A 121,896-nucleotide genomic window follows, 5' to 3' on the forward strand; every position below is an offset into this window, starting at 1 on the left:
CTGAGGATACCCATCTTTCTGTCCAGCACTGTTGTCTAGTTATTTTGAGAACTACGTTCTAGATTGACATGAAATCTGGTACAGGTATTCAGAGGACCCTTTGAATATTAGAAAACTTATAGAAGGGAAATGTTCCTGGCTCAGTGACCATAGACAGAACAAACAGCAAATGGTCAGTTAGTGAACATGTTTCTCAACTGATGTTTGTTCTAACAACAAGCATTGACAGGTGATTGACTGATTAACAAACTTCCCAGCAGCTTCAGTTTATCTCATTTTTCTCCAGACCTTCTCATTTGTGGAGACACACAATTCCACATATATTGTCATTTTCAAACTGAGCAGGAGTGTTGTGGCTTCATTCACCTCTCAAATCACGCAGTCAAGAGCTGTTGGTGTCTGTTTTTAGTCTTGTCTCCATTTACTTTGTTTGCACCCAGGCTGCCTCTAAATACTTTCTTCGTTCTTTATTTTCACAAGGACATTCTTATCTCTGCATGATTTAATTGTTGAGTTTGGCTTAGTTGTATAGAGGTTAAGATCTGCTTGTAAGACATGATGGGAAAACTACTTTATTCATTATTATTTTCTTAAAAAAAAACTAAGAATTGCTAAACTGAAAACTCTGAAAACATTTTATGCCCAAGAAGGAATACATGAGTAATTTTCTAGTCAAGCAGCACTGTTTATCATTTCTCTGAATGTTAGCCTAACTTGTTTTTATTCTGATTTATCTATTGTTGTTATGCTGCAAATGCTCTGTTGCCAAACAGAGTGTGCCAAAGTGCAAATTGTGCTAATTTTAGGCCAGTTAGCGATTAAAGTCTGCACACACAGCTACATAGACACACATTGATAATGCAGAGTACTGTCTTTTCTCAGTTTAGAAGTCAGTGTCTGTGGTCGAGGCCATGTTGCATCCAGTTTTCTCATCTTTCCTGTGCAGGGGGTACACAGCGTCTCCCTAGGGTGATTGGTGTTTCTCTTGCTAAGGAGCTCATCTTTGCTGCCCGCGTTGTGGATGGAACAGAGGCCTGTCGTGTGGGTCTTGTCAGTCATTCGGTGGAGCAGAATAAGAGTGGAGATGCTGCCTACCTGCGAGCTCTGGAGCTCGCCCGCGAGATCAACCCTCAGGTAACAACAGGCCCCCAGTCAGTTAAAATTTGATGTAGTGATGAACTTAAAACGGCTGTTGTTTGTTTTAGACCTAATAATCTGCACTGAGAAATTTACAGACGTGGCCGAAATTATTGTAACCCTTGCATTTTATTAAAATAATGCTTCATTCTCCCTGAACAGTGTTGAAATTAAAAGATATTTTATTACCAATGCATGTTTATGTTTGGTTTGCAGTGGAACAAAACAAGAAAATTGTGAAAATAAATGAATTCATGCTTATTCTACATATAGACATTCTAAAATAGCCTGGACAAAATTATTGGTACCCTTTAATGTTGTAAGAAATAATTGATTTGTAGTGATACTTTAAGCAAACTATTGTTTTAATTAGTATCACAGGTGTTTTCAATCTCGTAATCAATCAGGCAGCCAGTTTAAAAATTACTCACTGTGCTGTTTTGTGCCACTGTGTGCATCACATTGAACATGAAAAACAGAAGGAAAACTAGAGAGTGGTCTGAAGACATTAGAAAAAAGGTAACAGCCGTGCATGGTCAACGTAAAGGTTACAAGACCATCTCCAAAAAGCTTGATGTTCCTGTGACCTCTGTTGCCAATATTATTAAGAAGTTTAAGGCCCATGGAACTGTAGCCAACATCTCTGGACCTGCTCACAAGTGGAAAATTGAACAGAAGGATTGCTCAAATGGTCCAGAAAGAACCAAGGAAAACTTTAATACAGATCCAAGCTGTTCTTCAAGTTCAAGGTACAATAGTTTTAAGTCACAGAATCTGTCACTGTCTGAATGAAAATGGGCTCCATGGTAGAAGACCCAGGAAGACCCCACTTCTAAGAGGAAGACATAAAAAAGCCAGATTGGACTTTGCCAAAATGCATGTTGACAAGCCACAGTCCTTCTAGGAGAATGTGCTTTGGACAGATGAAACAAAATTATGGCTTTTTGGTAAATCACACCAACCCTATGTTTACAGAGGAAAAAATGAAGCCTTCAAAGAAAAAAACACAATGCCTACCATGAAACATGGAGGAGGCTCAGTGATGTTTTGGGGTTGCTTTGCTGCCTCAGGCACTGGGTGCCTTGAATCTGTGGAGGGCGCAATGAAATCAGAAAACTATCAAGGCATTTGAAGCAAAACATACAGACAGAAAATGTGTCAGAAAGCTGTATCTTAGTCGTAGGTCATGGGTCTTCCAGCAGGGTAATGACCCCAAACATACATTGAAAAGTATCCAAGAGTGGATGAGAAATGCCCGACCGTTGAAGTGGCCTGCTATGAGTCCTGATCTGAATCCCATTGAGCATCTGTGGAAAGAGCTGATACCTGCAGTTTGGAGATGACATCCAACAAACCTTAGAGAACTGGAGCAGTTTGCTCAAGAAGAGTGGGCCGAACTACCAGAGGAGAAGTGTAGAAATCTTATTCAGACTTACAGAAAGCGCTTGACTGCAGTTATTGTTATCTGTATATCATGCACAGCAATTAATAGAACTTTATAACCTTTAAAAAGACAGACTCTTTGATTTTTGTCTCCACAGGGTCCAATTGCAATCAGGATGGCAAAACTGGCTATCAACCAGGGCATAGAGGTAAGTCTTAAACTTTGCTGGACTGGTTTAAATCCCGTCAAGTCCATTTTTATTCACAGTCCAGACAATAAGTAATTTGGACAGTTACATATTCTTGTTCTTCAGGCTCTGTCCTTCAGTACATTCAATTTGACAAAATAATGCATACTACAATCAAGTCTCAGCTTTAATTTGATTAGGTTTAGAAAGAACTCTGTGGGAGATATAGCCCCTTTAGCAAATAGCACCCAGAGTGTAGGGGTTCAAAAGTAATTGAAATCATCACATTAAATAGCAGTGTATGGGTACGCAAAATTCATGGTTTGGTATGTACCTCAGTTTTGGGGTCATGGTTTGGTACAATTTCAGTACAGCAGAAAAAAAGAAAGATGAAAAATAACATTTTGGTCTTTCATTTTGAAAAATGTAAACATCCAACAATTGCTCATTGGCCAAAACTATTACTGAAACAATTTAGTTGTGCTGCAGTGTTAAAGAAAATGGTAAATGGACTGCTCTTATATAGCGCCTTTCTAGTCTTCCAACCACTCAAAGCGCTGCATGCCAACATTCACCCATTCTCACACACACATTCATACACTGATGGCTACTATGCAAGGTGCCAACCTGCTCATCAGGAGGGGAACCTATTAGGGGAACATATTCACACACAGTCACACACAGATGGCACAGCCATCAGGAGCAATTTGGGGTTCAATATCTTGCCCAAGGACACTTCAACATGTGGACTGGAGGAGCTGGGGATTGAATTGCCGATCTTCCAGTCAGTGATTTGTTGCAGAGAGTCAGGACACCTGCTGACAGCTGTTTTATGACGATTTATGGTCTAACTATATATAAAGTAGCTGAAACTAGCTCCACTTTCAGCAGCTACAACAATAAAATACTATTTATACACTGATGCTTCAGTATAAATAATCTAATGATGTCATATATAATATATGGAAATATGTAAAGCCATGTTAAAAGTCCATGTAAATGAGAATTGCAACTGCCTTATTAGAGCTGGATTTAGTCTCTTCCTTGTATGTTTGATGTTTTTATTCCTTATCTGTTGCATTTTATTTCTACTTAAACTGTAACTGGTGTGATGTCTTGGCCAAGTCTCCCTTGGAAAAGAGATTTCTATCTCAAGGGACTTCCTGGTTAAATTTTAAAAAATATATATATCAGTCAGACGGACCAAACCACTACTTTTACTTTCATACTTTTTTTTTTTTTTTTTTTTAAGTACACAGGGATGGGGAGACAACCATCACAGAGGAAGGAGGGAGACAGGGAGACACAGTATTTTTCACTATGGACATAACGGAGCATATTTTAATAATAGTGTTGCACTCTTTCAGTGTTATGGGTCTCTCGATTGTCATTCTGACGGCAGCGACACTACAGGGTAACCAGGATAACCAGGCTACCTTAGCTAAGCCGGCTAGCATACACCCATGAGCATGCTATAGCTAAGTGGTGCGCTGCCAAAATTTTCTGGATGGAACTCACGCTCTAGGATTATTGTCCCTCACCTCAGACTAATTGGATTATTAAACTATTTTGACAGTAATTTTTTAGGTCATAGAGTGTATTCTTCATACGACTGCATGCACCGAACCGTAACGTCCATACCGTGACAATTGGGGACGAATACACATACTGTTACACCCCCAATATTTAATATGTAATGGGAAATCCTGTGCAGTGAATGACTGGCTAAAGTCTTGGAGCCATAGACATCAGCAGATACACACTTCATATCTTCCCTGGTGATGCTCTCCCAGGCCCTCACTGCAGACACCTTCAGTTTTTGCTCGTTCTCAGGTCTCTCTGCCTCCTCCTGAGCTCATAATACTGACTAAATTTGGTATCTTTTTATCTGTTGATTTCTGACAGCAGGACTTGAAGTTCCACAGTATGAAATTCTTGTTTTGAGTCTTTGGGAACATTTTTGTGAATGAAACTTGCCCACAAATGGAGCAGAACATGTAGCCTTATATGGACATTTTAGGGGCATTGATTATGCTAATGATCAAATCTCATCTCAAGGTGCACCTCCTCATGAACAGGTAATGTTCATCAGGCTGAAACGAGAGATTTACTACAGGTTTGCGCAGTTAAGAGAGTTTGTTGAATCTGAACAGGAAAACTCAAACGATTAAACCTCTCAGAAGGAAGTCAGGGAGATTTAGAATAAGAATACAAAAATATTCTTGCCCATTGTCACCTGCAATGTGAACACTCACTAAGAGATGGTACTTTCTCTTTCAGGTGGATTTATCTACAGGTTTGGCAATTGAAGAGGCTTGCTATGCCCAGGTGAGGAAAAAGCATTTCTTTTGAACCACACTGACCCCTTAAGTGTTGAGATAAATACTATAGTGTGGACTTAAGAGTCTGCAAACTTCTAGATAAAGAGGTGCACAGAGCACTGACATATTTATGTTGTTTCCAAGGTGATACCAACTAAAGACCGACTGGAGGGTTTGGCTGCATTCAAGGAGAAGAGGCGTCCTCTCTTCAAAGGGGAGTGAGTCCACTCTTCTCCCAGAAACAATCTGCCTTCAGCTCTCCCACTGTACCACTGCTTCCAACATATTTAGGGGTGAAACTGTACACGTCAAAACATTAACCTGTACAGCACCCAGGGGACGTCTGTGTGACGGCGGCACAATAGGGTTGATGCTGGCTGGTGTTTTTAAACATCAGGTTGCTGAGTGTGTCGACCACCACGCTGAGCTTCAGGTTAAAAGTGTAATGCTAACCAAGTGCTGACCACTGCTAACAATACTAAAAACACCTGCGATCTCTGACATGATTTACTTACAATGATTATTGCTTTTTGCAGTCCAATTGGCAGTTAGTCTCTAACTTTAGCCTCCTTGACTAGTGAACCAATCCAAGAGCCATCAAATTACCATGAAGTTCTGTTCATGCTTCACATGAATGATGCATCAGAAGTTTTATTGTTCCATACTTTGGTGGAAATGAACTTCTGTGTTCACAGCACTGAAGAACACCAGTGGCTTGACATGATAAGATTGACTTAAAGCCACTATAGGTTTCACTGTAACCCGAGAGCATTACATTTACATTTTTCTACAAACCAAAGCATATACCCACAGAATGATTTTAAAAGATACAACCATGACATAAAAACTTGTACACATAGTGGCTTCAAAGACCATTAAGCAATTTTCCAAAGGATCTTCCCCAACCACTGTTACTATGCCTCAGAAAAGGTCCACTTATTAGCTGTTTCCAGAGCTTTCAACAGCAGTCGATCTCATACTGAGCAAAATGCATCTGCTGATGAAGACCATGACATGTGGTTGAAAGTTCAAGAAAAGGTTAATACTGTAAATGGACCTTGAGTTAAGATTTTGTTATTTGTCAAACATATTTGATAATCAGAATTTGAAGAAATCTTTTCTGTGCAGGCTCTGAAATAGCATAGCTGATGTGAACAAGATGGAGGGGAAAAAATCAGATCTCCAGGGGCTCCATCCACCACAGTTTGTGTCCCTATAAATTGCTTAATGGTCCTTTTAACATGAGAAAATGTCAATATAATACTAATGGAATTGTAATCAGGTTTTACTTAATGATCTGTATATGGAAGCATGATTTTGTGTATTTCTCTTCCCCTGGTCACATTTCTGTTCTAACAATGTAGCCATTGACCGTCAGAGAGACTGCTGTATTCACACCAATGGAAACTGTAATCCATCATGAAGCACTTGAATTTGTTTCCTCTGAGTTGCCTTTTCTTCTGTACTACATGTGTTTTAGTTAATTTAGGTATCAAGCCTCAAACTGCTTGTATGAAACTGTTAATGAATGAATCAGCCACAGTGAAGATGATTTTATTTTAGTAAGTGAAGTGAGCCTGTAAGCCTCCATCAGTGTGAGACTGCCTGTGGGGCCTGAGACCATATCACACATTTGTAAATAAAACGTCTTATCACAAACAAAAGTTTCCTCCCCACTGTGATTGTCTTTTTATTTTTTATTGCACTGCTCTCTGAACCTTTCTTGCATAAACCCTTGATATCGTCTGGTTGTCCTGTGTTGCCACAACTTTTCTGCTCTTTCTGTGGTGTATCTTAGATATTAAAGCATTACAAATGGGGGCTGGATTCCCTCACATGCAGTAAGCTCAAGTACAGCCACTGTAGACAGTGGTGGAAACTAACTGAGGCATGTGCATGAATTGGAAATGGAAATTTTGAGGTTTAATAATCAGAACTTTATGTGAGGAGGAGAATAATGGAAATGTATTTTAATCCAGCTCAGAGTGCCAAAATGATCTCCCTCTTCAGGGAATAGCATATGTTGATGGAAGTCTTATTTTGCAGATTTACACACTTCAAAAACATAATGATGGAAACTGTCTCATAATAAAATTATATACATCATTTTGTATGTATGTCAGTTCAACTGACAATTCAGACTCATTGGAGGTCAGTGCTGCTTGAAAGTTTGTGAACACTCTAGAATTTGCTCTATTTCTACATAAATATGACCTAAAACATGATCAGATTTCCACTCAAGTCCTAAAACTAGATAAAGAGAGATCAATTAAGCAAATGAGACAAAAATCTTACACTTGTTTATTAACTGAGGGAAATGATCCAGTGTAGCATATTTGTGTGTGGCAAAAGTATGTGAACTTCTAGGATTATCAATTCATTCTGGGAGTCAGGGAGCCCTGCCTTATTTAAGAGAAATCTGGGTCTTCACTATCAAAGCCTGAGCTTCACAACACAGGTTTGTTGAAGTGTGTCATGGCTCAAACAAAGGAGATTGAGGAGGACCTTAGAGGAAGAGTTGTTGATACTCACCAGGTTGGAAAGATTTACAAAACCATTTCTAAAGAGTTTGGACCCCACCAGTCGACTGTCAGGCAGATTGTGTACAAATGGAAGACATCCAGCAACATTATTACCCTCCCCAGGAGTGGTCGACCAACAAAGATCACACCAAGAGCAGGCGTGTAATAGTCTGGGAGGCCACAAGGGACCCCCGGGTAGCATCTAGGAAACTAAAGGCCTCTCTTGTAGTGGCTAATGTCAATGTTCATGAGTCCACCATCAGGAGAACAGTGAACATCAATGGTGTGCATGACAGAGTTGCAAGGAAAAAAGCCACTTCTCTCCAAAATGAATATCGCTGCCATCTACAGTTTGCTCAAGACCATATGGATAAACCAGAAGGTGATTGGAAAAATGTTCTGTGGATGGATGAGACCAAAATCAAACTTTTCGGCTTGAATGAGAAGCATTATGTTTGGTGATGAGCCAAATATAATGCAGTCATTGAAGGCGCTGAGTTCTGAGTTGTACCAGCAAATTCTACAGAAAAATGTCAAGGTATCCGTCTGTGAACTGGAGCTCAACAGAAAGTGGGTAATGCAGTAAGACAACAACCCTAAACACACAAGTCATTCTACCAAAGAATTGTTAGAGCAGAAAGTTAATGTTTTGGAATGGCTGAGTCAAAGTCCTGACCTTAATCCTATAGAAATGCTGTGGAAGGACCTGAAGCAACAGTTCATGCAAAGAAACCACCCAACATCCCTGAGTTGAGACTGTTCTGTGAGGAGGCATGGGTTAAAATTCCTCCTAGCTGATGTGCAGAGCTAATAAAGAGTTATCAGAAACATTTAGTTGAAATTATTGTTGCATAAGGGGGTCACACCAGTTACTGAAAGCAAGAATTCACATACTTTTGCCTCACACAAATATGTGAGATTGGATCATTTTCCCCAATAAATAAATGAATAAATTGAATGTTTTTGTTTCATTTGTTTAATTGGGTTCCCTTTATCTAGTTTTAGACTTGTGTAAAAATCTGATCATGTTTTAGGTCATAATTATGCAGAAACAGAGCAAATTTTAAAGGGTTCACAAACTTTCAAGCAGCACTGTACCCTATATTGTACATGAACTGGGCTCTGCCCTGGCTTCACTGTGTTTAGGGACATAATATATAATAATATCAATAACAATACTAATAAACATCATATCTGTCTTATAATAATGATAAATAACATCATTTTCATCCTATTAATATGTGTAATAATTATAACATGTATAACATTATTGCCCCATTAGAAATAAGTGTAATAATATTAAATATTATATTATACATTTAATAATAATATGTATAATACTCATCGCAATCATCATTTTACAAACTGTAATGTTAAAAATTGTAATCTGTATAATAATAATCCCCATCATTATCATCATTCTCCTATCAAGCCTGTGTATAGCCTGTGTATGGATTTTCAGTTTGTAAGGATGATTCTCTTGCTGATAGCTAGGGAAACCAGTGTGGATTTTGTGAGTTCAACTGAGGATAAATCACCAAGTATGCATAATGAGGGAGAGAGGGGAAAGCTGCAACCTAAGAAGAGAGCTTCTGTGTCACTTTAAACAACGAGAACATTTGTCTGTGTTGGAGAGACCCATTTTGTATTGAGTAATGTGTGTTCTATAGAGAATTAACTTTCCCATTTAACCTCTGACCCCATACCTCTGGATCAGGTCTTTAAGGGAGATAAAATAGCTGAAATAGGAGGCGAAAATCTGTGATCTGGGATGCCAGTGCCTTCGAGATGATTTGAATGTAATGATAACAATATGGGGCAGTGACTATTTTAATTTTGGCATTCTAATCGACAGGTAGTCTCAGTGTTTGCCAGAAGTGTTTAAGGAATTCACCTGGGTATCCTTCTGGTCCTGGTGCTTTATTATTAGGTATATGTGTAGGAGCATTGTGAAGGTCAGAGAGTGTTAATGGAGTATCTAAAATATCTGCTTAATCTGTGGATAATTGCAGACTATGTAGGAACAAGTGAATAGCTGTTGGGGTTATTTTGGGGAGAATATATATTGCAGTAAAAGCTTTGTTTACAGCTGGCTTGAGGAGATTGTGTGTAATTTTCTGCTGAAATTCAGGTTGTTTTTTTTTTTGTTTGTTTGTTTTTTGTCAGAATATTATTCAATTGAAATATGAGGGTTTGTATTCCAAGTTTGCTCTGTGGGGTTGTTTGCGTAGTTATCTATTAGTTCTTTGATTTTGTTTTAGTATGAGTATTTGAGTATGAGTATATTCGATTTTCACTCTAATTACCACCTTGCCTGTTTCCGAAAGTAGTGTTGGAGAGGCATTTGGAGAGTCGTTCATTTCCAAAAAGGATGCCCACTCCCTAATTGTTTGTTGTAGCCCTATTTATAAACAACAACAACACTGAGTCTTGGGGTTTCAACAGTTTAAGTGTCAGTTCATTAACCAAGACCTCGCCAATGGGAATATGGATTGAAATGGTTTATTTGGTGAATGATGGAAGAGAGCTGAGATGTAGAAAGAAGGAGGGATAGAGGGATGAAGGGATGGAGAGAGAAGGGTGAGGGTCGAGGGATGTGGGGATGTGGGGATGAGGGGCGAGGGGCGAAGAACGTGGGATGGAGGGTTGAGGGGCTGAGGGTCGAGAGATGAGGGGAAGAAGGGATGAAGGGAGAGGGGAGGGTCGACGGGGGGTTAGGGTTAGGGTTAGGGTTAGGGTGTTAAGATGGTGCGTGGTGTTAAGATGGTGAGGCGTCAACAACAGAAAGGTAGGTGGGAACTAGGGGGGTCGACACTCAGGATGGGGCAGCTGTCTCAGCGGTCCAACGTCAGTGTGGAGCCCCCTGTTCCTGTGTTCAAACAGAGAAGAGAGAATGGTTAACAAAGGGGTCAGGGTGGGAGGGACTTGCAAACTGAGACAAAAGGGGAGAGGAATGGATGAGGTGTGCCTAAATACTCTACAGTGCGGTAATGGGATGTGTGCAAGGCTTGGTCTTTGTTCCCGAACTTTGTTTATACATCTATAAACTTAATTTCTCACAAATTACAGAATATTATTTTCTGTCTTCCCTCTAGTGGTAACTCTAATCCTGAAGACCCAGTACCAAAAACACAGGTTCTTCCAGAACTCAGCTTTGTTTTCACATTTCCCTCTAGTGGTATTCATCCATACACATGAAAAGTAATAACCAATGAAAACTATAATATTTGTTTGATATCCCATCATGCTTTGTGTGTGTAATAATTCACTTTGAGCATGGAAGTTCATGTGTGACCTTTGGAATATGTATCTGTGATAAATAATTCTAAACTCAAGGTTCACTTTCTGTACATCTTTTTCTAGAGTTTTTGGTTGTATCTAATTTGCCATATGCTGAAGAGGGCCATGATGTTTGGCCAAAAGCTTGTATTTATGTGCGTATACATGCATACATACATGCATGTACACAATATGTACTTAATGTGAATGGATGAATGTGTGTGTATATATATATATATATATATATATATATATATATATATATATATATATATATATATGTATCTCTGTATACTATGTATATGTATATGTACATAACATAACTAACTTGTTAATTGTTTGAACTTTGTAGCTTAAAAATTTGTTTTAGTTTTAGTTAGAGGGTAGGAGTGATAAATTCTGGCTTCACCTTCACCTTTCGGTCATTGCTCCAAACTCAAGTTTACAAAATGTCCCTTAGAAACCTGTGGGTGATGTCTGAGAGACTTGTTCTGCTTCAGTCTTTGATCAGGATTAAGATTGAGTGTTCAGGTCAGAATCAGGTTGAAGTCAGATATGTAGTGCTGATGGTTAGGGTCAGGGGTATCATTAGGATAGAAGTAGAAGGTGTTTGTGCGAGCCTGTGAACAGACTGTTGAGGCCCTGGCCAGCGGTTGCGTGCAGGCCTGCCCTGTGGCTTCATGCTGCTGCTGCACAGAGCCTGACATCAGGCTGCACATCCCCACTGTGGCTGGCCTCCTTCCGGCAGATGTCCCAGCACTAAGCCGGGGGGAATCCCACCACAACTCAAGGTTGCGTAAAGAAAGACCGGTTCCCCAATGCTGGAGGCCCGCACCCCAGCCGCTTCTCATGGTAATGTCAAAGACATAACTGTAACAGCATCCTTCACAGCATTTTGTAGTTTCTCTTTCTTTGTTTATTTTTTTAAAGGAACAGCTTTGTCACCGCAGGTCAGCCCAGTCTGGGAGATGTGGCTCTTCCTCCCTGGCCATGCACAGGGACAGGTTTCTGTTTTAACTGTTTCTTGACAGGTGGTTTTGGGCCTCAAACACCACTGAAAGTCATCTCAACGGTATTTAAACTGTACAAAACGACTTCAAACTTGATTATTGTTGACCTCAGTTCACTTATATAAACTCGTTTTTTGGTAGAAAGTAAGTCATTTGTTCTTACAAATGTGTGTTATGTCACTGATAAAGAGTTTTCCATCTTAATAAATGGTTTGCAATTGGAATCAGAATCAGAACCAGGTTTATTTGCGAAGTAGATTTGCCTTGGTGTTTTGGTGCATAACAGTCAAAAATATACACAAAATTAAATAGTCCTAAAAAATATCAAAAAGAAAGAAAGAAATTAATATGTAAAAAAATATGTAAGACATATTCTAAGTGAGAAGAGCTGCAACAAGTTTAAAATTAAAATTGAACAGAAAGGAAACCTACAAATTATTGACCAGGAATAAACATTACAATATACAGTGTGCCATTAATACTAATACTACTACTAATAATAATAATAGCAATAATAATAATATAATACAAATTGAGTTAATGTAACATGACATTTTAGATCAAAGATCACAGATGTACAAATATAAGATTATGGGATTTTATGTTAATATAATGTGTAATGTCCTTGGGTGGGATACAGTCCGTGTCAGTGGGGGTACCAGGCCTTGCTGATGAGGACGGGATTGCAAACGGGAAGAAACTGTTATTGTGGTGTGAGGTTTTGGACTACACAGACCTCAGCCTCTTGCTGGAGGGGAGCGTTTCAAAAAGAAACGTTTGCCTGGATTGTGGTGCAGATGCTCTGCAGCTCTTATCCAGAAGGTCACAGGTCAAATGTTCTATTGGAAGGGTCTACCTACTAAAGAGCAAAAAGGACAAAGCACATGTCTTGATGAAGGATGATTTACTCCGGCCAGAGAGATGTTCCACCACTTGGCAACCCCAAAGTTGTCAATTATGTCTTTTAACTGATCTCTAAGGCATTGTTGATGATTTATTATCTCTTAGTGAAGTCATTGCTTACAATGTTCTACAACGTCCTTTATGAAGTCTGACTTATTAGAAAACGGTACGGATATTTCTAAAGTTAATGAGCGTTTCTATTCATGGTTTAATTATGTATTTCAGAACAGACTTGTTGTTTGCACAAGGGCTTCACAAGGATGTGTATAATCACATTTTATTTTCCCTTTTCTTAAATGAATTTAGGATCAGCTTTTTGAAAAAAGTTAAAGGGAGATGTTGTATGTAAAGAAGACTATATGAAATCTGTAGCCCTATAACAAGGATGCAGTACTAGTACATAGGAAATTAACAGGCAAAACCAAAGAATTAAATATAGCCTCAAGCAGCAATTCGTGGGTTCAAACCTTTTTGTGAGCAGCAGAAGGAAGCAGCTCAATCGTCCAAAATTAAAGCCGCGAGCAGCAATGAGTAGGTTTCAGGTTGCACAAACGTGAGCAAAGTTTCTTCAGCTAGTTTAATTCTATTTAAAGGAGTGGGACCAATCACACACTTGTTTCATCATCACAAAGCCTGCAGCATTTCAATAATTGCGCATTCAAAGATCCACCATTTGTCACCCCTTTATAGGATTTGAAGGAAACTTAGTGTGTATGTTCAGGAGATAGTGCTGGATGTCTCCCGTGAGTTTAATCAGGATTACTCAAAGGCATCTTGAGTTATGAGGAAATAGGTGATAGGCCATGCCCACTTGCCCCCAGAGCATGCACACCAATTTTGGAAATTCTGTCCACCGGATTTTCAGATACACATTGTGACATTTGTGGCTGATTTAAGCTCAAAATGCTTTGGTAGACCTATTCACAAATACAGACTGAAGTTATGGCCAATATTCTCTAAACACCGCCCTTCACAAAGATATTTTGGTTGATGGCAGCCATGATTTTGACTGATCTTGCTCATTTATGGTAGAACTCTGTATCTCAGTCCCCCAAGGCTGTATACGAAATTTGGTCCTGATAAAGTCAAAATCCAAAAAGTAGATGTCAAATTACTGTTTTTTAATATTATGCAAATTAGCAAAAAATCCATCTGGGCAGACTTGTATGGTCCAAGAGGCTTTTTTGTAGAGCACATTGAAGAGCACATTGAGCTGGATTTGCGTGAGAAATTCTAAGTCAATCAGACTTACAGTGTGAGAGGTGTGGCCTTTCCAAAATTGCATTTTTGGGTCTTAATTATAACACCACCATCTGGCTAATTGGGCTCATATTTCTTGGGAAGCACATGCATATTATTCCCAGTTACTGAGCCAAGTTTCATGGTTTTCACTCATTCCACCTCACAGCAATTTGAGTTACAGCAGAAGACAACAAATAATAATTATAATAAACTAGCACAAACCCAAAAGGGTTCTACCCCTTTCAGAGTTTGAACCCTAATTATCAGCAATGTCAAACAATATGTCTCATTCCTGTGTTGATGAATGTGCAACCTGTTAAAGCTGTCAATATCTTTAACATTTTGGTGCATATCTGAATAAAAATGAGTTTACTAATCTCTCTCTCTCTGTGTCTACAAGGCACAGGTTGGAAGTGTGCAAACCTGCAAACCTACTATTTAACATCCTGGTTTGGGCATCTCAGCTTTAGGTTGAAAACAGTCTATAGTGTTCTGGGGATTTGTACACCAGCAGAACTGGACACAAAGCTCAATACCAGCCACCATCTGCATGATCAGTTTGAATCCTGTCCTCTGGGAGGCATTTTAAAATGCCTTTGGCACTTGGGCACTGTGCAAGTATGTATATGACTACCAGCCAGACTGCTCTGATATGTATGTGGATATAAGTTCCATGACCCTGCAAAAAGGATAAGGTATGGAGAATGGATTGCAGGATGGATATTTGTAAATCAGATTTGGCTCCCTCCTCTAGGCCTCCAGGCTTCACTTCTACACAAAACATACAAAAATTAGAAGCACATATGCTTGATTTTGCTGAGTATATTCAGGTTCAGAAGAAAATAAATCCTTTTAATTTTAAGGGCCCCATAACCTTTCCTCTAGCACCACATGCAGGACAAACTTCACATTTTAAGACCTGTCCAAAGTTTTGGTATTGTTAAGTGTAATGAGCATTGCAGCCTGTGGGGGCAACTAACAGGGATAGACTTTTGATTGTGATACTTTAAAAACACAAAAACAGCCATAAAATACAGATCAAACCCATGAAGCAAAATTTTAACAAGATCCCCACGTGTTTTACCACTTTAGTGAGCTTGACATGACCAAAAATATGTGGACATTCAAACATTACAGCCATATGAAATAGTGTATGGTGTGAATCCAACACCATAGTATTAATCTGCTGTTATAAAACCCTCTGCTTTTTCCTGAGGGTTCACCATCAGATGTTGGAACATTGATACTGGGCAATTAGGAGTGTTTTAGGCAGGGATCAGTGCCCCTGTAGCAACGCCTGGACACTGTTTTGAGGTGAACTGTGAAGCCAGTCACAAACAAACAATAGAAGGTTAACAACATCATTTAAATGAAATAAATGGGAGAGTTACTTGTTTTACAGTGTTGCTAATGACTGGTCACTTGCAGCGAATGAATTGTGACTGAACTATGAAATGGATACTTCACCTCCATCAAAGTAAGCAGAAGCCTTTGACATCAGATAACGTGAGTCAGATACACCTTCTCTGTCTCTTCACTTTTTTTTCCCCGATGTCTCTCTGCAGCTCATGTGTGTATTTATCTCCTTGACAAGTACACATGCTGTATGTTGTTTACCTGGACACTGAAGTTAGAGTGTGTGCTGTCTACATGAACGCACAGAACCTGATTCATTTAGAATTGTCCACTTTTGGGCTGGACTGCAACAGTGGGGCAAGCCCTATAAACACAAATGTCTGACTGACTGACTGAATGACTGAGTCACTGAGTGATGAAGTTGCACCACTGGTCAGCTGAAGGCAGCTCAAAGGGTCGGAAGTCGCCAAAGCTTGGGACAGCCAAGTATTCTAGAATTACGGTGGTCCTGAGAGCTCAACACAGTGCAACTTAAGAAAACACATGCAAATAGACAAAACACAAGCAAATTAAGAAACTATCTTTATCAATTTGGCAACACATGCGCAGCATTTAGAAAACGCGCTGCAAATACAGACAACACAACACATTACAGAAACACGCTGAAAATACCACACCACAACACATTACAGGAGTGCACTGCAAATTCCACAATGCAATGCATTTATAGAAACACACTGCAATACCACAAGGCAACACATAACAGAAATGCGCTGCAAATACCACAACGCGACACATAACAGAAATGCACTGCAAATACCACAACACAACAGAACTGATTCCAGAGGACACTTAAAAGTGATTAACACGTCTGGACACGCATGATGTGTTGGCACGGTTTGACATTATTGAAGTCAGCTATCTGTCAGTGATGTTGGGAAATGAGCTAAAATGTAAGTGTTTTTGGTTTATATTAACAAGGAGATCGCATGACTCAGATATTATTGCAGATATCTGCTGTTAACCTAGCGTTGGCCTTTTGCCACACTCCCCATTCAAATAACCTGATGGGACGTGGCTGGCTATAACGTTGATAGTTACTTTCAGAAACTGTAATAGGGGACAATCAAGTTAAACGACCAGTAGGTTTTGCTGACATGAATAATAAAATTAAATCAATGACTTTGATTTTTTTTTTTTAATCAGTTAGCATAAGCAAACATAGCTGGCAATCCTAATAGTAACTAATCCCCAATTGGAAGACACTAACACTGGTTAGATAACTTTGCCAATGGAGCTGTAAAGGAAGAATTTGGGGTTTAAGCTAGATATACAGTTTAGAGATTTTTTTTGTTTTATCCGTATTTAAACTTGAAAATCAGGGGCGAAAATATATCTCGGTCCCCTGACTTTTTCTTATCAGTACTTGACTAAATTTCCATTGCAGTGAGAATAAAAGTGTGCAAGTTAAAACAGCTTGTGTGGTACAAGCTATCTTAGGCTAATCATAAGGGCCTCCCTTACACCTGTGTTTCTCCTGCCATGACAAGTCAAAATGTCTGCTGTGAAAAAGATCTATATCACATGCAGGGCCTGTGTGTTTTTAGCCACACTTAGCATTTACATTGTTCCTTATTCCCAGGTAATGTTTTGTTCATATTGTGGAATCGAATTGGCTGGACATATTGGATGTTTTTGTGGCTTCTGTGGCAGCAACATTCAATTCAATGGCACCTTTTCCTATATATTCCTATAGGTCCTTAGAAACAGCTTTAAAACCTGATTTATATTTAGACTGTTTTTCTCCAGTTGACTTTCCTGAACTAACTTCAACAATTTCTTCAACTAAACCATCAACCTGTCTCTTAGACCCCATCCCAACTTGGCTGCTTAAAGAAGTCCCTTAATTAGCACCTCTTTACTAGATATGATCAATCAGTCTTTATTAAAAAGTCTACTTAGATTCCGGTGTTTTAGCCAACTATAGACCTATATCTAACCTTCCCTTTCTCTCTAAGATCCTTGAGAAAGCAGTTGCCAATCATTTGTGTGACTTTCTACATAACAATGGTTTATTTTATTTATTTATTTTTATTATTTATTATATTCAGTCAGGATTTAGAGTGCATTATAGCACAGAAACAACACTGGTGAAAGTTACAAATGACCTCCTAATTGCATGAGACAAAGGACTTCTATCTGTACTTGTCTTGTTAGATGCTCTATTTGACATCACTGACTATCACATCCTATTACAGAGTCTGGAACATGTAATTGGCATTAAACACACTGCATTAAGCTGGTTTAAGTACTATTTATCAAATTGATTTCAGTTTGTACACGTTAACAATGAATCCTCCATGCACGCAGAAGTTAGACATGGAGTTCCACAAGATTCTATGCTTGGACCAATACTATTCACCTTCTATATGCTTCCTTTAGGTAACATTATAAGGAAACACTCCATAAATTTTCAACTCCAAGCATGCCTTAAGGACATAAAGACCTGGATGACCTGCAATTTTCTGCTACTAAACTCAGACAAAACTGAGGTTACTGTGCTTGGCCCTAAACATCTTAGAAACACATTATCTAATGACATAGCTACTCTAGATGGCATTACCCTGGCCTCCAGCACCACCATAAGGAATCTGGGAGTTATCTTTGATCAGAATACGTCCTTCAACTCCTACATAAAACAAATTTGCTTTTTTCACCTACATAACATTGCAGAAATGAGTTAAATTTGTTACTTCTAGGCTAGATTATTACAATTCCTTATTATCAGGCTGTCCCAAAAAATCTCTAAAAAGTCTCCAGTTGATCCAGAATGCAGCTGCCTGTGTAATGACAAAAACTAGAAAAAGAGATCATATTTCTCCCATTTTAGCCTCTCTGCACCCCTGTAAAATCTAGAATCGCATTTAAAATCCTTCTCCTCACCTACAAAGCCTTTAATGGTCAGGCACCATCATATCTTAACATATCTAGAATACTGCACTCCGGGAATGCAGGCTTACTTGTCATTCCAATCTCCAAAAGTAGAACGGGAGGCAGAGCCTTCAACTATCAGGCTCCTCTCCTGTGGAACCAGTGGCAACTGGTTATTAGAGGCAGATGAGGTTGTCATTAGAAAGAACTGTACAAACAAATGATGTTACTAATTCTCAGAGAGATTATTATCTGCGAAAATGTATTATCTATGAATGTAGCATCTTCCTAAATTGTAAATGATTTGTGTTAGGATTTTAGTTCATGTTTATTGGTCCCTGTCTTGCTGCTTCAGATTGCATTTTCCCAGTTCTTTTCTGCATTAGACCTACGGTGGCCGGCGTGAATGAAAGGCTAGCCCCTCTCTCCCAGTACTATAAATATATATACAGTGGATTACCAAATCCCTGTATTATATATGAAATATTTTTTCTCTCTTCTTTGGAAAAAATCCATTATTGAGATTCTGGTTAAAATGGCTCAACAGCGATACCTGCAGGGCAGGAGGAGGAAGAGCAGTGCGTGTTAAGTGGTGGTGGGGAGCAGTGGGGGAGAGTGGGGGACAGAGGAGGACGGGTGTCTGCTGTCCTCCTCAGGGCGGGATCTCTTACATCAATTTAATGTACTTCATTTTTTTTCATGCTAATCTATGATTGGCTAAGACACGTAAAATGACGCTCCAAGGGAGACCGTCCTCCCTAACCAATTAACAACCAGAATGCAATATTGACATCGCGTTGGTTGATAGTTTCCAGATTTCATCTTCAATTCTCTCCACTGTAAGGCAGAGTAGCAGCAGTAGATAGTTCGTTGTGTTAGCCAATGCAACAGTTAGCTTGTTATAGCAGCCTGAAGGAGTCTTTATACATCCATGGAAGGACTGTTAAGGACTGTTGTTAAGTTAACGGGAGAAATGATCTGGACTGTGCAGTGCAGCAGTGGCAAGATGCCACCAGGGAGGCTGGAGAGAGAAGCAACCGGAGAAACAACCAGGCGAGTTAGCTTGTTTGTCATTGTTGCTAATGATATCAGACGAGTTAACCAGCAGCCATAAAGTTCTGTTAACTAACAAACAAGATGACCAACAGCCATAAATGGACGTTATGACATAAATACTTCATCTCCATGATAGAAAGAAGAAGACGTCAGATAACGTGAGTCAGTTACAGCTTCTCTCTCTCTGTCTCTTTGGTCGCTAATTTCATCTCTGATGGTTAAATGTCTCTGTGGTTGTTGTGTGAATTTATCTCCTTAACAAAAATGCAGCAGAGATCATATAATGTGTTGTGGGTAGTTTGCTTGTTGAAGTTACAGTGAGCTGTCTGGACTCACTCATTCATGTGGAATTGATCCAGTTTTTAATTGAGTGGTTGTTCAGTCACCTGTTGATGTTGTGTGATTAGTGAATGAGTTTGCAGGAGGTCTGGCTGCTTGTTGTGACAATTTCTTCAGTTTTTTTAAGCTGAATCTATATTGAGTAATAAGCTTAAAGTAACCAGAATAACAAGTGTTAACATGTCAGCTTTGTAGACTATATTTTATATGTGGTGCATATAGATAAGAGTAAGTCATGTATTTGATACATGCATTAATACTTTTTGTGAATGTTTTTAGTGTTCAGTCTTTCCAGTATTCAACACTGATCTGTACCTGTATCAGTTCATAAACTTTGTGGTACTTTATTCATTTCTGTATACTAAGAAAATATATAGGAAACATGTGTAAATCATGTGATATGCAGTCTGTTTTTGATGAGAACATAAGTTGTCACAATAGAACAATACTATAAATCTAAATTTCACTTTGTTGGTAAAATGACACATTCTGAAGCACTCCACAACAAGTTTTTTGTTTAGAAACAATATGTATATGCTAAATGTCTTTAAAGAAGCAGCCTTTTCACCACTCAGGGATTTTTTGTTTTTGAAAGCAAATTGTTTTATTGGCATATAAAATTGCCCCCCACCCCTCCGAATTCATCAGGTGGGGGACAGTGATATAGTTTGATGCGATTTGTTGTAAGATTCCATGTTGGTTTTCCTCCTGCCCTCCCCAATTTTTTGAGTCACCAGCTGCCACTGATATATATACACTGTGCATATTGTTATGCTGGATCACTTGATATAGATGGTGACGAATGTCAGTGTGTCCAGATAAGATAACTTAATTGTCACTGTACAAGTACAATGAAATGTCATTTGGAGCATTTGGAGCAAGCCTATAGATGCCTAATTAAAAATAAAAACTGTAAAACATATATATATACAGACCACGCTTATCTATTAAGGTTGTTGTCATAGAATGGATCTGTATCCCTAAAAAGTTGTCTGTGCACGTCATTGTGGCCTTCAGTGGTGTTGAGCTCCTTGCTGTTTGCTTATGACCCTGTGAGCTCATTTGTCCTGAGCTTGGTTGTGTCAGCTTATGACGATGGAATATTGCATTCTTAAGGCTTAGGCTTGTGACAGAGGTAATGTATCTCTTTCCCTTCCTCTGTGTATGTGTACAAAACCTGCTAGATACAAGCCACTCTGTCGTTCAAAGTTTTTTGTGGAGCCATGCATGGACCCATGATGTGTTAAAAAAACATAAGTAGCAAGAGGGAGTACTGTAGGTTGGTGCCCCACCAATTTTTTACATATAAAAACGCCATCTTTCAGTCCAGGAGGCAGACACCCTCTCTATGTTTAAGAGTAGGCTTAAAACTTTCATGTACCATTAAGGCATGTTACTACTACCTTTGGCTGCGAACTGACGGCTGATTATCACTGATTATTATTTATAATTTTGCACACTGCTACTACTTTATTGGTCATATTTCTTTTATTACTATTGTTGTTATTGTTGTTATTGTTGTTGCTGTGTTTCTTTGTGTCTCCCTTTCCCCCTCCTTCTTTCTCTCTCAAGCCAACCGGTCAAGGCAGATGGTCACCCGTCTAGAGCCGTTAAAGGGGAGTTTCCCCTTGCTTCTGTCGCAAAGTGTTTGCTCATGATGGAATGTTGAGTCTCTGTAAATTAAAGAGTATAGCCTAGACCTGCTCTATGTGAAAAGAGACCTGATTCTGTTGTGATTTAGCACCATATAAGTAAAACTCACTTGACTTGACCTTTCCTAGAAGATGGTAAGCTCTAAAAGTCAAGTATTTCACTAGTGCTTGAGTTTAAATGTATTATTTGTGCATGATGTGGTACTGTGTTAATGAATGATGTCAATTGTAATATATATTGTATATTGTAGAACTACGGATTTTTTTTTAAAAAATGCCAACAAGTAAAAATAAAGTGAAATGCTCTAGCAGACTTGGCCAATGGTGTGCTTCCTCAAGTGCTGAGGGGTGTGCTTATTGTTGATCAACTGGTAGAGTGCTTGGTCTGGTAAGTTACCTTTTCCTAACTTTTTGAATTGTTAAAGGCTCTGCATACCATTGGTCAACCCACAGGTGATTGTAATTACTTTGGCTGATTAGACATCTTCTCGAGACTGTGAAGTGTGTACAGACTGTGTTTAATTGACATCTCCCTGACTCTTCTGTTAGCTTTGTTGCACTGGTGAGGGCAGACTAATTCTATGTTGTACATGCTCCGCCCTCTAACAGGCTTCGCTATTGGTTTACCATACGAGGCTCTGCCTCAGCACCTGAGAAAGACCTTTGCACTCACCACCTAATCGGAAGGTAGCTACCACGCAGCACCCTCCCCCATAAAGCTCCAGCGCACTTGCCGTTCGTCTCCCTTTTTCATTCAGCCACCTTTGAGAATGGATCATCTACAAACACAACATTCTTCTGAGTCTGAGCACCTTAAAGAGGAGGCTAAAGAAAGCAGGTCTAACTAGGAGGACAGACTATACTCCCATTGCCACTGTGAATGCAACGGTTGCACATGAACTGAGAGGATCAGGTCAGCTGTTAGGTTACAGAGCTATGTGGCAGACATTGCAACAAAAGTATCCCCTGAAAGTTAAAAGAGATTATGTAAGGCATATAGTTGCCAAACTGGATCCATCTGGAGTTCATTTTTGCTCTAGACCAAGGTTTGTCCAAAGAGGATACTTCACAGTGGGACCAAACCAAGTGTTACATGCTGATGGGTATGATAAACTTCCATGTAACATTTTCTCAACACTGTGGTAAAATATTGTGTATGTTGTCATTCCACCATTAGGACTCAGTTCTGGAATGATGTCTTCAGTGACCTGAGAGAGAGGCACCTTTTCAACAGCAGCCATGAACACAAGTGCCCACTACAGTATGTCTTTTTGGGTGTCTTGCAGAAAGAGCTTGATAAGTACAGACAACTTTGGAGCAACCACACCATCCGACCTGTTCATCAATGTCGTTCATCAGGTAAACCAGAAGCCATGTACCACCTGCCTCACAGGTTTGTATTTAACCCATGCGATGTGTGACCATGTTCAGTAAATATCAGATTGTATTTTCACTTATGTTATATTAACGACAATGTGTGTGATTGCCTAAAGCAGATCAAAGTGTAGAGTGAGATGGCAATTTCTAGTGGGTCCCGCACTGAAACTTTGCTCATGCCATTGGTATACCTTGACAATAATCCCATTCAACCTAACTGGTTGAAGCAGATGGCCGCCCACCTAGAGTCGGGTATTGCTTGAGGTTTCTTCCCGTTAAGGAAGTGCTTGCTCATAAATGGAATTGTTGGGTCTCTGTAAACTAAGAGTACGGTCTAGACCTGCTCTATGTGAAAAGTGCCCTGAGATTACTTTTGTTGTGATTTGGCGCTATATAAACAAAATTGAATTGAATTGAATTCATTTAAGTCTGAAAACTAGATCATTATTTAAAAAAGGTGGATTTATCTGATTCAATACCAAAAAGCTCCTTGTGGTAGACACAAATATAACAACCATATTTGACTGAAAGGGCTCCTGTAAACCTGTCAGTCAACCTGCTGCTGATTTCTGTCATTAATTTACAATTTATTACAGCTGAAGAACTGACTTACCGTAGTTTTACTTATAATACTTATTTAGCATTTTTGCCTACCTTTGGAGGGTTTAATGATCCATTTGTAATGACTTGATTTATAGTGTTTTGATTTCTGACCGGCTTTATGTTTGATGGAAGGGAGTGTGGATTCCCAGTGTCCCAGGAAGCCAGTTTGATGACATTTTGCCAGATCAGTGCAGTCTGTGTGATGATGTTAATCTCCAAATTCATTTTGCGGACTTGGAGAGACAGAGTGGGCTGGCTCCACCAGTCAACTGGACAACTGCATTTGAGAAATACATATCACTCAAAAATATGTCTGGATTTTAGAAACTTCATTTCCTGGCTCAGTACTCTGGCCTCCTCCTGGTACCAGGTGGACAGAACAGCACGTGAAAGATGTTCTCCACAGCATCAACTGTCAGATTGGTCTCAGTGTAGCCCATCGCAACAAGAGGGAGAGTGAAAGATGCTGCTCTAGGGTGCAAAATCGAGTGTTGCTAGTCCCTCCTTGAACCTACAAAACATACAATTGACATATAATTGAAGTATATGTGAACAATTACTGGAAGATATATAGATTTCCCATTTCAAGAGCAAAAAATGAGGTGACACTTTAAGCCCCCCTATTTACTATGTATAAGTAGTATATAAACATTTAATAAATGGTATATATTTTTCAACAATTGTAATGCCTCCTGCGGGCACCCACAAGTGGAGGTTGGTATATAAACAGATAATAAATGAAATTATAGTAAAAAACATTTGCAATGATGTAAAATTTCTTCATAGTAGAAGTTATAATTATTGATAGATAGTGTAACACTTTAAATTTCCTGTCTGTGTACAACTGCAATGACTTTTGAAATAAACAATGACATACAATAAATCTAGAAAGTATTCTGACACACAGATGTTTTGTTGTTTTGGCTCTGTAGTCCAGTACTTTAACCTCATAGTCAATGTTTAATTTCAAATCCACTGTTCTGGAGTACAGAGCCAAAACAATGAAACATTATGTCACTGTCCTAATACTTTCTTAGTGTACTGACATTCATATAGCTGTCCCAGTGACCAAAACAATGTCTGAGGAGAAATTTTACTTACCAATGTCTACACTCTGCTGTACTGCTTTCAGGACTTGTCCTGACAAGTGTAAACATCAAACCTTAAACTTATTCATAGCCCTAACACTGAATCTAACCACTGTATATGCCTATTCTCATAACTGTTGTCCAGGAGATTTTAATGTATTACAGCTGTACTGTAAGTACAGACATCTTGAACAAATAAATTCCTGAGATATACCTACCACTGTGTCAGAAAGTGGCAACATATTAGGTGGCACCCTAATATCAACTTCTTCATCATCATCCCCATCTTCTGAAACTGAGTTTTCTCCATGACCTTACAGAAGATTTTGTGATCATTCTACATTTCAAATTACATGCCCAAATTACACATTAAATATGTAGGCTTCTAAGCAACTTAACTGTGGCTGGAATCCCACAAACTCAAAGCACTAATCATAAAAAGTATTTGATTTACATGTGCATATACTGTATTTCAATACTTACTCTTAGACAAGTCCTCAAGGGTGCAGATGTACAGTGTGATCCATTGATAAGCTTTTCCAATGGCCTCTTTGTAGTGTTCAGTAGTAAAGGGCGTGTCAGTCCCAGGGATATTTTGTTTATCTGAGAGCCATCAGGATAGAGCAAGACATATTCTCCATCTTTCATGTCCTGGTTGAAATCTTTTAGTTTTTTGGAGACAGCTGATGACCACTGGGGTAAAACATGTAGAGGTGGGGTTTTCCCTCTTATGGCCTTGAACTGTGTTATGTCTTGTACAGTTTGCCAACATTTCTGCCTTTATAGTTTAACCTGAAACAGGCAGCAGGTTAGCAGATAAACTAGCAGCAGACTAACAGCTCCAGCCAGTAAAACAAACAGTAAAATGTGTGTTTATGCACTGAGCAGAGACCACTGGCAGCTGCTCTATTAATTCAATCATTAAGTCACTTTCATTTTCATTCTTCTTTCTGTTAAACTCAACTCTAATGTGGTTTGTCCAAGTGATATTGCTGCACATAGCTGTCCAAGATTGCGGACCCGCTCACACGTGCACAATGCAGATCCAGCAGCTACGCAAATCAGGCAGTGACTATGGATGTATTATAAGAGCTGGATAGGGCACTGCGACTAAGCCAGGCAGCCAATTTTTCCCAGTGGTCACTTGCGGTAGGGGAGAATGGGGTAACATGAGCCACTTTTTACATTTGATGATTTTACCGCAAAACAGACGTGTATTTGTTTCAAATAATAGTTACTATATATACCTCAGGTTGTTGTGTGCACATGGAAATTAAAATAAATTATCTAATTATTATGGTTTTAGAACAATGACCCATCAAAAAAGTTAGTCCTATGGCACAATTTGCCCCAAGGTAGGGGTAAAATGAGCATGGGGATGGGGTAAATTGAGCGCTCTAGGGGTAAAGTGTGCCACTGGTAAATACTGACATAAAAATGACACAAAATCAAACAATTTTGAGATAATTTTGAACTTCATTAATGCCATCAGTTTAACAAAGGCAAAAACTTGTACTTTTAAGTAAAACCATATGTTTGTATCCTGTTATACAACATGTTACCTAAACATTTACAGTAAGATTAAACTGTGATCTTTGTTTGTTAGCTACAGAGAAAAGAATGTATGTGTAAATGTGCTTTTGTGTATACAAACAGGTGACAAATTAAAGGAAAAACTGATCCAGGTCTGAATGCTTGACCCCTACAGTGAGGGGATCTGGTGGCTGTTATGCTGTGGGGGGCATTTTGCTGGCATGGTTTGGGTCCACTTGTCCCCTTAGAGGGAAGCGTCACTGCAAATCAATACAAAATGTTCTCAGTGATCACCTTCATCCTATGATGAAACATTTCTATCCTGATGGGAGTGGTCTCCTCTAGGATGACAATGCCCCAATTCACAGGACACGAAGGGTCACTCAATGGTTTGATGAGTATGAAAATGATGTGAATCATATGGTCTGGCCTTCACAGTCACCAGATCTCAACCCAATTGAACACCAATGGGAGATTTTGGACTGATGTGTTAGACAGCGCTCTCCACCACCATCATCAATTATGTTGGTTTTTCCTTTAATATGTTACTTGTCTGTATGTACAGCATGTTCGTGTGTGGCTTAAACTTAACACTAGTCAACAATTACGTATTTATTCATCAACATTGTAACACTTGTAACATTAATCAAACATTAACATGAACAGGGTCTCTAGTCTCTAGAATATCAGAAAATAATACTTAAATATACAGGTTACAGGTTTTGGGGGTAAATTGAGCCATTGACTCAACTCGCCCCAACATCACTGGCACGTTTTACCCCACATCCTCCATTTTGACAAAACTGTTTGACACAGTGGCTCAGATTCACAGTTATGCTAAGTTTATGACCTTGTTTTGTAGCTCACACTGACTTAAATTAACATGTAATAATGTCCAAAACTTATCTATTTTGATTAAGATACAAGACTGATAACTTTAGTAACATGATGAATTCACTTGACATGACAAAAATCTTTTTTTTTGCTCTGTTTTGCTTACCACTCTCTCCATGTGCTGGAGTCCAAGCCCCCTGCAGCCCAAAAAGCATTTTCCCCATAGACCATCATTGTAAAAGAGATGTCTGTAAAACTGTTGACAGGACACCTCCAACTTCAAACAAGGTCAAGGTTGTGGAATTTTTATATTTCTAAAACTTTCCTCAAGCCGAGAAAAGCGATTTAAAAATCTGTGACATCACAATGTAAAGTCTATGGGCCAAGCGGGAACTTATGGGCGGGGCCAGCAGGAGAAACTCTATTGCACATATTTCAGTGGGCCACACAACGTGGAAGCAAAAACTGAAAGCTAGAAACTTTTTGGCATATGCACCAGCCAAGCAATCCTTATTGGACTGAATGGGTGCCATTTTCTCTCTTATAATACATCCATGGGAGTGACAACACAAGCCTGTCCAGACGTGCTCATGACTTATAAGTGTCCTCTAGAAACACTTCCATTGTGTTGTGGTATTTGCAGTGCGTTTCTGTGTATGAACATGTGCCTTTAGATCGGTGAAAGTTTTTACTATTCAGTACTAATCTGTACCTGTATGTAGTGTAAGCTTTGAAGTACTTTATACATTTCATGTATCTATGATTGGTGTGTGTGGTGTTTTGATGTGAGCATAAATCTGTTGTCACAATAGAACAATACGATAACTCTGAAGTTGTTCGTCTTGTTGGTAAAATACTTAATCTTTAGATGACCTGTCTCACTGCAAAATGAGCGCTTAGTTTCAGAGTTAATTTAACTGGCCCCTCTAACATAATAGCTGGCCCCTGTCTGGCCCCTGTGGTTAAAATGGCCCAGAACCACCACTGTCGCAAAGGTGTTGGATGGGGTTGAAGTCAGGGCTCTCTACAGGTCAGTCAAGTTCTTCCACACCAAACTGTAAAAAAATTTCTTTATGGAGCCAGCTTTGTGCACGGGAGAATTGTCATTTTGAAACAGACAACATTTAAATACATACAGTACTGTGCAAAAGTTTTAGGCACTTTAGACAGACAGCCCCACCCCACACAGAGGCCTGATCTCAACATCATCGAGTCTGTCTGGGATTACATGAAGATAGAACCAACTGAGTCACCTAAATCCACAGAAGAACAGAAACTTGTTCTCCAAGATGCTTGGAACAATTGACCTGCCAGGAACCTTGAAATATTGTGCACAAGCGTACCAAGGAGAACTGGTGCCATTTTTAAAGGCAAAGTGTGATCACACCAAATACTGATTTGATTTAGATATTTTCTCTCTACTGAACTTTGTTTGAAGCTAAGCAATAAATAGAAACTACACATAGCATTATTTTTGAAAGCATCTTCATAATTTTGGTGCCTAAAACTTTTGCACAGTACTGTATTTTACAGTAGTTGCCATTAATCTATATAAGCAAATCTCTCATCATTATGATTTTTATCATATCAGGTTCAGTGTTATTATTCTTTTTTTCTATTCTTAACAGAGTATAAGAATATATTCTCTTGAAAATACCTAGTAACCTCAGTTACCAAGGTTCCAGCTGAATTTAAGAGTTTAAGACTCACAGAGAGGTTTGTTTTGTATCCAGCTGTGACCATTTCATTAATGTTAATGCAGGTACAATCTGTTGCAGTGGTTATGTTGAATCTCCAAAAGGCATTTTCAAATGATACTGCGCTTTAACGTCACATAAAGTACAGTATACAGTGCATACACATATAACATGGTGAATGCTGAGCCGCAGAATATTGTAGCAAGGCTCTCCGATAATAAACGTCCCTTTCATTTCATTCCTCTTAGATAATATCCTGAGTTTTAAGTGAAGGTAGGTCAGGCAGTAATTCATTAGGCTGTATGTAGGCTTAATTTAGACTGTATATTAGATAACCAGCTCTCAGGAGAGACCATGGCACTGAAAGCACTTGGAAAAATGTGTCAAAAGACTAAATTCTTGTCCAGGAGAGCAGCCTTGCTTGATAGAGAGTAACATTAAACATTAAAGTCTGTGTAAAGCAATGATAAATATATGTTCTGTGTTTGTCACAGCACAGAAAAATGTATAAATAGCCACCCAGCCAAATTTGAATGATTAAAAAATTTGCCAAGTAAATAAAATTAGGTTACAAAATCGTGGAAAAGTAAGCAGTATTCTCTGCTCTGAAACACTGAGGGTGTGTCCGCTGAAGATGCTGAAAGCACGACCCAACCAAACAGCCTCTGAGTTAATCACGCTCATACCAAACTCCTGTATAAAAACACACAATTTAAAATAGGCGTTGTTTGTAGGTTTAAGGCAAGCAACATGGATAATACTTTAATAATAAAGTAATGTTAGGAGCCGCTGTTTCTTTCGGCAAATATTTTATAGGTAAATGTGGACTTGTTTCAGGGTCATGCTAGTAACCCCTCTATGTTGTAAAGCCACCATTTCAGGCCCGCCCAAAAAATCCTGAACATGGAAATGATGAAAAACAGTTGAACGCTCTAACTCCACAATTCAGTACTACATAGTTCACAGTGTTTTCACATGTTTTATAACATATATAATGTGTTAAAAAATATATCTCTTGTTTTCTTTTACACAGACTTTAAAGCTGCAGCACTTGTTCAATGTCACTTTGACTCTATACAGATGAGCTCCACACTGCCCCAGTTTTCTCACAATGGAAAGGAGAATTTTTTTACCCCGGTCATTAGTAGAGAATACAGTTCCCGGTTACTTTGCCAGTTGTCATGTTTGCAGGATGGTAACATATTTCAGATCTTTTCTGGCTTTGCAATGGTGCCGTAACAATACATATAATATACTTACAGTGTAAACATGATTAAACACATCCGCAAATGAATCAGTTGTGTAGTCTGTTAGCTGTAACATGAATCTTTGTTTATTGCATAAGCTGGACTTATATCTGTTTATTACAACTTACATATGGTTTACATTCAGGAAAGAACAAGAAAAGTAATAAAATAAATGTCCTTTGCATAATTATGCTCTATGTTGAACAGTTATAATAAATCCTTCAGTTTAAGTCAACATTTTACAACAGCATTTAATTTATGATCATCTTCAGTCATTCATACATGATTAAATGCAGTTTTCCTTGTCAACCAACAATTTGCATAGTCTCATAGCATCCATGTGAAGAATCATTGTGCAATGTCGTAATAATACTCTCGTAGTCTTGGCTCAACAACACTGAATTTTGGTCTTTCCTCCACTCTGTAAGACATGAAAACAAGGTTGAACTGAGACCAGAGGTTCTCCTAACATAAACTGCCCTTATGGCTTATATCTAGTGTAATATAGTCTGTTGTCAATCCAACTATGACCTTGTGATGACTTAGACTTCTTGTCACTTACTTGTATGTCCAGCATGCCCTCATGAGGTCATACATCTCTGGCGGACAGTTAACTGGGGTGTCCATGCGCTGTCCACTTTCAATCATTTGCATGACATCATTTCCTTTCATTCCCTGTTAACAGTGATATATTAAGATCACAGCTGACAGCATCAGGTTGATACAAATTTCAACATGTAAATAAATATCATAGACCAAAGAGCAGACAGAAGTAGTCTGAATGAGCAGACCATTTTATACAAAAGCAGAAAATTCCATACAACACAACAGGTGAACCACAAATGTAAAAACATTTGTCTTTGAGTTTTGGTGTAAGTGATGGATTTCTGTATAAAAACACAAAACTGCAGCAGGTGTTCATTATCTTGTCTGTAGGTGGCGATAGCAACATGTCTGCATCTGCCTGTCTAAACCTAAACTGCTGCTGATATTTTGTAGAGGCGGGCTAATAATGACCAAACAGCTCCCCCTGTGGACAATCTATAGTCTGCTACATGTGAGTGAGTGAGTCAGTGTATGAGTGAGAGAGTGAGATTCTAATTGATTTTGTGAGCAAGTAAGTGAGTGAATGAGTGTGTGACTAAATGATTGAGTTTAATGAGTTGGTTTGAATTTAAAACAGAAGGCAGTGCACTACAGTTCACACACTCGACTTAATCCCTGACACGATGTGTGACATAAACATCCTCATTAATCTGATGGGTGTCTTTATGGTTTATGATATGATGGGTTTGTGATAGGTTTAGAGATTGTTCATACCTTGTATGGCTTCTGGCCAAAGGAATATGCCTCCCACATGAGCACCCCGAAGCTCCACACATCACTTTTGGATGAGAATTTGAAGTAGTTTATACACTCAGGAGCATACCATTTCACTGGCCACTTCCCATGACCTTTAGCCTAGAGAAGCAGACAAACAACCCATCAGGTGGGAGTTATTGATTATTTATTTACTTGTATGCACAGATGCCAGGAAACCAGCACAGTCTGGACCAAAAAGACATTTAGGGCTATGGTGTGGTACAGTGATACATGCTGGCAGTATGTGCAGAGCTGGCAACAAGGAGACAAAAATGTGGAGCTCATTAAAAATAATGATCTGTGTGGGTTGTCCCTCAACCAGCCATCTCTGTTACTGATGTCATGAATCACAGTTTAACAGAAATTTGAGATCCATCAGCCTGCACACAACCAAGTTAGATTTACCTAGGGTCATCTAAGGAGAAACATGTTTAAAAGAAAAACCCCAAGCTCACAGAAAAGCTCCATGTTATGATTATCGACAACTATTGGTCATACTGATATTGACTGTAAAGTCTTGTTTTATTTTTACATATAAAATATTATTTAAATGATTTGGAATGTTGAATGAGAGAATGTCTAAAACACATAAAATCATACAAAGCTAGTTCAGACAAATGATTGTTCTGATCTGAGAAATATTTTTTATAAAACCAATTTTGCAAGACTTACAAATATTGGGTTTTACTATTCACCATATTGCCCCACTCTGCCATTTTTCTGTATTTTGCTGGCATTGGGCTTCTTTTACAACCAATAAGCTGTCCGTCACTGTCGGCAGTTACCTTGTAATAGTTTTGCTCCTCAGCGACAGCTTTGGAGAGGCCAAAGTCACTAATCTTGGCATAGTGCTGTGTGACCAGCAGCACGTTCCTGGCAGCGAGGTCCCTGTGCACAAAGTTATGCTCTTCCAAATATTTCATCCCCATGGACACCTGGTGGACCAGCTCAGTGATGTTTTTTATGGATGTTTGCCTGTAGATGATCAATTGTTATTTTAACTGTAAAATCCAAAATAACACCACAGACAGGCAGATCGTAAACATTAATATGAGAGGCATTCACTTCTGAAGATAACAAGGTTCAGCTTTGAAACTGGAATAAATCATGCCAGGTTTATCTGTCTTCTGCTGAACATGAGTCTACGGCCATTCTAGCAGCTCTGTGAGGCTGTACTTGGCACAGTGGTTCTTTGAGGTAAATGCTAATGTCAGCATGCTAACTCAAAGCTAACATGTTGTAAAATGTGGGTACCGTCTAACTTTAGCATGTTAGCATGCTAGCATTTGCTAATTAGCACTAAACACAAAGAAGGCTGATGGAAATATAGTTTTGTAGGTGTTTGGTCATAAAAAATGTATGGACTAGATGAAAAGTTGGGGGATGAAAGTTATCACTATTCATCCTCTGAGGACCCTGAATGTCTGTAGCAAATTGGAATTGGAATTTTTGAATTTGATTTTTGTTTTGTTGGACACTCAAATTCATCATAATATGTCATAAGTTGAAAGATCGATATGCAGAAAAACCATTCATATAGTTTCAGGTTTTTGGGGGTTTTTTTTAGTTCATTGTTACCCCCCATTCTAAATTACCTTTTTGCCCTGCCTGGGTCATTTAGAGTTATTAATTCACTGGACCTGCAAGTCTTTGTGGGGGGAACCACACTAACCAACCACTGTGCTACCAGTAACATTGCTACAACTGAAAAACAGTGCAGGCTGAACCACATACAGTATGATCTGAACTGTGAAATAAGCAAAGTCAGTAGAATGTACTGTAGAATGCCTCATAATAGAGAATGATCTGGGTACAAGAGGAGCACATACTTGTTTTTCTGCAGGAACTTGTTGAGCGGCCCCAGCTCAGCGAGCTCCATGACCAGCATGAGGTTCTCTGCCTCGCAGATACCGATCATCCGCACAATGTAAGGGTTGTCCAGCTGCTGCATGACATTTGCTTCTCGCAGCATTTCCTCACGCACTGAAGGGTTGTTATCATCATTCTTAAGGATTTTGACTGCAACTGGCTTCTCTGTCCTAATGCATGGAGAGGGTTTGTGTTAGCATGACAGTGCCACAGGGTTTGCATTGACACTCCTTTCACAGTAAGCCATCATTCATATGAATAACAGCACACGATCACTAATACAACACAGGGTTTAGAGCATAATAAGGGCAGACAAGTAAATAAACTGAGTCTATACATTATAGGTAAAGGTTGATGCACATTAGGCCCTATTTTAACAGTGCAAGCACAAGGTGATTATATCAGAGGGTGTGATGATGATTATTAAATACTCTCTCAGCCAGTTACATCAGTGGTCTCATAGCTCTGAAACAGCTAAGCCAATCACAGTGAATAATAACAACAATAGCTCAACAAAAGGAAAGATGCTGCTTCAGGAAATCATATTGTTGTCTGGAGGTGTAGAGTGTCAATATGAACAAACATCTGCACCCAGAGGCAGATGGTGTGAGGTTTTTAAACGGGTGATTTGTACAGTAACGACAGAAATAAATAATAGGTGAAGTCATTTTTAATGATCACATCGAACTGAGGCTATTTCAATTCTACTATCTATTTATCTATCTTCTATGACACAAAAGCTTTTGCATCGCAATGCATTTCAAGAATGAAACATGAAACACTACTTTTGTTAAGAAGAAAGTTGGAAATGAGGTTGTAATGAGCCCTGATAACCCAATTTCTAAACAGCCAGAAAACCAACTTACCAATCAGACACCAGACTGGTGTTGTAATTGAATGAAAGTAAACAGTGAATGAATGTTCGTAATGGCATTGTGCTCTGGCACAGCACCTCTCTAATCAGAGGCTGCAGATTTATCAACATATCTGTCCTGCTGTCCTTCAGATGCTATAGGGATTAAAAGCTTCTCATATAGATTAAAGCAGCTGTGGACAACAGATACTGTAAGAATCATCCATATTGATTTAAAGAGCAGACTGACACCAGAAATAGACCTGGTTCTGAGGCAATTATTTTTCTGTCGTTGCTGTTTCCCCATTAAATGCATGCAGATATATCTGGTGTGTCATTCATCTCTAGAAAGGATGTCCACTCTTTCAGCAGGAAACTCAGGAGTTGGCAGTATTTGAGTAGTGGGGTGTTCAAGTGCTATCTGAATCAAGTGGAGAAGTGGTGTTGTATGTATGTAGGTGTGATGTGATGTGGTTTAACATACTTCCTCATTTTGTAGATGCCCTTCATGACTGTACCAAAGTTCCCAGAGCCCAGTTCCCCATCTTCCAAGAAGAGGTGGTTGCGATCCACTGTGGAACTCCTCAGTTCATCTGGGTCTGCGTATGGACTCTCATATACTTCTGTGTCCATTGGCATGGCCTCTGATGGAGAAATGACCATGTCACATTTGATGAATGGTGATTCACACACCTTGTACAGTATGTGAACTTGTACTGTATGTGAACAAGTTGAGACTTACTGTATATGTCATTCATAGTTCTCCAACATAAATGACAAATCACTTGTCAATACATTCCGAAACAACTTATATGAGCATTTTCTGATCTGGTGCCTCTGGTGGCAGGACAACATTGTTTGTCAGTACCTTCCAAAACACATGTGGCCATTAAAAACTGTTATATGCTAAAAAGCTATTTATATGATTTTTTTCTTCTCTGGTTAAGGTTCAGTTAAAAGAAAACTAACCATTTATGCCATTTTTCCATTACATTATTCCACTACATCATATAAGGTTTAGGTTTCCAATCAACTAGCAGTGATAGGGGGAGGACATGAGTCAGATTCACAGCTGATATCATTTTCATTCTTTCATTATACTTCAAACTCCCAAGGACACAAGTTTAAACATAGTGTACTTGATTAAATGTTACTGTTATTATAGACAGAACTGATGGCCGAAGTTATGAGAATAAAACCCAAATTGTAATAATAAGTAGTAAGTTTAGTCGACTGACTTTGATAAGGTTAGGGATCAATTGTGGTCATGGTTAAAGAAAGAAAATCCCATCCTACCAGATGTTACCAAAGGCAGAGACTTACTACACCCAAATATCCTCTCTAAGAGGGTTAGCAGCATCAACAACGTTGCAATACTTCTGCTTTTTTGTTTGAGTGTCATTATTCACACGGCCAATAGAGGTCACTTGGGTTTGGTCCTGACAATCTGTTTTTTCCACTGCGCTGTTACAAAATAAACCTATTTTCCCCACTTCCCCTGTTTTCCCCTACTAGCATCTAGTATCAGTTTCTGCTTTATTTGCTGACATATTGAACTGCCTCTGAAACTTCTGTCAACACCATAATACTGTCGAAGTAAAATTTCAGTTGAATTTCATTTGTGGCACTCAAAGCATTGAAAAATATAGCTTGATACTGCAAGGAGTTCAAAAGAAAATGTGTTCTTTTGTAAGTTAGTTTGACTGACCCTTAAGGAAGGTTGTGTGGGGAAGAGAATATTTAATAAATCAGTACATTTCTAAAGAAATCTAAGTAATAGGAGAACACAAGTGTGCAGTGGAGCTAGTACTAATGTACTAGCAAGTTAGAAGTAGCAATTGAACAACAGTATGTTCTATTTTCTGTTGTTTGTTGCTGAAAGCAAGTTGTGCTTACACGTTTGTATGATAAGCAACATACCTTTGCTGGCTGCTTGATTACTGGGCATCCTGGTTTCGTAAGGATTTAGATTTTCTCCAGTGTTGTGTCGAGTTTCACGGCTCTGTTATCAGTTTATCAGAGAAGACAACGTTTAAGAGGACATACACAGTGAGAAACAGCAGGTGTATTTTCACAAGGTGCACTGCTGAAATGTAATCTGCAAAAAGCGAAGTAATTCAATACTCAGGCAACAATAAAATGGTTCTCTTATGTAGCAGAGTGCCACTCTTACATGGAACCTGTATTACAGTGATAGACTTTGCTTTGAAACATTATGGTTCAATAAAGAAGGATTTCTCCAAAGATTAGAATTTGATATACAGTTCTCTTCATCTTCAGAACTCATTCATCCATGTCTTAAATGGAGAAAAAGCACTGAAAAAAACTGATTTCTGTGTGAGAAAATGTTAAATATGCCTATTAATGGCAAATGTTTAGTACATTTGGATTTCTGGAATCATTTCAGTCAGCATCACTGTAATACATGGGTATCCATGAAATGTGGCTTTGTATGATTGTCCATACAAAGGGTTTAAAGAAAGAGAATAAGTGCAGGGATTAACATTTTTTTTCACATGCATTCAAAGAAGGGGTATGGAACAAGTTTAATGACTGATTTACTGACCAAAAGTACCTGGACCACATTATAACATCGCTATGTCAATGATCTGTTAACTTTGAAACATACAGCATGTCCCACACCCCTGCTTTAAAAATTATGTGTGAACATACCAAAGCATGCTCACATCCGAGAACCCTTTTTGAATCTCTAGCTTTAGTGAACAGAATTTCACAGAAAAAATTTGTAAAAAACTGATAAATCTATTGTACGTTTTAGCAACTGCATTTATAAAAGCTTGAAATGCTGAACTCAAAAAACAAAGAAAAGGTGTGAGGTGCAAAAAGGTAGCAAAAAGTAGGTAACAAGGAAACAAATGTCAGGCAGAATTCATTTCAGGGGCTGCCTCCCTCATACTACAGGATGCAACCTATGAAGTTGTCTCAAATAAAATGGACTTGGATTCAGTTTTAGCACCTAGCCTCGCAGGGGCCAACACTGCATCAGTTGCACTTCCTTTCACATCCACATTATAGGACAGAAGCAGGCTGACAAGGCCATCCAAAGGCCATCAAATGGTATTGGACACGCCATCCAATACCAGAAAATGTCCACTTTTTTGCTCTATGTCTTCCAAACATGGATGAAAGAAGGCCACAGGTTATTTGGTCACATGTGGAGGAGCTTGAGGAACAGGGCGGACATGTTGACCCATTATGAAATGTTTGGTGTTGACATGCCCTCGTGGATGGAGGCAGCTTCTGAATGGGACACAGCATAAGACTGTTGGCTGTGTTTCAGAATGTAATTGCATTGAGTATCCTCTGGATGGTGTTAGATTGTAATCACTATAGGGTATCTATAATAATGTAATTGAATACGTTTCTGTGTGTAGTCAGCTCCTGTTGTGAAGCCGTCAGAGGGATGGGGGGAGGGAAGAGATAAAGTAAAGGACCAAGTGTGCAAGGAAGACTCTGAGGTGTGTTAGTAAGAAGGAATCCACACTGAAGCAAAACCACGTTTGGGGAGAGTTAAGTGCGGGGGTGGGTGGCGGGGGTGTATACTACTGTTACCAGTAGGTTTATGAGGAGGCAGGAGGTGTGTTAGTGCACCTTTTTTCGGCCAGGTATGGGAACAGTTTTGAGTCTGGAGAGAATTCCACCTGCTGCATTGTGCTAGAAACCAAAATGTCAGAGAGGTTATCAGAAGATGACCTGGTAATGTTACTGTCATGCATGTGATCATTACAGTAAGAATAGATTCAGGGGAAAGGTTAGCTCCAAATAAGGATGTGTCAAGTTTCTATCTCAGAGCGTACACTGAGTCATCACACCGATTTGTTCAACTGCAAACTACAGGCAGCACAGAGGTACTTTGTTCATAACATTTCCATGTACTGTATGGTATTCCTATCAGGAATGAGACAAAAATGAAGGGGTTGGTTCACCCAAACTATTTTCTGACCTCCCTCTAGTGGCATGTATCTATGCAGATTATTCGCCCAGGTTTTGTGATTTCTGCCTACACCCAATTCAGTAGAGGTGAACAAGTCTGTGGTGCTCACTTTAAAAATTACATTTAAAAAATCAACAGCAACATCTCTCCCTAGAAAACAGTGACACAGTTAATCAACTGAACACGATGTCAACAGGTTGCATAGAGACTATTTCTTTGGTAGAAAGTAGTTCCACTGGAAATTGTGTTTTGGATGTTCTGTGTAAATTATCCAGAGGAACAGGGACATTGTTCTGGAAAGAGGTGATTTTAATTCAGCCATTTTTCAATGCTTTGAGTGGCGCAAAATATTCCATTATTCCAATATCTTAAAACATGGACAAATAAAACCAAAACTATGTGCATGGCTATATACGTACCACTAGAAGGAAGAGAGAAAATATGTTTTGGTTTGGTTTTTGATTTTTTGTTTGTTTTTGTCATTTTGGTGAACCAGCCTTTTAAATTGTAGGCATCCTCATGCAAGAAGCTGAACAGAAATGTTTCAATCTAACTATGAAATTATTATTCAGAGTCGATCTGTAATTTATAGTAGTAGTTATTCTGAAAACACAGAGTAAGAACTAAATTTATCATCTAAATCCAAAAAGTTGTGATTAACAGAATATCTAAAAGTAAAGTATTACAGTGTTAAAGTAAAGCATTAGTACAAGAATCTCACATATCATTAATCTCAATCCTCATTTCTTTCACTAAACACTTACAGGACAGGATGTGACATTATGCAAATGCATTAATGACACCACACACACGTACACACACACACACACACACACACACACACACACAGCCAGAACTTACAAGAGTAGAACTTAACCCAGGATGGTCCCGTGAAAACATGGGCCGTCCTATAAGCCCTGTGAACAAAGGAGTGCATACGGCAAGTTACTGTTGAATGTATTTAGTTGTTATTAATTAATATGCTTGGACTTCTGTTTGAATGACAGTTTGAATGACAGTCATGCTCTACTTTAGACACATTTCAATTGGCTGTGTATGTGTTTTTACCAATATCTCCGTCAGGTCGTGGACATGCCTCAGTTAGCACTCGCAGCAGGCCATCTGGTTTGTATGAGTAGTGCTCTACCAGCTGTAGTGAAGGGCAACATTCACATGTCAGGGGCATAAGACAAAGGTCAAGACTATTTAGATCAAGTAAAACATGTAAAGTGTCCTGAGGGTGGTTCTACAGGAAAGGTCCTCTGATCCTCTGTGGAGCGTGATGCTGGTCCATAGCTGGGTCATGTTGTCAGTATTGTTTCTAGAAATGCAGGGCTTTTAAAGGAGTAGTTCAACATTTTGGGAAATTAGCTTATTCTCTTTCTTTCTTATAATGAGATGCCAAGATGGTTATCAGTCTCTTTTGTGTCTGTGTGAGTGGAGCTGGAGTCAAGATGTGGTTATCCTAACTAAGCATAAAGATTGGCAGCAGGGGAAAACAGCTAGCCTGGTTCTGTCCAAGTGTCGTTACCAGGTTTGGTACCATCTTTCCACTACAGACACCAAAACCAAAACCCGTAATCACTGACCATATGGTGACCTGTCCTATAGCTGGAGATGCTCCACAGAAGTGCTGAGCTGAAGGATATATTTCTAGTTAATTATAGTTATAGTTGAAATAGTTCCAGCACATAACTCTAAATCATTAACTCTAAAACCACAAACTGTTGTTTTTACATTTTCTCTGTGTTCAGATTAAATAAACAAGCTACAACATGTTAATCAGTGAGCTGTAGAGGTGTTGGTAGGTATATTTTTGACCTTTGGACAGTGTCAGGCTAGCCATTTCCCCCTTCTTCATGCTAAGCTAAGCTAACTGTGTCCTGACTCCAGCTCCATATTTAACACACTGACATGAGATTGATATCCATCTGAACATCTCTCACTCACAGAGACAAAGCAAATAAACATATTTCCCAAAAAGATGAACTATTCTTTTAACAACCTGAGGGATTTACATTCTACAGTTATAGACAAATTGCATAAAAATCATTATGTAGGGGGATAAAATTAACAAAAAATGACAATTAATTAAGTAAATTAAGAAATGAAATGTAAAAGAGATTTAAATATATAATTTCTGAAAGAACATAATGGGTGTTGCACTGAGCAACACTTCAGACAGGTGCCGTACCCTAAACCTAATCCTGAGTGTCATAGTTAAAGATCAACATGAAAATAACAAGACATGTGAAAATCACTGTGTTAACCTGCCACAGAGTGTCAAACTTCTTGCCATCTGGGATAGAGAGCTTGCCAGTCCGGTCCCTGTCAATGCGATAATGCATGACTTGTCCTTCATGTAGTAAACATAAAGCGTAGGATCCATTCATATCCCTCTGCCGAATCCTGCAGACATAAGAGGAAAGTGAAGAGAAGAAATGAGACGGAAGTCTGAAAGTAAAGGGAGGATGATGGTAATACAAGAAAAATGCAATCAAAGTCTTTCTAACAACAGTCATAATTAGACTTTGAAAGATAGCAGTAAAAAGCTTTGTTTGTGTTTTCTGGAGTCAATAAAGTACAAATATCATTTATACTCTTTCTTCACAGATGTGTATAGTGAATTTGTTGTTAGTCTTCACCCCAATACATGGAGGGGAGTGGAATTTAGTTTGTGGTGCTCACAGTTTTGAGAAGTTAAGACTTTTACAAAATCCTCAGCAACCTTTTACCAGAAACAGTGTCCCGGTTACTCTAATAATAATAATCCATAGATCACACTGTCAACACTTTCTACTGACTCTTTAACCAGAGACCTGAAACGGTGCCAGGGTGGCATCTCACACAAAAATTAGTGACTCTTTTTTACCATGATCCAAGCAGGATGCATCCAAAAGTTGTTGAAAAAGATCTTTTTATTAAGCCATCTCATCAAGGTTTAAGAAAGGTTTTATGACTCAACATTACTGAGTAATTTCTGTACAAACATTCTCACCTATATATGATATACTCATGGTCGTCATTTCTAATATACACATATTAAACATTTTTTTTAATTTGGGAAATCTGTGGTTGTGAGAAGCAGTCTCAGGGTCACTGTGTGTCCACAGTTTTTTTGATCATGTGATTAACTGCTAATTTGTTGCACCACCAAGATTTATCTCTATTATTAGCTACTTTTGTGCCCCTGTTTTAAGACTTGTAACATTTCAGGATATATTGTGCTCACATGGTGTATATTCATAAATAAAGTTGTGTCAAATTACCATAAACTAATCGACCCACAGAAAACCTGGGGCCATGCAGTGTTATTCCAGTTTGGTTTCTAGGCAAACAATGAAGCTGCTATGTCTGTATTTGTCTGCTGTGTGCATTGTACAAAATGGGACCTTTGAGGCAACATAAACAACACACAGAGGAGGTGGGGGAGTCAGTTGGGGCCTAACGGTAGATTTTTGCTGCAAGGCTCTCTAACGGGTTAATCCAACCTTGATCCCTCCCATGAGCTATATATGGTAGCCCTAAACACAGGGTGTTGTGTGATAAGTACACAGTGCCTCTAGGTGGTAATCCAGTACAGTTAGACACACCATATTCCAAAAGTTACAGGCTATCAAAAGTCAAGTCAGTTTGACGCCAACTCAAATCCACAGTTTTTATTGAAACATTACAACAGACATGTTTCAGTCCGAGGTTTCAAAACTATTTGCCACATCCATTACGCCACAGCTACGGTGTGTGGTAACAGATGATTTAATCTGCCCATGATGAAAAAATTCCTTCAAAAAGAATTAGCAGCATGTTTTAAAGAGCAGACAGTCTGCTGTCTCAATATTTCTATCAGTACAAAGATCAAGAAAAAACCATACAGGAAATGCTTCAAGGTTAAAAGAAAAACATGTCTTCTCCCTCAGAGGAAGAGTCTGGAGGGCAGATATGTAAAGTCTCTTTGAAGAGGAAGATTATTTATATCTCCTTTTCTTAATGATTTCACTACCTCTTATCTTATCAATGCTCACATTTTATGGTTTTAAATGTCTGTGATGGATTTACTTTGAGGAACTTGTTATATTTAACCTTTGACGCTTTCAATAACAGCTCTTCCTCATATTGCATATAACACGTAGACAGAATTTAAACTCTCTTTACTCAAAACCAATTTTTTAGTAACACAAGACGCCTGATAAGATTGGCATTCCTTTCTGTGAAAAGGATCATTCTCATGAATTGGAAAGTAAGGAAATCAACTTGTTTTTGTTTGTTTTTATAGAATTGATAATGATGGAACATGCAGCCTCAGCCCTGCAGGGGCTTTATAGAGATAATGGCTTAGATGGACCATGGACACTTATAAAAGACTTTAGTTAATTTAGTTTAAGAAGTGTTTTGACTGTTGAAGATATAAAGCCAGTACAATGAATAGAAACCTGAACCTTCTATGTAGAAGTCCTGTCCTTGTATACTGTCTTTGTGTTGTGTATTTGTGTTGTTTGAATTTGGTCTTTTTGTGTAATCAAAAATTAAAAAAAAACAAAACAAAACAGTTTTTTTGGTGAAAAATCAATTTTTCTTTGTAAAATGCTGTCATACAATAATAACAATAATTGAATTCAAGCATATGTTTCCTTATTGTTTGACAATAATTTCATAAAATTTAAAAAAAAATGTGCAAAATGCAAACATGAATTTACTGAAAATATGATGCAAAGTATAATTGTTCTCCCACAAAAAAGCACATTTGAATGTGCTCAAATGTGATAAATTCAAATGATATATAAGTATATGTGATTTTAAGATTTTCATGGCAAATTTGAGACATGATGTAAAACGACATTATCATCTCATAAATTCATACACATGTGGTTCATATCTGAAATGCAGTTTGACACGCACATGTATCTGCTGAACCACAGATGTTTACATGTGATATCACATGAAGATTTATGTATAAAGACTTATGTATTTTGGACATTTTACATGTAAAATAAAATAAAATAATTCATTTTCAATCTGTTTTTTTATAAAAGGTATTTTTACATGGCAAACACCTACCATTCAAAATGTAAAGCTGCTCTGAAAAATATGACTTCTGACTCCAGAGGAGATTAATATCTCCTCACTAGATATGCATGTGTGTATTTGTGATAAATTGTGCAGTTAACTATAAGAACAGTTGTGTATTTGAACCTTTCTAATTCCTTGTCTCAGTAGTACTCAGCAGAGGACAAATGAATCAAAACTTGTCTCTTTAGTCCTCCACAGTCCACCTCTACTCTGAACACAAATGTTAAACCTGCAGCCTCAAACTTTGATGTTATTTTTGACAGAGAGCGCTCATTTGACTGGGGAGTATTTCAAAAACCGGGTTTTCTCTATGCTCTTGTCTTTTTGATCTTTAAAAGGTCATATATGTTTTTACCTGATCACATTTAGATGATGTGAATTCTTATACAGAAGCTCAAGTCATAAAACAATCTCTTCTTCTTGGCTTGTAGAAAATGCAGCAGACATCATATCACTCCTGTTCAGTAAAGTTGATGTTAAAGATTCTACTTATTACAGTTACAGCGCTTCACAGGTTGGCTCCTGGCTACAGTATATTGTTGAGTTCCTCGTCCCAAAATATAACTAAATAAATATAACTGTCTTTAGGCAAATTACAATTTTATAAAGTGGATTTTGTGTGTTTGTCCGCCAGCAGAGCAGAGAAGGTTTTAAAGAGCATTAATTGTAAATGTATTTTTCACTTACCTGGTTTGATCACTTGTCTAATTTGTTTTTACACAATGCTTCATGCCTGTTTCTGTCTTGTTTCTTACCTGTTTTATCTCTGTTGTTTTAGTCTTGAAAAATTTCTTCATCACATCTTCATGTGCCTTGTTTTTAAACAGATATTCATTTATGATTTCATTTTGTTTCATTTGTTATTCTTTTGGTACTTGCCACCAGTGACAGTTTTAGTGGTATTTAAGCCCACCTGTTACCACATAGTATATCAGCCGTGACTTGTCTATAAATGGGTGTAACTATTTTCTAATATTAGGATCTGCAGAATAACCAGCACTGACATTACAGTATATAGAAAAGCCCATGCAGTTACAGGAACTAAACAGGAACTTAAATAGATGGTGTGTGTGTGTGTGTGTGTGTGTGTGTGTGTGTGTGTGTGTGTGTGTGTGTCATTATTTATAACTACGCTGGTCCTACATTTTGTGATCTAAATTATATTCTTAAACCATAACAAAATGCAAAAAGTATTTAGAAGTATAGCATAACCAATTGTAATCACGTTATTGTCGGCCATTGTTGGCCACTCTTAGAAACCAACTAAACCTTGCAAGTGATTCCAGAAGCCATGGGTATAGTGTGTCTGAAACACTCTTATTTTAAAGTTATAATCATACACTGAGGCTGTGTTTCAGTGGAAAAATAAAGTTTCCTTCTAGACTCTTTATGAGAAAGGGACAGAACAGTCACATCTCAACCCGCTGTCATTCTTCCTCTTGTTTGGCTACTTCAGGAAGTCCTTTGCAAACTGCCAGAGCGGAAACCACAGTGTGTGTGTGTGTGTGTCTGTGTGAGTTCCTCTGTGTTTCTTCAGCCGAGACCACTGCCTCTCAACTGAAGCTTCAGCTGCTATAAATATTCCTCATTCACTTTGTTCAAACATTTCATATTTCACATGAAATACTGAAGTACTGATGCAGTTGTTGACTTAAGATGTTGGCTTTTGCAGCATTTCCATTCATTTCACGACTCACACTGTCACAAAGCAGAAATACTTGACATTTGCACCACATAACTATGTAATTCATTAGCATAGAGGGGACATACCACTGTTTTGGAAAAGTTGACTTAAGTGTGCTGTCTCAATGGTCTGAAATTAAATAAGCCACTACAGTAAATCATTAAAGGTATACTATGCAGGATTTTCTTAAAAAACAATGTATAGACTCATACAAAAGTAATCCCTCTCAATCATCACTTATGACCCACTAGAACTGTGTGGCGGTGTATTCATCCACAGAGACCCTTCCCTCTGCCTGTATTTTCTTATGTTTGTATTATTTCGCTTTGTTCAGGACGTTTTTGGGCATCAACCTTTGGGCGGTGGATGTGTAGCCCCCAGCCAATAACAGCACGCAGGGTGGGATAGACAACCAGGGGGGATAAACCACAAAAGAAGACAGTCTCTTATCTGCAAACACAAACTATAATACATCCAATTACAATGTCATAAAACTGATTCTTAAGAAGGCTGTGTACACATTATGTCATTACAAGTAAAAAATTAGATAACCCAAATGTTTCCTTCCAAGTCAGAACTCTGAATGAACTTCAGTGACCTTCTTGTCCCTGTCAGTTACTGCCCACACCCACACCATGCAGTGATCCTCACAAGCATGTTTTAGATATTGTGAGCTCTGCAGCAATTTAGAAGATGATCACAAATAATAAAATAATTCTTCAAATTTGTTTGAATTTGTAACAATTCATTTTACGCTATTTACTATATATACAGCCAAAAGCTATACAAAAATACTTGTAAAATACTTACAGGAACTTTCCATTTGTACGGGAGCCATTTTGAAGCCTGGGCTCAGACGCCTCTCGTGTTATTGATCCATGGAACCAGGGCATTTTTTCATGTGCGGTGGTGGCAATGAGCTTCTCCAGCTGAGGCCTCTGGCTGATGATGGCCTGCTCCAGAGCTGCCCCCTGTACACACACACACACAACCTATGAGCCAATTCTTATAATAAGCCTGAGAGAGAATATAACATCACAACCTCCACTTACTTGTTTTTTTCCCCAAAGCTTTCAAGTTCCAATCTACTTAAGTGGACCTTGTGATAAGATTTTTTTTTCAATTGTGTACATCACCAGCTATTCCAGGAAAACAATGGTTTATTACAACTATGACATGGTTTTATCTGGCCATCAGTCTATCATAATGGTAACATTGTATTCACCAAAGTAATAACTGATATCTGGTAACATGGTGGCATAAAGAAGTTTGACGAGTCAAGAAATATGAACACATTGTACAAAGCCAATTGTCGCATCCATCAGACTGACTTCCTGCTTCAACTTTGTCCTACTCTACTTACCATAGTTGTAGACTGTGCAATAAGGGAATATTAGTGACAATTTAGGTGTGAGTGCTTTCAGATTGACCTCCAAATAAAGTGGTTAAGATAACCTTGTTTTACAACCTGTCTGATAATCTGACCACTCGTGTTTCTTGCCCTAGTGGACCTGTTTTTAGCCTTTTGAAATCTCAGCAATTACTTGGTGAGTGTATAATTATCATCAACGATAGACTGATGGTCAGACTTACAAAAATAAAACCCAAGTTAAAATAAACCACAGTTTTTAAATATGTAGTCTGACTGTGTTGCTATTGGTATTTTTTTGCTCTGCTGACTTCGCAGAAACTAACCTGTAAGTTCCAGGTCTGCTTTACATACTCCCGGATCAGTTTTTCCTTCAGGTCCTCAAATGGCCCCACTTTGGGCTGCATGTTCTTGGGTCTGTTGCAGGGCCTCTTCAGCAGACACACAAGGCCATCCATCTCCTGGGAGTGGTAATCAATCACATCCTGTGGGCTCCTGTGGCTCTTACCACCAGCGATAGCATATGTTTCATTGGGTTCTCTTTCAATGGTGTAGTGGTAGCAGCGGCCTGAATGAGACACAGACAGTGCAAAGCCCCCGAGATAGTTTCGGCTTTGCCGTAGCAAGTATAAGCCGTTGCCCATGCCTGATTGTTGCAGGTAGTCCTCTGCCTCCTCCCGGGTGATGTTGCCATAGAAGAATGGCAATGTATTCACCCTGTCAGCCATGTTGGCCACTGGATGGTAGCTCCCTTAAGAAATTCCCCTCACAAGGTGCAGCCACCAGGATGCAATTAACCTAAAAAAAAAAAAAAGTTGAACCAAACAGGAGAAAAGATTAATTTAGTCTTTAAAAAAGACATTTGGTTTCAATCTTACAGAAATCAAAGGTTTTTAGCCTAAACAATGAAAATCTGAGTTTCTAAATACTGAGTCACCAAGTGACAAAAGTAGGATGATATCCAACAGAAAGTGTTGGATGATACTATGATGAAAATTAGTGGACGTTCATTCTTGACTTTAGAAATGGAACAAGTATAACTCAAAGTCTTCTGTGTCTAGCTTTTGTTTTAATGAGAATATTTCAGGGCATTGGTAAGACTGCAAGACATTCCTCCCTAATGACAGACAAAGTTTTTTTTATATATTTGAAATCCAAACCTTTCTGGGGACACTGTTGAGCCCATGCACCATCATGGTTTGTTGATAAATATAATCTACCCATTAGATTCTGATATTTGATATTCATAAGTGGAAGTTTTGTCTATTGCATCAATCAAAACAAACCACCACAGGCATCGTAGCTTGCTCTGGCACTCAAATGCAACCACATGGAGGTGCTAGATAACACACACAAAAATTAACTTTTCACTTTGTAAGATAATTGTGTAGTTCCACATTAAGTGGAATAAAAATCCTGCTTTGAGCTGTTTAGTCATGCAAGCAGCATGCTTCTACGGATGGCAATCTTTCTAAATATTGAATGGAATGCCATAAAATTTTGTACAGACATTCATGATCGCCAGAGGATGAATCCTAATGATTTTGGTGATACACTGATATTTTCTCTAGTGCCATCTGCAGGTTGACAGTTTTGTTTCAGAGTGAAATGTTTTGACATCTAGATTGCCATGAAATTTGGTAAAGATATTCATGTTCCCCCCCGGATGAACTGTAATAACTTGGGTTCATTTTACTTTGTCTAATACTTTGGTTTAGGGCCAAATACTTGCAAAACTAATGACATTCCCATCATACTCAGCTCTAATTAGCATGTTAGCAATGTTATTAATAGAGAAATAGGTCACCAAAACATTAGGTTTCAGCCTATTTCAGGAGATTCAGGAGACTGGCCAACATCACCGTCATTACACTCTGTTAGGCCGGGTAAAACTGACAAGTGCGCATAATAACCATCGACACAAAATATTTGTCACATTTAGGCTGACAGAAGCAGAAGCATGCTTGTCACAGTAACCAGAATAACCACAGTACGCTACAGAAGACACCTATGCAAACTCCTCTGCACTTTCTGCAGTCTGTCTCTGGCTTGACCACAGAAGCAAATTCTTTTAACACAAAATACTTGCTTGTACATTTTAACAAGTCTGACACCAATTAGATTGACAATTCAATATATGTTCAGTTACACACAGGGGATTAAGCAGTCTGAATATATAGCAACTGCATTTTGACTGGCCAGGGAGACTAGTAATAAATTTGGACTCATCAGAATGATAACTGGGTATCTACAAAATATGCCTTATCAAAACTCCTTCAAGAATACTAGTTATTTGTTTTTAAATATCTTAAAAAGGCTTTTGGACAACTCAAATTAAGATATCTTCACTTTAGTTTTGGCTGGTCATGACTCCAGCTCACAATATTCACGATTACCTTTAGATGCGTAACAACTTAATTTAATATGTCCTTAATAATCTTTATTGAAACTGAAACAGATGCAATGACAGTATTAGTTACATTTGGAAAAGATTCTGGTTATTTACAATTTACAATTTATAATTTCATTTAGCAGACGCTTTTATCCAAAGCAACGTACATCTGAGAGCTGAGTTATGGCAAATAAACTATAGTTAAAGCTTCACTAATGAATATTTTTATATTATCAATAGGAATGTGATGAATCCACACAATTTTCACACTTGTTAGCTACATTCACCCAAACAACTTTGTGGCTGGGCTACACATTCAAAAGTAGATAAAATTAGAAATTGATGTTTTTACAAACCCTGGGTGGGTTCAATAAGCACAGCTGCTCTTTTGCTGAAACGCCCAGCTCTTCACTCACAGCTAGAAGCCTCGTAGTACACACACAGCCTGATCTGTTAGCCAATGAGTGCATTCACTTACATGCCATGCTCATGGGAGAGGCACTTAACAAGATCTACCGCATAATTATTCTGCCTGTCCAATCAAACATCAGCTTCTCTAACCTGTACACCACTGCCCAATAAATGCTAGTGCCAGCCAATTAGTTCATGTGTTTCCAATAGAAGAGAAGAGAATAGAATAGTTTCAATGAAGTGAATCAAGTGTCATTTGTATAGATACTAGTAGATTCTAGTGGACTGATCTGTCTTACAGAGACCTACTGGGGTGTAACATGTCCTCAACATTGCTTCTCTCTTGCGTTAACCTGCATCATCTGCTCGTAAAGTGATAACAAGAAACCCACAACTTTGCCCATTTGCATAACTTCACTGACTTAGCTTCAAGCAGCAATTTTCCTACACAGACATCTTGTCAGGAGAAGATCATTTTGTGCCATTCAATCTTCATTATCAGTTTTTTAGTGGATCACTGCATCACTGTCTAGCAAAGTTCACAAACACTATGGCCATGATCAGTCACAATCAATCACCATTTCACAGTTTTCTTCTAATGATCACAAGAGTCTCCTGGATAACTGAAGAATTCTATAGGTTTATGTTCAGTTTGAATCATTTCAGTTTCAGTCTCTGATGTTTGTCACTTTGCTATGGTGAATGGTTTTAAATACTATGGCTCCCATGAGTCTGATCCTCCGTTGCTATGGAGAAGAAGCCAGTCAGAGGTATGAATCAGAGCTGTAGCAAATCAAAAATGCTTTGTCATTGCAACTAGGAACAAAACACTACTATAGTTACTGGATTCATCCAAAATTGACTGATCTGAAAATAAATTTCAACTTTTAAACTGCTGAATATTTTATTGGATTTCTAATTTTAGCTCATCATAGGCAGTTTATCTAACCAAATTATTATTATTTTTCCTTGTTTTTTATATTTTAAACATATAACAACATAAATAAATACAAAAACACAATTCTTCAAACAATTCTTAACACAACAGTTTTAAAAAACAATAAATAAAAAAAGACAAAATACATATAAAAAGGAGAGAGAGAAAAAGAAAAGAAAGAAGAGAAAAAAAGATCCTATAATAAAAAAAGAAAATTCTCCCATATTCCATTTCTGTTTATGTCATATGTCTCCAATCTTAATCTGGTTAACATCATTTCATAAGACATTGATTTAGTTAACAAATTAATTAAATAATCCATTGAATGAAAGTGGGAGCTTTGGTGCTTTCTCAATGCCTCAGGATAAGTCTCAGTGTTGTAATTATACCCAGACTTAACACTTGAAACTGCCTTTTATTAATGCCTTTAAATTCTGTTTCATCATTTAGGAGACAAATTTTGGGTGTCAGTCCCTCTTTCATAGTCTTTAAGAATTCTTTCCACAGTGGATAGACAATAGTACAATGCCATACACCATCTCCTAAAGGCGAGCAAGCGTCCATCTATTACGTTGCATCGCGTAACATCTCTCTCCCCACTGAATCCATTAAATGTGCACTTCTGTTACATCATGTAAACAAACCACATACCTATCAGCTGTGCACTCAAGATCAGATTTGAGACATAACCACCCAAGTAAAAGATGGGTGAGTACTTGCTACCCTACGTTTGTACTTTTTAAACAGAAAACACACGTTTTATATTGTGATATTTAGAGGTTTCATTACTGGAAATGATACAATGTAGCCAACAGCAACTTAAGCAGAAACTTCCAGCTCCTTGGTGATCTCCCTCCAGCCAGCTGCTACATTATTTAGGTTTTTGTATTAAAATCAGGAGGTATCATAGAGATACCTCCTCATTTCAACTAAATGAATCAGCTGTTCCTCGTCCATGATGTGGTTTCAACACAAGCGACAGGTAGTAAATAGAAATAGGGTGTCCGACATAAGTTCAGCTCAGAACAGCGCACCGCACCACGGTGCTCAGCGCTGCGTCGCTCGCAGCCAGTTAGGACATTTAAATAGAAGATAAAGCAATCAAACTGATTTTGTAGCTGATGCCCGCTCGCGTCACATTCAGTTAGGACCAAGCGGCAACCTCTGGGGCTTTAAAAGGAAGCCAATGCGGAAGCCTGAGAGGGAGGGAGATGAGCACCCCAACAGGACAGCTACAAGGTTAACAACTTCACACAATGACAAACGACTACCAGTGAGTGTTCTTGCGGCAAGGTCTGCAAGAATGCAAGAGGCCTTAAGATCCATCAGGCACAAATGAAATGTAGAGGGACTGCAAGCACCAAAATGTGCAGTTGAAGAACATGGTGAGACAGAGGAGGAGTCAGGCCAGAAAGCATCCCACAGAGCCCAGAGCCTCCAAGTGGTGCAAGCAGTCCCTCGAGCGATACGGTACAAGAAGAAAAGGATCAGATGGCCTCAAGCCTGCATAATGGCTGAGTGGCAGAAGTTTGACAACGAGATGGACATGGTGCTGGAAGCAACGGCTAAAGTGGATGTGCAGAAGACATTACAGACTATGACCACAATCATAGCAAGCATGGTGGCTGAGAGGTTTGGTGTCAAGGTAAAAAGAGGACCCAAGCAGCCCTACAAGAAAAACCAGAGGACAGCCAAAATCCACAACATCAGAAAGGAGTTGAGAGCCTGAAAGAAACAATATAAGGCTGGAAGTGAAGAAGAATGACCACCACTTGCAGAACTCCGTTCCATGCTCAGGAGGAGGCTCCTAAGCCTGTGAAGAGCTGAGCAACACCCATGGTAGAGGAAGGAAAGAGCTAGTGGACCCCTGGCCTGTTCAAAAGAGGAAGTACACTTCAGTAGCACTTTCAATGACCCCAATAAACACCAAGATCTGGGCCCAAGTGAAGCACTGTTATGACCACCAGAGCCAGCTGAACCTTTCGACCTAAGGGAGTCACTCCTGAAGGAAGTACAGGACATGATGAAGAAGGCTAGGTCCAGCTCAGCACCAAGTCCAAGTGGAACAACTTACAAGGTGTACAAGCATTGCCCCAAACTGTTGCACCGGGTCTGGAGGAGCATTCAGGTTATATGGAGAAGAGGCAGGTTAGTGCAGCAAGAACAGCACAGAAGGCATGTGGATTCTGAACTAGGAGGACCCTACGAACATCAGCCAGTTCAGGATCATATCTTTACTCAGTGTGGAAGGAAGGATCTTCTTCAGCATTGTAGCGAAGCGGCTGGTGGATTTCTTACTCAAGAACCACTACATCGACACCTCAGTGCGGAAAGTTGGCATCTCTGGTGTTCCCGGGTGCCTTGAGTGCACCAGAGTTGTCACACAGCTCCTCAGAGACGCCAAGGAGAATAGAGTTGACCTGATGGTGCTGTGGTTGGACCCAGCCAACACATATGGTTCTATGCCTCACAAGCTTGTTCAGGAGATGCTGAAAAGGCATCACATGTCAGACTGTACCATCTCAGTGATCCTGTTTGCTCTGGCAATGAATATGCTACTATGCACTGGCCTGCTCATCGGAGCAATTTGATGTCCAACATCAACAGTCATACACTATAAGACAATTACCAATATGACAGTACTGGCAGCAAAATGTGTTTTGGTTGAATATAAACACAACAACAAATTTGTTTTAAGAAAATTTAACTATTACTCATACAAGAGATGTTTTAGGTTCACAGCGCCAGGCTTGGAGATAAGGTAGTAACCTTGGATGGGTAACAACAGCTTCCCGCATTGTTTTCCAATCAGTGTTTATTCTGAACACCAACTGTCCTTGTTTCTCCCCTCCCTAATGGTGTGACCTGAGCAACTCTATAAGAAGTGATTGTTTTCCTGTTTGTGCTAAGTTTTTGGTATGACTGTATCCATGTGTAAACTGTGCCAAAGGCTTATCTGACATCTGATATTTGTTCTCAATAAACTTCGTATATTCAAGTACGCATCAACTGGAACCTGTGGAGTCTCTTCAACAATTATTCAACAAGTACAAGATTTTCCCTATCAGCCTGTCTAGCAAAAACAATAGTCAGGTTCATCTCTAACATCGACATGAAGTGGGTACTCATTTTTTTGCGCCTTTTTGCTCAAGATTTTCAGTTTTCCCTGTAAACAATGTCTCCATACCAGTCCCAGTCACCTAATCCCCACACCACCTGCTTCCCATTCCTTCATTTACTCCTAAGTATATATGACAGCCGCTGTCCCCAGTCATTTGCCAGATCATCTAAAATACTAGTCTCAGTGGTCTAGCCTTACCTTCACTGACTGATTACCCTCAAACTTTGACCAACCCTGTTTAGGGAGTTCTACCATCTGGTCATCACCTCAGGGTTCCACCTAGATTGACTAAAAGGAATAAATCATCCTTTGTTTCTGTTGCTATAAGTCTGTTAAACTCCTGCCATACTTTTCTTAGCTGGACTGGAGAATTGATCAGGCTTTGGATATAGGATTGGTTGAACAACTACCACGATGGGCACTGTACTGTGTTGTATTGTCTGACTGTTTTTGCTGTTTTATCGATATGTAACTGATTGAGGTCATTTAGCTGCAAAGCAAATTTCCCTCTTGGGTACAATCAAAGAGAATTGAGACTGAGAGTGTCGTGCTCAGGATAATAAGGAGAAGCAGGGAATCAAATCACCAGCACTACAAATAATAGATGTCCAGAGTTCCTGAGCACCAAAACTGTATTTTTACATATGTCATTAGTGGAAGAACACAGCTGCAGAGCTCCATCATATAATTACTTGTTTTTAGAGATATATTGTATTTCAGAAATGTTCAAAACAATACAGAGAAAATGTGGAATGCCACTCTGAAGATTCAGACCAGAACAAATAATGATTCCTGAATTGGTGTCAGTTTTGCCAAAATGTCTTAAAGAAACTTAAAACAATAACATTTCACCTTAGTTACATATCAAGAGCAGCACAATATGTTTAACCTTTTTACTCTGCCACTTAATCGAACATACTCAGATCTTTCATTGCACCCATGCACTTAAGATTTTTGATGTTTTGTCAGTTCATACCTTCATCCCGATAATATATCATTCAGCTGTATTTTTTATGGTTGAAATGAGAGAAATGTCAACTTCTGGTTCTTCAAATGTAGGCAGCATGGTAAATAGTTAATTTAGCTGAGCAATTTTGCCAAATATTTAACAACAATGTCCCACTACCAGAAAAATAACAAAACAAAACAAAACAAAACAAAAAATCATAGACTACAACATTTTGATGAAAATTTGAACATCCATAATTTCCTGACCACTGACTCAGTCCATCTGCAGAGGAAGATAATATGATATGATCACAAGTTCCAGAACAACTACTAAATGTACCTTGCTGTGAGATTGTTCTGTCAACATGTCTGAATCAAGGTTTTTCATTTTTTTTCAGAAAATATGAGGGCTATAAAGAAATCTAGTCACTTCCCACACAAACACACACACACACATACACTAATGTATCTCTGTATCTCTGTATCTATGTATATAGGCCTATCTATATGTATCTCTCACCCAACCAGCACAAGCTGAGCTGCTGATCGTGGACATGACAAACCAGTACAGATACAGCTTTCTAAGTCCCCTTTGCATGTGTTTTGCTGGGAAACAGACATTCTTAAGCAACTGCTTTAATGGAGAAGAGTGACTAGAGGGCTGTTCCATCAACACAGCTAAAGAAAGCTGCGCTTACTTGAAAAAGCCTGGCTAGAATTAACGTCAACTTTCACTTGAGGCTCAAGCTGTTCCACTAACGCAGCTTAGCTGCGTCTAGTCAACGCTAAGTCTAGCCAGGCTGGAATAAGCTTGAAGTATTCACATGCATAGAGTGCATACGCAGCCCAGAATAGTCGATTGTCAAAAAGATGATAGTATGTCACAAAAAGAAGAGAAAACTAGAGCGGTGTTCTTCTCCGCAGCAGAACAAACCTGCTGATGAAACTATGTGATGAATATAAAGGAGTTTTCACCAAAAAGGGCAAAACTGCTGCCATTAACAAGGTGAAGGAGCTGATTTGCCACAAAACCAATGACAGATTAAATGTATAACTGTAGGTGGGCAGTGATGGCCTAAAGGTAAGAGGATCGAACGTATTACTAGAGGGATGACGGTTCAATTCCTGCATTCGGGATTTATTTGATAATAAATCAGCATTCAGATCAGTGACTGTAGTTATGTTATCAATAGGCTAGATAATATCAGATGTATATTTAAAATTATGGTGTCTGCAATTTAAGAGAACTTTCCAACGTTATCATACTCTTTGACACATTTTCTCTTTCACAGGATGTCCATTTACAAGCATCACTGAAAGTTAAAAAATAACTGGAAACTGGAAAAGGACATAAGTTCAGTGGAAGCCACTTATAATGATGACGTCTGTCCGGGTCAAATATCACTATAAGCAGATGATTATTATAACCTTTTCTTTTTCTTTATTTGTCATGCAGAATACCATCTAATTTACATGGTTATATTTATTAGCCTACATGAATATAAAGATACGGATTTTAATGACTGTTTCAAAATACAGTATAGCTGTTTCAAACGCAGTGTGCACATTTTTGAAGTGGTGAAAGCGGTGAAATTTACTTAAATCCCCCCATTGTCATAAGTTTTAGGAAGACTACGTTTGTCATTGAGAGAAAATGACTTTCTGTCTCTGTCATGATTTTAGTGTTCACGCAGCAGCAGCCGCTTATCATGGGAGTAAAGGACAAAAACAGATTTACGTAGTTTAAAATGTTTTTCCACATGTTGTCATGTATGAAGAGACCCAAAATGAATACTGTAGGCGGACTACTTGATTTCTATAGGTGACTTATTTAAACATCATAAATGTTGTATAGGAATGATTCTGTGTCAGAGCTTTTTGATCCATATAAGCAGCTGATCACTGTAACTATAATCGCTATAAGCAGTTACCACTGTATACATTTAAACACAGCAGAACTCTCACTTAAATTAGTGAGGCTTATCAAAATAAGCCAAGCTATCCTGTTGGCCAGCTTGATGGAACACCCCCCAGCTTTCCAGCAGCTCAAAACACAAATGAAAGCACAACAATGCCCAGACAAAATCAGCCAGTTTTCAGGGTCAGACAATATAGAATTGAGGCTTGTACCAGTCCCTCCCTTTTTTATGTCGACTACAGCAACATATCTGCCCTGTAAGTAACTTGTCCTGTGTTCCCCTTTCACAAAAAAAAAAAAAAATCAAAAGGGAAACCAAAAGGGATAACGACTCCAGCTACTCCTACGTAGCTGAAGTCGTTATTTTGATATAGCTAATCAAATCTTGCATAAAGCAGTGACGGGGCATTCTATCATAGGCAGAGCAGACAGTCACACTGAGACTGAAATTATCCTGCTACACAACACAAGACTCTGAACAACAACCCACATTAGCTTCCCCGCTAAAGTCTCCTTCTTATCTAACTTTCAAACATGAACTCACGTCTTGTCCCACAGCTTAGCTTGTTGAACAAGTCACCAAACAAACATTCACCGGGGAAAAGTGCATTGCTAATGTCAGTTAGCAGCTAGATAACTAATTAGCTGTTCAGCTGCAGCACATTAAACAGTATGTAAACATACTTTCAAATGTAAATTCAGACCCATTTGATGCTGGCATGGTCGTTGCTCTCCAAAATCCCTTTTAGTGACACACTGTCTGTCGATGACTTGTAGCTTCAGCAGTTTATTTTCTTTGTCTCTGTTCTATATGATTAGCCTGCCAGCTAATGTCAATCAAACACAGACACCGACACACCCTCCAGCTGCTGTCAATCAAACACAGACACGGACACCCTCCAGCTGGCTGAGACAAAAAGGAACATTTCTGATATTTCCCTAAAGACCTTTTTTGTTCATTTTAATAATAAAAACTATTTATACCTTTAAAAAGCAGGTTGACATTATTTTTAAACGCAAAGGGGGACAACGAAAGGTGATGTCAGTTGGATGTCAAAAGGATTTTTAACAGGATAGGCTAATTTAATTTTTGTGGAAAAAACATATCAGACACAATTTACTACTCCAAGCAGAGGATTTTTATATGTCTTAAAACATGACTCAAGGGAATCTTTAAGTAAAAGTACTAATGTAATGTAAAATATTCCATTACAAGTAAAAGTTCTGCATTCAAAATCTCACAAAAAGTAAGAACAGAAGTATTATCAGCAAAATGTACTTAAAGTGTCAAAGTAAAAGCACTCGTTCTTCTGAAAAATGGCCCTGTTACTGATATATTATTATATGTTACATCATAAAAAATTTCCTGTTGTATGTGGTTGAAGTGGAGCAAGTTTTAACTATGTCTGTGAAAATTCTCAGTCATCCAGGTCATAGTAAATGCCCTTTCAGATATTAGTGTAATATATACAGTACAGTTAGGTAGTTTAATCCAGTGGTTCCCAACGTAGGGGGTCATGCCCCCTGCAAAGAGTGACAAGATAAATCTAGGGAGTTGTGAACTGATTAATCAATATGCAATATTTTACTTTTTTTGTGAAATATACATACGATATTGCACAGCTCAAATACGTGAAATGTGATAAGTTTAGAGTAGAAACTGTTTTTTTTGTAAGGGGTTACAAGCCAAAAAGGTTGGGAACCACTGGTTTATCTTTAACACAGCATTGTAATACATGTTTTTTCATCTACAAAATAACTACATCTGTCAAAAATTACTATATTTACACAAAAGTACTATATTTTCTTCTAAAATGTAATAAAGTAAATGTGTAAAATATAAGAAAATATTAAAGCAAAGTTCCTAAAATTTGACTTGAACTGCATTTCATAAAAATAGTACCTCCTGGTCCATCTGAGTCCATACCAACACAACATTTTTATTAAGACTGCCAATTTGTTTCACACAGATCACACAGTCACAATGAGTTCTGTACTATAAAAATATCTGCCTGAGCAAGCCATGTAACAAGTCCTGAGTCCTAAGTGTTAAAATCATTACTGAACTGTAATGAAACTCTGTCAGGTAAGCTATTTCATGTGGTTCCAAGACTAATTCATTTTTTAAATGTTTTTCTTTTTTTATTCTTGTGCTATCATCTGTTTCATTCTCAACCTCTTTTCAAGATATTAGTTCATTAATTAATCACCCCCTCTGCCAGAATTGTGAGAGACACAGTAAGACATAAAACCCAGTAAGAAAAAGAGCTTTTAAATTCTTGGATTGCACAAAAAAGACCTGTTGTAGAAATGTCGAAAAAGTCTATCTTAATCAGGTAAAAAACAGAAAACACTGATATTGTACTCACTGTATGTGAAGTGATGAAGTCCTTCAAGAGTGTTGATCCTCCTCTAGTTGAGGTTTTTAGTCTTTCAGCATGTCAGTTGCCAGCAGTCTGAACAACAGGTCATCTGAAATTCATCAGCCCCCTGACAAACAAAATATTTGGTGTCAAAACCACATGAAAACAGCGAATCACTCACAATGGATAGTGTCTGAGTTCTCTAGCTGGAGCTGATTATCAGTGTTTGATCCAGTTTGTGTACTGACACACGGTGGGGTGGCGCTCTGAAGCTTCCTTATTTCAACGACTTCCTTGACAATTTAAGTCTTTAACTTCCCTCTTTTGATCTGAACACTGACCAACATGCCTGCTATACGCAGGAAATGATGTGACAACTGCCATGACACAAATGATAGCGATATTTACATTAGTTATGGCGCCAACTTAAGGATCATTTAAATGTGATTTTGTGATTCAAATGTAACGACTTCATCTTATTTTTAAAGCTTGTTTTAATCGAAAGTAAAAGTTTATTATAGGTTGCCCCAAAAAATCTTGACTTAAGATCCACTTATTAGCTTTTTTGAAAAAAGAGCGCAACCTCCATCCACTGACAAAGACCATGAAAGCTCTCTCGACAGTTAGTACAGTAAGTTGATGTTAAATTACAGTTTTTTTGGCAAACTTTAATTTTGTTTACAATGTACAATGTACAATAATGCAATATGATCATTTCTTAGTTTTTGTTGTGTTTTTCATTTGTTTGGTTTCATTTTTTTAATTGTTCAGGTCTATTTATGTTTTTCATATATGAAAGTGTGGGTGTCTCTAATAGTCATGCTGGAATGATTTTATGCATCTATCTTTTTTATGTAATTTAACTATATTTTTTCAATTTTGTTTCTCGCTTTGTTTAGCTAATTTATTGTTTCATGTTAAACACTTTGTGTTTTGTACAAAAGTGGAAAGACTTGACTGTCTGTGGAATACAGACTGTGCCAGCAATGTCATTATAAATTATATAATTACTTTTCAATAATTGATACATTAATTAAGCAGTTTAGTGTTTAAAAGTGTTTAATAATAATAATAATGTCATTGGATGTAATATGCAAATATTTATTTTATTTTATGTAAACAACAAAGTGTATATAATGGTTTTAAGTACAATTTTGAGCTACTTGTAGTTCATGTGAATATTCCCATTCAATTGTATTTTTATACTTCTACTCTGTTACATTTCATTGGGAAATATTGTATTTTTACTCCATTACATTTATGTATATAGTTACGGATATAGTTACTGGTTACTTTCCAGATTAAGATTCTACATACAATATATTATTATCTCCTAAAATATAATGCACTGTTACAGGATAAACTGCCCAACAGTATAAAACGTAGTTAAGACAGCTCCACCTTGACCAGCTTGAACATTACTGGTGCTTTATGTTAATGCATCAGTAATAATGATCCCATATTATAAAACACAAGCCATTTTGCTGCATAATGAGCACTTTTACTTTTGATACTAGATACTGGTACATTTTGCTGACAATAGTTGTGTATATCTACTAGAGTAAAATTTGAAATGCAGGACTTTTACTTGCAATTAAATATTTTTAACACAGAGGTATTCATACTTTTACTAAGTAAAATATCACAATACTTCTTCCATCACTGGAAATGTAGTGGAGTAGCATAACATAAAAATATTCAAGTACCTCAAAGTACATTCCAGCATTGGTTTTGTGACAGAGACACACACCACAGAGACAGTATGATGTGTTTTGTCGTTCATTGCTGCAGGTTTCTTTATTTTTTCCTCTTGTGTACTTAAGTTTTTCTTTACTTTCTCTTTTATCCACTATTGGTAATGTGTCCATGTACTTTATTGATTTGTTTGACTTATTGTGTCTTTAAATAATGAATAAATTAAAAATGAGTTGAATTTGTTCTTTTTGCAGGGATAGTCAGTCAGTCATGTGTTATAACCAGTACATGCTCACTACTCAGGAAGTGCCAACTGACTTTGGTGTGTTTCACACTAACATGATGTCAGAGTAATTCAGTTTTTAAGAAGGGTTGTGGTTTTGTCAATTATGTAACTTGGGGGTTTAACCCAGTTTTAGGAGTTTTCATATGATATAAATCCATCCATCATCATCAAAAAATGACAATGCCAATCTGTGTGCACAGCATCACACACATTGTCTTCAGGAATTGCCAATTTAGTTTTCAAATGCTTTAACGGAGCAAAGCACAGTATAAACACCCTGTGTGTGACCTCCATGTTTTAGTCTGTAATTAATCTCTACAACAACGAAAACAACTTGATTAAAAAATGTTTAAGAGTTAAGTTTCATTTTGTTCTGTCTTGCTGCAGTGATCGGCCTCACAGTGTCAGAATAAAAGTGAAAAGGAGAAGAACAGAGCTGTCTACCACACAGAATGAAAAGGATTGCACAATACTGACATTTCACACTAAGTAGGCTACATGCAGGTTTTAGTTCATCTTCAAGAAGAGCTTGTTCAGGTTTGCTTGGATGCAATGTACTGAGGAATGGAAAATTTCACCATAATGTCTACTTTACAATTTGTGGTCTTTTTATCGTCACCTTACTGTAACTATGTCAAACTGCTCACATCTCCTCCCACTAAAGGAAGTGAACCATCTTCACTTCCTCAGCTGTCCTTACTTCGGATGAAACGTGGCCTTAAAAGGGTATAGATCTCAATTTTCTAAACTGATATTGTCTCACATTTACATGTTTGGAACGACAGCAAATACAAGTATGTAAAACTTGATTACTTTGGTGACCCCTGGAGTCCCATTACATGCATTATTCTCACAACACCCCTCCACTGATTTTACTTTCACCCAGAGTTGGAGGGTTAAATTATTTGTTAAAGTGTGATTTTGATATTCCCAAACTTTCCTCTTAAAGTATGAAGATAACAGTACAAGAGGATTTAGCCATTACATTGCTCCTCCAGCTCCACCCTGTGGAGCAACACAACAATTACACTCAAGAGGAAAGCCTTATTTAGTTAGCACCAGTGGAAAAAAGGTATTGTTGTAATTAATCTAATGGATGATGTCATCATCATCACTTGACTAAGGCTAATCAATGAAAAGTTTGCTATAAAATCCTATATATTTAATTTAATGAGATCATGGCTAAGTGCCACATCTTAGCCATGAGGTCCCATTTCAAGTCTAAGGCCCAATAAAAAGTAAGTAAAGTTGTCAACATTACAGCCATTAAAGTCATTATAGACCCTTCACCAAACTATCAGTTCAGAAAATTTGGAGAAACTGGGTTTTAATGGTATAGTTGTACATCAGCCAACACAGTGGACACTAGTGTGTCTTCCCATACACTGCCATCCATTGGCCAGCCTTTGTAAGTGCAACACAAATTTCTCAAAACCTGTAAAATCTGTGACTGTAAAAGCTCAAAACCAAGATGGCCGCCTGCCGGCCGGAAATGCTCAACAGCTCAGGAATATCTTGCCAATCCTTCTATAGTAATACACCCTTGCAGGTAAATAACATTTTGTAAAATCAAGTAACAACTAAGGAGTAATACAATTGTTAAAATTTCCAAGTATTGATTTTATGTTGGGAGAAAATGACAATTAATCAATTAAAAAAAATGAAGTTCAAATATTTTTTTTTCATGCTTAAAGAGGAATAAAAACACTTAGGAAAAAAAAATCCTGACTGAGGTTATCAGAATTCTTGCATGAAAGGGTTAAGTGTTTAAGATGTACATAAAATACTCTGACTACTAATTGTAAAAAAAAAAAAAAAAAAAAAAAAGTTCAATTATCTTGTTAAAATCCTTGAAATTAAATCTATTCCCTCTCCCTCATTAAAATTCCAGAATCTATAAATATGGAAATATTTTTCATTTCAGAAGTTGAACCACTGGCCAAAGGTCTTCTCCTATTTCACTGTTAAGTCCATTCTCAGTGTATGTGCACTGGAGGCTTCAAGTTGCCACATCACACTTGTGTAAGTTGAATATTGGATCAGAATCGCCTTCCAAACTATTTGTGATGTCACAAATCATGCTTGTAGGCCCAACCCTTAAAACTGGATTTTCAATGAGCACAGAGACACTTTCAGCAGATGAATGTGGAAACAGCCTTCTAATGTCAGACTTTGCACACACATCATTCTGAACAGAAACTATCAAACACCCAACTGTAGAAACAAGAAGAAAAACATGTTTGAGTGGAGGGGGACTTAAATAAATAAACTTTAAATAAAATAAAGATTACTTTTCATTTAAAAATGAATGAAAATGAAGTGCAACACTGAGGTGTGTCTTGGTGTGTTATTCCTGTGACAAAATTACAATCATACGTTTTTGCTGACTGTTTTACATGTTGCTGTCTGTTTCTGTTGACCACAGCAGTCTTTACATCTGAATGTGTTCATTTGAGGTATCATCTGTTGTCTGTCTGCTGCTCTACACTGACAAACACACCTTAACATGGTTGGCTACTGTCAGATTGATTCAGCGTCTGTTGTCTTGAAAATGAAGATCTGGTTTGCTGCACACTTTTTCATAACAAAATTTCAATCTCCAGGCTTGGGGAGCATATGACGTAATTCCAAGTCCAAAGGCTAAAGTCCAGGTCCAGTCATTAGTGTTAAAGTCCAGTTGTGACACTATTTTGATATTGTAAAGTCGAGTCTAAAGTCATCAGATTCATAGCTGAAGTCTGACTCTAGTCTGAGTCTAGTCATGTGACTTGTGTCCAGCTTGGGATATGAGGAGAAAAGCCCAGTATCATATAACAGTCTGTTCAGATGCAGCTCCTGCACTGATACTGTATGTACTGTTTGGAGCAAAGGCACAACCACAGTAAACGCAGCAGTACACTGAATTTAGATTGGGAGGTTGATGGATCTGCCTACAGCTGGCCAAGTGCAGGGGGTCTCTGCAGTTCCCAATGGCCTTGTGCCACTCTACTAAAACCACTGTGTTACTGCATGCCTTAAAGATATTTCTTCACTTAGGCTAGACTTGTTGCTATTCAGCATTTAATTTTCTTTCTCATGGTCCTTTCATTTTCAAAAACAAAAACTATTGTTGCTGTCTAAGGAACATTATCAGCATTTTATTATCAGTATTTTTTCTCATCCCATAATTTGATTTTAATAGGAATGCCAATGATAAACCATATCATTTCCATTGCTTTGTTACCCACAAAGTCAAATTACAATTAATTTATTCATACACATAAAAATGGCAAATCACAGAACGTACAAGTTGTAACAGTGATTTTAAAAAAGACACTGACACACTTTTACAAGCCTGTTAGGGCTTATAAAATGTTTCATGAAAAGAGACAAAACAAAGGTAATCAGTATGACAAAATAAAAATGGACAAATAACAAGTACGATCAGTTTCAATGTTCACATTTTATTGCACTCACACTTCCTCTTTACAAATAGTTCAGGACAGTTACTATACTGATGTATGTCATAGGGCCTGTGCAAAAGGATCAATACAAGCAGTACATAACAAAAGCATTGCTAACATACATTGAATGGGATGATTGCAAACTGCCAAATATGTTTTTATAATTAAAAGGCACAATAAATGTTCTGTCTTGTTCTCTTGTTGTAGGGTTCTACCTCTTAAATGACCATAAAAACATCATAATAAGCTTTACCACTGAGGTCAATTCATATCCTGTGCAAAATATGTGAAAAAACAAAATGGCAAAAAAGAAGAAAAAACATGAGTGAAAGAAATAAAAGTATGAAATGATTAAGTCAAATAAATCAGTGAATGAATTTGTGACTGTTTCCAGTATTCTCATTGAGTAGAACAGGAGTAAAACCATAGCAAATGTTCTCCACACATAATGTTCTCACACATCTGAGGGTAAAGATAGAAACCAGTTTTGTACAGTTCCACCTTTCATTATCAGACACAGAGAAACTCAGTATGACATTTTGTTCACTGACAGTTTAGCTAATTTTTACATATTAAACTTGTTCTCAATATTTTCTGATCTCTGTTACATTTCTAACAATAATAAAGGCACTGATCTCCACTGATATTATTGCCCGAAATGCATCTCTTACACCTAATCAATCTACTTTGACCTTTCTACAAAGCTGAATGACTACTGATCTGCCATTGTGAGAGTAAGCCGGACGTGTGTCGCAGTAATGATAACCACGGCTGTACTCAGACGACTTTAATGACAATAACAAGTTTCTATTCCTCTCCACCTCTTTCACACAAAAATTACAGCCATTCACCAGAAGCATCTGAGAAAGTCAATTGGACAAATAAAAACAAAACTAGATACCACTGAAGGACAGAGAGAAAATATGGTTTTTGTCATTGTTTGTTAGTGATGTGGGGACTGAATACACATTGTAATTTGTCAGTGATAGATTAGACATGAACCAAGCAAAGCGAGTCACTGCCACATGGCCCCAGATCCTCAAGGGGGCCCGAAGGCTACAGGCTCACTGTGTGGCAATTAGTTTGTGGTTACTGTAGTTTTCTTTAGTAACGCTGATGTACAACTAAAGCACACAATAGACTGAATGATAAGGACCTTAAAGTAGGTCCTGCATCTTATCTTAATACCCTTTCTTGTGGAAACAAACTAAGTGACACAAAGCAAACCTGGAGCCCGGTACAATTTCATGAGACATATACAAAATACAATGTGACATAAGCTGGCATTTATAGTCTGCTTTGTGCACTGGAGGCAAAAGAATTTATACAATTTGCAGAAACGTCACACAGTGGAAGTATGTTTTAATTGTTTTCTTACGTTTATATTTGTATGCTTTGTGGTGGCTTTTATATTACATGGTTTTATACATTGTGTTTTAAATTGCTTTTATTGCTGTACTTGGTTTTATTTGCATGCTTCCTTCATCACTTCCTACTACAGGGCATGTGACAATTACACCTGAATACCTGTCCCTGGTAGAAGCCCTACCTCTTCAAGAAAGACAGCTGGGGCAGAGGAGGAAGGACAAAGAGTGTTATGCCGAGTTCTGCCCGTAAAACTGGTAAAACTAGTCTACCAGACATTGATATTTAAGACAAAGTTCTGCTTAAAAAAAGATATAATCTTCTTTGTTAGGTTCATCAGTGACGACAAATGATCTGAAGTCTATAGATTTTGAACTTTTAGAATCACTAATGTTTTATTAGACACAGTAGTAGAAGCATTTCCTCGATATGATTGGTCTGAAATTTACAAGGTTTCCTTGATTAATCGCTCAACGCGAAATCTTCGGTGTTCTTTGACGTTGGCTTTCAGATAGTTATATTAAAATTAGAGTTTTAAATGCTGAAAAAATGAATGTGGGCAAATTTAGTCTGTCAGTCGATCAAATAAAGTATTTACTGATAAAAACCATTTGATTCCTATCAAACTTTGATTTCAAGTGTCATTACTGAGTTTTAAGGGGTCGAGTAATGCATCCCCTAATATTTCTGCTCAGATCATATTACAAGTGTGAAATTCATACTATCGAGCCAAAATATGAGCTGGTAACAGTGTCCTAAAGTGTCTCTATAGACTATATATAGGCATATGTGTACACATACATACACATATGAAACTCGCAAACCAAAGTATGTACTATTCACTCCTCGTGTCCAGAGAGAACGTGTGTGGTTGTAGTATTCCGCAGAAGTGGATTTACCTTTCATGGTACATCCTGCATCCTCATCCTCTCTTTCATTCATTCATTTGTCCACCATATGTCGCCAATGAGTAAACCTCCTCCTGACTCGTCTCGGCAGGTATACTAACCTCTGCTGAATAATGTAGGCACACTATGACTTTATTTCTGGTGATCTATGAATCAAATGGTTTCATCAGCATATACTTTGGGACGTTTTGGCTCGACAGTGTGAATTTCATAAATGTAACACCTGGTCTGAGAAAGGAAGGGATGACATTCTCGGCAGGTATTAATATACACCTCTGCCGAATAATGCATCTACCTCTTAAGTTTCTTTTCAGACACTTTAGGATCAAACACTGCCAACTCATATTTTGGCTCGACAGTGTGAATTTCAAACATTTAATAACGATCTGAGCTGAAATAATACAGGTTGCATTACTCGGAGGCAACAATCAATTCTGCCGAATAATGCATGCACCCCTTAACACTCAGTAATGACACTTCAAATCAAAGTTTGATAGGAATCAAATGGTTATCAGCACATACTTTATTTGATCGTCTCTGAGAGTGAATTTGACATCCCACATTTTCCACATTTAAAAAACACATTTTAGTATATGTGAAACCCCACACTTAAAAACACATCGACAAAAAACACCGAAGAGTAATCAAGGAAACCTTTCAGGCCAATCCTATCAAGGAAGTGCTACTACTACTGAGTCTTATAAAACATTGAAACATTGATAATTCTAAACGTTCAAAATCTATAGACTTCAATATCATTTGTCATCATTGATGAACCTATCAAAGACGATTATACAGTTTTTAAACAATACTTTGCCTTAAAAAATCATTACAATATCTGGTAAGCTAGTTTTCCCTTAAACTGTGCGCGCTCCCGCGAGGTGCATGCAGTTCTCGGCGGGCAGGCAGAACTCGGCATAACACCGGCGGCGTGCAAGCTACGGAGGGAAGCGGCGGAGACACGGAGCAGCCTGTAGCCCTGCCTGTGGTCCAGGTCATGAGCTGGTGTGGGCAGTTCTAGTCAAGGACGACTTGGCCTCTCTCTCCCTCCACGTAGGCTACCTTTGGGCGCACCATGGAGGAACCACGGGTGAAGAGGGAGAGAGCGCAAGGTCCAGAAATTGCCCCACCTTACCAGGAGCCACGGGCGGGGTGATGCTCCATCTCCCCGAGGTGTCGTTCGTCTCTAGGCGTCCGGTAGCGTGTCGTTACCGCCTCGGAAAACCAACGAGTTAAGCACCGAAGAGAGGGCCGTGGCAGCCGCAGGACACGAGGACTCACAAGCTGCCTGTGTGGGAAGGGGAACGGACTGCCGAGGACGTCGCAGCTGCTGGCATTCGTGTTGGACTAGTGGTTCCTACACTAACAGACACTAACAGTAATGGACTTGTACGGGGACTTTTAAGCATTTTTTTAAAGGGACATTTTGGGACTCTTAGAAATCTTATAGTTGCTTTTTATTGTTCATGGTAACATAAGCTGGGTTTCAGTATGCCTAATCTTTAACATATTGTATTTTTATTCTTTAAGTTGTGTAATAAATTATTCTTTTACTCACCTTTTAGTGTCCGGCTCCTTGGTTGTCCAGTGTTGCTCTCTACCCGATCTAAAGAACCCTTAAAATCTGACCCTGACTTCTGCTCCGGCTTATTCATTGAACTGCACCTTAAAATTATCCCAAATGCTTTCACGTTGCAGAATACAGCCTGTTGGGATTCAAAAAAATAGATATTTTGCTTGTGCCTGCGACATGGGCTTATTTTAGCAGGAGGATCACCTCTTTCAGTAATGAATACCAGGCATGCGGCTCTCTGGTTTCTCTCAGTATTTCCTCCGCATTACCTGCGTCGTTTAATTTCTCCAGTGGGACAGCTGAGCCTCCAGCTTAACTCGTCTCTTTAACTATCTCCGTCTCTGTTGTCAGGTTTACTGCTAAATGATCTGGTGGATGTCTTCTAAATGAACCTGTCAAAATGCTGTGGTTAGATGCATGGTTGTATATTGACTACTCACCCTCTGAAGTGCAGAGTCCATAATATTCCAGGCAGTCGCTCTCTGTCACCCCATTGTTATTATTCTGTAAGGCCGCCTACATCATATCTCCGAGATAAGTCTCATTCTGTGACGTGAGCAGGACCGGTCTTGTTCACGGCTCAGCTTTGAAACGTTTATAGATGCTGAATAATATGCTTCCGCTTTGGATCACTTCCTATTGGTCAATAACCATAAACACGAGCTCATTCAGCCGGCCAATGATGCTCGCCGAAACAAATCACCATGCTGTCAAATTTAAATTAACCCTAAATATTGTCTATTTTTCAAATTATTATTTTGTGTGCGTACATGTATCTATTATTGATTCACAAAAACAAGTATACCAAGCCTAAATATCTAATTTATTAGAAAATCAGTTAAAATTCATCATGTGATATACACATCTCACCAGTAGTTGGTGGTGTTTCTACAGTGGATTTTTACAAACCATGGAGTGATAACTACTGCAAACTGTGTGTATTATATTGTATTGTGATTCCCCTTCATTTCAGATGGCTTAAACAGTCCATTCCTGCTTGTTTTATTTAATACTTTTCAGAGACTGAAATGGTAAAATGACCCTGTGATTCACACGAGGGGAAAAAAGTAATGATTATAGAAGAAAGTTTGAAAAAAATGAACCAGATTTTATGTAGCAGAAATAGTTGCTGCTTTCCTCTGCTATCATGATAAGCCCCAGCTCTGCTGCTGAATTGACCTTTTGGATTGTTTTACCAGCATTTACAATTTTAAGAACTTTCAATCTCAACTTTGAAGCCAGCATTCAAGTGGTCTAAAAATAAATACATTTGAACATCTATTGTTTATTTCATGACAAAATGATCAAAAGCTCCGGAACAGCTGGGTGCACCTTGTTGTGAGGCTGTTTTGTCTATTGCTCCAGTGGTATCAGGGACTGCTAAATTCCTTTTAGCAGTTAATCATTAAGTTCTTATTTTGAATTTGTCTTGTTTTTTTTCTGAGAAGATTGTTCCTACGCAGCTGGCGTTCTGGATTGATCTATGTAAGAATGATGGCCTTAATGAGAGCTAAGTCTTTTATAGCCTCCATCAAACAGGTTAGCATAGGCCTATAGGCTCAGCTCTGAACACCAAGACCTTCACACCAGGTTTTGCTGATCATTTCTTTCTCAGCACTGTCAATATATCACTATTGTCCATTAAGTAATGAATGCAAATTTAGATTTGCATCCACAGAGGTAATACAGGCATCTGCATTGTGTTTGTGCAATGCAGTGTCATACTCACCATTATCCACTCTGTGTAGCCTTCACAGTTAGAAATTGCTGTTACTTTACAGTGTGATCCTGTAATGCTTAAACGCAGTACATTACTGTTAACTTTGGTTGAAAAATGGCTCAGACAAAAGATAACAGTATTTTACAGTATTGATTGCTTGGAGTGAAGAGAAGATCAGTAGAGAAGATCAGTACTAGAGATCAGTACTATACAGTATTTGCTGCACTGCATTTTGGGAAAACTAATAACAGAAGTGAGTCTGCACATGTCTGACTGGACAGTGGAGGTCGATTTTCACCCATCTTCATTCAGCAAATTAATGGGTGCTTTGTTTGGTAACATAGACAAAACATAACATTTCCAATTAACTTGAATTGTGCCATATGCCCTTCATTCTGTTGTGATAATGATATGGTACTTTGCCATCTGATTACAACATAAAATAAAACAAACTATTCAACTTGTATATATTTCTTTCTTCAAGCCTGAGATCTAATCTATGCCATTCTCTCTGACTTATTGTCTAGTCTTTCTTTTTGGATTGTTTTTGCTCAAATTCATCTCTTTGTATTTTGACTGTTTTCAAATAAATTCTGAGATTATATTCAAGGCAAGCTGACATCCAAACAGAACAGACACATACCACACACATGCAGTCTGGATTGCCAGCTTCATCTGTATAGTTACAAGCAGGCATTGACATAGTGACACATAAAATAACATAAAATAGAGAAAAGCCTAATTGAATCAATTGTTGCCACAGCCCTTGTTAGTGAAGCTGGAAGCTCTTTAAATAATGACATGGGTGATATGATGTTGAATATGCATATTGATGCTGTTTCACAAAGTGCGTATTTGGGGACCTTGTGTGCCTTGAGTTTTGCCTTACATGTCACATGCCCAAACCATCTGATTGCTGCCACATGTTTTTGGGCAAATCATCATTTGTTTACAGTACATTTGGATTCACAGGTGACAATGTGTAACTCCTAAAAAGAGGCTAGAATTTAACATCAGTTAAACTAAGGTAGCAAAGAACAGTGCTCTTGATGCAAGAATGAATGTATATATAAATACACTAAATAAATGAAGTTTTATTATTATTACTGTCATGATGAATAAACTTTTTTTTCTTTCATTTTTCAGGGGGTTTGTTGGGATAAATGCTGAGAGAGGCACCAAGGTAGGACGGGACAAAGTCCTGTCAAAGAGGACCGGGAAAGTCACACAGACAAAGATGACATCAGTCAACCCTTGCGTCTCCAGTCTACAGATAAAAATAATGGACTTTAGAGAGGGACCTCATATAAGTCAGTGAGCCTGGTCACCCACTCATTCATTCATTCATTCATTCATTCATTCATAATTCACACTCATGCACTCTCACAGTAACTAATACTCATTGGCTCACTCGTTCACTCAGTCATTCTAAGTTATGCATTCAGAATGACTGTCATTCACTCAGTCACTTTCCCAGTCATTAACTTTGTCATTCAACCACGCTCTAGCATTCACTCATACAACCCATATAAAATCAAACTTGGACAGTTTGGTTACAGTTTGCATAACATGAGCACACTATTATTTTGATGATGTTTTATATCTTTATTTGTGTTCAGTGTTCAGACAGACTGCACTGCTTGTTAAAGTATTTATTTTTTCAACTGGCTGCAATGGAAGTTTATTTGTGTGAATGAGCTCTCAGACAACCTTTTCTATTACTGTAATTTTGTACAAATGTTTAAGAACTTCACACAAAATGTTAATTACATGAGTCATGTTTGAAAGAAACACATCTAATCTGTATAATTTGCCTTAAATTTTAAGTCAGACTATTAAGACTGTTCAAATAGCTATGTTTATTCACTGTTGTGAAACATTGAATTTTGATGGCAATACGGTCTGTCAAAGAGTTTATCAAGCAAGGTCTAGGATTTCTTTTTTTTTAAGTAACAAAAATCACTATGGTCCTCGTTGCTAGTAGTTAAAAACACTTTACACAGTGCGTAAAGTGTTATGTAGTAGCTACATAATTTAGTTTACAATAAGAATGCGTACACGGCAGGCCTATGTATACCAATAGTTAAAAATGTAAATTAACAGTAATAAGCTGCAATCATTTTGTCAGCATTTTAACGTAAAAGTAGAAAATAACAGTTACATGCTGTATTTATAAAAACGGCCATGAACTGTATAACTTTTTTCCAGAAACAGCAAGACATCGTTAATTTAACAGTAACTTGCTGGCAACCCCGCCGCGACTTCTTTACTAGTTTTGACGGGAAAATCTTAAACAGTATACTGTACAAAATCATCAACAGGTCAGTGAAAACTCCGTGTTCCGACGGTAGCCTACGGATGACACCCTGAGATGCCGGACGAGGACCGGGGATCATTATCCTGTGCGTCATGGCCTCCTTTCAAACGTCCTACGCAAATGTGTTTTTTTTTTATTTTGAAATGCACTTGAACTGCATTATAATGTGGTACAACATAATTATAACTGAAAAGATCTCGATTAATGCACTCATTCAAGTCTCAATCACAGCCCCAAAGAAATGAATGGAATCAAATTACTTTTGCTGTTTTCACTCCATTGTCACGTTTCAAGTTGGATTTAAAAGGCAATTCAATCATAAATAAATTGTAGCTGAGATGAAACATCGTTTCTTTGGGTTAAAGGCACAAAAAGAAAACAAAACGTCGAGATACAAAAATAACATTATGGGAATTAATATAAAAATTCCATGGATGCCTCCAAAAACAGATCTAAGTTTGAATTTAAATAAAGTGCGCATGATGAAAAAAACAAAAACAAAATTTGCATTGATTTTTTATTGCCATCTTCACTGCTACTAAATGATGCGAGGTTTGATGACTTTACATGTGCATTTTGTATTTGTATTTTGTATATTTTTAATTTTGGTTTTACAAACCTGATGCCCTTTTCTAATCTATAGGCTAGTGAACACCAGGCAGGAACAGGGCCTGGGCCAACGCCATCAGAAACACTGAGGACACAAGTCATTGAATTAAAACTTATGTAGGCTAACTATATAGGCTACTTTTCAATTCAGAAAGTATCAAGGATCATGTTTAAAATATATGTATTTGCTGAAATCGGTGAATCATCCTAATCCTTAAAACGAAAAGCAGTTTCATATTTTACAGCTATGTTGTTGGGGTTGAAGCTGTAATAGATCTACAGTGTATCAAATGCCATTTGTTTGGAGGAGCGACCCGCTGCCAGATGTTAGTGCAGAGCACAGTCGTTACGTCACTGTCCGGGGTTTCCTAGTGAAGTGAACCCTACGGCGTCATGGCGGAGGCCGGCTGTCGGAAGACCCTGGATTGAAACGCCAGCTTTCTACAATCGCAGTTGACCGACGAGCACTAGACTTTGCTTACATGTAAAACGGAAAAGGGGACTCACTTGATTTTTTTGGAGGGAGAGGAAAACCAACATTGCACCGGTTCTACTGAACTGAGTCGTTCGGGGCTGCTCTCCCTAACTGGGAGATAGCTAGCTAGCTAACGTAAGGTAGCGTTAGCTATCCGTAGCTGCTAGCTCACTAACTGTTCAGTAAAAGAAGAAAGGACCTCTGGAGTGGAAAGGTGGATTTAGACAACTATTTCAATCGGAGTTTCCCAGGTAATATACAATAACACCAGGTAACCGAGTGTGGAAATACTTATCCCCTAGTTCAGTGAGAAAGTAAGCTAACGTTACATGTTGATGTGTTAAAAGCCGCGAGAAGTGAGCGGCGAATGAAAACAAGATGGAAGAGGGTGAAGTTAGGTTAGCTCATTTGGGTTTGTGGGTTTAATAATGAATACTAAGTAAGTTGAACACTCTGCTGTGGTCCACTGGATGCACTAACATTTGCATAAAATTCGATGCCTGTTAAACGCCGAGTATCGGCTATAACTGGAAAGTGGGTCCCTTTTAAGATGAACTAGCGCAAAGTTTTGTTATTTTGTTAGCCTCCGTGCTAGCCTCGTGCTTCTTAATGTTAGCTAACGCTACTTTCCTTGACAACCTCAGTAAACGCTGGGCGAGCATCCCTCTCACTGCATGTTTATTGAACTCACGTTGACGTAAAATCTAAATTGGCACGGTATTTAATGTTTGACCCAAATTGTTGCGGCACATGTTGTGGAATTTTAACGCTAACTGTTCTTAATGTTTTACTAGTGTCATGATTTTCTAACCCAGAAAATCATAACACTAGCATAACACATAACAGCTAGCAAAACAGTGATTGTCTAATGTTATAGACAGTCATTATCATGCCGCAACATAAGTTAGTAGTTATCGTTAATCAAGCTGCTGGTAGTGATATGTTAATCCCGGTTATTGCGGGATATTGTTCTCCGTTTGGATTTGGATGAAATACTGGCTGGCGCGTTGGCAGAGTCTGCATACATTACTGCTAACTTAACGTTACCCCGCCAATAGCCAGTATTAGCTAGTTAGCTACAAGCTAATCTGTTGCCACACTAAAACTCTAAATGGCACCCGAATCGATGACACCAAGACTGGCACAAGACTGTTGATTTCCAGAGGTTTTTTGGCCATTGTTAAGGTTAATGTGGTTATTTAGTGTTCAGAGCGCCCACGGAGCTTTGTGTTGAGGTGAAAACACGCTGCTGCTGCGCAGGCCTGATAGGCCCCAGCATACAGCGACGTGAGGCTACAGCCATCTATACAGCGCTATCTGTTCTACTTTTAACTCGAGATATTCATAATATTTTAGCGATTTGGTGTGCTACAGAGACAATTAACTCCTCTCCGAAAGAAAACGCAAGTCATAAATTTTAAGAAATTGTCACATTAAAAAATCTCGTGCGAAAATGTGTTGACAGCTCCTCAATGACTTTACAGTTCATTGATCAAACTACGATGAGGGGGATATAGTTGATCTGGAACGCCTGTACTGAACTGTAAATGCCTTTTACTTTAGAAGCCTGCGAATTTCTACCCTCAGTTTGTTACTCTGCCATGTTGCGCAGATTTTTAACAAGCTACAGCTTTAACAGTCCTCTTCATACATACCACTGGGAAAGCATAATGTTACTGAAATGAGACAGCTTTGATGAAGGCACATTCCTGGCATTTCCCAGACAGTATTTCTAATGTTGTTACTGTGTGTCTTCTCTCACAGTTTAACCACGTTGAACATAATACTAGAGTTTGTCCGGGGAAGTCTATATTTTGGACTTCAACATGGCTGGACGCAGTGAGGATGAAAGTGTAAGCAACAGCAGTGGAGAATCAAGGTAAATCAACTGATCATCTTTCACAGAAAAGGACATCAGATTAGTTTTGCTTATTGATTCAAATCAGTTGTTTCCATTTAAGAGTCATCTTACTATAATTAGGGCTGGACAAAATACCTATCATATTGATATTGTGATATGAGACTAGATATTGTCTTTTAGATTTTGAATATCATGATATGACGCAAGTGTTGTCTTTTCCTGCTTTTGAAGGCTGTATTACAGTAAAGTGATGTAATTTTCTGAACTTAACTTTTGTTCTAACTTTTCAATTATTTCCCCACTTAGACATTATATCCACATTACTGATTATTATTTATCAAAAACCTCATTGTGTGAATATTTTGTGAAAGCACCAATAGTCATCCCTACAATATTGTTGCAATATCAATATCAAGGTATATTGTGATATTTGATTTTGTCCATATCGCCCAGCCCTAACTATAATACTGATAATATTGGTCTGTGGTCAGTAACTGTATCTGACTCATATTTATACACATTAGACTGGAGTAGAATACTTTCAGAATCTGGTGTCTTGTCCCTGTATCAGGAACACTGCCATCTCCAGTTTGTTTACAATGAAATGTCTCACATGTAAAGTTAGAGGCTGATCAGTCAGAACTGAGTCTTGACATTAGCAGCACCTGAGGCTGCGTTCAGAATGAGAATAGCACAGCAACATTGAGATTGAAAAGTGTCTAACGGCATGCTATTTCTGTTTTCACTGCATTGAGGCAAGTTTTTAGCATTCTGGAAAATTGTAATGGCAGCACTAATCAGCTGTTGCGAGTTAGACAGTGGAATTAGCCCTAAGTAATCCAACTTGAATGTGCACTTGCACATATGTAATTGGCTAACATATTACATTGTCAGACAAACCTGGGTTGTATTAAGTTAAAGTGACGATAAGGCTACGGTTTTTGTTCAAGTGCTGTTATTGTCTAAATGAATAAGCTACTTGCATACATCACTCAAAGTGTTTATCTGTCTACAAGGCCAGAATGGATATCAATATAGTTTTCAACAATACTGCTATTGCATAAGGATGTACACCATTACACACAAGCTGGTATAATTTTTGTTCAGTGCTGAAACCATGTTTATACTCTGCAAAGACAGGTATTGAGGACAGCACTGCTTTTGATACCAGGTGTTGTATTTATCAGTATAAAGATATTTTGGCTGAGTCCAGTTCGTCAAACAGATTTGATATGTGGATGATTCATCCGTCAAATACTAGTACACAAATTAGTGTTTCTTCATTTTCTCTTTGAATGTGACAGCAATTCTGATGATGAATCTGGTTCTGGATCGGGATCAGCATCTGGGTCCGGCTCAGGCTCCAGTTCCAGCTCCTCCAGCAGCAGCAGCCAGTCAGGGAGCAGTGACTCAGGAAGTGGCTCAGACTCTGGCAGCCAGTCAGATTCAGACACAGAGAAATCCAAGGAGAAGATAGAACCGCCAAATAAGTCAAACATTGATGGAGCTGAGGTACAGAAATCTGGTTTCAAAGTAATGCTCTCCTATATGTTTCTCCAACTGGACATGTGGAGAAAATGAAATAATTTTGTCAAGAAATATTTGAACATTACATATTAACCACAAAGCTGCGTTTATACACTATAATCAGTGTACAGAGTGTTTGCTTTCATCTGAACAGCAATGCTACACCTAATGCAGGGAACTGCTTAAAAACACATGGTTCACATGATTTGACCTTTGACCCTGTTTGACACACTTGCAGAGCACTGTTAGTTTTTGGGGTAGGGTATTGAACACAGTTGTCAACTCGTTATAAGAAAGCTTCTTAAAACGTTCACAATATTTTTGTCTAACCTTCCACTACACTGATTGATTGCAGTTCTGGAAGTCCAACCCAAGTATCCTAGCAGTGCAAAGATCTGCTATGCTCAGAAAACAGCAACAGCAGCAACAGCAGCAACAGCAGAGACAAAGCTCCTCAAATAGTGGATCTGATGAGGTTTGTTTCACACTAATCTCCATTACACTGTTACTGTGCTATTTGAGTGGGAACTGATCAATGCCATCTGCAGCTGTCATTACTGTAAATTAATTTAACATCTGTAATTGGAGGTGCACAATAAATTGGCACTGTCTGATTATTTATGAACTATTATTGTGATTATTTATGTCAAACCTTTCTAGTCATCAAGTAGCGATGAATCCGACTCATCAAGTGGATCCAAAAGGAGAAGAAATTCAGGCTCCTCTGACTCTGGATCTGGTTCTGGATCTGGGAGCGGTTCTGGATCAGACTCATCAGCAGAGAACCACAGTGATGAAACAGCGTCAGACTATGAGCCCAGTCACAAAATCAAAAGCAGAAAGCCTCCAACCAAGTAAGTGGATAGTTGACCTTTATGTCTGCTCAGGTATACAGGGTTCCATTATACTGATATGATATTTAAAGGAGTAAGCTGAGTTTAACTCTGCATGTCACCTCTCGCCATGTCTCAGGATGAATTTTCGGAATGGGAAGAAAAGCAGCAACCAGAGGAAGAAATCCCAGAAGTGTTCTTCTTCTGATGATGAGGATGATAACTATAAGAAGGCAGTGTCTGCTGGGCCACGGCGGCAGGCCACGGTCAACATCAGTTACAAGGAGGATGAGGAGCTGAAGACAGACTCAGACGACCTGGTGGAAGTTCTGGGTGAAGATGTCCCGCAGCCCGAAGAAGACGAGTTTGAAACATTGGAGAGAGTGATGGACAGCAGGATAGGAAGGAAAAGGGGTAAGAAACATGATGCTGAGATTGATTTTGTCACTCACTCTGGTTTAACTGTTTAGACCTTCTGCTTGAACTTACTGCTGCTCTGTACACCACCAAAATGAAAAAAAACCAATGCCTGTTCTGAGTATGAATAAAGAAGCATGTTAATACTGTATTCCTTTTTTTTCCTTTCCTAACAGCAACAGGAAGCGTGACCACTGTATACGCTGTAGAAGCAGATGGGGACCCCAATGTCAACTTCAGTCACAACAAAGAGGCTGGTGAGATCCAGTACTTGATAAAGTGGAAGAACTGGGCCCACATCCACAACACCTGGGAGACGGAGGAAACACTCAAATTACAGAATGTCAAGGGCATGAAGAAATTGGACAATTTTAAGAAGAAGGAACAGGAAAAAAAGAAATGGTGAGAAATAGAGCTTCTTGTTTTATTAAAGTTTTTCACACTAAAAACTATCAAAGTCTCAGTGGCCAATTGTTCTCCCAGGTCACCTCATACTAAACTCATACCTAAACATTTCTTTAAAAGAAAATGGAAAACATTGAAAACTCAAATGTCACAATGTGTGACCTGATTGTTCTTGAGTGATTTGTTCATTCGAACCTAATTGTATCTACCTAAATGTAACAGTAATGAATGTAACGTCTCAAAGTAGCCATATGTACATGAAAACAAACATCGTCTATTGGAAGATGTATTCAGTATGACTGGCATTCCAAGCCATGGACATAACGGTCATGCTACAAGACCCCAACTGCTTCAGGTGACTGATTAAGTTTTTGGCTAACTTCATTAGTCAAAATTTTAATCATATTTGTCCTTCTCCTGAGCACCTCAAAAACAGCTGCCTCATCTTCTGTCAATGGGACCATTGTGTTGGCATAGAGACAAAAAAGGGTAGTGTAGGAGCAGGTTGTTCTGGTTCATCTTTTGCCATGGCGCTGTCCAGTGTCATCCAGAAATTCACTGTTTTGCCCAGTCTGTGTGTACCAGGTAGAACACCTTGTTATACCATAAGTGTCATGGTGCCTTGGGAGAACTTCCTCACCTTCATATGGCAAAACTGTGGGACTTCTGTATCTGCAGCTGTTGCATTTTATTGTACAGAGATAATGAGGAGTTAATGTGTGTTTGAATTTCTCCAGACCTCCACAGCCTTGATAAAATGCAGATGAAAATGAAGATCTCATTTAGTACCCTCAGAAAAACTGCTGGTTTGGCTCAGATTAGAAATGAAATGCAGATTATTGCTTACTTTCTAATGCTTTTTTCTCCGTCCTCCCAGGTTAAAGACGGCCTCACCAGAGGATATCGAGTATTTCAATTGTCAGGAAGAACTGATTGATGACCTGCACTCTCAGTACCAGCTTGTGGAGAGAATCATAGGTGTGCTTTCACTTGTTTTTGTATGAAGTAGTTTGCTCAGAATATATTTGTTGCCATCAGATTTATGACTAAACAGGCCTCTGATCTCCATTGAACAGGACATTCAAACCAGAAGTCAGCGGCTGGTTACCCAGACTACCTGTGCAAGTGGCAGGGTTTACCATACTCGGAGTGTAGCTGGGAAGATGGAGCTCTGATTGCTAAGAAGTTCCAGAAATGCATTGATGACTACATGAGCAGAAACCAATCCAAGACCATTCCATTCAGAGACTGCAAGGTAACCCGCTACCAAGTCTCAACTGGCAGTGGCAGTATGTTGGTAATTAGGGCTGTGCGATTAATCAAATTTTATTTTCGGTTATGATTTTGGCTTCCAACGATTATGAAAACAAGATAATCAAGATAAAACGATTATTGTTTATAATATTTAATTTTGTAATGATGCTCTCATTTTGTCTTGTGTTGCAAATCTAGCACACCTCTTTCCTTTACAGCGGTGCGCTTTCGCCCCTAAACGCCTCCGACAGGCGTTGAGCATCTCTATCCACAGAACCAGCCGTCTGTCTACAGACTAACCTGCCTTAACCAGGCTAACTGACAACTGAAATTTACTGAACCAAAATAGTTTGCATGTCGGCCCAATGGGAGGAAATCAACAATGTTTGTACTTATTGATTCATTGGTTTTATTTCCTCGCCCACTGTAGCAAGTGAATCTGCCTGTAGTGAAACGAGGGCTAACTGGCGCTTCCTCCACAGGCTCCACTTCAATCAGCTGCACGACAGACCTGCTGCTTCTTCCCACTTTAACCTGAATAACAAACTGCGGCTCAGTGCTCCGGTTGGATCCAAACAGAGAGCCAGGGCTAGTGGAGGCTGGCTGGCTGTGCTTCCCTCCAGTCATGCAGCGGCTAATGCTCTGCTAGCCTCCCAGCTAGCCCCGGCTAGTGGGAAGTGGGAAGAAGCAGCGGGTCTGTCGGGCAGCTGAGTGAAGTGGAGCCTACGGAGGAAGCACCAAGACCGTCAGGATGTAATAGTCCGTGGAGGTGCTGCGGTGTTCGGCTGCACAGATAGGAAACCCTTCAGCTGACAGGATGTACCACTCCGTTTAAAAAAACTTTTTCCTCTTCTTCTTTTTGGTTTATAACAGCAGTTGGTAACCAGCATATTAGGGGCCTTACCGCAACCCTGTGCTTCGGTCTGTGGACCAAAGATTAAATCCTACGTTAATCCTGTCTGTCTGATAAACTCAAAGAAAACTGCTGCTCCACCAACTTGGCAGGTTCATTAAAGTTTTAATGCTGAGCTCTGGAACACCAGTCTTCACCAGAGTTCTTCCCTCATATATTGTCTTTCTTAATCTATGATTGCATGTATAATAGTCTCCTCAGCCAGGTGGAAAAAAATATATGCATATATCGGCATTGGCAATCGGCAAAAATGAGTCAAAAAGTAATCATGATCTCAATATTGACCAAAATAATCATTATTATGATTTTTGCCATAATCGAACAGCCCTATTGGTAATGCATCATACCTCTGTAGAGTTTTTAATTTAGTGTGGTGTCTGAGTTTTTACTTAAAATTGCTTACTTAAAATTGTCTACTTAAAAATTGACCTCACCATCTGCTCTCTCCTGCAGGTGCTGAAACAGAGACCCAGGTTTGTGCCTATGAAGAAGCAGCCAGTTTACATAGGAGGTGATGGACTGGAGCTCAGAGACTACCAGTTGGACAGTTTGAACTGGATGGCCCATTCCTGGTGCAAGTATGGCTCAAACAATCCTTTGAATTCTATTGTCTATCCTATTATAAATGTAATAGGTTTGTCTTAGGGCTGGGCAATTGAAAAGTAAAAAAAACAACATTATGACTTAAGGCTGGGCGATAAAACATTCTCGATATGGGATCATAATAAAAATTTTGTTGATTATGATGATAAACTTCGGACATTTTATACTCGTATATGGATTGATCGAACAGCCTGTCACACAGCAGAAATAACAACAGCTAGTCAGTCTGCAGTTTTTTGGCTTGCATGTACATGCCCATTTCCTACTGCAAAGCATTGTTTGACCTACCGGTGAAGAAGGTGGATGTCCTCTGGAAAAGAGGAAGAAAATTAGTGGAACCGAGGGACACAAATGTCACATGATGATGCCAGCAACCTCAGATTAGCCTCTGTGTCAGAGTCTGCCCACGGTTAAATGGTGAACCCAGGCAGGCAAAGAGGGACAAACTCTGCTACATCTACCGACGAGGCTACGGTAGTGCTAACATTAGCAGAACTACTACTAGAGTGCCCCTCACATCTAAAGTAACACCTAGCCGAAAAAAGCTGCTCTAACTCACAGACACTTCTCTCCAGTAGAAACATCCTGCCTGCAGTTGTGGAACAGTCATCACACATCGCTTTAATGAGGCTGCTTTATTTATATTTATATATATATAAAAAAGATGTAGCATGGCTGGTTTACAGTTTTGCACTTTTTACTCAGATATCTACCTCTAAAACATTTGAGACATGACCAAAGGAATTTTATGTGATAGTAGTCATGGCTTTTAGTTTACATGTTAATAAGTTACAAGGCATGCTTACTTGTTTTTTAAACAGATAAAGCATGTTTGCAAAGTTAAATGCGCTTTAAAAAGCGCTTTGAGTGGTCCGAAGACTAGCAAGGCACTATACAAGTACAGTCCATTTACCATTTTACCAAATGTTTCCATTATGATGATCTATTTTTTATGTTAATAAACTATTCTGAAGTTTAACTTTTGAACCCTCTGGTTTCTTGAGGCTTTAGTCATTATCAGGATACTCTTCAAAATGGCAGCATTATCATATTATATATTGTGATAAATATCGATATAGATCAATGAGGAAAAGATTATAATGATCATACTATTTTTCCATATCGCCCAGCCCTATTATGGCTCTAATCAACATCATTTTAGTCATATGGAGATGTTTTATAAATTCATTCCCTCATACACACCGTCCACCTGCATTTCGAGGCGATTAATTAACCACACGTGTCTATCTGTCTATCCATCCATTTTCCGCCACTTATTTTGGACCCGGTCTCGAAGCCATCATATCGAGTTAGCAAACTGAGACATCCTCACCCCAGGGGGCATCCTAACCAGGTGCCCAAACCACCTCAGCTGGCTGCTTTTGATGCAAGAATATCCAAACTCCTCACCCTATCTTTCAGGCTGAGCCCAGACACCCTCCAGAGCAATCTCATTTTGGCCGCTTGTATCTGCAATCTCATTCTTTCAGTCACTACTCAAAGCTCTTGACCATAGGTGAGGGTTGGGATGTAGACCAACTGGTAAATTGAGAGCTTTGCCCTCTGGCTCCACTCTCTCTTCACCACAACTGTTTGGTACAACGCCCACATTACTGCTGATGCTGCACCAATCTGTCTGTCAACCTCACGCTTTATCTTATGCTCACTCGCAAACAAGGCCTCAAGATACTTGAACTCCTTCACTTGGAGCAGCAACTCACTCTCAACCCAGAGGGAGCAGTTCACCTTTTTCCAGCAGAGCACCATGGCCTCAGATTTGGAGAAGCTGACTCTCCTCCCGACCGCTTCACATTCAGCTGGAAAACGTCCAAGTGCCTGCTGTAGGTCATGTTGTGTAGAAGCCAACAGAACCACATCATCTGCAAAAAGTAGAGAAGCAATCCTCAGGTCCTCCCCCCAGCTGTGCCTTGAGATTCTGTCGATAAAAGTCACAAACAGAATCGGTGACAAGGGACAACCCTAGAGGAGCCAACACCCACTGAGAACGAGTCTGACTTACTGCAGAGAATGCGGACAAAGCTCTCACTGTGGTTATATAAGGACCGAATGGCTCACAGCAAAGACCCTGGTATCCCATACTCCTGCAGCACGGCCCACAAGGTGCCCTGAGGGACATGGTCATTAGCCCTCTTCAAGTCCACAAAGTATATGGAGAGTGGATGTGTGAATTCCCATGACCCCTCAAGTATCCTTGCAAGGGTGAAGAACTGGTCCACTGTGCCATGGCCAGGTTGGAATCCACATTGTTCCTTCTGAATCCGAGGTTCGACAGTTGGCCAGAGCCTCCTTTCCAGCACCCTGTCATAAGCTTTCCCTTGAAGGCTGAGTATTGTGATCCCCTGGTAGTTGGAGCACATCCTCCGGTCCCCTCTTTTGACAATGGGAAACATCACCCCGGCCTGCCAGTCCAGAGGCACTGTCCCTGATCTCCACGCGGCACTGAAGACACATGCCAGCCATGACAGCATCCTTTCCGTGGGTGTCCACAAGCAGGGTCTTGAGTTGCTGCCTGATAACCTTCAGCACTGATGACCTTCTGGCCACAACTCTGAGCTCAACAACTGAGGTCCTGAACATGGCCCACTTGGATTCCATGTCCCCAACCTCCCCTGGGATGCAGGAGAAATTCCTCCGGAGATCAGAGTTGAAGACCTCACGGGTTTCTGCCAGATGTTCCCAGTCGAGTCTCACTACTTGTTTGGGTCTCCCAGGTCTGTCCAGTTGACAGCTCTGCTCCTCTCTTTACCTGAGTGTCCTGATGACACAACTACAAATTTGATCATCGATATTTGGCCAAATGTGTTCTGGTACTTATGAACAACCTTATACCGGATAAATGCTGTTCCTTGCATACGCACTAACAATAGTGTCAGCAACACGAAGCCGCAAGGAGGCGACCCTCTCATTCTGCGGGGAGATGTCCAGCGCTCAGCCGGGGACTCGTGAGTATCCCCACATCTGCCTGGCGCCTCTAACCCTGTGTCTAGTCAGGACAAAACGACTCAAGTGTTGGAGAAATGCAGATTTTCAGTACAAATAACTATAATTTTGTGTACAGGTGTATTTAATAAGATATCATTTGATTAATCGTTAACAAGGTAAATATGACGATTAATCGTGACATTGATTTTAGGTGATTGCCCAGCCTAGTTTGTCCCATGGTCATATGTCAGATGCCCCATCACACAGTAGTGTGTATCAGGCCCACAATCTGAACTTTTGCTGTTGCTCTCTCTTGCTCTGTCTTCATTCATAGAGGCAACAGCTGCATACTTGCTGATGAGATGGGTTTAGGGAAGACCATCCAGACCATCTCCTTCCTCAATTACCTGTTTAATGAGCATCAGCTGTACGGGCCCTTCTTGCTGGTGGTGCCTCTCTCTACGTTAACCTCGTGGCAGAGAGAAATCCAGCTCTGGGCCCCTCAGATGAATATCGTGGTCTACCTGGGAGACATCAGCAGCAGGAACATGGTATGTTCAAACACATGCTACACACACATAGTAGAGGGAGTGCCTGTGCATCAGGTCATATCTGACAAAGACTTCACTTTTTACAAATAGATTGATACAATTTTATATTCTACATCAATGGTTCCCAACCTTTTTCCTTAAAGGACCCCTATTTTACTTTTGAATAAAGTGACCCTCTGTGGAATTTACAATATTAAAAATGAATTTGAATGTTGCAAATATAATAATCCTTATATTTTATGAACTTTTTATAAAATTCTATGGCAGTACTACATAGTTAATAGGCTTCTTTTTGACACTTTCAGTGGTGTCTTCTGTCAGACTTTTGGCAATTTTTTCATGTGCTATTTGGTTGTTTTAACCGCATGCTTTTGTAGTGTATGACTAAACTATTTAGCTGGCTTGATACAGTATTTTAGCATAGCGCTCCAACAGTTTGATATTTTTCACAGAGGGCATAGTGCACATGTAGGAGGAGAGATGCAAACAGATGGGAGGGTGTGCAAAACAAATTGTTGATATTTTGGTGGGAACTGGGTCTTACATGTTGCACCTAGAATAGATGTCTGAGAACTATGTGTGTTTCTGGAGCGACATCAAATACACTGACACTTTGGAAAAACACTCTCCAACCAGTAGATACATTTAAATTGGTAACAAAAGCAGTGTTTCATATTTTGTTCTTGATGTGCAAACACTGTTATGCCATGCCAGCTACTAAATGATGTGACCATTTACCATGTAAAAGTAATGACTGAAATAGCATCTTTGATTACTGATGTGATCATATACTGGTGCACCTTGGGACCCCGAGGTGGGGAAAAAGTGCTCTACATTATTTACAATAATAAAATTTGTATTTTCCCCATTTTCCTGCAAAGTTTACCTGCCGTTTATCAATGACTGCCTTAACACTTGTGATGTCTCCGTTTCTCCTGTGTTGTCCTTTAATAGATCAGAACACATGAGTGGATGCACGTCCACAACAAGAGATTGAAATTCAACATCCTACTCACAACATATGAGATCCTTCTCAAAGACAAGGTCAGCAGTTCAGTTCTGTTGTATATTACTTAATCTACATTATTTATGACACATGAAATGGTAAAAGTCAGCTCTAAAGCTGTGCAGTATGTCAGTACATGTAAACCTGTGACAAATGTGTGTCTCCAGTCATTTTTGGGCAGTGTCAACTGGGCTTTCATTGGTGTGGATGAGGCGCACCGTCTGAAAAATGATGACTCCCTCCTCTACAAGACTATGATCGACTTCAAGTCCAATCACAGGCTTCTGATCACAGGAACTCCACTGCAGAACTCCCTCAAAGAGCTCTGGTCCTTGCTGCACTTCATTATGCCTGAGAAGTAGGTCACATACATTTTTACACTTAAAAAACTGACTTAGTGGTTTTTTTTGTTTTTGTTTTGTTTTTTTTAATCAAGGTGTTTTTATTGCAGATTTTCACAGTATACAGCTCGCATTCACTGTCACTTTGCTGCTCGCTCTTTCACTCAACCACTCACTCACCTGCTAAGCCGCATTTATGCATTGCCGTATTCCTTAAAAGGAGCTACGCTACCAGGAGTTTCCTAGGCAACGACACAGAGGTTAATTCACATTTCGGGAACAGTGCCGCACAGAGGCTCCCAAACGCTATTTATGTCTGAATGAATGGATATTTGGATAATTAAGATGAGATATTCGTTGATGACGCTCAATATCTGTAGAGCACTTCCCCTTACATAACAATTAGTGACGGCAGGCTTCAGGCTGCTGCCAGCAGGTCATCCTCTGTGTACAGCCAGTCTGCAGCGCGCACAGATACAGTGACAAGCCAGAGGATACACGTTGCTTAGAACATGAGCTGTAGCTACCCGACTGCCATCTGAAGAGAGACACTCTGAGAGCAGGCTGAGCAGGCAGAGAGCCAGGGAGTTTCTGCCAAAAAACAAGCACCAAGATCCGGGGAAACATGAGAGCAGCCTCTCGCTAAACGTGATGTGTGTTTACAGCAGAGAGCAGAAGGGAGGACAGACGTCTCACTCTGCTGCTCTGTGCTGCATGTCTGCTGCTGTTGCAGACGGTCACGGAGCAGACACTTTTAGTTCGTAATTGTAGCGTCTGTTGTTTGAGTATTGATAACACACTCAGTGTTTTACAAATCAAGTTTTTTATTTGATGAATGTGGGCACTGATGCGCGAAAATGAACTACATGAGTTTTATTATTTAGTTTTTATTAAGTAATGTAATCAGTATATGCCAGAATATCATCAGTGTTTCCCTTATATTTGTACAGGCGGGGCCCCACCAGGCCAAAAAATATATTTTTTAAATGCCAAACATAGGCCAAATACCCATTCATTTGGTTTATTTATATATTTACAATTAGTAGCGTTTGAGAGCCTCTGAGCAGTGTTGTTTTGAAACGTGAGTCAATGTCTGTGTCATTGCCTGGGAAACTCTCTCTTTTACCTTGTTCCATGAGTTATCTGTATAGTTACACCCCCTCTGATGAGTGTTGTATGTCTTGTTTCTCAAGGTTTCACTCTTGGGAGCTGTTTGAGGAGGAACACGGTAAAGGCAGGGACTCGGGCTACACGAGTCTTCACAAAGAGCTGGAGCCTTTTCTGCTGCGCCGAGTCAAGAAGGACGTGGAGAAATCTCTTCCTGCCAAAGTGGAGCAGATCCTCAGAGTAGAGATGAGTGCTATCCAGAAACAGTATTATAAGTAAGAGCTAAACACTACTTTTCCTAGTTGTGCACCTTTATGTAAACCACGAGTAAACTTCATATAGAAAATATTTCTTATGAAGATTTTTTTTTTCCTATTTGGGGGGCATACTTAGGCTGTGTTCAGACTGACAATAGCTGTGTCTTTGTCAGTATGGATATGTTGCTGGATCAAGCCGGATCAAATGCCACTCTTGCACCAATGCAGTGGCCTCCTTGAAAAGAATAACATTCAGTAGAGTTCAAATTGACATTAGCGCTGCTGGAAAAACAGTTGAACCAAGCTCAACTTTTGCTGCAACACATTACATCATTCGGGAAGGCACTGCATTGGCCAATCACCTTCATACAAGAACACAGGCGGGGTGGATTACTTTGTAATGTGAACACCATGTTTCTATTAGAAATGGATCAATATGTCATTTCAGAGTCAATAATTGATGATTATCTGTTTGCTGTGGTCGATACTAATATGATAACCAGTTATTTTATGATTACAAATGGAAAAATGAAAATAGATATATATTTTTACACTGACCAGTTTATTTTTTTTATTGTAAACCTTTTTGTAACAAGTTTATCTTTTTAATATGTATGCTAATTAACATCAGACCATATCTCCTTATAGACAAGACCCTTAGAATAACTTTTGAACTGATTAATGGTAACCTAAAGTCCTTCAACTGTTTAGAAAGGGTGCAGACGTTTTACAGCCTAAAGTCTACAAGAATTCAACAGATTTTCAGAAACAAAGCTAATTAGACTCAGTTGTTACATACAACCAACATTCGTTTTGAGCTCAGGATCCATTTGGCTGTAAAACATACTGGCTGTGGAGGGGGGGAATGGAGGGTGACTGCGGGGTGAGCGGTGGCAGATGTGGCATTTCTGCAGGTTTATGTTCTGCTTGTGCAACAGTTCTTTGATGAATGTCTCGTACTGTCTCCCTTACTGACTGATTTTCTTGCACTAAATGCAGCGAGCAGTCTCAAAGTCTGTTTCATTCTCTCCGCAGTGACCTCTGTGCTCTGCTGTCCTGTGTGTGTGTGTGTGTGTGTGTGTGTGTGTGTGTGTGTGTGAGAGAGAATGTCTCATGCAAATGGGCAAAAATTGGAGCCATAACACCCATAACCCATGACACTGACCGAATGCAATACTATTGTTAAAATATGTTCTGTTATCTCCATAGTGAAATGATACTGCGGCTCCCAGTCCCCCTCCCCTCTCTGTGACGGTTGGCTTTTCACTCCACCTTTGAGTGACGCCGATCGGAACACCTATAAAAACATTTGATTCCTGTCGTGGTCAGACAGCAAGTTCAGAGAGAGAGAAATGTAATTTTAAAAAGTATTGCAGTAAAAGTAGTGGATTGGTTCCTCTGACTGATATATTATTATATATGACATCATTAAATTATTAATAGTGAAGCATCAGTGTGTCAGCAACATGTTACTGTTGTAGCTGCTGGAGGTGGAGCTAGTTTGAACTACTTTATATTAGGGCTGGGCAACATTACCTATAAATAATGCGATATTTGTGGGATATATTGCGATATGTGTATATCTCGATATTTTGAATCTCCTGTCAACTACTAAAATACTAAACTACTAAATAAACTGCTGTTACAGTAAAGTTTAAGTTAAATAAAGTAGTGTTATAATACAGTTAAATAAAGTATGGAAATGAATCAAAGCGGAACCACTGGTGCTTTTATTCTAAAGCACCAGGTTTGCCTTGGGTCGGAAGTGTTGATGTAGTTGCTTTCGACAACAACAACAGTTAACAATTAGCTGTTAGTGGAAAGTTAAACCATTACACTCAGATACAAAAACATACACCACACCTCACCTACATATGTCACACACACACTCGCCCAGGAGAGTGGTCTGGATGGACGGGCAAGTGTGTGCGATGTGTGTAGGTGAGTTTTTTTCTTTTTGTGTCTGTGAGAGGGAGAGAGCCACAGAGGAGAGCAAGAGAAGCAAAACGCCGAGATGAGTCTCATGCCATTGGGTTAAAAAATATGTGACAGTTTGTACTCGATGCTCACAATATAGTCATTTACTACATCCAACATAGAACAAGCCACAATACATTGAGTATAATAAATATATCGTCCATCTCTGCTTTATAGACAGTTAGAGCATAAATCAGCATAAAGCAGCTGTCAGCAGCTGTCAGCAGGTGTCCTGACTCCTTGCAACAAACAGAAAGCTTTTCTTTTTCCACTGCAGCACGACTAAACCATTTCAGTAATGTTATGGCCAATGAGCCATTGTTGGATGTTTAAATTTTTCAAAATAAAAGACCAAATTGTACCTCTTTGTCTGCTGTACTTAAAAACATACCGAACCGTGACCCCAAAATTGAGGTACATACTCAACCATGAATTTTATGTACTCTTACACCCCTTCTGTCCAGTACCTTAAACAAAATGCCCCCACCAACTCAAACGCCCATGTTAAAATGCAGGACTGTTTTCAGTCTTAATCCCCACTAAGGATTCTGAGGGTTTTTTGACGCAGGGCCGTATTGAGTTTGAACACAACCTAACTCTCTAAATCATACCTCAATCCTCAGCCTTTTAAACCAATCAATCAATCTGTGTTCACCTCCTGCCTCAGTGATGCACAGAAGAGTCAAGAGGACATTTCTAGATCATCTGTTTTTTGTTGCTGGACATTTAAGCGTAATTTATAGAATAATATTCTAATAATAATATGTATGTGTTTGTGACCAGATGGATCCTGACCAGGAACTACAAGGCTCTGAGTAAAGGTACCAAAGGTAGCACGTCAGGCTTCCTGAACATCATGATGGAGCTGAAGAAGTGTTGTAACCACTGTTACCTTATCAAGCCCCCAGAGGACAACGAGTTCCTCAACAGAGCTGAAGCCTTACAGGTCTGTTTATTTTCTTATTGTGCTGCAACATCAGGGTCTCTGTAATGTTTCAGACAATATTTAAAATTCATTTTATGTAGGCGTTTCCAGCAAAGTGTGTGTGTGTTTATGTGGATCTACAGTGGGGTTTGAGCATTCAGGAACATTTAAAAACAAGTTATGGCATATAAAATGAAGAAATATTAAAGGTTCTTCACTTTTTCTAGATCAGCAATCGACTTTAAGCAAGTTTGTGGCATTGATCAACTTAACTGTTGGCTTGTGTTTTCCTCTTACAGCAACTGATCCGCAGCAGTGGGAAGCTGGTTCTGTTGGACAAGCTGCTGGTACGTTTGAAAGAGAGAGGCCACAGAGTTCTCATCTTCTCCCAGATGGTCAGGATGCTGGATATCCTGGCTGAATACCTTAGGAGCCGACAGTTCCTCTTTCAGGTAGCTACACACTATTCTCACATGACCATCAGACATACTGTACATACGTGTGTGTATATATAGTCCACAAAAGCTCACCAGCTAATCAGAAAAGATGAAATGCTATCTACATATTTATGTTACAAATTTCTACATTTGAAATGTTGTAAATTTGTTTAGCGGTTAGATGGCTCCATCAAAGGGGAGATGAGGAAGCAGGCATTGGATCATTTTAATGCTGAAGGCTCAGAGGTAAGACCCATGCTCTTAATACAGTAAATGTAGGTTGTGCTTCATTAGAATAGACCCCGACTGTTTCATATACTAAACCTCCACTTGTGCGCCCAGGATTTCTGCTTCTTGTTATCGACGCGTGCGGGTGGTCTGGGTATTAATCTGGCATCGGCTGACACAGTCGTCATCTTCGACTCAGATTGGAACCCCCAGAATGATCTGCAAGCCCAGGCCAGAGCCCACAGGATCGGACAGAAGAGACAGGTAAGCAACAACAGGTCCCTGCTTTTTCTTATCTGTAGGTATATTGGGGGGATTTTAGTACTCAGCGTTTTTCATCAATAGACCATACCGACTATTTCAGGTAAGTATATTTGGGGGGGGGGCATATGAAACACTGCGCACTGCCCTATTCTTTAACGGAGCTACGCTACTCTTTCACGTAGATGTCCTTTGAAGAACGAAGAGAGGATGACTCAAAACAATTCCACAATAACGCAGGGTGTTATTGTGCTCAAACAGTGTACGAGTGAAAATGATTAGTAGCCCGTTGATATTAATGATGGTCTGAAATTTTAGCAGCGGCACTCATAATTTTGCAGTGGCGGAAACACTGGAGTATCTGCAGGATTTGAAAATTTTTAAAAAGCTCATAATTCAGTTCCCTCAAAAAGGCCTTAGAAAGCATTAACAGGCTCATTAACAAAGGTCTTGAATATTGTCTCTTTCCTGCTGTTGACAGTAGTATTAGTTACATAACAGACGGGTGACAAATTAAAGGAAGAACCAACATAAAGTGTCTTAGTAAGGTTTTGGGCCGCCACATGCGGCCAGAACAGCTTTATTGCGCCTTGGCATTGATTCTACAAGTATCTGAACTCTACTCCACTTTAAATGTGTTGAAATGCTGTTTAGTTGATTTGATTTACTTAACATACACAACACATAGTTACTGTATATCTTACTGTTTGCATGTGTACTGGCAGGTGAACATCTACCGTCTGGTGACGAAGGGCTCAGTGGAGGAAGACATCATTGAGAGGGCAAAGAAGAAGATGGTGCTGGACCATCTAGTCATTCAGAGGATGGACACCACTGGGAAAACTGTCCTCCACACTGGTGCTGCTCCTTCTAGGCAAGCAATAAATACTACATTTTACTGCTGCTTGGCTCATCCCTTATAGCTTTTTCACCCCAAAAAATCAATTTGAGGGCTTTCATCTGTAGTGTATGTCATCTCAAATGTTACAGCTACACCTTTGTCTTAATTTTATGCAGTTCAGCGCCATTCAACAAGGAGGAGCTGTCTGCAATCCTGAAGTTTGGTGCTGAGGAGCTTTTCAAAGAGCCAGAGGGTGAAGAGCAGGAGCCTCAAGTAAGTAGTTATATACTGTATCATATACATAATCACACTGTTATTCTGAAATATATTAGAGTAGCATTTCCTGACCTGTCCTGCTCTGAAGGAAATGGACATTGATGAGATCCTCAAAAGAGCTGAGACCAGAGAGAATGACCCTGGACCCTCCACCGTGGGAGAAGAACTGCTGTCTCAATTCAAGGTAAAAACATCAGGAAGTAACTTATTTCAGTAACAATATCCATAAGGACATTTGTTATTTTTCAGCAAGTTAACATTTACTGTTTTGTTGTGTTTTTTAATTGAGTGACACATGTTGAAACACACAAACTTTGTTGGACTTGGCACACAGTGTAGTTGATATGGTTCTCTGACCTGTACAGGTGGCTAACTTCTCCATGATGGAGGATGAGGAAATAGACATCGACTCTGAGCGTAGCCAGCGGAGTTGGGATGACATCATTCCTGAGGAGCAGAGGAGGAGAATGGAGGAGGAAGAGAGACAGAAGGAGCTGGAGGAAATATACATGCTACCACGCATGAGGAATTGTGCCAAACAGGTACTCCTAGAAAAATGATGACTCATTACTTTCAGGTTCTAGTTTTAACTTGTGTGCTATTTAGTGGTGTTTTGGTTTCTTAATGAGCTTCCTTGTTATTTGTCTTGCTTTGTGTGAACAGATAAGCTTTAACGCTAGTGAGGGCCGGCAGAGCAGGAACAGGAGATACTCTGGGTCTGACAGTGATTCCCCCTCAGACCGAAAGAGGCCAAAGAAACGAGGTCGGCCTCGAACCATTCCACGAGAAAATATCAAAGGCTTCAGTGATGCTGAGATCCGGAGGTGACCATAATAGTTATCATAAGATTTCTCAGTGCAATAATTCTATCTACTCTTGTTACACATTCCTGTTTACATCTCTTCTTACAGGTTTGTCAAGAGTTACAAAAAATTTGGAGGACCACTGGAAAGGTGAGCAGTAACTGCTGTAGTTACAGCTGTAGCTGTAGATTCTTCTCAATAAACAACCACATGACATATAGTCTGCTCAACTCGTATCTTATTCTTTCAGGTTGGATGCTATCGCTCGTGATGCTGAACTTGTAGATAAGTCTGAACATGACCTGAAACGCTTGGCAGAGACAGTTCACAACGGCTGTGTGAGAACACTACGAGAAAACCCCTGTGGACCAGAAAAGACCTCAGGTAACCAATCAGCTTGCTTTATTTCTCAAAGGTTCCATCAGGCCATATGAAGGGAAATACACAGAGATACACTCTTAAAGCACCTTTACAGTTATCTCATTTTAATGTAGATCTGGCTCCAGATGCAGATTTCCAGACATTTCTAAATATTTAGTAATTTTCTTACGTTTTGAAATAACAGAGGTTTGTAAATAAATATGTGTTTTGAGTACATTTGGAGTTTGTTGTGTTTTTGGTTTGCAGAAAATATTGTGAGTAACTAACAACGGTGCATTTAGGTTTCACTGTGCAGCTGTGCTACATTTAGGCCAGACTCACCAAAGGATTGTTTTTGTACTTTATATATTGTGTGAATATATATTGTATTATGTATTATAAAGATCTAACTTTCTGCAAAACAAAAGATAAATAAAAAAAGAATACACAAGTAGGACTAAAACCAACAGTTATCTACTGTGGCAAGGCCAACAAGTGAATGCTGCTTCCTGTTTGTGTCACAGCAGTTTGTGACAGCATTGCACAAGATGGTGCACAAAGAAGAAGCTGCAGTTCAGTTAATTAACTACTGCATGAGAGAATACCAGGGATGGAAATAAACACCGGCCAAATGGAGATGAATTCGTGAAGCGGCTGGTGAATTTGCACAATCTACCAGCCACGGTGGCCAATGTGCTGTAACGTTACCGGTCGACAGCGAGTCTCCACTGCAGTTAATATCATTTAGTTTTAGCGGGTATGACTGTGACATTAGTGTCTGTGCCGCTGTGTGTGCAGCTATGCAGTATGTAATATGTATGTTAATAATAATATGGGTGGATATATCAAATGGTATGTCTTTCTTTTTAACTACTTTTTTCATGCAGCATTAAAAGGGAATGAAAACATGAAACTTGATGAAACTTCTTTGATTATCAGGAGGCAGAAGAGGGAAGGTGAAAGGCCCCACATTCAGGATCTCTGGTGTTCAGGTCAATGCCAAGCTTGTCATCTCCCACGAGGAAGAGTTGGCTCCACTCCACAAGGCCATTCCTGCTGACCCTGAGGAGAGAAAGAAGTAAGGCTCGACATACACAACAGCCCTATTTCCTCCTGGTATTAACATGTGATCTGTATCTGGATAATGACATCTGACCCATGAGCCTTTGTATTTACAGTAATTATTAAGAAGAGCTTGATATCTTGATTCTACCCACATCGTTGGAAGTAGGCAGGGCTGGTGGACTTCCCAGGTCCTTTCAGCGTTTCAGCTGATCCCTGATAGTCGATAGTAGTTATTTTTTATATATATATGATGCATAAACGGGTACAATTTTCAAATGATTTCAGTGAAAATTTAGGAGCATTCACATTTACCAAGAGTACTATTTTCTCAATCCTTCACGCGATTCCTTTCCTTTGACTTAAATTCCTCCGTAGTAATCAGCTTTGACAATTTCAGGTCTTCTGTACATTATTCTAGGAAGAAGGGGCAGCATATTTAAAATCTTTTTTGCCTAATTTGGTTCTAACTCTCTCTAACATCTGTAGAATATCGTGAAAGCACAGGCCATATTGAGTTTGGTTTTTATACACAGGCAAGGAGGAACCAGTCCAAGGAGAGATTTATATATAAAAGCCAACCAATGCAAAAGTCTGCAGACATACAGAGATGGCCACTTAGCAGCAGCATACAGAGTACAGTGTATACCTGCCAACACTCCTGATTTTCACAGGAGTCTCCCTGTTTTTAACTCTCTCTCCCGCTGTGCTCCCAACTGGTAATTACTCCTGTTAATCTCCTGATTTCATAGTTTTTCCTTTTCGTTATCACAGCCTGTTTCTGGCACTGTACAGTGTATGTGCGCAGCTGCTCTCTGCGCAGGCAGTCCTTCATCCTGTCCTCTGTCTGATGTGATTCACTGCCTGCAGGTACCACTGATAGAGAGAATAGGTTATGGTTTGTCTCAGCCAGTAGCTAAATTTACAAGAATTTGCCAAATCTTAAGATATGTGGTAAACTCAGATAAACAGTTCCAGGCTACATACAGACTGCTTGACAGCCTGTTTGTTGAACAGGTGCTTTGATAAAGTACTTATTAGCTTTTATACTTGCGAAGGTTTTGTTGCACTTAGTTACTTTATTGCACAGTAGCGTAACGAGCGTATCGTCAACGTGAGTAAAACGTTCTCTTTCACTTCAAATATGAGAGACAGTTGTATAGACTGGCTGATATGGCTGAGATCAGTATCACTATATTAGTAAGAATATTTTTAAGATATATAACATGTGATTCCACTGTTATGCTTTACATCAGATAAAGCTTTCAAAACAAAACCTTTAGTGACAAATGCCTTCATTTTTAATCACAATTAGCTTTGAATCATTCATTTAGCCAGCAGAAGTTTGTAAGATGATAAATTCATATGATCATATCATAAGTGAAGTATAATGTCCTCCTGAATATAAATGTGCTTTTGAATAACTGGTTCATTTTGACACCACATATTACTTTTCATATGTATGCAAAGTTCACTGACTGTGCAGTCATGAAAAGAGTTTTAAAGTCAAATATGTAAAGAACCCTACATAAAGCTACCACCGCTACTCGTAGCTTTCCAGGTTTGCTTAAGATAGCAGGAAGAGGTTGAGTTAAGAGACCTTTCACCTCCTTCTGCTGGATGGAGTTTCTTCAATCAATCAATTTTTATTTATATAGCGCCATATCACAACAGAAGTCATCTCAAGGCACTTTTCACATAGAGCAGGTCTAGACCGTATTCTTTAATTTACAGAGACCCAACAATTCCCCCATGAGCAGCACTTGGCGACAGCAGTAAGGAAAAACTCCCCTTTAACGGGTAGAAACCTCAAGCAGAACCCGGCTCTCGGTGGGCGGTCATCTGCTTTGACCGGTTGGGTTCTTCTTAAGAATGTTGTCACGTTAACAGATTGCATTTACACCTGGCTGAGATCCACCACTAAATGTGCTCTGCTCAGTCCAATCACATTCCCATCACAATGCGTCGGCATCCATCTACACCTTTATCAAGATCTTTCTTTATCCAGATACAGATCACATGTTCATGTGAGCTGTAAGTGGGATCTACATCATTTTTATTAGACAGGATTAGGCATCACAGTTTGCTTTTATTGGCCTGTGAGATATTCAACTAGTTAATGGCACACACTGTCTCAGACTATCTCCATATCCATGGCTGAAGAGCAAAACCTCCTATCTGAAAAATGCACTTTTTTGAGAAAACTTGTTTTCTTGCAGAACGCTATTTAAGGATACCCAATACATAATACACTGTTTTTGAACTATATTACTATATTATGTGGTATAGTTTACGGTATGTTTGTATGGTTATTACGGTATTGTTAACACATAATACAGTAATATAGTCCAAAAACAGTGTATTATATATTGGGTATCCTTAACAAATAGCATTCTGCAAGAAAACAAGTTTTTTTTTAGTTGTCTCAAAAAAGTGCATTTTTCAGATATCTTGCAGCCCTGTTGCTAAATTCAACAGGACCAAATCTATCGGTATGACAGCTAATTGTATGTATTTAATCAGGTATATGATTCCATGCCACTCGAAGGCAGCACACTTCGACATTGAGTGGGGGAAGGAGGATGACTCCAGCCTCCTCATAGGAATCTATGAGTACGGTTACGGCAGCTGGGAGATGATCAAGATGGACCCAGACCTCAATCTCACACACAAGGTGAGTTTAGGCACAGAACATTTCAGAGTATTATGTACAGTATGTTGTCATATTGCATTGTTTTTAATATAATATATAGACAATATACTATGGATGATGTATATAAAACAACCTAATAAACAGAATATTTTCTCTGTGATGCTTCAAGTCCTGCAATTTGATTTTTTTTTACTGAACAAAAATATTTGTTTACATTTTTGTAATGTTTCCTGTGCAGAAATACAAGTGTAAACTAATGTAATGGTATCATGTGCAGTGATAATAGGAAAAGTGACGATGATTACATACCTAGCCTCATTTTTTGTATCATTCAAAGACTTGGATATATTATCAATAGCATTTGAAGAGAATAAAAACAGTCTTATTGCTATTATTATCTCCAAGTGCCTCACAGCACACACCACATATAATAATGTTTACTGTGTCCATCGTTGATCAGCTCCTACCAGATGACCCTGACAAGAAGCCACAGGCCAAACAGCTACAGACCAGAGCAGACTACCTCATCAAGTTACTAAGCAAGGACCTGGCCAAAAAAGAAGCTCAGAAACAAGCAGGGACTGTAAGTCTTCCATGTCAAGCCTCCTCTATGTCACTAATTAGAATGCTTATGTATGAGTGGTTTTTCAACATGCCTCCTTCTGTGTGTGTGTGTATAGGCCAGTTCACGAAAGAGGAAACCAAGAAGTAAAAAGAGCAAAACGCAGAAAACAACTAAGATGGATGAGTTGATGAAGAGCCCGTCCTCAGATCCCCCATCAGACAAGAGGTCAGACGATGAGGATGAAACTGAGGAGGTGGAAAAGGTAAATTTAGACACGATTAGTAGCGGTTTTGCTTGCTGTATCATCAAAATGAACGATCGGAGTTAATGTGGAATGTGCACTCACCCTTTTTCAGGAGGTGACACCAGTAAAGGCACCGAGCAGACGGAGCCGAGCCGACAGGGCGGCGGTGGTGGAGGAGGACGACGACGAAGAGGAGGAGGAAGCTGAACAGGAGGAGCTTTCTTCATCAGGGGAGAGGGAGGTCAAAGAGAAGGAGATTAAGAAAGAATGCAAAAAGGAGAAGAAGGAGGAAGGTTGGGACATTAAGGAGACAAAGGAGCCAAAAGAGAAAAAAGAAACAAAGCCTCTGGAGGCAGTGCATAAACAAGAGGAGATCATGGAGAAGGTGAAATAACTAAACATATGTTTTACTGTTAGCCACCATGGTGTTGTTGGCTGTCATTGTAAATAGCCAAAGAGGGGAAAAAACTTCTTGTGTAGAACTGATTGTCATATATTTTTATCAGACTGAAGTAAAGGCTGAGGTACGGGAACGCACAAAGAAAGCCTCTGATGTGCCGGTCCATATAACAGCAAGTGGAGAGAATGTTCCGGTATCTGAGGAGTCTGAGGAACTGGACCAGAAGACCTTCAGTGTGGTACGTTCACACCTTCAGATAGAACACGCTTCATGTTCAGCTAATGACAGGATTGATTATTTTGGCCGTTCTTTGTTCCAGCGTATGATGTTAATGTCAGTAAACTACTGGAAATTGGAGTCACTGGAGTTGTCTTCTGTTTTGAATGTCGTAGTGTAAAGAGAGAATGCGGCCAGTGAAAGCAGCCCTGAAGCAGCTGGACAGACCAGAGAAAGGGCTTTCGGAGCGCGAGCAGCTGGAACACACGAGACAGTGCCTCATCAAGATCGGAGATCACATCACCGAGTGTCTGAAAGAGTATTCAAACCCTGACCAGATCAAACAGTGGAGAAAGTGAGTGTACACCGTCTCCTCTAATCACATTATTACCAACCAAGCTACAACAGAAAGCATTTCTTATTACAGTGTATGGAATGTATTTGTATTTGTTCATATTTTAAGCTGACTGTGTTTGTCTTTTACAGAAACCTGTGGATATTTGTTTCTAAATTCACTGAGTTCGATGCCAGGAAACTACACAAACTGTATAAGCATGCAATCAAGAAAAGACAGGAGATCGCCCAGGTATGTGAAGGCCCCACAGTGATTTACTGGATGACAGCCTGTGGTTTTGATTATCCTATGATGATAATGATTCTGTTTGTACAGGCAATGGAGCAGAACACTAGAAATACAAACACCCACGGCTATAAGCATGCAGGTACAATCACTTTCCTTCTGTTGTGCGTACAGAATAAGACGAGCAGGTCGACACCGTGCACTGATTACATTTGTGGTCTTTGTCCTCAGATATCGAAAGGCTGAAGGACAACTCTCACCAAGACGACAGCAGCAGGGACAGCTACAGCTCAGACAGGCACCAGCCTTCAGGTCGATACCACGAGAGCAGCAGCAGTAAGGAGAGACACAGCTCAGAGTCCCACAGGAAGACTGCAGGAGGAGAGTCCAGGAAAAGACCGTACTCCTCCTTTAGCAACGGCAAAGACCACAGAGACAGAGACCACTACAGACCAGACAGCAGGGACCGAGACAGACAAGACAGGTGAGGGACGAGGACACGTCAGCCTACCATGTTCAAGCCTGTTAAGACCATTGAATTTAAGGGATAATGCTGTCACTCTATATTTTTTTTATTATTTTCAGTGGATCTCATAAAAAGTGGTTCCTACTCAAGATGTAAATCTTTAAAAATGAATCAAAAATGTGTTGTTTTTTTTGTTTTGTTTTTTTGCTGAGTTCTATGACACAGAGGAATTCTGTTAGTAGATCAGTTCATTGTTGGTTTGGCTCCAAACATTAGATTTGTTGAGTTTGAAACAGTTTTTCAGGCCAGTAGCTGCAGTGACTCTGTAGGTCTTGGTGGAGGAAAACGTTAACCTGTATTATTGCAGTTATGTTATCAAGTGTCTGTTACTTGTGTGTAGCGTAGAACGGGATGTGACATTGTAAAAGGACATGATGTTCCAATAGAGCACAAAGGGCTGGTATGAACATGATTGGGCTTAATCTTATATCCAGCTAGACCCTCCCTAGCCTCATTCATATTTTCTTTGGACCCTCTCCTTGACTTTGGAAGAAATTCCCTCTCCCTGAGATGTCAAAAAAAAAAATAAAGGAATGGCAAACGTAACAGAGAGGTAAAGATACAGCCACTCTCTGATTTTGACTAAATAAATGCTTTTAGTGACAACAGGTTCCAGCTCTGTGGCTGCTGAAGGACTTGACCACCCCACCTTGAATTAAAACAAACAGACCTAGCCTAAACATTAATCTGAATTAGATCAGATGTCTGATTGTCCATCATAATCAAAGTAATAAAGTTATATGATCATATTGTAATCAAACTGAAAGGTAATACATGCACAGACAGAAGTATGACGATCATTTGTCTTCATATAGATTGTAGATCATATTGTCCAGCTACTTCTCTTCACCTTGCTGCCCAGTCATGCTGATGTTCTGTGTGTGTGTGTGTGTGTCTGCCTGCCTGCAGATACTACAGCGACAGTAAGCACAGGAAGCTGGAGGAGTTCCGCTCCAGCAGAGACCACCGGCTGGATGTGAAGGATCATTCCCACTCAGACCACCGCTCTTCCTACCGCTACCACTCAGACTGGCAGACAGAGCAGCGGGCCTCAGCCAGCGGGCCCCGCTCTCCCCGAGACCAGCGCTCCCCCTACGACTCCCGCTCCCCCATGGGGCACCGCTCACCTTTCGACTATTCTTCAGACCACAAGAGCACACCAGAGCAGATCTGGAGCAGCCGCAAAACATAACAGGAGCTGCCCGGGCCTGCTAGTAGCAGCCATAGACTCACCAACACAGCAAATGCCTTACAGGGACTGTGGACTCGAACCTGAAGCTGTATGAAGCACTGTGTATCAGTCAGTTCAGCATGGCTGGCGTCTCCTCGCTTCAGTTGCAGCTCATCTCGGGAACCTGGGAGATGAACGCCAGGGAGCGGCTCAAACCAGGCAGCAGATTAAAAAAAAAAAATTAAAGCATATTTTTGTATTTAAGAGTTTAAAGCTGCATCGTTGTGTAGGCTCAACAGCATGCAGCACAACTTTTTGTTATTTTTATAAAGTTTTTTTAACTCTGGAAATGGACACAATTGACCCTGAGTGCTGCCTCATAATTCCCACCAACCCATGACACTGGATCCTGTATTTGACTGTTGTCTATGTTCGTCTGTCTGTCTCTGTCTCTCTATCATGCTTAATGTGATTATCTACCTTATTTAAGTGTTGACTCCGTGAGAAGTCAGTTGTCACACGAATCACGTTACAAGTTGATGTAAAGGTGTCTGGTTGAATCCAGTCTGGGCTCAGGCTCACCACCTGAAGTACCTCATTTACAGCATTTCTCATTTCCTCAGCAGGTTTTCTGTTTCCCACCAGGCGTGAATTATTTAATGACATATCTTAGCTGTAAAAAAAAAAAAAAAAAAAAACCTGGATTTTTTTTTTTTTTTTTCTTTTTGTGATCAACTTGTATCATGTTTTTTTCCCTTCGTAATACTGTTGTAAATTTTTGTAAAATAGTAAATCAGTGGTCTTTTTCCTCAGGCTTTTTGGATTTATTATGACTCTACTTTTCCCCATCAACTCAGGCTTTTTGTCGTTCTACGAGTGAGTTTCTGTATAATAGTTCTTTCATGATAATGCTTTCAGAATGTAACTTTTGGTAAAGGGAAAGTTCTTTAACGATACTCAGTTTTATTCACTAGTGCTTAGTTCTTTTGTCTCTGTTGAAATCAGTGAGTTGGAAGGAACTGACTTTTGAAATCACAGTCTGAAAAAAGACAGTTGTCTTTCACCTTCTAGATCTTAAATAAACTAGACTTTTTACATAACTTTTTTTTTCTTTACCTTTCATTTTATTTTCTACGTAGGCAATAATAATGTCAATGTTCTATGCAGCCAAGTATATTTGTGGTGAACCACCCAACTGAATGAAGTCACTGTTACGGTTCACTCTGTTGTACATAAATTTCCTCTATATTTCAAAATGAATTTACACTGAAAGTGCATGAATTTTTATGAACTGTTTTTATATAGTTGTTTATGAAGCCATTAAAATCAATCACTGTACTCACTCGTACCCACTCTCTTCAACTCTTTTAACAAAGTGTCAAAGTTTTTGCTTCCGCCAGAAATCGAGCACGTTTGGTGGACACTGGTTAGGACGATTCATTAAAGTTCAGCCATCATAAGCAAAGTTACAGCCACCATCACTGCAGATACATTTTCATTAGAAATGTCCTTGAACTAGTTATATTACATGTCATGACATTTGTTTGAATCAGGAGGTAGCTTTTTGGCTTCAGTGGTCACCTAAAAGAAAGCCAATGCAGAAATGCTCACTAATAGTCCATTGAGTGTAGAAAGTGTACAGGTTGCTTTTGTGTTTGCCACAGTGAAATTATTTTCTCACATGTATAATAATATTTGCACCACAACACTTGATTTGTCCTGCATAAGGTGGTCACTAACTCAAACTATTTAACATTTGTTTCATAAGTTCATCACTGCCACTTAAATGACGTCCCTCTATCATTGTTTTAGGCAGAACTGTCAAATACAGTCCAGACAGGAAGTATTTGGACAGTTACACGTTCTTTGTTCTTCAGGCTCTGTGCTTCAGCACATTCAATTTGAAAACAATGTATACTACATTAAAGTCTCAGATTTAATTTGAGTAGGTTTACATCAATATTGAAAGAACTGTGTGGGAGACACTTGACTTACATGTTTGTAAGGCAGCTGTGTTTCAATGTTGTTTCAGCACAAAAGAGCGCATATGTAGCTCAGAGCTGATTGAGAGTTTCCATTTAGATTGAGGAGGAAGCAGGTGACCATGCGAGTGAAGAAGATAATGAGGAATAATGAAGATCTGCAAAGGTTGAAACCACTTGGTTTTTTAAATTGTCATGAACAAACCATTTAAAAAACACATTCTTTAAATCTAAATTCCACATGTTCCTGCTCCTGCACATGTAAGTGCCTGAAGTTACAAATCAATGTACAACCAATGTTGCTGAAATAGGGGAAAGCTGCTTTTAACACTTAAAAACCATAGAATTAATTTTTGTAAGGCAATGACAAACAATCTGTTTACTGTAGATATGAGGACTTGACAAGAACAGGGTCACTTACTGAAGTCCTGCTGTTCTTCTAATGAATGGATCTATAAGTTACCTGTAGACTGTTTTATCTGGTTGCTTTCTGTATTGGATATTGTTCCTTCAAAATGAACAAGTTGAATATTTGATATCACTGTAGAACAGGTTTCTCAGGCTCTCTATGAGCCAGGCTCTGATGCTGGAGTAACAGAGTCACATTTGATAATTATTTCAGTATCAGTGTGTTTTGGGAAAGAGGAAACATAAGAACAATTCTGCAAAAGTTTGAGAGGAAACTAGAAAGCACCAAGTTCATAGATGACCTTCTGATTAGAGGAAGTTTGCTTTGATAGTTTTAGTGTTGGTCATAAAGAGCAGTGAAAGATATTTAGCCAGAAATAAATGATCACCTTCTGTCTTGGCACTAATAGTTAATAATGGACCCAAAGTTTAACAGAGGTCAGCTGTATGGAGTATTACAGTCAGTTAGCAACTGAGCATCAACACAAACCTGCTGACCTGTACTTGAACAAAATACATGAATGCAATATTGATTATATTGAGTATAATTGTTGTAGTACAATGTAACTGTAAGTCTGTCAAAGTAGAACACAATTCTAGTGTTTTGCTGTGAGACAACAAATAATGTGTATGGCAAGGATTGCATAATTACCAAAGAGTCAATATTGGAGGGTAAACTAATAGATACTGAGGGGGGAAAAGCAGTCTGATTACCGTTTGGAGTAGCCTCTGTCTGTTAGACAGTGTCAGAGACCAGAGAGAGTTCACCCACAAATTCATGAGTCTGCCATAATCACAACAGTATAAAGCCAGAGGTGACTGGAGGAGGAATGCAGTCCACAGAGCTCTGCTGTAAGGGTGAGTGTTCAGTAAATTCAACCCTGACAACAATCCAGATGTTTATAATGTGCTGGTTACTGTTACTTTTCTTTTGTTCTTGAAAGATTGAGGTGCTATTTTCTAAAAGAGGTCTGCAAAGTTAATCAAGCTCTTGAGTTCTGAGCAGAAAGTGTTGGGAGCAACTGTGCAATGACTTTAGAAGAATGTATTAATTAAAAACAAAGATCATTACTCCGTTCCATTGGCTCCTCTTATTATTACCCAGAATCAAAAACTGATTTGTAAAAAGTGTATTTTCACTCTGTAGTTTCATGATCTTGTCAGTACTCTAAGTTCTAATCACTTGGACTGACTTAATTACAATCAATTAGCTCCACTGTAGATTATATCCTCTATGTTTTATTTATAATTTATATTTATGTGACTTCTCTTACATCAGTCACATATAGCACTCATCATAATTATTAATTGTTATAAAGGCATCCATACATGTTTTCTACCTCCAGATGACACTGTCAGTCTTGGTACTGCTGGCCCTGCTCAATCTGTCCTCTATGTTCCATCTTGAGGAACTCCAGCAGGATGGTGAGGGGAAAGATCGATGGAAAACAACATTATTATTCATTACTTCCTGTGGTGTTTCTGTACCACACACATAGTGCTCTCAATAATGGTTCACTTAGTGCAGTTTAATAATGCAGGGCTCACCTTAGGTGATTTTGTTTTGCAGTCGTGCAAATCCAGTGCAAATAAACAGTGTTTTGCTCACTTCAGACTATGAAAAAGTGCATCCTGATGAGCTCTGTTGGACAGCTCAGTGGTGTTTGGGAACCAGTAGAGATCATCAGCCATGTGCATTCCACCAAATTATCCTCCTAAAGTCTGCAGTAATGTCTTTTGTCTTCTCAACATTAAGAGAAAGGTTGTTTTCTAAAATGTCCTACAATGTCCTTCATGTTACAGTCTGTAACTCCATCACTCTGAAATGCTGTACCTAGAAGTACCTGTGAACCTTTACCTAACCCATGTTTTTCTTGGAAGTAAGGAAAACTTCAACCTATAAAGCTTTGGAGAGGATACTGTAAATATGTCATGGTATTATAGGTATTTCTCAGCAGTTTTGCACATTCTGCCATTTTTTTATTCCTCAGTTTACCTTTAAGCACACAACTCAGAAAACCTCTTCAGCAAGTTTGATTTTATTTGGTTCATAAAGCGTATCAGGGCCAATATACAGTTATCTAACAGCCCTCCAGAAGGCAAAGTTAAATAGGTAAACAGACCAGGGGAATGGCTTTAATTGATACATGTGTAACATCTACTATAGCTCGATGAAGACTTAAGTTACATACTGAACAGAGGATCTGTTAAAAACAAACATTTTCAAGGCAACATTTCTTCTGTAACAAAGTCAGCTCCAGGGAGGACACTGTAGACATGACAACCGCCTTCTTAGGAGCTCTTCTTCTCTTCAAATATGATGTTTGCTGTGGCTTTCTTGGCTGTGGACAAACGACACACAAATGTCAGATGGTTGTCAACAAGCAGGAGATTCAAACAAACACAAAGTGGATTCCTGTATTTGTTATACAGGATGCAGATACACCCTGGTAAATTGGGAAATATGCTCACTTGCAATCAGTTTCATCCTCAGTTCAGGATGTGGTTAACCTCACTGAACACTTAGAAGCCAGGGAAACTTCTAGACCAGTTCCAAAAGAGAAGAAATACACCTTCCAATGACTCCGAAGCTGTCTTAATGTATATTTTCAGAAAGTTAGCAATACACTAAACTATTATAATAATTAAGTCGAAGAATTTGAAGTAAATGACTAGAAAGACTATCTCACGGTTGTATGCCTCCACCAAACAGTCAAGTAGCAGTTTACATCCATGTATGTCCAAACTCATATAACATTTCTAGTGAAGACTTTGAAGGAATTTAATAAAAGGTATTAAGTGTATTTTCCTTGTATGTATTCACATGTTTGGCCAATAAAGCCAATTGTAGCTCTGACAGCAGACAATGCTTCAGATATGGATGTTGCTGCAAAGACGCTACAAATGCTACAATGCAGATGCTTCACACACATCTTCAACCCGGCAGGACAGAAGATCTATACAATCACCACAGTTTAGTGGTGATTGTATAGAATTAGTGTCACCAATTCAGTATCTGACCAAATGTGAAATATGGTCACAATCTCCCCTTCTGTTCCTGAGTTATAGCGTTTAATAATGGCCAGAAAAGTGTTTTTGCAGAACATTATGATGTCACAGTGGAGTTGACCTTTGACTTTTTGGATATAAAATGTCATCACTTCATCATTTTATCCTATTAGACATTTGTGTGAAACTTTATCATAATTAGCATATGAATTCTTGAACAAAAATGTGTTTTGTGAGGTCACAGTGACCTTGACCTTTGACCACCAAAATCTAATCAGTTCATACCTGAAGAAATTCCTTCAAGGCATTCCTGAGATATCGTGTTCATGAGAAAAGATGAAGATAAAATAGAGCAGCAGAGTGGTGAGCATGACTGTGTTGTTATTCTGATGGAATGACTGCTTTGGAAATGTTCATTATACTGAATTTATCAAGACAACAGGTAACCATGTTGAGTTAATATTAACAGCAAATTAAAACAGGAGTTTCTTATTGAAATATAATCAAGTATGCTAGGAATGGCAAAATTAGGAATAAAGTCCTGTTTCCAACTGAAGCCTGTTTTACATAAAGGCCTCTATGCAGTTGAAGTTCTGTAAATCATTGAGAATTGTAATGTTTACAGTCTGTGTCTTGTTAGCTTGTGAGCTAGTCACCCAACCCTGCAGGAGTTAGCTTTGTTCAAACAGATGAATATGATTAACAGTCAGAAGGTAAAATTCTCTATAATCTATTTTCCTACTTTGTCTTCACATGTTTTGTACAGATTTATTAGTACATAAACGTTATGAACTTTAAATATATATATTTATTTCTATGTGTTAAAAGTGAAAAGCTTTTATTGATTTATATGTAATTTGTACATGTAAGAGAACCTCTGTAGTGAACTGGCTCCTGTTGACTGCTGGTTGGGAAATACACCTGTGGCAGGTGCTTTGATATATCGCGTATCAGGATGGAAGAAAGACATTTAGAGAAGACTTTATTGAACAACTTTCTTTGCACTCTAAGAACTCTCTTATTGATAGCTGTTAAGCTAAGGAGAGGCTCTGTCTGCATGCACATACCATATCACATGCTGTTATCTGAACAATGGAATGTGTGTCACACCGGAGCCACTGCATATGCTAATAAAGATATTTTGGTTACACATTTGCACTGAAAGACATGAACTGTTCATTTAGTTCTACATGTGGATTATAATTCAAAGATGTGTAAAAACGCCCCAAAGGTGGATGTCTGGTTTTAGGGTTTGGAGGTTTGTGCACAGACTAGATGGACCTTCTGTCCTCCTTAAGTCCATCACAAGTGTCAAGTCAACACTTGCTTTCTGCTGTTGCAGTTTTCTCAGTTATTTTTATTGACTCTTTAATCTTTATTATTTTTTATAATTTAGTTTTTCATTAATTGGATATTTAAATTCTACTGTTATCCTATTTTAACGGTTACTGACATCTTTGATTATAAAGTTTAACTGTTAAAAGGAGTACTGGCTCTATGAGCACTATCAGATTTCATTTCTGCTCTCAAATATCAATACTGGCATCAACAAAGTGCTTGAAAACTCCAGCATTGTTCGCTCTGTTTTCAGTGAACACTATTCCAACATGTCCATCTACTCACCCTCATCTTTGAACTTGTCAGCAGCTTCTGATGCCTTGTCCTTGAGGTTCTTCACCACATCATCAATCTTGGCTTCATTCTTGAGGAAAACTGGCCGAATGATTCGGTTGTAAATCTGTACTGATCCGTTGGAAGGAGTCGGAGCCATGCACCACACCAAGAAGGCACACTGGGAAAGAAGACGAGAGCTCTCTCATTAAACTAGTTCTAGGTACTCAGACAAACAGTTACAGTTATCAGACCACAGACAATCTGATGTAAATGAGCGGCTTGGGTTTAATGTCGTTTTGGAACGAGAAATGAGGATATACTTCAGATTTTGTCCATTAACAGCATTGTTATCTTTGACATCCCTTAAACGTATGTTCAAATGTCAACAATATGTTTAATGCTATGTTCTGTTCATTTGTGTGCACCAATTATTCATTTGAGAGCACAAATTGTTTTTGTTTTCTTCTTAATTTCACCTCTCAGACTGAAATGAAACATCCCTGTAATATTGCTATAGAGACTGACAGTGTATCTGATGTAGTCAACAGTTGCTTTACAGTAGCCACCAGTGACTGTCTGCAGATTATAAAAAAATACCACATCACTACTTTACAAGAGGGCTGTGATGTGGAATGAACAAAATAAAATTTAACATAACAAAGGCCCCTACACTCAGACAAGACGTGTATCTTTCAGGCAACTTCATCCATCCATGTCTACTTGTGTGTCCCTCCCTGCCTGTCATTCCGCTGTGAGGGAGAAGATTATCGCAAATATGACACATCCCTCAAAGCAAACACAGGCTCTTAGTGATACCTTCTGCCTGTGAACCTGATGACAAACTTCTCAGCACTGAGTTATTCTTTAACATCAGTGCTGTGTCTCCACCCTCAACATGTTGACTGGTTTACTCTCCTAAGAGGAACTGGGAGGGAACACACACCTAGTCTGGTGAGGTGCTGGCTCACAGGTAGACATCAAAGCTGCATGCTCATAACTTTACTCTCCTATAAAAACCTCCTACATGCAGGTTCAATGGCTGCTCTGCAGTATGAGAGTATGAGTTCAAGTGGTTCAATTCATAATTTAGGGAAGATGTAAACATGAAACTTTGTCTTTTTGTCCACTTACACATATATATAACTAATAATATGCTAATTATATGTATAGATTATTGTATTACACAATAATTGTACAAAATATACATTAGTTTAATACCATTTTTCTCTAGTTACTGGACTGCAGTATTAGGATTTCTTCTTGCAGCTAGTGTGCACTTACATATTAATCAAATCAGTCTCTGTGGGTAAGATGCATGTGCCAAATATTTGGTTTATGATAAATATGGAAAATTTCACGAGACTTGCACACAACAATTTTACATTGGATATATATCAGCTGTCAGTATAAAACCAAATAGTGTGTCGGTGGGGAAACACAAACAGTACAACAGCTACAATACCTTTCCAATGTAGTAGAATGGGAACCAGGAGAGGAAGATATCAGCAAAAAACTCTGCCACACTGAAGACTCCATACACCACCCAGTAGGTCAGCCATTTAGTATCATCATCTTTGGTGGCACTTTCAATGGCCTTGATCCTGGAGATAAGGAGGAAGAGAGTGAGAGACTGATACACTAGATTTATATATGAGCTCATGTATCCTCACATTCCATCCTTCTCTGCTTCATTCTTTCCATTTATCTTTCTTTCATTTTATTCTATTTGTTTCCTATCTTCTTTCTTCATCATTTTATTCTCTATGACACTCCTGACCTCTTCAGTGAGTTTGTTACTGTACAGTTTTTGTCTCACAGACATAGACAGAGTAATACTTGGGTTTTCTGATCTGTCTACACACTTGATACTTTTGAACATATTTTCAAGACAATTCCTCATACACTAAGTCAGTGCCTTGCAAAATGACCCATATGACTGATCCAAAATCAGCTCATATGGGCAGGGCTGGATTAACACATTAGGGACAAATACATTGTGGTGATTTATTAAAATAATAGCAACTGAAATAATACAGGTCTTGAATCTAGATTTAGACACATATCCCTTCTACATGACAGGCAGGAGCCACTTGCCCACTTCATTACCTCTGTAATGTTTTATAAGCTCATGTGGGCTGAGCACCCCTGGGTGTGGTACTTGAATAAAAGTATTAATTAATTTATATATATATTATACTTTTTATATTTGCGGTTTTATTGTTTTACAACAGATGACAGATAAGCCCTATAACCCCGAGCGTCTGCCCGTCACTGACTGACTGACTGACTCACTGACAAATCAAATTCTGAGTGAAACGGGTCGTTTCGCGGGGGTTGTGACGCTGATTTACAAACGTCTCTTTCACAATGTTATGGTGCAGACACATCGAGTCCGTTGGCGAATGTCACGTCGACAGATTCCCACACCGCAGGATCTGAGTCAGCCGGGGGTGTGAGTCTCGCACATGGATGCACGGGGTGTACGAGCGATCCGCCATCTTGGATAGGGATAGGTATGGCAACACCACTTGGACAAACCATGTATTGTCACTACAGGATTTCAGCATTGAGTCTGTCACTACATGATCTGAGTGTCTGAGTTTTTCATTTTCAAATTATTTGGCAAAATGCAAAACTGTACTCATTCAGTAATCTACTGAATACGGTTGTCTGAGTCTTTTGTTTCTTCCATCTTTGACATAATCTGACAAAACAAGTGAACTTTTTTATTTTTATTTATAGTTGTGGTTATATTGTTTATTTTGGTAAAACGACTTGGTTCATGCTTAAGATGTAATTCTTTGGCATTGAAAGTTATAAGTGTTGAAAAAAATAAAAGTATACAAACTTTCAGTGTCTGCTTGAGAATTCATTCTGAAAAAAGATGTCTGTGTGTGTGCAAAAAGATATTGCACACACACAGACACACACACGCACATGTTGTCATAGGTCACTTTTTGGGAAATTACATAGACTTACATTCATTTCCTGGAGACTTACCCTAACCCTAACCATAACCAGTACTTGCCTAAGCCTAACCTTAACCCTAACCTTAACCACTGATCCAAAAATTAACGTTTTACCAATTGGAGACATGACTTTTGTCCCCAATTGGATAAGCCCTCCCCAATTAACTGGTTTGAAGTCAGACATTTGTCCCCGAAAGTAGCCTATGACAGACCCACACACACACACACACACACACACACACGGTGTGATGTGATCTTTTGAAATATAATGGAGATGATTACTGAGTGAATTACTCTGTTCCTAAATGAACCAAACATTTTATGTAATAAATCATACACTGTGAAAAATGCACATCAAATCCACGTTGACACAGATCGTGTGGTGATGTGCTTTATCCAAGTAGTGTTGCCTACTGCGAGTTGACAGAACAACCGCTGTACCTGAATTTGCATAATCACGACCAGTGTTGCCAACTTAGTGACTTCAGAATTTGATCCATTCGGTCCAATCATATTTCGAAGTTAGTCAGTTACTCTAGTGACTTTTACAAAAATTTATATAGCTCTAAGTTTTGCCAAGCTTCAGCTGATACCTTTTTGAACTCTCAGTTAAATCCATTGATAAAAATGAAATGGGGTTATGTGATAAGGAATGCAATTAATCTTCTAAAAAACAACAAATCACCAGATACTAATGGACTGATTTCAGATTTTTACAATTCATTTGCTAACGAACTGGCTCCTTATTTATTTGAAGTATTTGTAAAAGGATAGAAAAAGAATATCACCCAACCACAATGACTCAAGGGTTGACTACTTTAATTCCCAAACCTAACAAAGACACATTATTTATTGACAATTGGCATTCAATTTGTTTACTTAATAATATTACAAGATATTTGCTCTACTATTGGCTAAAAGACTTGAAGTAATTGAAGATCTTTTAGACTTCTATAAAGCTTTTGATACAGTGGAGCATCAGTTAATTTTATAATCTTTAAAGAAATTTGGCTTTGGTAATTATTTCTCTACAGTTATTTAAACTCTTTAAAAGAATAGTAATAGTTCTGTTAAACTAATGGTTGGAACATCCCCTAAATTTAATCTGTTTAGAGGCATTAGACAGGGTTGCCCCACCTCCCCATACCTCTTCCTGTTATTGGTTCAGCTTTTGGCAGACCATATTAAAACTAGTGCTGTGTGAGGTATTTCTCTTATATGTAGAGAATTAATCAGCTGGCAGATGACGCCACACTATTCTTACAAAATGAAAACCAAATTTCTGTTGCCATTGGAGTAATCAGGGAGTTCTCAAGGGCTTCTGGTCTGCGCTTGAATGTAAATAAGTGTGAACTTATGGCCATTAAGGAGTGCTCTAAATCTGCCTTTTATAATATTTCAATAAAAAATGATGTGCTATTTTTAGGAATATTAATTACTAAGGATCAACAGAGGAGAATCTCTTTAAATTTGAATCCTGTTATACAAAAAACTCAAAGAAAATTAAACCAATGGCTCTTAAGGGATCTCTTGTTAAGACGCAGAGTATTAATTACTAAGACAGGAGGAATCTCCCGACTGACATAAGCGGCTTTGGCTCTGCATCTTAATAACAAACTACTAATAAAGATCGACAAAATCCTGTAAATGCACCATGCTAACCACGCTAGCAGCTAGTGTTAGGGTCAGCTCCACCCTCTCATCCAAATATGGTCACTTCTGGCTCCAAAAATCAAAGATGGTGACGGTCAAATCCAAGACGCCGACGGTCAAATTGCTAAACTCAAGGCTTCAAAATGGCAGTCCACAAACCAATGGGTGACATCACGGTGACTTGGTCCATGTTTTTTTACAGTCTATGGTCAACTCACCGTGCCATATCTATCATGCACCGCGTAGCCAGGTCTCCTGCACTCATATATGGATGAGACCATATGTTTACAGACATCCGCATATAGAAACAGATGAAAGCAGGGAGAGTTAACAGATAATTAGCAATAATATAGTTATAATTAATTTCAAATCATTACATGAGTGTAAGTTATTGTTCTTGCAACAGCATTTATAACCTTTTTTTCAACTCAAATCTTGCTTAATCATGTCATGTGATATGCTACTTAAGTACACTTTAACAACAAATATTACTGGGACCACTACAGAAAATGAACATTTAATATCCAGTAATTCACATTATAGACACTACCATTGACTATCCCTGTGACAAATTGGCCACAATTTTGCACACTGACCATATATGGTCCAGACATATATTAGGTTCTGATCTAGTCTTGTTCCCTAAAGCTTCTAAATATACTTACAGCATTGTTCACTTAACTACCATGAAATAGAGATGACCGTGTAATAAAAACTGCCATCTATCTATGTCTGTAAATAACGTGGACTTCCTCTCCCTCTAATGTTGACTGTAAACTGTAGTTTGTCAGTACGTCTGTGTTTTGAATACCAAATTAGGGACTTGACTCTGTGTAACAGGCTGCCACAATCAGCCAGCTGTCTATACTCATAAACTATAGATTCATAACAGCTGCACACTCACTACAGTTCTGACATATTTCTGTGTGTCTGACCCAGTGATCCTCTGCACAAAGCGTCTACTCTTCCCTCTTTTCTTTTCATGTGTTGTGAAGAAGATTTCCAGTTACACACAGTGAAACAGTTTCGGTGTTTATATGTGTGTGTGGTCAAAGAAATGTTCCACTGCTTTTACTACGGCTGTTTAAACACAATATTGCATGTAAGCTTACGATAAACAACATCCAAATCAATGGCTACCTTCATGCCACTGGGAACATTCAGTTACAAAAATATCCCCACATTAAACCATTAGCTGCCAAGCAGATGGAATGACACTGCTAGATAAATAATGATCTAATTCCATGCAGGTCTTGCATGATCTTGAGAGGTGGTATGTTCCTGACTGCAACGTCACTTATCTGGTCATCATGATCAGATGGGTGACTATGATTCATCACATAACGATGAATCATCTGATTGTAATTCATCATTGTATGATCCTGGGAACAAGTGCAAAGAAAGTACTTCAAATCATCAAAACTTCTCCAAACAGTACGCAAATTTAGAGCAGCATCAAAAATAAAAGTTTCATGCCACTGTAGCAGGAATTTCAGTGAAATGCTATACTGCACCAAACATTACTGGAGGTTCAGTAATGAATTCAAGTTGCTTTACACTGTATGAAAATCTCCTTCAATGGACTACTCCAGAGGTTTAGGATAGCACTTAGAGTTAGGGGACACAAAAGAGACAGATTCAAAAAAGAATAGTCTAAATCTGTGCAACAGAGGCTGAGATATCATTACTTTTAGTTTCAAGAATGAATCAAACTCTAAAAACACTGGATCCCTCATTTACCATGCCACTTTATAGCATCTTTTATTTATTTATTTTTTTTTAATCAGACCCTGCTTGTGCCAAGTCTTTTAACCTTCACATCTTCAGTTTATAACACAGGGCTTTCTCAGGCTACTCTAGAGCCACGGGCAACATTATACAGCAGTTTTTCACAGGTTCAGTAATTCTTAACATGACTAGTTAACTTATATTCATTCGTTAAATTGGTGGAGTGCCCCTTTAAATCCTGAAGCCATCTGTAGGCAGCAGGGCAGTTATGTGCAATAAATCTGCAGTCTCCAGTTTTAACAGTGCCATGCTGCAGTGCAGAGCCGTTTCACAGTGTTTACCTTGATTAAATCATGAGTAAACGACACCTGGCAGCTACATAAGACCACACCTATTCCTGCACACAGACTGAGTGGTTAACACTCTACCAGTTAGCATGGGGACACCTTGAACACATGGAGGCCACAGTGAAATACTAATTCTGAAAACACCACATCACTGTGGATCAATAATCCTGTGCTTCATGGCTGTCTGGCAAACATGATTTCATACTGAATTCTTGAAATTTTACATGACGTGATATTAGAGAATTAGACCAACAGTGATTTCATGCAATTTAAAGAGCTTAAATGAAATATTAGTTAGTATTGTTTCTGTGGTTATTGTACTATTTGTATTGTAGACTATAGAGACATGAAGTACATGTAACAGGTGATGATGTCATCAACATGTGGCAAACATGCACAGGAAACATATTGTGACAGGCCTTTCAGCCACACCACCTGCCTTTAACTTGTGGTGTTTGTATTCATGTCACTCTGCCTTTATCATCACGACAACACAAGCACAAAACCACTAAATAAGTTGTCTGTCTACTTTCCAGACAACCTACAGTCATTCTTCTGCTCCACTGTGCACAGCTGTTTAAAAAAAATATGAAACAGGCAAAGTGACTGGTTGAGACGGTAAACCGTCTTCTTGTCATCTTGCTGTGCACTACCTAAAACATTTTATAGTATCGTACTTTTTTTATTTTTGCTTTTGTTTTGTTATTGTATTGTTGACCTATTTACTATCATGAGTATTTATACCTTTTCTAGAATAATTATGTATCTTCAGGTGCAACTACCTGGTGTATACTTTCACTGCTTTGTATTGTTGATGGTGCTGTTGTCTTCTTCTTGATGTCTCTACATAGTTGTTGATTTAACTGGGGTAGATCACCATGGTAACCTATTCTGGTGAATCAGACAACCCAGCTTGTTATTACTTCAGTGATACTTAAACTCCAGATAACTCGAGGTGACTTTGTGAATATTAAATGTTTTAGAGTCAATGAGAAGATGTTTGTGAATATTTAGTATGCCAACTGTAGACTTCAAAATATCAACTGTTAGTTAGTAATCATTTCTTTTCTTCCAACTGTTTTTCCACACATCTTTTTTACTCTCTATGTTATGTAGTGTGAAATTATTATTGATGTGTTCTTCATACATAAACCTGTGCAAAAATGATTTTGTATTTGTAATTCATTGAGATCACTTTGACATTAAAGGGTGATATTCTGTTGATCAGTGCTGCAGAAGTCTCAAATCTACTTTGATTGATGTGTAAAATGATAAAATATGAAAACTCTGAAAAGGAATGAGTACTTTTTATAGGTACTGTATATGTGCTTATTGCCATTTTCTAAATGATATGCATGACAAAAGGTTGTTGCACCAAAATATAGCTGTTTAATAAGTGCAGACAGTGTGTGGGGGCTGGCTTGTGATATTTCTGCTGTTTAAATGAAGTAAATATTGGTGAAATGCAGGGTTAGAGAAACACAGTGGTTGTTGCTTTTGATTTATCTCTGAAAACATTTCAGTCCGTCTTGTTCAACATAGAGAAGCATTCAAGGATTTGTGTAACAGAATTTAGAAAAAAAATACTTTGCATCAGTCAGCACTAATTGGTTTTCTGTTGAAGTTTGTTCCTGACAGTAGTCTTTATCATGTCTGCTCCAGTACTGTCCCTGAGGCCTGTGTGTCTCAATATAAATACTCCTCTCTGTTTTCAGACTAACAGTCATATGCTTCCAAGCTATTTTAGTACCGAAGGCTGCTAGCTTTAACAGTCCATCTACCAGTACCGACAAGCAACTAAAATGTGGACTGGGGAGGAAATTTGGGGCTTTCAGGGCTACTGGTTCTAAAAGCAAGTCAGGAGAAGATGTTGACACACAGAAACAATGAATGAATAAAGAGGCCCGCACTTTCACAAAAGTATGGGATGGCAGTATGTGCAAAGATGGAGATAAGGAGACTGAAAAGGTGGAGCTCGTTAAAAATAATAATTTGTGTGGGCTGTTCCTCTACCAGCAATCCCAGCTACTCATATCATCAGCCTCATCACGGTTTATCTGTCAAATTGAAGCTCAGCACTGAGATCCATCAGCCTCCACACAAACTAATATTTACCTCCAGCTGCTGACACAAACATGAGGACGAACAGCATCAACGAGGGCTGATTCAACTAGTTCATAAAGCCCAAGCATAACATTTGTTATTAATATATTTCATGAGGGCAGAAGCAGGTGTGTTCTATTATTCAGTAGGACTGCATAAAAAATAAAAGTACTCCTGAAACATTGAAAAGAAAAAATATGAATAACTTATTTACTTACACTTATTTTACCTTTTCATTAAAAAAAATACTTAGAACATATCTGGTTTTTTCATCACAGAATCACAAAGTGTCCTGTAATATATTTTCTGTTATCAGTGTTGTATTTATACTTCCTGACTTTATCAATTTGTTTAATGATACATAGTCATATAGTAACATACAATGTGTTGTAGCTACTCGACAGTGACTTTATTAGATTGTTCTCTTATAATAGCCAGAGTATCAGAGGGAATGTAATTGTTAGCATTACTAGCTGTTAGCATCAGTTTACTGCTGTGAAACTAGAGACCTGGGGGGGGGGGGGGGGGGGGGGGGGGTTCTGATATTTTATTTTGTTCACCCCATTTATATTAATGTAGGCTGACTTAATATTAGAAACATCTGTCAGTAAAACACTATACAGTTCAATGGGAGCACAAACTAAACTCTCTGAAACAGTCAGAACACAAACTGAACATCAGAATCTTCATGAAGGAAAGACTGAATGCAGGGCTGGTTGATCAGATTGGGTTAGTTTCAGATGGACATGTAGTAAGTATAGTAGTCAGCTGTTATTTAAATGTCTGTGTACTGAAATGTTTGCTCTCTTTGGTGAGAGACTTGCATCAACTGATTTTTTTGTCCACTTGGAGGCAATAAGTAGTGAACACAACATGACATATCATCAGCTTTTAAGTTGATTTGTTGAACAGTTGATTATTTCCACATCCTATAATATTCACTCTCTTTTAGCTCTATCTGGCTCAGCTAGCCTACAGCTAACTGTGTCTGTTTGCCGTTTGGTGCTGAGCAGGTAGTGTACAGTGGGTATTCAGAGATTTTTCTCTGAAAACAGCTGCCTGCTGCGGCTGAAAACGACGCTATGAGAGCGCTGAGAATGAACCAAAACAGTAAAGTTGCAGCCAGACAGCTAAACACTGAACTGAAACTCACTATAAAGCTCCATAAAGCCGAGAGGAGCTGCAGAGTCACTGATAATTCTCTGTAGATTCATCATTATGAGCCACGACCAACACATTACACACTGACATTTGATACATTGTTATTATAAAAATGTTGATTATAACTGCTTTAAGTTTTTTTCATGATTTTTTTTACATGAATACTATAAAACCTGTTTGTACTCTTTCCACCCCACTGTTTATCAAATGCTGTAGTAGGAGATGATAAGAGAAACACAGCTGATAATGCAAATCCCATCAGAGCCTTTCTCTAAACTGATGAAGCTGTAGCAACCTGGGTGTAACCTCTCCTCGTGCCAAGTCCTTTCAATTTTTCATAACCATGCTCAAGCTTGTGGATGACTCATCAATTTAAATTTATTACAGAGGTTAAAAATGCCAAATTTGAGAGCAGTAAGACTGCTCTGCAATTCAGTCACTGATCAAATAAAACACTGTTTGTTCCAAATGTTATTACCCACATATTTGTTTCTACATCAAGGCAAGCCTGGGCACCTTATACACGCTGCCCAGCAGGTTTGGGCTTACCTCAGAGGCTGTAGTGATATAACATCAAAGAGTAGGGCTGTAGTCAATACAGCTGCTCATTACTGAGTCAAGACTGAGTCTAAGTGGGGGTCACATATATACATATATATTAAAAAAAACAAAAAAAAATCATTAAAAATTGCATATGTAGGTTTAATATTATGTATTTTAGAACATTCCTATGTAGGCATTCAAACTATGGGACAAGGGAATGTAAATATATGTAAATGAATGTGTCTGTGGTTGAGCTGTGAAATGTATTACTCTGGTGTATTCATTGACACATGGCGGAGGACATAATCACTTTTAGTTTGTCTGGGAAGAATATGAGAACATTTTACATGATTCCATAGAGCTTTCATTTAATAGTCTAGTTATTAGACTTTTTGAATTGTGGTGTAAAAATACTACGGGCCCAGAATCGAGCTTTTATACTCCAAAAAGTACAAGAGATGTCATTGAAAGCCCACATCAGTTCTTAATTCATCACATTAGTCATTGGACCCTTATTTGACCCTTAAAAAAAAATATATATATATATATATATATATATATATATATATATATATATATATATATTACCCTTAATTGAAAAAAAGTAAGGATACAAATTTTTAATTGAGGGTAAGTTATGGTAGGTGTCATAAATCTGCCCACTAGTGCATAAATGGTTGGTGAAAAATAATTCCCATTGAAAGACACACCATGGGAACTGTCCTCTAATTTGTATGTATGAGATTTGTATGGTCTTCGGGGAACCATCTATAGCTCAGAATGCTCAGTTGCCTTGTTCACATAAGCAGGAGGCAAATCAAAAAAGAAAGAGATAAATAACTTGAATTCAATTAAAGCTAGGTATTTTCTGGGAAATGCCCACTTTATTTTCCTGTTCAAGGCTCCTCATGGCCCTTTTTTCTTAATCACTTTTGTACGATGAGGTCCACCATGAACACACTATTACTTGCAAAGATAGAACCATACTTGTTATTTCACAAGAGACATTTCTTTGTGTCTTCTATATCTGTGCTCATGGAGATGTATCTGTTGATATGCCAGCTCTGTAACTTCCTGATTCCATAGACATGCTATGCCATCCACTGATGAAGACTACATTATACAGGTGAAAGCTCCAAAAAAAAAACAAGAAGTGAATCTTGAGTTGGGATAATTGAGTCAAACTAAGTTGTTGGATTGTTTGCTTTGGTTGCAAGGGAGACACACTGTTAATCAAATCAAATGGAACCATTCCATAAGGTTTAATCGCTAAATCTCTTATCAATTAATAAAGTGTGTATTTTTTCATTTTCACTTTTATTATTGCTTATTTTGTCACAAATATCTAATGTATAAGATTTGAAACCACATGAAGTGTTTTCATGTTCAAAATAATTCAAATAATGTCAGATGAATATGGAAGAAAGCAGAGTGGGTACTGACCTTTTTACGTATTTGAGATCATAACTCAATTATTAACAAAGTCTGCTCATATCATAATAACTTCCCAAAATAATGATTTTGATCATAATATTAACTTTAGATAGCAAGCATTCTGTCTCTCTCTGTGAGCAGTCATTCCTCACAGAGAGAGACAGGAAGTAGACCTATACATGATGTTGCGTTGACATTATGAGATAATGACATCATGATAACAGTTTCACAACATGCGGTGGTTGAATTGTTTTCTCTGTATCAAAATATATATATAATCAAGTCATGATCACAAGACTGTCAGAGAGAAACTTGAAACTTGATTTTAAAGATGATAATCAGTTTACTAGTCATGAGGAGTACCTCTCAGCCTGTGAAAAAATGTTGTATAACATCTTCTGCAGCTCTGCAGGAGCTTTGTCAAGTCTAAGAAATAACCCTGATGATGTCAGAGCGATGCCATCTGGGTTATCTCAGGTTGGAGACTACTTGGAGAAGTACCAGACTTGACTGGTATAAGCCTATCTATCACATTGAACATTGAGTCTAAATAATGTTTTGTCATTTTGATTACCAGCTAATTCATTACTTTACTTAAACTGCAACACCAGGCAACAACTGTGTGACTTTAAACAAGCAAGTTTCAAGAATCATAACATACAGTAATGAATGGAAGAAAACACACAGTATGACCCATTATGGGGTGATCAAAAGACAGTCATGTATTATACTATGCATTAAGCAATGTATTATGGGCAAAAATGATTCATACTCTATCACTACAGTGACTACACTACATTACAATATTTTAAAGTCATTTAAGTGAAGTGGTTTAAATTATTCCATCAATGTTGTTCAAGTCAGTGTGTGTGTATTAGTGATAAGTGAATGTGTGTGTGTGTGTGTGTGTGTGTGTGTGACTGAGTGAGTGAGAGTGTGTGTGTGAGTGAGTGAGTGAGTGTGAGTGAGTGAGTGAGTGAAAGTGTGAGTGTGTGTGTGTGTGTGTGTGCGCGTGCGTGAGTGTGTGTGTGTGTGTGTGTCTGTGTCTGGTGTGAGTGAGTGAGTGAAAGTGTGTGTGAGTGAGTGAGTGTGTGTGTGTGTGTGTGTGTGTGTGTGCGTGCGTGCGTGCGTGTGTGTGCGTGCGTGTGTGTGTGTGCGTGCGTGCGTGCGTGCGTGAGTGTGTGTGTGTGTGTGTCTGGTGTGAGTGAGTGAGTGAATTAGTGAGTGTTTGAGTGAGAGTGTGTGTGTGTGTGTGTGTGTGTGTGTGTGTCTGTGTGTGTCTGTGTGTGTCTGTGTGCGTGCGTGTGTGCGTGTGTGTGCTGGGCAGGCCCTTCCTTGATAGACTTGCTCTAAGAATAACACACTTACGATATGTAGGCTGGATACAGAAAGCCGATGAGGTTACACAGTAGGGAGGCTCCGTAACCGATGACCAAGTAAACTGCGATGATAGCGATGACAGCTGGAACAAATGACAGCAGATGTTTGTCACACTCTTTTCACACATATACCATACGTATTATACCACCATGCTTATTCTAATGAATTCATTCTACTAATAGTTATTCAAAACATCAGCAATATTTGGTTTCTTAGACAAAGGCCAAAGGTAAATGCAGCTCCCTTCTGCCACGCGCTGACTCGTTCTTTCTCATCATCATTTCCTCTCTGATTTAGTCAGTCTCCGTTAAGTCTCTTTTCCGTCCCCGTCCCTCTATCAACACTCACCGAGAGCGATGTACGTCCTGCTTACTCCAGTTTTTGCCTCGATTTTTGCCAGAACATCTGTAATAAGATTCTTTTCATGGAGAAAGTTTTCAAATCTTTCCTTGAGACCCTGCGCCATGGTTGCACTTCCTTCTTTAACGATGCTGCTGAATTATGAAGTTGTTCAGTATCAAACTGCGACACCCTTGCAGCCCTATATTCCCTTGTTCACAGAGGCGTCAAGCTAGACAGGATGGAGCATAGTTTCCCATTTCATCCTTCTAAATAAAAGCATGAGTTTATTCAGCATTGTGATCACTATTCAGTCAATAAAATAAAAAATAACTAACCAGGGCCCCATGGAGTTACTTTTGCGTCTTTATTATGCAATCAAACAGAATAGGTTTGCAATCAAAAAATAGATTTTAGAGCAAAAACTATCAACACTGCAATCAAAAAATGTTTTATTGTAAGTAAAATGAATTTGTGATTAAATTAAAAATAAAAACTTTTGGATTCACAATCAAAACTTTTCGATTCACATTTTAATTGCAAAAGTAACTCCGTAGAGCCCCAACATGGAAAGGGCCGTTAAGCCTGGAATTAAAAGTGTTTCTGTAGCTGGCTGCAATTTTAAAACCTCCAGCCTCAGTTTCCAGTTTTGTCCAGAGTCTTTCATTTTTCTTTGTCTGTTGTTATTTTATATGCTGTTTTAACATAAGATTAAATTTAAAAGCCATCTAGAGAGGCAGCAGTCTGTGTTCTCACATTGTGATAGAGTTTGCATTTTTACTTATGGGCTACAATGAAATTTATCTTATACATACATGTCCTCATTTTGTTATGGTTATAACATTTGCCCATGTCACTGTTGATACTTCCTAAAATTAAGCGTGAACTGTGCTGAATTTCACAGCTTCCATAACAGGTTACACAAGGCAACACTGTAAAATCAGTGTTGTGTATTTATTTTGAAGGCAAATGGAAATAAATGAGGCCTCAAACAGCTACTTTAACTGTGGCTAACTTGATGTAGCTGGTGCTCAACAGCCTTCATGCGATTTCCCCTGACTTCAGTCTCTCAGGCACGACTTATTCCTCTGTGTACTCCTGCAAAAAGCTATACCAATCAAATCCTTTAGGTTATGGGTCATGATCAGGTTAGGGATTGTCAGAGCTGCTAAAGAACTGACTGTGTACCTCAGAGGAATATCTCCTGAGAGGCTAAAATCAGGGAACAGAACTCAAGTACATACAGAGTGAGCCCTCTGCAGCCACACCCTTCCTTGCTTTGATGACATTGCAAAATACAACTGCTGGCATAAACTGCTATTTATTTAAACATCCTGCAGTGTGT

The 121,896-nt window shown here is 38.8% G+C and overlaps 4 protein-coding genes and 1 pseudogene across 6 annotated transcripts in view; 3 read left to right on the plus strand and 2 right to left on the minus strand.

The window, feature by feature from the left end:
- auh (AU RNA binding protein/enoyl-CoA hydratase) overlaps window positions 1-6,693 on the plus strand; it is an 11,495-nt gene extending 4,802 nt beyond the window's left edge. The window contains exons 7-10 of the mRNA XM_067573977.1: window positions 947-1,134; window positions 2,679-2,729; window positions 4,989-5,036; window positions 5,174-6,693. Of these exons, the coding sequence (XP_067430078.1) occupies window positions 947-1,134; window positions 2,679-2,729; window positions 4,989-5,036; window positions 5,174-5,251 (365 nt within the window). The 3' untranslated portion in view covers window positions 5,252-6,693. The remainder of the gene's footprint in view (window positions 1-946; window positions 1,135-2,678; window positions 2,730-4,988; window positions 5,037-5,173) is intronic.
- A 23,073-nt stretch (window positions 6,694-29,766) lies between these two features.
- Window positions 29,767-58,219, minus strand: syk (spleen tyrosine kinase). Of its 2 annotated transcripts, XM_067574291.1 has the most exons (14): window positions 57,954-58,218; window positions 46,184-46,655; window positions 45,299-45,459; window positions 40,008-40,146; window positions 38,806-38,887; window positions 38,599-38,654; window positions 37,395-37,457; window positions 35,703-35,784; window positions 34,267-34,426; window positions 32,890-33,099; window positions 31,846-32,035; window positions 31,019-31,159; window positions 30,261-30,373; window positions 29,767-30,119 (listed from the first exon to the last, which is right to left on the minus strand). In XM_067574291.1, exons 2-14 carry the CDS (start codon window positions 46,583-46,585, stop codon window positions 30,047-30,049), a joined length of 1,872 nt encoding a protein of 623 aa, XP_067430392.1. In that variant the 5' UTR covers window positions 46,586-46,655; window positions 57,954-58,218; the 3' UTR covers window positions 29,767-30,046. The 2 variants fall into 2 exon arrangements, with proteins under 2 accessions (XP_067430392.1, XP_067430393.1); XM_067574292.1 differs by lacking the exon at window positions 37,395-37,457 and having other exon boundaries at window positions 57,954-58,219.
- Window positions 49,409-52,188, plus strand: LOC137171327 (uncharacterized; annotated as a pseudogene).
- Window positions 58,220-72,225: 14,006 nt separating the features above from the next.
- On the plus strand, window positions 72,226-101,229 carry chd1 (chromodomain helicase DNA binding protein 1). 2 transcript variants are annotated; one of them, XM_067573548.1, is made up of 36 exons: window positions 72,226-72,589; window positions 74,103-74,217; window positions 75,504-75,711; window positions 76,082-76,201; window positions 76,387-76,580; window positions 76,699-76,973; window positions 77,153-77,378; window positions 78,259-78,359; window positions 78,458-78,636; window positions 80,002-80,126; window positions 83,429-83,645; window positions 84,600-84,689; window positions 84,819-85,009; window positions 86,186-86,374; window positions 89,117-89,279; window positions 89,558-89,710; window positions 89,870-89,941; window positions 90,038-90,187; window positions 90,910-91,058; window positions 91,202-91,298; window positions 91,390-91,485; window positions 91,667-91,843; window positions 91,965-92,125; window positions 92,213-92,254; window positions 92,355-92,488; window positions 93,404-93,542; window positions 96,050-96,200; window positions 96,640-96,762; window positions 96,860-97,006; window positions 97,101-97,373; window positions 97,495-97,626; window positions 97,781-97,959; window positions 98,091-98,190; window positions 98,275-98,326; window positions 98,416-98,668; window positions 99,620-101,229. In XM_067573548.1, exons 2-36 carry the CDS (start codon window positions 74,165-74,167, stop codon window positions 99,900-99,902), a joined length of 5,394 nt encoding a protein of 1,797 aa, XP_067429649.1. In that variant the 5' UTR covers window positions 72,226-72,589; window positions 74,103-74,164; the 3' UTR covers window positions 99,903-101,229. The 2 variants fall into 2 exon arrangements, with proteins under 2 accessions (XP_067429649.1, XP_067429650.1); XM_067573549.1 differs by lacking the exon at window positions 72,226-72,589 and adding an exon at window positions 72,699-72,777.
- Window positions 101,230-104,294: 3,065 nt separating this feature from the next.
- reep5 (receptor accessory protein 5) lies at window positions 104,295-120,781 on the minus strand. Its single transcript, XM_067574431.1, has 5 exons — window positions 120,561-120,781; window positions 120,201-120,294; window positions 108,357-108,495; window positions 106,904-107,072; window positions 104,295-104,613 (listed from the first exon to the last, which is right to left on the minus strand). Exons 1-5 carry the CDS (start codon window positions 120,676-120,678, stop codon window positions 104,564-104,566), a joined length of 570 nt encoding a protein of 189 aa, XP_067430532.1. The 5' UTR covers window positions 120,679-120,781; the 3' UTR covers window positions 104,295-104,563.
- Window positions 120,782-121,896: the final 1,115 nt, after the last annotated feature.

The sequence above is a fragment of the Thunnus thynnus genome, chromosome 19 (assembly GCF_963924715.1).
Source record: "Thunnus thynnus chromosome 19, fThuThy2.1, whole genome shotgun sequence".
Taxonomy (NCBI): Eukaryota; Metazoa; Chordata; class Actinopteri; order Scombriformes; family Scombridae; genus Thunnus; species Thunnus thynnus.

Excerpts from the sequence above, each read along its gene's own strand:
- chd1 (XM_067573548.1), top strand. The coding sequence starts at position 74,165 with ATGGCTGGACGCAGTGAGGATGAAAGTGTAAGCAACAGCAGTGGAGAA. Across the intron at positions 83,646-84,599 it reads ACATCAGCAGCAGGAACATG|ATCAGAACACATGAGTGGAT; the intron begins GTATGTTCAAAC and ends GTCCTTTAATAG. Across the intron at positions 93,543-96,049 it reads GACCCTGAGGAGAGAAAGAA|GTATATGATTCCATGCCACT; the intron begins GTAAGGCTCGAC and ends GTATTTAATCAG.
- reep5 (XM_067574431.1), bottom strand. The coding sequence starts at position 120,678 with ATGGCGCAGGGTCTCAAGGAAAGATTTGAAAACTTTCTCCATGAAAAG. Across the intron at positions 108,496-120,200 it reads CTGTATCCAGCCTACATATC|GATCAAGGCCATTGAAAGTG; the intron begins GTAAGTGTGTTA and ends CCTTATCTCCAG. Across the intron at positions 107,073-108,356 it reads CATTCTACTACATTGGAAAG|TGTGCCTTCTTGGTGTGGTG; the intron begins GTATTGTAGCTG and ends CTTCTTTCCCAG.
- syk (XM_067574291.1), bottom strand. The coding sequence starts at position 46,585 with ATGGCTGACAGGGTGAATACATTGCCATTCTTCTATGGCAACATCACC. Across the intron at positions 31,160-31,845 it reads AGGAGCAAAACTATTACAAG|GCTAAAGGTCATGGGAAGTG; the intron begins GTAACTGCCGAC and ends CTGCTTCTCTAG. Across the intron at positions 30,120-30,260 it reads AGGGCATGCTGGACATACAA|AGTGGAGGAAAGACCAAAAT; the intron begins GTAAGTGACAAG and ends CATGTCTTACAG.